Source organism: Lissotriton vulgaris, chromosome 5 (genome assembly GCF_964263255.1).
Source record: "Lissotriton vulgaris chromosome 5, aLisVul1.2, whole genome shotgun sequence".
In the NCBI taxonomy this organism is placed as follows: Eukaryota; Metazoa; Chordata; class Amphibia; order Caudata; family Salamandridae; genus Lissotriton; species Lissotriton vulgaris.
This window is the reverse complement of record NC_141693.1, coordinates 1,798,758,140-1,798,902,318: the sequence shown is the minus strand read 5'-3', so window position 1 is coordinate 1,798,902,318 and position 144,179 is coordinate 1,798,758,140. Positions and strand designations below refer to the sequence as shown.

The following is a 144,179-nucleotide window of genomic DNA, read 5'->3' as shown; positions in this document are numbered from 1 at the left end:
AGCATATGCGTCGATTCACCAAAATGCTAGGCGTAGCAGAAGTGGCCTCGTGTGCCCTTTGACTCTCTGTGACTGACTTCACAGGAAGTGACATAACTTGACCCTAATTACATCTCAATAATTGACATCGCATGACCTTTGACTCTACTGTTGTGATATTCTAAGAGGTGACATCGTGCTGTATTGAAACATGGGGACTTTAGAGGGGGTGACATAATAGATCAAATGCTGTGTTAAATGTAGTAAAGTACTTTGAAATTTCCTTGGAGCACCCTAAAACAAACTCCTTTCAATTTAAATAACTCAAATCTTATCAAATTGGTACCAAATAACACCAGGGTTGGTGTAGTAGCAAACATTATTAAAATGAAAATGCACGGGCAACGAGATTAATATGCAAAGATGCTGATAAATATTGTTCTAACTTGTAAACTATGCAGACAGTGGCAATATCAGCTGCTACAACCTGTGACGAGTAGTATGATTGTAGTAGAATCGGAGGTTATTTGCAGCTGCTCTTAGTGATCATATAAAGAGGTGGCTGTGACTCCTGCAGCATACAGGTAGTCATATAGTTCTATGTAGTGTACAGGTTGTGTACTCAGGTGAAACAACATGCTTTCTTGTGTCACAGGGCTTATACAGAATGCAAACATCTTTATGAATGTCCATTCACCCCCTCCTGCAGATGTTAATCCATAGGAATATCTTAAAATGAAATATATCTGAGGCTGCCTTTCTTATTCCTCATCCTCACACAAACACTAGTCCAGTACTGAGACCCACATGCAGCTTTGCCATTCACCTCCTGACCTGCAGCCCCCACCTACTGCCTTTCAGTACTGGACCTATGGGCCTCTTGACCCGAAGCAAATACTGCGCCTCATAAGCAGCTCTGACACTCACCTCAGTCCTGCTATAACAAAACATACATTGACACGCTGCACTTAACAACTCCAGCCTCATGTGCAGAATCCGCCCCTATGCTGAACTGTTTGCAAGTTGCAACTGTTACAATTGCACTGAACTGTTTGCAACTAGCAACTGTTACAATCGTACTGAGCTGTTTGCAACTTGCAACTGTTACAATTGCACTGAACTGTTTGCAACTAGCAACTGTTACAATCGCACTGAGCTGTTTGCAACTAGCAACTGTTACAATTGCACTGAACTGTTTGCAACTAGCAACTGTTACAATCGCACTGAGCTGTTTGCAACTTGCAACTGTTACAATTGCACTGAACTGTTTGCAACTAGCAACTGTTACAATCGCACTGAGCTGTTGCCGTCAGCAGCACCTGATTTCTGAACGTCAGGACATTCTTCTCAGTAAAATATCCTTGTTCCTCTCCCTGGTACTGCTATCTTTGCCCCCTCAGAGGGCAGGGATCACAAGAGCCTTGCCAGGGGTCGCACCTTCGACCCCTGGTGACTCCCAAATGGCATCCCTGAGTGGAGAATGGTTTGTATGTGTGGGTCTCCAGGATACAGGCAAGAAAGCACTACCCCCATCGAACTGGTGATGACCATCAGCTGGGTAGCCATTCTGTGGCTCTTTTCCTGAAAGAATGGCTTCACTCTGAGTAGTAGATGCAGTTAATACTAAGTGTCAAGTCAAGTCAAGTCTAACATTTGTATAGCGCACTACTCACCCAGAGGGTCTCAAGGCGCTTGAGGGAGGGGGGTACTTTATTTATCGAATATCCAAGTTTTTAGTTGTTTTCTGAAGGAGAGGTGGTTCTGTGTAAGGCGGAGGTGCGTAGGGAGAGAATTCCAGGTTTTGGCCGCTAAGTAGGAGAAGGATCTTCCCCCCATGGTGGATCTATGGATACGTGGGATTGCGGCGAGGGCTTGATTGGATGATCGTAGTTGACGGGTGGGGGTGTAAAAGGACAGGCGCGTGTTGAGGCATTCGGGTCCTAGGTCGTAGAGGGCTTTGTGTGCGTGGGTGAGGATACGGAACGTTATTCTCTTGTTGACGGAGAGCCAGTGGAGGTCTTTCAGGTGACTGGAAATGTGAGCTTGGCGGGGGATGTCTAGTATGAGTCTGGCTGAGGCGTTTTGGACGCGTTGGAGTTTTTTCTGTAGTTTGGCTATGGTTCCGGCGTATAGGGTGTTTCCGTAGTCCAGTCGGCTTGTGACCAGTGCGTGGGTGACAATCTTTCTTGTTTCGGTGGGGGATCCAACGGAAGAATTTTTTGAGCATGCGTAAGATGTTGAAGTATGATGATGAGACGGCGTTGACTTGTCTGGTCATCGAGAGGGAGGAGTCCAGGATGAAGCCCAGGTTACGTGCGTGGTCCGTAGGTGTGGGTGCGTTTCCCAGGGCCGGTGGCCACCATGATTCATCCCAGGCGGAGGGGGATGAACCTAAGATGAGGACTTCCGTTTTGTCTGAGTTCAGTTTTAAACGGCTGTTCTTCATCCCCTCGGCTACTTCTTTCATCCCTTCGTGTAGGTTGGTTTTGGCAGTGTTTGGGTCTTTTTGGTGAGGGAGAGGATCAGTTAGGTGTCGTCTGCATAGGAGATGATGTTGAGGTTGTGTTGGCGTGCGATGGATGCGAGGGGACTCATGTAAACATTGAAGAGGGTGGGACTGAGTGATGATCCTTGCGGTACGCCGCAGATGACTTCGGTGGCCTCTGATCTAAAAGGGGGGAGGCGGACTCTCTGGGTTCTTCCGGCAAGGGACAAGATGATCCAGTCCAATGCTTTTCCTTGTATTCCGACGTTGCTGAGGCGTTGTATAAGGGTGCTATGACAGACTGTGTCGAAGGCTGCGGAGAGGTCAAGTAGGATGAGGGCAGCTGTTTCTCCGTTGTCCAGTAGTGTTCGAATGTCGTCTGTTGCTGCGATGAGGGCGGTCTCGGTGCTGTGTTTGGCTCGGAAGCCGGACTGTGAAGGGTCGAGGGGTTTGTTGGATTCGAGGAAGGCGGCGAGCTGACTGTTGACGGCTTTCTCAATGACTTTGGCAGGGAATGGGAGGAGCGAGATGGGGCGGTAGTTCTTAAGTTCAGTGGGGTCTGCTGTGTGTTTCTTCAGGAGGGCGCTGAGTTCGGCATGTTTCCAGCTTTCCGGGAAGGTGGCGGAGTTGAGGGAGCAGTTGATGACGTCTCGGAGATGGGGTGCGATAATGGAGTCTGCTTTGTTGAAAATGTGGTGGGGACATGGGTCGGTTGGCGATCCTGAGTGGATGGAGTTCATCAGGCGGATGGTGTCTTCAGTGGTGATTGGGTTCCAGGCGCCGAGGTTTTTGGAGGGGGGTTTTAGTTCGGAGATGGGTGGGGTGGACTGGTCTCCGGATTGGTTTTAAAGCTGTTATTTATGTTAGCAATTTTGTTGTGGAAGAATTAGGCTAGGGAGTCGCAGAGGTCTTGGGAGGGAGTGATGTCCTTGGTGCCGGCGGTGGGGTTGGTAAATTCTTTGACGATGTTGAATAGTTCCTTGCTGTTGTGGGCGTTGTTGTGAAGTCGATCCTTAAATGCTGATTTCTTGGTGGATCAGATCAGTTGGTGGTGTTTGCGGGTGGCGTTCTTGAAGGTGGCCAGGTTGTCGGTGGTTGGGTTTTTTCTCCATGTTTTCTCGAGGGTGCGATAGAACTTCTTGGATTTCTTAAGGTCATCGTTGAACCAGGGGGATTTTTTGCTACCTTGCTTGATTTTATGTTTTTTCAAGGGTGCTAATTCGTCAGCACTGTGGGTGATCCATTGTGTGAGGTTGGTGGCTGCAAGGTTTGGGTTTGATGATTTTGCAGGAGGGTTTTGGTTAAGCGTTGTGAAGAGTTGGTCGGTGTGAATTTTGTTCCTGTTTCTGCGGGGAATTGGTTGTGGGTGGTTGTGGGTCGTAGTCTTTTTGTAGTTGAAGTGAACGCAGCTGTGGTCTGTCCAATGGAGAGCTGTGGTGTGATTGAAGGAGATGTGCTTGCTGGAGGTGAAGATTGGGTCGAGCTTGTGTGTCCGGCATAGTGGGTGGGGATGTTAACAAGTTGTTTGAGTCCGAGATTGGCGAGGTTGTCCAGAAGGGTGGTGGTGTTGCTGTCGTTGTTCTTTTCCAGGTGGAAGTTGAGGTCTCCCAGTAGAATGTAGTCCTCGGAGGGGAGGGCGTTTGGGCTGTTGAAGTCAGTGATGTCTTTGCTGAATTGTGTGTGGGGTCCTGGTGGCCTGTAGATGAGGGTGCCTCTGAGTGTGGTCTTGGGGTCGGTGTGGATCTGGAAGTGAAGATGTTCGGCAACTGTGAGGTTATCGTCGGAACTGGTCGAGATGCGGATGGTGTTCTTGTGGACGATGGCTATGCCTCCTCCTGTTTGGTTGATGCGGTCCTTTCGGATGATCTTGTATCCGTCTGGGATGGCTATGGCGATGTCGGGCGCTGATGAGGCGTTCATCCAGGTTTCTGTGAGAAAGGCGACGTCCGGCGATGTGGTGTCGAGAAGGTTCCAAAGGTCAATGGCGTGTCTGTGGGCCGAGCGGGTGTTGAGCAGGATGCACTTCAGGTGGTTAGTGTCGGAGCTCTGTTTGGAGTTGGAGGATTTGGTGTGGGTCTTGATGCAGTCAAACTTGCAGGAGTGGCAGGTGAAGGGTCCATGGGTGTGTCCTGGGGCGGCTTGGTGGCAGTTTGGTGGTCGGCTGGTGTTAAGGGCTGAGAGGGTTGCGGCGTCGTACGTTATGCGGGTGGAGTGGATTTTGCGGGGGTCATGCGGTTTGGCGCCGGGCGCGATCCAGGCGCGGACGGGCGCAGACGGGCTTACCTTTGGCGCGCCTTCGGCGCGCATGGGGCGCGTGAACGCTGTGCGTAAATGCATCTGACATAAGTGGGTAGTGGAGGGGGGCGGAGCGAGGGAGGAGCAGCTGGGAGGCGGGAGCGGGTGGGGAGGACGGGCTTCGAGGCACAACAACAAAATGGATGGCAGCAAAAGCAAACCCGAAACAGGCTGGGACACAGGCAGTGGCACCGGCACAATCAGGCACCAACAATTATTTCCTGCAATGCAATGCGAGCGCCACGACAATCCAGCAATGAGCTGTAGAGCGCCACGAAAACCAAAATGCGCAAATGAGCAATAGAGCGCCACGATATTACAATGCACAAGCTACGAAATCCAAGCAGGCAGCAATCTAGGCAGGCAGCAATTCTTTACAGCAACAAGCAATGCGAGCAAGCCTAACGATACAAAGGAAGACCAGGGAGCGTGGGGAGCGACCGCTTCCGATGGAGTCAGGATGGTCACAGCGCTAAAGAGGACGGGGCGAGCCTTAGCAGTCAGTGGGAGGGAGGAGCAGCTGGGAGGCGGGAGTGGGGTGGAGAGGACGGGCTCCGAGGCACAATAACAAAATGGATGGCAGCAAAAGCAAATCCGAAACAGGCTGGGGCACAGGCAGTGGCACCAGCACAATCAGGCACCAACAATTATTTCCTGCAATGCAATGCGAGTGCCACGACAATGCAGCAATGAGCTATAGAGCGCCACGAAAACCACAATGCGCAAATGAGCAATAGAGCGCCACGATATTACAATGCACAAGCTACGAAATCCAAGCAGGCAGCAATCTAGGCAGGCAGCAATTCTTTACAGCAACAAGCAATGTGAGCAAGCCCAACGATACCAAGGAAGACCAGGGAGCGTGGGGAGCGACCGCTTCCGATGGAGTCAGGACGGTCACAGCGCTAAAGAGGACGGGGCGAGCCTAGGCAGTCAGTGGGAGGGAGGAGCAGCTGGGAGGCGGGAGCGGGGTGGAGAGGACGGGCTCCGAGGCACAACAACAAAATGGATGGCAGCAAAAGCAAAACCGAAACAGGCAGGGGCACAGGCAGTGGCACCGGCACAATCAGGCACCAACAATTATTTCCTGCAATGCAATGCGAGCGCCACGACAATGCAGAATGAGCTATAGAGCGCCACGAAAACCACAATGCGCAAATGAGCAATAGAGAGCCACGATATTACAATGCACAAGCTACGAAATCCAAGCAGGCAGCAATCTAGGCAGGCAGCAATTCTTTACAGCAACAAGCAATGCGAGCAAGCCCAACGATACCAAGGAAGACCAGGGAGCGTGGGGAGCGACCGCTTCCGATGTGGTTTTTGCAGCTGAGGGCCACATCTATGTATAAGCTCTATCAACAGCTCTGTTTGGTAGCTCAAACCTGTCATTGTCGATGATCATACATTCTGACTTTATGGGTTTAGTTTAAGATAGGCTGCAGCCAACCCCTTAAGGGGTATAGCGAAGATAACGAGAGAGATAGTATTATGCTTGCATTAACCCCTGGCACTGGTAGTTATTGTGGGCTGCATTCCAGCCCCCATCTTTCAAACACTGTGCAATAACACTGACCAGTTTTATGCATTACAGTCTAGGCCCTTTTGTAACAGGCGCAGTCCTCAGTCCACCCCCCCTTTGAACCAGTGGTGAAACGAAATTTGGGGGGTGAGGGGGGTGCCCTCTTACGAAATACATAATTTACCATTTATAAGTAAACAATTGGATTACCTTTGTAGAAATCAAAACTCCTTCTCAGGGGTCTCACTGATAAAGAAGAAGTTGGCATAGAAGCTGTAATATAAAAGAATATCTTTATTAAACTCAAATGAGTTGAGGCTACGTCACACAGAAGCCGTAGCTACTGAATGAGGCAGCCTAAGGAGTACAGAAAGCTGGGGCTTTATATATGCTTAGGGTTACATAGTAAGCATAAATGCAAGGGGCAGTCCTGGCTCATGTAAGCATGCAAAAATGCCTAATATGGACATGCAAGATCTGCTTGCTCAACAAAGTGGGAGGAGCTAACAGTTTTCAGAAAGTAGAAAACACATTCCTATCTGAAACTAATCAGGAACAGCTGCAGACCCTACTGGGCATGCGTGAAAGTGGGGGATGCTAAATATAGCCCGTTGCTGGGAAGACTTCAGGCGCAGTTAACAAGAAGGTAGGACAAAGCACATGGTGAGCACATTGCAGCACATGGCAGACAAGATGGCTGCCAGAAATACAAAATGGCTTTCACAAAGCAGATAAGATAACTTCTAAATACAGGATGGCTTCTGCTAATGCTAACCCATTGCTGCCAATTTACAACACCTTGTGATATTGACATGGCGAATAAACGTAAGGGGGCAGCTGGGACATTAGATGCTTTCATCGTTAGGGCTGAGTCCTTACTTGTGCACGAAACTGAACTGACAGAACGTGGTTTGTCCTTGGAGCCTGCCACATTGCCTTCGCGCCAATCGCTAGGAGGTTAGAACATTGACAACGCAGCACATGTAACTCCCCACAAATCAACAACTGAAGCACGCCTTGTTTCTCCATCTATATCTCCGCTATGCCTTGAAGCCCCAGACTTAGCAGTCCCAGAAACATCAAGGATTAACACCAGAGCACGGACTGCTGGCCCCCCAAAAAAAGATAAAGCAAAATTGAAACCTGTAAAAAGGAAGAGATTCAGAAAAGGGGGTGGTGATGAACAGAGTGTCTGAATAAGGCAGACCACTCTTACCCAGTCCAAAGATCAGGGCTTGATCCATCACCGTTTTTTAGCTCACTGCACCATCCCAGCTCAGAACTTGGCTATATGCAAATTAGTCTGACCCTGGCCCAGTGCATCATGGGAACAGGGCAGACCAAACTACCAAGCCAATTCTTATACTGGGACTGATTTGCATATAGCCAGGTTCTGAGCTGGGATAGTGCAGTGAGATAAATAACGGTGATGGATCAAGCCCTGATCTTTGGACTGGGTAAGAGGGGTCTGCTTAATTCAGACACTCTGTTCATCACCACCCCCTTTTCTGAATCGTTTTTGGCCACTATAGGTGTGGCAGGGTATACTCAGACATGAGTCCCTTTCTCACTGCACCATCAGGATTCAAGCAAGCCGGGCCGAAGACGGCTGAAATGCCAGAAACTGGTCCCCGGTAGCTTGTCTCCTTTCTGGTGAAGAATTGGCTTGGTAGTTTAGTCTGCCCTGTTCCCATGATGCACTGGGCCAGGGACAGACTGATTTGCATATAGCCAGGTTCTGAGCTGGGATGGTGCAGTGAGATAAATAACGGTGATGGATAAAGCCCTGATCTTTGGACTGGGTAAGAGTGGTCTGCTTAATTCAGACACTCTGTTCATCACCACCCCCTTTTCTGAATCGTTTTTGGCCACTATAGGTGTGGCAGGGTATACTCAGACATGAGTCCCTTTCTCACTGCACCATCAGGATTCAAGCAAGCGAGGCCGAAGACGGCTGAAATGCCAGAAACCGGTCCCCGGTAGCTTGTCTCCTTTCTGGTGAAGAATTGGCTTGGTAGTTTAGTCTGCCCTGTTCCCATGATGCACTGGGCCAGGGACAGATTGATTTGCATAAAGTCAGGTTCTGAGCTGGGATGGTGCAGTGAGATAAATAACGGTGATGGATCAAGCCCTGATCTTTGGACTGGGTAAGAGTGGTCTGCTTAATTCAGACACTCTGTTCATCACCACCCCCTTTTCTGAATCGTTTTTGGCCAATATAGGTGTGGCAGGGTATACTCAGACATGAGTGCCTTTCTCACTGCACCATCAGGATTCAAGCAAGCCGGGCCGAAGACGGCTGAAATGCCAGAAACTGGTCCCCGGTAGCTTGTCTCCTTTCTGGTGAAGAATTGGCTTGGTAGTTTAGTCTGCCCTGTTCCCATGATGCACTGGGCCAGGGACAGACTGATTTGCATATAGACAGGTTCTGAGCTGGGATGGTGCAGTGAGATAAATAACGGTGATGGATCAAGCCCTGATCTTTGGACTGGGTAAGAGTGGTCTGCTTAATTCAGACACTCTGTTCATCACCACCCCCTTTTCTGAATCGTTTTTGGCCACTATAGGTGTGGCAGGGTATACTCAGACATGAGTCCCTTTCTCACTGCACCATCAGGATTCAAGCAAGCCGGGCCGAAGGCGGCTGAAATGCCAGAAACCAGTCCCCGGTAGCTTGTCTCCTTTCTGGTGAAGAATTGGCTTGGTAGTTTAGTCTGCCCTGTTCCCATGATGCACTGGGCCAGGGGCAGACTGATTTGCATATAGCCAGGTTCTGAGCTTGGATGGTGCAGTGAGATAAATAACGGTGATGATCAAGCCCTGATCTTTGGACTGGGTAAGAGTGGTCTGCTTAATTCAGACACTCTGTTCATCACCACCCCCTTTTCTGAATCGTTTTTGGCCACTATAGGTGTGGCAGGGTATACTCAGACATGAGTCCCTTTCTCACTGCACCGTCAGGATTCAAGCAAGCCGGGCCGAAGACGGCTGAAATGCCAGAAACCGGTCCCCGGTAGCTTGTCTCCTTTCTGGTGAAGAATTGGCTTGGTAGTTTAGTCTGCCCTGTTCCCATGATGCACTGGGCCAGGGACAGACTGATTTGCATATAGCCAGGTTCTGAGCTGGGATGGTGCAGTGAGATAAATAACAGTGATGGATCAAGCCTTGATCTTTGGACTGGGTAAGAGTGATCTGCTTAATTCAGACACTCTGTTCATCACCACCCCCTTTTCTGAATCGTTTTTGGCCAATATAGGTGTGGCAGGGTATACTCAGACATGAGTGCCTTTCTCACTGCACCATCAGGATTCAAGCAAGCCGGGCCGAAGACGGCTGAAATGCCAGAAACTGGTCCCCGGTAGCTTGTCTCCTTTCTGGTGAAGAATTGGCTTGGTAGTTTAGTCTGCCCTGTTCCCATGATGCACTGGGCCAGGGACAGACTGATTTGCATATAGACAGGTTCTGAGCTGGGATGGTGCAGTGAGATAAATAACGGTGATGGATCAAGCCCTGATCTTTGGACTGGGTAAGAGTGGTCTGCTTAATTCAGACACTCTGTTCATCACCACCCCCTTTTCTGAATCGTTTTTGGCCACTATAGGTGTGGCAGGGTATACTCAGACATGAGTCCCTTTCTCACTGCACCATCAGGATTCAAGCAAGCCGGGCCGAAGGCGGCTGAAATGCCAGAAACCAGTCCCCGGTAGCTTGTCTCCTTTCTGGTGAAGAATTGGCTTGGTAGTTTAGTCTGCCCTGTTCCCATGATGCACTGGGCCAGGGGCAGACTGATTTGCATATAGCCAGGTTCTGAGCTGGGATGGTGCAGTGAGATAAATAACGGTGATGATCAAGCCCTGATCTTTGGACTGGGTAAGAGTGGTCTGCTTAATTCAGACACTCTGTTCATCACCACCCCCTTTTCTGAATCGTTTTTGGCCACTATAGGTGTGGCAGGGTATACTCAGACATGAGTCCCTTTCTCACTGCACCGTCAGGATTCAAGCAAGCCGGGCCGAAGACGGCTGAAATGCCAGAAACCGGTCCCCGGTAGCTTGTCTCCTTTCTGGTGAAGAATTGGCTTGGTAGTTTAGTCTGCCCTGTTCCCATGATGCACTGGGCCAGGGACAGACTGATTTGCATATAGCCAGGTTCTGAGCTGGGATGGTGCAGTGAGATAAATAACAGTGATGGATCAAGCCTTGATCTTTGGACTGGGTAAGAGTGATCTGCTTAATTCAGACACTCTGTTCATCACCACCCCCTTTTCTGAATCGTTTTTGGCCACTATAGGTGTGGCAGGGTATACTCAGACATGAGTCCCTTTCTCACTGCACCATCAGAATTCAAGCAAGCCGGGCCGAAGACGGCTGAAATGCCAGAAACCGGTCCCCGGTAGCTTGTCTCCTTTCTGGTGAAGAATTGGCTTGGTAGTTTAGTCTGCCCTGTTCCCATGATGCACTGGGCCAGGGACAGACTGATTTGCATATAGCCAGGTTCTGAGCTGGGATGGTGCAGTGAGATAAATAACGGTGATGGATCAAGCCTGGATCTTTGGACTGGGTAAGAGTGGTCTGCCTAATTCAGACACTCTGTTCATCGCCACCCCCTTTTCTGAATCGTTTTTTGCCACTATAGGTGTGGCAGGGTATACTCAGACATGAGTCCCTTTCTCACTGCACCATCAGGATTCAAGCAAGCCGGGCCGAAGACGGCTGAAATGCCAGAAACCGGTCCCCGGTAGCTTGTCTCCTTTCTGGTGAAGTATTGGCTTGGTAGTTTAGTCTGCCCTGTTCCCATGATGCACTGGGCCAGGGACAGACTGATTTGCATATAGCCAGGTTCTGAGCTGGGATGGTGCAGTGAGATAAATAACGGTGATGGATCAAGCCCTGATCTTTGGACTGTGTAAGAGTGGTCTGCTTAATTCAGACACTCTGTTCATCACCACCCCCTTTTCTGAATTGTTTTTGGCCACTATAGGTGTGGCAGGGTATACTCAGACATGAGTCCCTTTCTCACTGCACCATCAGGATTCAAGCAAGCCGGGCCGAAGACGGCTGAAATGCCAGAAACCGGTCCCCGGTAGCTTGTCTCCTTTCTGGTGAAGAATTGGCTTGGTAGTTTAGTCTGCCCTGTTCCCATGATGCACTGGGCCAGGGACAGACTGATTTGCATATAGCCAAGTTCTGAGCTGGGATGGTTCAGTGAGATAAATAACGGTGATGGATCAAGCCCTGATCTTTGGACTAGGTAAGAGTGGTCTGCTTAATTCAGACACTCTGTTCATCACCACCCCCTTTTCTGAATCGTTTTTGGCCACTATAGGTGTGGCAGGGTATACTCAGACATGAGTCCCTTTCTCACTGCACCGTCAGGATTCAAGCAAGCCGGGCCGAAGACGGCTGAAATGCCAGAAACCGGTGCCCGGTAGCTTGTCTCCTTTCTGGTGAAGAATTGGCTTGGTAGTTTAGTCTGCCCTGTTCCCATGATGCACTGGGCCAGGGACAGACTGATTTGCATATAGCCAGGTTCTGAGCTGGGATGGTGCAGTGAGATAAATAACAGTGATGGATCAAGCCCTGATCTTTGGACTGGGTAAGAGTGATCAGCTTAATTCAGACACTCTGTTCATCACCACCCCCTTTTCTGAATCATTTTTGGCCACTATAGGTGTGGCAGGGTATACTCAGACATGAGTCCCTTTCTCACTGCACCATCAGGATTCAAGCAAGCCGGGCCGAAGACGGCTGAAATGCCAGAAACCGGTCCCCGGTAGCTTGTCTCCTTTCTGGTGAAGAATTGGCTTGGTAGTTTAGTCTGCCCTGTTCCCATGATGCACTGGGCCAGGGACAGACTGATTTGCATATAGCCAGGTTCTGAGCTGGGATGGTGCAGTGAGATAAATAACGGTGATGGATCAAGCCCTGATCTTTGGACTGGTTAAGAGTGGTCTGCTTAATTCAGACACTCTGTTCATCACCACCCTCTTTTCTGAATCGTTTTTGGCCACTATAGGTGTGGCAGGGTATACTCAGACATGAGTCCCTTTCTCACTGCACCATCAGGATTCAAGCAAGCCGGGCCGAAGACGGCTGAAATGCCAGAAACCGGTCCCCGGTAGCTTGTCTCCTTTCTGGTGAAGAATTGGCTTGGTAGTTTAGTCTGCCCTGTTCCCATGATGCACTGGGCCAGGGACAGACTGATTTGCATATAGCCAGGTTCTGAGCTGGGATGGTGCAGTGAGATAAATAACGGTGATGGATCAAGCCCTGATCTTTGGACTGGGTAAGAGTGGTCTGCTTAATTCAGACACTCTGTTCATCACCACCCCCTTTTCTGAATCGTTTTTGGCCACTATAGGTGTGGCAGGGTATACTCAGTCATGAGTCCCTTTCTCACTGCACCGTCAGGATTCAAGCAAGCCGGGCCGAAGACGGCTGAAATGTCAGAAACCGGTCCCCGGTAGCTTGTCTCCTTTCTGGTGAAGAATTGGCTTGGTAGTTTAGTCTGCCCTGTTCCCATGATGCACTGGGCCAGGGACAGACTGATTTGCATATAGCCAAGTTCTGAGCTGGGATGGTTCAGTGAGATAAATAACGGTGATGGATCAAGCCCTGATCTTTGGACTGGGTAAGAGTGGTCTGCTTAATTCAGACACTCTGTTCATCACCACCCCCTTTTCTGAATCGTTTTTGGCCACTATAGGTGTGGCAGGGTATACTCAGACATGAGTCCCTTTCTCACTGCACCGTCAGGATTCAAGCAAGCCGGGCCGAAGACGGCTGAAATGCCAGAAACCGGTCCCCGGTAGCTTGTCTCCTTTCTCGTGAAAAATTGGCTTGGTAGTTTAGTCTGCCCTGTTCCCATGATGCACTGGGCCAGGGACAGACTGATTTGCATATAGCCAGGTTCTGAGCTGGGATGGTGCAGTGAGATAAATAACAGTGATGGATCAAGCCCCGATCTTTGGACTGGGTAAGAGTGGTCTGCTAAATTCAGACTCTCTGTTCATCACCACCCCCTTTTCTGAATCGTTTTTGGCCACTATGGGTGTGGCAGGGTATACTCTGATATGAGTCCCTTTCTCACTGCACCATCAGGATTCAAGCAAGCCGGGCCGAAGACGGCTGAAATGCCAGAAACCGGTCCCCGATAGCTTGTCTCCTTTCTGGTGAAGAATTGGCTTGGTAGTTTAGTCTGCCCTGTTCCCATGATGCACTGGGCCAGGGACAGACTGATTTGCATATAGCCAGGTTCTGAGCTGGGATGGTGCAGTGAGATAAATAATCGTGATGGATCAAGCCCTGATCTTTGGACTGGGTAAGAGTGGTCTGCTTAATTCAGACACTCAGTTCATCACCACCCCCTTTTCTGAATCGTTTTGGGCCACTATAGGTGTGGCAGGGTATACTCAGACATGAGTCCCTTTCTCACTGCACCATCAGGATTCAAGCAAGCCGGGCCGAAGACGGCTGAAATGCCAGAAACCGGTCCCCGGAAGCTTGTCTCCTTTCTGGTGAAGAATTGGTTTGGTAGTTTAGTCTGCCCTGTTCCCATGATGCACTGGGCCAGGGACAGACTGATTTGCATATAGCCAGGTTCTGAGCAGGGATGGTGCAGTGAGATAAATAACGGTGATGGATCAAGCCCTGATCTTCGGACTGGGTAAGAGTGGTCTGCTTAATTCAGACACTCTGTTCATCACCACCCCCTTTTCTGAATCGTTTTTGGCCAATATAGGTGTGGCAGGGTATACTCAGACATGAGTGCCTTTCTCACTGCACCATCAGGATTCAAGCAAGCCGGGCCGAAGACGGCTGAAATGCCAGAAACTGGTCCCCGGTAGCTTGTCTCCTTTCTGGTGAAGAATTGGCTTGGTAGTTTAGTCTGCCCTGTTCCCATGATGCACTGGGCCAGGGACAGACTGATTTGCATATAGACAGGTTCTGAGCTGGGATGGTGCAGTGAGATAAATAACGGTGATGGATCAAGCCCTGATCTTTGGACTGGGTAAGAGTGGTCTGCTTAATTCAGACACTCTGTTCATCACCACCCCCTTTTCTGAATCGTTTTTGGCCACTATAGGTGTGGCAGGGTATACTCAGACATGAGTCCCTTTCTCACTGCACCATCAGGATTCAAGCAAGCCGGGCCGAAGGCGGCTGAAATGCCAGAAACCAGTCCCCGGTAGCTTGTCTCCTTTCTGGTGAAGAATTAGCTTGGTAGTTTAGTCTGCCCTGTTCCCATGATGCACTGGGCCAGGGGCAGACTGATTTGCATATAGCCAGGTTCTGAGCTGGGATGGTGCAGTGAGATAAATAACGGTGATGATCAAGCCCTGATCTTTGGACTGGGTAAGAGTGGTCTGCTTAATTCAGACACTCTGTTCATCACCACCCCCTTTTCTGAATCGTTTTTGGCCACTATAGGTGTGGCAGGGTATACTCAGACATGAGTCCCTTTCTCACTGCACCGTCAGGATTCAAGCAAGCCGGGCCGAAGACGGCTGAAATGCCAGAAACCGGTCCCCGGTAGCTTGTCTCCTTTCTGGTGAAGAATTGGCTTGGTAGTTTAGTCTGCCCTGTTCCCATGATGCACTGGGCCAGGGACAGACTGATTTGCATATAGCCAGGTTCTGAGCTGGGATGGTGCAGTGAGATAAATAACAGTGATGGATCAAGCCTTGATCTTTGGACTGGGTAAGAGTGATCTGCTTAATTCAGACACTCTGTTCATCACCACCCCCTTTTCTGAATCGTTTTTGGCCAATATAGGTGTGGCAGGGTATACTCAGACATGAGTGCCTTTCTCACTGCACCATCAGGATTCAAGCAAGCCGGGCCGAAGACGGCTGAAATGCCAGAAACTGGTCCCCGGTAGCTTGTCTCCTTTCTGGTGAAGAATTGGCTTGGTAGTTTAGTCTGCCCTGTTCCCATGATGCACTGGGCCAGGGACAGACTGATTTGCATATAGACAGGTTCTGAGCTGGGATGGTGCAGTGAGATAAATAACGGTGATGGATCAAGCCCTGATCTTTGGACTGGGTAAGAGTGGTCTGCTTAATTCAGACACTCTGTTCATCACCACCCCCTTTTCTGAATCGTTTTTGGCCACTATAGGTGTGGCAGGGTATACTCAGACATGAGTCCCTTTCTCACTGCACCATCAGGATTCAAGCAAGCCGGGCCGAAGGCGGCTGAAATGCCATAAACCAGTCCCCGGTAGCTTGTCTCCTTTCTGGTGAAGAATTGGCTTGGTAGTTTAGTCTGCCCTGTTCCCATGATGCACTGGGCCAGGGGCAGACTGATTTGCATATAGCCAGGTTCTGAGCTGGGATGGTGCAGTGAGATAAATAACGGTGATGATCAAGCCCTGATCTTTGGACTGGGTAAGAGTGGTCTGCTTAATTCAGACACTCTGTTCATCACCACCCCCTTTTCTGAATCGTTTTTGGCCACTATAGGTGTGGCAGGGTATACTCAGACATGAGTCCCTTTCTCACTGCACCGTCAGGATTCAAGCAAGCCGGGCCGAAGACGGCTGAAATGCCAGAAACCGGTCCCCGGTAGCTTGTCTCCTTTCTGGTGAAGAATTGGCTTGGTAGTTTAGTCTGCCCTGTTCCCATGATGCACTGGGCCAGGGACAGACTGATTTGCATATAGCCAGGTTCTGAGCTGGGATGGTGCAGTGAGATAAATAACAGTGATGGATCAAGCCTTGATCTTTGGACTGGGTAAGAGTGATCTGCTTAATTCAGACACTCTGTTCATCACCACCCCCTTTTCTGAATCGTTTTTGGCCACTATAGGTGTGGCAGGGTATACTCAGACATGAGTCCCTTTCTCACTGCACCATCAGAATTCAAGCAAGCCGGGCCGAAGACGGCTGAAATGCCAGAAACCGGTCCCCGGTAGCTTGTCTCCTTTCTGGTGAAGAATTGGCTTGGTAGTTTAGTCTGCCCTGTTCCCATGATGCACTGGGCCAGGGACAGACTGATTTGCATATAGCCAGGTTCTGAGCTGGGATGGTGCAGTGAGATAAATAACGGTGATGATCAAGCCCTGATCTTTGGACTGGGTAAGAGTGGTCTGCTTAATTCAGACACTCTGTTCATCACCACCCCCTTTTCTGAATCGTTTTTGGCCACTATAGGTGTGGCAGGGTATACTCAGACATGAGTCCCTTTCTCACTGCACCGTCAGGATTCAAGCAAGCCGGGCCGAAGACGGCTGAAATGCCAGAAACCGGTCCCCGGTAGCTTGTCTCCTTTCTGGTGAAGAATTGGCTTGGTAGTTTAGTCTGCCCTGTTCCCATGATGCACTGGGCCAGGGACAGACTGATTTGCATATAGCCAGGTTCTGAGCTGGGATGGTGCAGTGAGATAAATAACAGTGATGGATCAAGCCTTGATCTTTGGACTGGGTAAGAGTGATCTGCTTAATTCAGACACTCTGTTCATCACCACCCCCTTTTCTGAATCGTTTTTGGCCACTATAGGTGTGGCAGGGTATACTCAGACATGAGTCCCTTTCTCACTGCACCATCAGAATTCAAGCAAGCCGGGCCGAAGACGGCTGAAATGCCAGAAACCGGTCCCCGGTAGCTTGTCTCCTTTCTGGTGAAGAATTGGCTTGGTAGTTTAGTCTGCCCTGTTCCCATGATGCACTGGGCCAGGGACAGACTGATTTGCATATAGCCAGGTTCTGAGCTGGGATGGTGCAGTGAGATAAATAACGGTGATGGATCAAGCCTGGATCTTTGGACTGGGTAAGAGTGGTCTGCTTAATTCAGACACTCTGTTCATCGCCACCCCCTTTTCTGAATCGTTTTTTGCCACTATAGGTGTGGCAGGGTATACTCAGACATGAGTCCCTTTCTCACTGCACCATCAGGATTCAAGCAAGCCGGGCCGAAGACGGCTGAAATGCCAGAAACCGGTCCCCGGTAGCTTGTCTCCTTTCTGGTGAAGAATTGGCTTGGTAGTTTAGTCTGCCCTGTTCCCATGATGCACTGGGCCAGGGACAGACTGATTTGCATATAGCCAAGTTCTGAGCTGGGATGGTTCAGTGAGATAAATAACGGTGATGGATCAAGCCCTGATCTTTGGACTAGGTAAGAGTGGTCTGCTTAATTCAGACACTCTGTTCATCACCACCCCCTTTTCTGAATCGTTTTTGGCCACTATAGGTGTGGCAGGGTATACTCAGACATGAGTCCCTTTCTCACTGCACCGTCAGGATTCAAGCAAGCCGGGCCGAAGACGGCTGAAATGCCAGAAACCGGTGCCCGGTAGCTTGTCTCCTTTCTGGTGAAGAATTGGCTTGGTAGTTTAGTCTGCCCTGTTCCCATGATGCACTGGGCCAGGGACAGACTGATTTGCATATAGCCAGGTTCTGAGCTGGGATGGTGCAGTGAGATAAATAACAGTGATGGATCAAGCCCTGATCTTTGGACTGGGTAAGAGTGATCAGCTTAATTCAGACACTCTGTTCATCACCACCCCCTTTTCTGAATCGTTTTTGGCCACTATAGGTGTGGCAGGGTATACTCAGACATGAGTCCCTTTCTCACTGCACCATCAGGATTCAAGCAAGCCGGGCCGAAGACGGCTGAAATGCCAGAAACCGGTCCCCGGTAGCTTGTCTCCTTTCTGGTGAAGAATTGGCTTGGTAGTTTAGTCTGCCCTGTTCCCATGATGCACTGGGCCAGGGACAGACTGATTTGCATATAGCCAGGTTCTGAGCTGGGATGGTGCAGTGAGATAAATAACGGTGATGGATCAAGCCCTGATCTTTGGACTGGTTAAGAGTGGTCTGCTTAATTCAGACACTCTGTTCATCACCACCCTCTTTTCTGAATCGTTTTTGGCCACTATAGGTGTGGCAGGGTATACTCAGACATGAGTCCCTTTCTCACTGCACCATCAGGATTCAAGCAAGCCGGGCCGAAGACGGCTGAAATGCCAGAAACCGGTCCCCGGTAGCTTGTCTCCTTTCTGGTGAAGAATTGGCTTGGTAGTTTAGTCTGCCCTGTTCCCATGATGCACTGGGCCAGGGACAGACTGATTTGCATATAGCCAGGTTCTGAGCTGGGATGGTGCAGTGAGATAAATAACAGTGATGGATCAAGCCCTGATCTTTGGACTGGGTAAGAGTGATCAGCTTAATTCAGACACTCTGTTCATCACCACCCCCTTTTCTGAATCGTTTTTGGCCACTATAGGTGTGGCAGGGTATACTCAGACATGAGTCCCTTTCTCACTGCACCATCAGGATTCAAGCAAGCCGGGCCGAAGACGGCTGAAATGCCAGAAACCGGTCCCCGGTAGCTTGTCTCCTTTCTGGTGAAGAATTGGCTTGGTAGTTTAGTCTGCCCTGTTCCCATGATGCACTGGGCCAGGGACAGACTGATTTGCATATAGCCAGGTTCTGAGCTGGGATGGTGCAGTGAGATAAATAACGGTGATGGATCAAGCCCTGATCTTTGGACTGGTTAAGAGTGGTCTGCTTAATTCAGACACTCTGTTCATCACCACCCTCTTTTCTGAATCGTTTTTGGCCACTATAGGTGTGGCAGGGTATACTCAGACATGAGTCCCTTTCTCACTGCACCATCAGGATTCAAGCAAGCCGGGCCGAAGACGGCTGAAATGCCAGAAACCGGTCCCCGGTAGCTTGTCTCCTTTCTGGTGAAGAATTGGCTTGGTAGTTTAGTCTGCCCTGTTCCCATGATGCACTGGGCCAGGGACAGACTGATTTGCATATAGCCAGGTTCTGAGCTGGGATGGTGCAGTGAGATAAATAACGGTGATGGATCAAGCCCTGATCTTTGGACTGGGTAAGAGTGGTCTGCTTAATTCAGACACTCTGTTCATCACCACCCCCTTTTCTGAATCGTTTTTGGCCACTATAGGTGTGGCAGGGTATACTCAGTCATGAGTCCCTTTCTCACTGCACCGTCAGGATTCAAGCAAGCCGGGCCGAAGACGGCTGAAATGTCAGAAACCGGTCCCCGGTAGCTTGTCTCCTTTCTGGTGAAGAATTGGCTTGGTAGTTTAGTCTGCCCTGTTCCCATGATGCACTGGGCCAGGGACAGACTGATTTGCATATAGCCAAGTTCTGAGCTGGGATGGTTCAGTGAGATAAATAACGGTGATGGATCAAGCCCTGATCTTTGGACTGGGTAAGAGTGGTCTGCTTAATTCAGACACTCTGTTCATCACCACCCCCTTTTCTGAATCGTTTTTGGCCACTATAGGTGTGGCAGGGTATACTCAGACATGAGTCCCTTTCTCACTGCACCGTCAGGATTCAAGCAAGCCGGGCCGAAGACGGCTGAAATGCCAGAAACCGGTCCCCGGTAGCTTGTCTCCTTTCTCGTGAAAAATTGGCTTGGTAGTTTAGTCTGCCCTGTTCCCATGATGCACTGGGCCAGGGACAGACTGATTTGCATATAGCCAGGTTCTGAGCTGGGATGGTGCAGTGAGATAAATAACAGTGATGGATCAAGCCCCGATCTTTGGACTGGGTAAGAGTGGTCTGCTAAATTCAGACTCTCTGTTCATCACCACCCCCTTTTCTGAATCGTTTTTGGCCACTATGGGTGTGGCAGGGTATACTCTGATATGAGTCCCTTTCTCACTGCACCATCAGGATTCAAGCAAGCCGGGCCGAAGACGGCTGAAATGCCAGAAACCGGTCCCCGATAGCTTGTCTCCTTTCTGGTGAAGAATTGGCTTGGTAGTTTAGTCTGCCCTGTTCCCATGATGCACTGGGCCAGGGACAGACTGATTTGCATATAGCCAGGTTCTGAGCTGGGATGGTGCAGTGAGATAAATAATCGTGATGGATCAAGCCCTGATCTTTGGACTGGGTAAGAGTGGTCTGCTTAATTCAGACACTCAGTTCATCACCACCCCCTTTTCTGAATCGTTTTGGGCCAATATAGGTGTGGCAGGGTATACTCAGACATGAGTGCCTTTCTCACTGCACCATCAGGATTCAAGCAAGCCGGGCCGAAGACGGCTGAAATGCCAGAAACTGGTCCCCGGTAGCTTGTCTCCTTTCTGGTGAAGAATTGGCTTGGTAGTTTAGTCTGCCCTGTTCCCATGATGCACTGGGCCAGGGACAGACTGATTTGCATATAGACAGGTTCTGAGCTGGGATGGTGCAGTGAGATAAATAACGGTGATGGATCAAGCCCTGATCTTTGGACTGGGTAAGAGTGGTCTGCTTAATTCAGACACTCTGTTCATCACCACCCCCTTTTCTGAATCGTTTTTGGCCACTATAGGTGTGGCAGGGTATACTCAGACATGAGTCCCTTTCTCACTGCACCATCAGGATTCAAGCAAGCCGGGCCGAAGGCGGCTGAAATGCCAGAAACCAGTCCCCGGTAGCTTGTCTCCTTTCTGGTGAAGAATTAGCTTGGTAGTTTAGTCTGCCCTGTTCCCATGATGCACTGGGCCAGGGGCAGACTGATTTGCATATAGCCAGGTTCTGAGCTGGGATGGTGCAGTGAGATAAATAACGGTGATGATCAAGCCCTGATCTTTGGACTGGGTAAGAGTGGTCTGCTTAATTCAGACACTCTGTTCATCACCACCCCCTTTTCTGAATCGTTTTTGGCCACTATAGGTGTGGCAGGGTATACTCAGACATGAGTCCCTTTCTCACTGCACCGTCAGGATTCAAGCAAGCCGGGCCGAAGACGGCTGAAATGCCAGAAACCGGTCCCCGGTAGCTTGTCTCCTTTCTGGTGAAGAATTGGCTTGGTAGTTTAGTCTGCCCTGTTCCCATGATGCACTGGGCCAGGGACAGACTGATTTGCATATAGCCAGGTTCTGAGCTGGGATGGTGCAGTGAGATAAATAACAGTGATGGATCAAGCCTTGATCTTTGGACTGGGTAAGAGTGATCTGCTTAATTCAGACACTCTGTTCATCACCACCCCCTTTTCTGAATCGTTTTTGGCCAATATAGGTGTGGCAGGGTATACTCAGACATGAGTGCCTTTCTCACTGCACCATCAGGATTCAAGCAAGCCGGGCCGAAGACGGCTGAAATGCCAGAAACTGGTCCCCGGTAGCTTGTCTCCTTTCTGGTGAAGAATTGGCTTGGTAGTTTAGTCTGCCCTGTTCCCATGATGCACTGGGCCAGGGACAGACTGATTTGCATATAGACAGGTTCTGAGCTGGGATGGTGCAGTGAGATAAATAACGGTGATGGATCAAGCCCTGATCTTTGGACTGGGTAAGAGTGGTCTGCTTAATTCAGACACTCTGTTCATCACCACCCCCTTTTCTGAATCGTTTTTGGCCACTATAGGTGTGGCAGGGTATACTCAGACATGAGTCCCTTTCTCACTGCACCATCAGGATTCAAGCAAGCCGGGCCGAAGGCGGCTGAAATGCCATAAACCAGTCCCCGGTAGCTTGTCTCCTTTCTGGTGAAGAATTGGCTTGGTAGTTTAGTCTGCCCTGTTCCCATGATGCACTGGGCCAGGGGCAGACTGATTTGCATATAGCCAGGTTCTGAGCTGGGATGGTGCAGTGAGATAAATAACGGTGATGATCAAGCCCTGATCTTTGGACTGGGTAAGAGTGGTCTGCTTAATTCAGACACTCTGTTCATCACCACCCCCTTTTCTGAATCGTTTTTGGCCACTATAGGTGTGGCAGGGTATACTCAGACATGAGTCCCTTTCTCACTGCACCGTCAGGATTCAAGCAAGCCGGGCCGAAGACGGCTGAAATGCCAGAAACCGGTCCCCGGTAGCTTGTCTCCTTTCTGGTGAAGAATTGGCTTGGTAGTTTAGTCTGCCCTGTTCCCATGATGCACTGGGCCAGGGACAGACTGATTTGCATATAGCCAGGTTCTGAGCTGGGATGGTGCAGTGAGATAAATAACAGTGATGGATCAAGCCTTGATCTTTGGACTGGGTAAGAGTGATCTGCTTAATTCAGACACTCTGTTCATCACCACCCCCTTTTCTGAATCGTTTTTGGCCACTATAGGTGTGGCAGGGTATACTCAGACATGAGTCCCTTTCTCACTGCACCATCAGAATTCAAGCAAGCCGGGCCGAAGACGGCTGAAATGCCAGAAACCGGTCCCCGGTAGCTTGTCTCCTTTCTGGTGAAGAATTGGCTTGGTAGTTTAGTCTGCCCTGTTCCCATGATGCACTGGGCCAGGGACAGACTGATTTGCATATAGCCAGGTTCTGAGCTGGGATGGTGCAGTGAGATAAATAACGGTGATGATCAAGCCCTGATCTTTGGACTGGGTAAGAGTGGTCTGCTTAATTCAGACACTCTGTTCATCACCACCCCCTTTTCTGAATCGTTTTTGGCCACTATAGGTGTGGCAGGGTATACTCAGACATGAGTCCCTTTCTCACTGCACCGTCAGGATTCAAGCAAGCCGGGCCGAAGACGGCTGAAATGCCAGAAACCGGTCCCCGGTAGCTTGTCTCCTTTCTGGTGAAGAATTGGCTTGGTAGTTTAGTCTGCCCTGTTCCCATGATGCACTGGGCCAGGGACAGACTGATTTGCATATAGCCAGGTTCTGAGCTGGGATGGTGCAGTGAGATAAATAACAGTGATGGATCAAGCCTTGATCTTTGGACTGGGTAAGAGTGATCTGCTTAATTCAGACACTCTGTTCATCACCACCCCCTTTTCTGAATCGTTTTTGGCCACTATAGGTGTGGCAGGGTATACTCAGACATGAGTCCCTTTCTCACTGCACCATCAGAATTCAAGCAAGCCGGGCCGAAGACGGCTGAAATGCCAGAAACCGGTCCCCGGTAGCTTGTCTCCTTTCTGGTGAAGAATTGGCTTGGTAGTTTAGTCTGCCCTGTTCCCATGATGCACTGGGCCAGGGACAGACTGATTTGCATATAGCCAGGTTCTGAGCTGGGATGGTGCAGTGAGATAAATAACGGTGATGGATCAAGCCTGGATCTTTGGACTGGGTAAGAGTGGTCTGCTTAATTCAGACACTCTGTTCATCGCCACCCCCTTTTCTGAATCGTTTTTTGCCACTATAGGTGTGGCAGGGTATACTCAGACATGAGTCCCTTTCTCACTGCACCATCAGGATTCAAGCAAGCCGGGCCGAAGACGGCTGAAATGCCAGAAACCGGTCCCCGGTAGCTTGTCTCCTTTCTGGTGAAGAATTGGCTTGGTAGTTTAGTCTGCCCTGTTCCCATGATGCACTGGGCCAGGGACAGACTGATTTGCATATAGCCAAGTTCTGAGCTGGGATGGTTCAGTGAGATAAATAACGGTGATGGATCAAGCCCTGATCTTTGGACTAGGTAAGAGTGGTCTGCTTAATTCAGACACTCTGTTCATCACCACCCCCTTTTCTGAATCGTTTTTGGCCACTATAGGTGTGGCAGGGTATACTCAGACATGAGTCCCTTTCTCACTGCACCGTCAGGATTCAAGCAAGCCGGGCCGAAGACGGCTGAAATGCCAGAAACCGGTGCCCGGTAGCTTGTCTCCTTTCTGGTGAAGAATTGGCTTGGTAGTTTAGTCTGCCCTGTTCCCATGATGCACTGGGCCAGGGACAGACTGATTTGCATATAGCCAGGTTCTGAGCTGGGATGGTGCAGTGAGATAAATAACAGTGATGGATCAAGCCCTGATCTTTGGACTGGGTAAGAGTGATCAGCTTAATTCAGACACTCTGTTCATCACCACCCCCTTTTCTGAATCGTTTTTGGCCACTATAGGTGTGGCAGGGTATACTCAGACATGAGTCCCTTTCTCACTGCACCATCAGGATTCAAGCAAGCCGGGCCGAAGACGGCTGAAATGCCAGAAACCGGTCCCCGGTAGCTTGTCTCCTTTCTGGTGAAGAATTGGCTTGGTAGTTTAGTCTGCCCTGTTCCCATGATGCACTGGGCCAGGGACAGACTGATTTGCATATAGCCAGGTTCTGAGCTGGGATGGTGCAGTGAGATAAATAACGGTGATGGATCAAGCCCTGATCTTTGGACTGGTTAAGAGTGGTCTGCTTAATTCAGACACTCTGTTCATCACCACCCTCTTTTCTGAATCGTTTTTGGCCACTATAGGTGTGGCAGGGTATACTCAGACATGAGTCCCTTTCTCACTGCACCATCAGGATTCAAGCAAGCCGGGCCGAAGACGGCTGAAATGCCAGAAACCGGTCCCCGGTAGCTTGTCTCCTTTCTGGTGAAGAATTGGCTTGGTAGTTTAGTCTGCCCTGTTCCCATGATGCACTGGGCCAGGGACAGACTGATTTGCATATAGCCAGGTTCTGAGCTGGGATGGTGCAGTGAGATAAATAACGGTGATGGATCAAGCCCTGATCTTTGGACTGGGTAAGAGTGGTCTGCTTAATTCAGACACTCTGTTCATCACCACCCCCTTTTCTGAATCGTTTTTGGCCACTATAGGTGTGGCAGGGTATACTCAGTCATGAGTCCCTTTCTCACTGCACCGTCAGGATTCAAGCAAGCCGGGCCGAAGACGGCTGAAATGTCAGAAACCGGTCCCCGGTAGCTTGTCTCCTTTCTGGTGAAGAATTGGCTTGGTAGTTTAGTCTGCCCTGTTCCCATGATGCACTGGGCCAGGGACAGACTGATTTGCATATAGCCAAGTTCTGAGCTGGGATGGTTCAGTGAGATAAATAACGGTGATGGATCAAGCCCTGATCTTTGGACTGGGTAAGAGTGGTCTGCTTAATTCAGACACTCTGTTCATCACCACCCCCTTTTCTGAATCGTTTTTGGCCACTATAGGTGTGGCAGGGTATACTCAGACATGAGTCCCTTTCTCACTGCACCGTCAGGATTCAAGCAAGCCGGGCCGAAGACGGCTGAAATGCCAGAAACCGGTCCCCGGTAGCTTGTCTCCTTTCTCGTGAAAAATTGGCTTGGTAGTTTAGTCTGCCCTGTTCCCATGATGCACTGGGCCAGGGACAGACTGATTTGCATATAGCCAGGTTCTGAGCTGGGATGGTGCAGTGAGATAAATAACAGTGATGGATCAAGCCCCGATCTTTGGACTGGGTAAGAGTGGTCTGCTAAATTCAGACTCTCTGTTCATCACCACCCCCTTTTCTGAATCGTTTTTGGCCACTATGGGTGTGGCAGGGTATACTCTGATATGAGTCCCTTTCTCACTGCACCATCAGGATTCAAGCAAGCCGGGCCGAAGACGGCTGAAATGCCAGAAACCGGTCCCCGATAGCTTGTCTCCTTTCTGGTGAAGAATTGGCTTGGTAGTTTAGTCTGCCCTGTTCCCATGATGCACTGGGCCAGGGACAGACTGATTTGCATATAGCCAGGTTCTGAGCTGGGATGGTGCAGTGAGATAAATAATCGTGATGGATCAAGCCCTGATCTTTGGACTGGGTAAGAGTGGTCTGCTTAATTCAGACACTCAGTTCATCACCACCCCCTTTTCTGAATCGTTTTGGGCCACTATAGGTGTGGCAGGGTATACTCAGACATGAGTCCCTTTCTCACTGCACCATCAGGATTCAAGCAAGCCGGGCCGAAGACGGCTGAAATGCCAGAAACCGGTCCCCGGAAGCTTGTCTCCTTTCTGGTGAAGAATTGGTTTGGTAGTTTAGTCTGCCCTGTTCCCATGATGCACTGGGCCAGGGACAGACTGATTTGCATATAGCCAGGTTCTGAGCAGGGATGGTGCAGTGAGATAAATAACGGTGATGGATCAAGCCCTGATCTTCGGACTGGGTAAGAGTGGTCTGCTTAATTCAGACACTCTGTTCATCACCACCCCCTTTTCTGAATCGTTTTTGGCCAATATAGGTGTGGCAGGGTATACTCAGACATGAGTGCCTTTCTCACTGCACCATCAGGATTCAAGCAAGCCGGGCCGAAGACGGCTGAAATGCCAGAAACTGGTCCCCGGTAGCTTGTCTCCTTTCTGGTGAAGAATTGGCTTGGTAGTTTAGTCTGCCCTGTTCCCATGATGCACTGGGCCAGGGACAGACTGATTTGCATATAGACAGGTTCTGAGCTGGGATGGTGCAGTGAGATAAATAACGGTGATGGATCAAGCCCTGATCTTTGGACTGGGTAAGAGTGGTCTGCTTAATTCAGACACTCTGTTCATCACCACCCCCTTTTCTGAATCGTTTTTGGCCACTATAGGTGTGGCAGGGTATACTCAGACATGAGTCCCTTTCTCACTGCACCATCAGGATTCAAGCAAGCCGGGCCGAAGGCGGCTGAAATGCCAGAAACCAGTCCCCGGTAGCTTGTCTCCTTTCTGGTGAAGAATTAGCTTGGTAGTTTAGTCTGCCCTGTTCCCATGATGCACTGGGCCAGGGGCAGACTGATTTGCATATAGCCAGGTTCTGAGCTGGGATGGTGCAGTGAGATAAATAACGGTGATGATCAAGCCCTGATCTTTGGACTGGGTAAGAGTGGTCTGCTTAATTCAGACACTCTGTTCATCACCACCCCCTTTTCTGAATCGTTTTTGGCCACTATAGGTGTGGCAGGGTATACTCAGACATGAGTCCCTTTCTCACTGCACCGTCAGGATTCAAGCAAGCCGGGCCGAAGACGGCTGAAATGCCAGAAACCGGTCCCCGGTAGCTTGTCTCCTTTCTGGTGAAGAATTGGCTTGGTAGTTTAGTCTGCCCTGTTCCCATGATGCACTGGGCCAGGGACAGACTGATTTGCATATAGCCAGGTTCTGAGCTGGGATGGTGCAGTGAGATAAATAACAGTGATGGATCAAGCCTTGATCTTTAGACTGGGTAAGAGTGATCTGCTTAATTCAGACACTCTGTTCATCACCACCCCCTTTTCTGAATCGTTTTTGGCCAATATAGGTGTGGCAGGGTATACTCAGACATGAGTGCCTTTCTCACTGCACCATCAGGATTCAAGCAAGCCGGGCCGAAGACGGCTGAAATGCCAGAAACTGGTCCCCGGTAGCTTGTCTCCTTTCTGGTGAAGAATTGGCTTGGTAGTTTAGTCTGCCCTGTTCCCATGATGCACTGGGCCAGGGACAGACTGATTTGCATATAGACAGGTTCTGAGCTGGGATGGTGCAGTGAGATAAATAACGGTGATGGATCAAGCCCTGATCTTTGGACTGGGTAAGAGTGGTCTGCTTAATTCAGACACTCTGTTCATCACCACCCCCTTTTCTGAATCGTTTTTGGCCACTATAGGTGTGGCAGGGTATACTCAGACATGAGTCCCTTTCTCACTGCACCATCAGGATTCAAGCAAGCCGGGCCGAAGGCGGCTGAAATGCCATAAACCAGTCCCCGGTAGCTTGTCTCCTTTCTGGTGAAGAATTGGCTTGGTAGTTTAGTCTGCCCTGTTCCCATGATGCACTGGGCCAGGGGCAGACTGATTTGCATATAGCCAGGTTCTGAGCTGGGATGGTGCAGTGAGATAAATAACGGTGATGATCAAGCCCTGATCTTTGGACTGGGTAAGAGTGGTCTGCTTAATTCAGACACTCTGTTCATCACCACCCCCTTTTCTGAATCGTTTTTGGCCACTATAGGTGTGGCAGGGTATACTCAGACATGAGTCCCTTTCTCACTGCACCGTCAGGATTCAAGCAAGCCGGGCCGAAGACGGCTGAAATGCCAGAAACCGGTCCCCGGTAGCTTGTCTCCTTTCTGGTGAAGAATTGGCTTGGTAGTTTAGTCTGCCCTGTTCCCATGATGCACTGGGCCAGGGACAGACTGATTTGCATATAGCCAGGTTCTGAGCTGGGATGGTGCAGTGAGATAAATAACAGTGATGGATCAAGCCTTGATCTTTGGACTGGGTAAGAGTGATCTGCTTAATTCAGACACTCTGTTCATCACCACCCCCTTTTCTGAATCGTTTTTGGCCACTATAGGTGTGGCAGGGTATACTCAGACATGAGTCCCTTTCTCACTGCACCATCAGAATTCAAGCAAGCCGGGCCGAAGACGGCTGAAATGCCAGAAACCGGTCCCCGGTAGCTTGTCTCCTTTCTGGTGAAGAATTGGCTTGGTAGTTTAGTCTGCCCTGTTCCCATGATGCACTGGGCCAGGGACAGACTGATTTGCATATAGCCAGGTTCTGAGCTGGGATGGTGCAGTGAGATAAATAACGGTGATGATCAAGCCCTGATCTTTGGACTGGGTAAGAGTGGTCTGCTTAATTCAGACACTCTGTTCATCACCACCCCCTTTTCTGAATCGTTTTTGGCCACTATAGGTGTGGCAGGGTATACTCAGACATGAGTCCCTTTCTCACTGCACCGTCAGGATTCAAGCAAGCCGGGCCGAAGACGGCTGAAATGCCAGAAACCGGTCCCCGGTAGCTTGTCTCCTTTCTGGTGAAGAATTGGCTTGGTAGTTTAGTCTGCCCTGTTCCCATGATGCACTGGGCCAGGGACAGACTGATTTGCATATAGCCAGGTTCTGAGCTGGGATGGTGCAGTGAGATAAATAACAGTGATGGATCAAGCCTTGATCTTTGGACTGGGTAAGAGTGATCTGCTTAATTCAGACACTCTGTTCATCACCACCCCCTTTTCTGAATCGTTTTTGGCCACTATAGGTGTGGCAGGGTATACTCAGACATGAGTCCCTTTCTCACTGCACCATCAGAATTCAAGCAAGCCGGGCCGAAGACGGCTGAAATGCCAGAAACCGGTCCCCGGTAGCTTGTCTCCTTTCTGGTGAAGAATTGGCTTGGTAGTTTAGTCTGCCCTGTTCCCATGATGCACTGGGCCAGGGACAGACTGATTTGCATATAGCCAGGTTCTGAGCTGGGATGGTGCAGTGAGATAAATAACGGTGATGGATCAAGCCTGGATCTTTGGACTGGGTAAGAGTGGTCTGCTTAATTCAGACACTCTGTTCATCACCACCCCCTTTTCTGAATCGTTTTTTGCCACTATAGGTGTGGCAGGGTATACTCAGTCATGAGTCCCTTTCTCACTGCACCGTCAGGATTCAAGCAAGCCGGGCCGAAGACGGCTGAAATGTCAGAAACCGGTCCCCGGTAGCTTGTCTCCTTTCTGGTGAAGAATTGGCTTGGTAGTTTAGTCTGCCCTGTTCCCATGATGCACTGGGCCAGGGACAGACTGATTTGCATATAGCCAAGTTCTGAGCTGGGATGGTTCAGTGAGATAAATAACGGTGATGGATCAAGCCCTGATCTTTGGACTGGGTAAGAGTGGTCTGCTTAATTCAGACACTCTGTTCATCACCACCCCCTTTTCTGAATCGTTTTTGGCCACTATAGGTGTGGCAGGGTATACTCAGACATGAGTCCCTTTCTCACTGCACCGTCAGGATTCAAGCAAGCCGGGCCGAAGACGGCTGAAATGCCAGAAACCGGTCCCCGGTAGCTTGTCTCCTTTCTCGTGAAAAATTGGCTTGGTAGTTTAGTCTGCCCTGTTCCCATGATGCACTGGGCCAGGGACAGACTGATTTGCATATAGCCAGGTTCTGAGCTGGGATGGTGCAGTGAGATAAATAACAGTGATGGATCAAGCCCCGATCTTTGGACTGGGTAAGAGTGGTCTGCTAAATTCAGACTCTCTGTTCATCACCACCCCCTTTTCTGAATCGTTTTTGGCCACTATGGGTGTGGCAGGGTATACTCTGATATGAGTCCCTTTCTCACTGCACCATCAGGATTCAAGCAAGCCGGGCCGAAGACGGCTGAAATGCCAGAAACCGGTCCCCGATAGCTTGTCTCCTTTCTGGTGAAGAATTGGCTTGGTAGTTTAGTCTGCCCTGTTCCCATGATGCACTGGGCCAGGGACAGACTGATTTGCATATAGCCAGGTTCTGAGCTGGGATGGTGCAGTGAGATAAATAACCGTGATGGATCAAGCCCTGATCTTTGGACTGGGTAAGAGTGGTCTGCTTAATTCAGACACTCAGTTCATCACCACCCCCTTTTCTAAATCGTTTTGGGCCACTATAGGTGTGGCAGGGTATACTCAGACATGAGTCCCTTTCTCACTGCACCATCAGGATTCAAGCAAGACGGGCCGAAGACGGCTGAAATGCCAGAAACCGGTCCCCGGAAGCTTGTCTCCTTTCTGGTGAAGAATTGGTTTGGTAGTTTAGTCTGCCCTGTTCCCATGATGCACTGGGCCAGGGACAGACTGATTTGCATATAGCCAGGTTCTGAGCAGGGATGGTGCAGTGAGATAAATAACGGTGATGGATCAAGCCCTGATCTTCGGACTGGGTAAGAGTGGTCTGCTTAATTCAGACACTCTGTTCATCACCACCCCCTTTTCTGAATCGTTTTTTTGGCCACTATAGGTGTGGCAGGGTATACTCAGACATGAGTCCCTTTCTTACTGCACCATCAGGATTCAAGCAAGCCGGGCCGAAGACGGCTGAAATGCCAGAAACCGGTCCCCGGTAGCTTGTCTCCTTTCTGGTGAAGAATTGGCTTGGTAGTTTAGTCTGCCCTGTTCCCATGATGCACTGGGCCAGGGACAGACTGATTTGCATATAGCCAGGTTCTGAGCTGGGATGGTGCAGTGAGATAAATAACAGTGATGGATCAAGCCCTGATCTTTCGACTGGGTAAGAGTGGTCTGCTTAATTCAGACACTCTGTTCATCACCACCCCCTTTTCTGAATCGTTTTTGGCCAATATAGGTGTGGCAGGGTATACTCAGACATGAGTCCCTTTCTCACTGCACCATCAGAATTCAAGCAAGCCGGGCCGAAGACGGCTGAAATGCCAGAAACCGGTCCCCGGTAGCTTGTCTCCTTTCTGGTGAAGAATTGGCTTGGTAGTTTAGTCTGCCCTGTTCCCATGATGCACTGGGCCAGGGACAGACTGATTTGCATATAGCCAGGTTCTGAGCTGGGATGGTGCAGTGAGATAAATAACGGTGATGGATCAAGCCTGGATCTTTGGACTGGGTAAGAGTGGTCTGCTTAATTCAGACACTCTGTTCATCGCCACCCCCTTTTCTGAATCGTTTTTTGCCACTATAGGTGTGGCAGGGTATACTCAGACATGAGTCCCTTTCTCACTGCACCATCAGGATTCAAGCAAGCCGGGCCGAAGACGGCTGAAATGCCAGAAACCGGTCCCCGGTAGCTTGTCTCCTTTCTGGTGAAGTATTGGCTTGGTAGTTTAGTCTGCCCTGTTCCCATGATGCACTGGGCCAGGGACAGACTGATTTGCATATAGCCAGGTTGTGAGCTGGGATGGTGCAGTGAGATAAATAACGGTGATGGATCAAGCCCTGATCTTTGGACTGTGTAAGAGTGGTCTGCTTAATTCAGACACTCTGTTCATCACCACCCCCTTTTCTGAATCGTTTTTGGCCACTATAGGTGTGGCAGGGTATACTCAGACATGAGTCCCTTTCTCACTGCACCATCAGGATTCAAGCAAGCCGGGCCGAAGACGGCTGAAATGCCAGAAACCGGTCCCCGGTAGCTTGTCTCCTTTCTGGTGAAGAATTGGCTTGGTAGTTTAGTCTGCCCTGTTCCCATGATGCACTGGGCCAGGGACAGACTGATTTGCATATAGCCAAGTTCTGAGCTGGGATGGTTCAGTGAGATAAATAACGGTGATGGATCAAGCCCTGATCTTTGGACTAGGTAAGAGTGGTCTGCTTAATTCAGACACTCTGTTCATCACCACCCCCTTTTCTGAATCGTTTTTGGCCACTATAGGTGTGGCAGGGTATACTCAGACATGAGTCCCTTTCTCACTGCACCGTAAGGATTCAAGCAAGCCGGGCCGAAGACGGCTGAAATGCCAGAAACCGGTGCCCGGTAGCTTGTCTCCTTTCTGGTGAAGAATTGGCTTGGTAGTTTAGTCTGCCCTGTTCGCATGATGCACTGGGCCAGGGACAGACTGATTTGCATATAGCCAGGTTCTGAGCTGGGATGGTGCAGTGAGATAAATAACAGTGATGGATCAAGCCCTGATCTTTGGACTGGGTAAGAGTGATCAGCTTAATTCAGACACTCTGTTCATCACCACCCCCTTTTCTGAATCGTTTTTGGCCACTATAGGTGTGGCAGGGTATACTCAGACATGAGTCCCTTTCTCACTGCACCATCAGGATTCAAGCAAGCCGGGCCGAAGACGGCTGAAATGCCAGAAACCGGTCCCCGGTAGCTTGTCTCCTTTCTGGTGAAGAATTGGCTTGGTAGTTTAGTCTGCCCTGTTCCCATGATGCACTGGGCCAGGGACAGACTGATTTGCATATAGCCAGGTTCTGAGCTGGGATGGTGCAGTGAGATAAATAACGGTGATGGATCAAGCCCTGATCTTTGGACTGGTTAAGAGTGGTCTGCTTAATTCAGACACTCTGTTCATCACCACCCCCTTTTCTGAATCGTTTTTGGCCACTATAGGTGTGGCAGGGTATACTCAGACATGAGTCCCTTTCTCACTGCACCATCAGGATTCAAGCAAGCCGGGCCGAAGACGGCTGAAATGCCAGAAACCGGTCCCCGGTAGCTTGTCTCCTTTCTGGTGAAGAATTGGCTTGGTAGTTTAGTCTGCCCTGTTCCCATGATGCACTGGGCCAGGGACAGACTGATTTGCATATAGCCAGGTTCTGAGCTGGGATGGTGCAGTGAGATAAATAACGGTGATGGATCAAGCCCTGATCTTTGGACTGGGTAAGAGTGGTCTGCTTAATTCAGACACTCTGTTCATCACCACCCCCTTTTCTGAATCGTTTTTGGCCACTATAGGTGTGGCAGGGTATACTCAGTCATGAGTCCCTTTCTCACTGCACCGTCAGGATTCAAGCAAGCCGGGCCGAAGACGGCTGAAATGTCAGAAACCGGTCCCCGGTAGCTTGTCTCCTTTCTGGTGAAGAATTGGCTTGGTAGTTTAGTCTGCCCTGTTCCCATGATGCACTGGGCCAGGGACAGACTGATTTGCATATAGCCAAGTTCTGAGCTGGGATGGTTCAGTGAGATAAATAACGGTGATGGATCAAGCCCTGATCTTTGGACTGGGTAAGAGTGGTCTGCTTAATTCAGACACTCTGTTCATCACCACCCCCTTTTCTGAATCGTTTTTGGCCACTATAGGTGTGGCAGGGTATACTCAGACATGAGTCCCTTTCTCACTGCACCGTCAGGATTCAAGCAAGCCGGGCCGAAGACGGCTGAAATGCCAGAAACCGGTCCCCGGTAGCTTGTCTCCTTTCTCGTGAAAAATTGGCTTGGTAGTTTAGTCTGCCCTGTTCCCATGATGCACTGGGCCAGGGACAGACTGATTTGCATATAGCCAGGTTCTGAGCTGGGATGGTGCAGTGAGATAAATAACAGTGATGGATCAAGCCCCGATCTTTGGACTGGGTAAGAGTGGTCTGCTAAATTCAGACTCTCTGTTCATCACCACCCCCTTTTCTGAATCGTTTTTGGCCACTATGGGTGTGGCAGGGTATACTCTGATATGAGTCCCTTTCTCACTGCACCATCAGGATTCAAGCAAGCCGGGCCGAAGACGGCTGAAATGCCAGAAACCGGTCCCCGATAGCTTGTCTCCTTTCTGGTGAAGAATTGGCTTGGTAGTTTAGTCTGCCCTGTTCCCATGATGCACTGGGCCAGGGACAGACTGATTTGCATATAGCCAGGTTCTGAGCTGGGATGGTGCAGTGAGATAAATAACCGTGATGGATCAAGCCCTGATCTTTGGACTGGGTAAGAGTGGTCTGCTTAATTCAGACACTCAGTTCATCACCACCCCCTTTTCTAAATCGTTTTGGGCCACTATAGGTGTGGCAGGGTATACTCAGACATGAGTCCCTTTCTCACTGCACCATCAGGATTCAAGCAAGACGGGCCGAAGACGGCTGAAATGCCAGAAACCGGTCCCCGGAAGCTTGTCTCCTTTCTGGTGAAGAATTGGTTTGGTAGTTTAGTCTGCCCTGTTCCCATGATGCACTGGGCCAGGGACAGACTGATTTGCATATAGCCAGGTTCTGAGCAGGGATGGTGCAGTGAGATAAATAACGGTGATGGATCAAGCCCTGATCTTCGGACTGGGTAAGAGTGGTCTGCTTAATTCAGACACTCTGTTCATCACCACCCCCTTTTCTGAATCGTTTTTTTGGCCACTATAGGTGTGGCAGGGTATACTCAGACATGAGTCCCTTTCTTACTGCACCATCAGGATTCAAGCAAGCCGGGCCGAAGACGGCTGAAATGCCAGAAACCGGTCCCCGGTAGCTTGTCTCCTTTCTGGTGAAGAATTGGCTTGGTAGTTTAGTCTGCCCTGTTCCCATGATGCACTGGGCCAGGGACAGACTGATTTGCATATAGCCAGGTTCTGAGCTGGGATGGTGCAGTGAGATAAATAACGGTGATGGATCAAGCCCTGATCTTTCGACTGGGTAAGAGTGGTCTGCTTAATTCAGACACTCTGTTCATCACCACCCCCTTTTCTGAATCGTTTTTGGCCAATATAGGTGTGGCAGGGTATACTCAGACATGAGTGCCTTTCTCACTGCACCATCAGGATTCAAGCAAGCCGGGCCGAAGACGGCTGAAATGCCAGAAACTGGTCCCCGGTAGCTTGTCTCCTTTCTGGTGAAGAATTGGCTTGGTAGTTTAGTCTGCCCTGTTCCCATGATGCACTGGGCCAGGGACAGACTGATTTGCATATAGACAGGTTCTGAGCTGGGATGGTGCAGTGAGATAAATAACGGTGATGGATCAAGCCCTGATCTTTGGACTGGGTAAGAGTGGTCTGCTTAATTCAGACACTCTGTTCATCACCACCCCCTTTTCTGAATCGTTTTTGGCCACTATAGGTGTGGCAGGGTATACTCAGACATGAGTCCCTTTCTCACTGCACCATCAGGATTCAAGCAAACCGGGCCGAAGGCGGCTGAAATGCCAGAAACCAGTCCCCGGTAGCTTGTCTCCTTTCTGGTGAAGAATTGGCTTGGTAGTTTAGTCTGCCCTGTTCCCATGATGCACTGGGCCAGGGGCAGACTGATTTGCATATAGCCAGGTTCTGAGTAAGCATGGGCGGAAAATCCGTTCCGCTCGCGGATTTTGCGGATTTTCGGGAAATCCGCAATCCGCGAGATTTGCGAATTTCCTGAAAAATCCGCAAATCCGCGAGCAGCGGATTTTGCTCGCACTGCTCGCACTGTTCGCGTGAGTTCGCGCCCCGCGAATAAGTGCGAAATTGCAGAAATACGATTTTAGCAAAACTGAAAGTAACTACTTACCAGGTTCAAAAGTTCAGGCTCATCATTAGTAGCCATTTCCTGTAGTGCTTCCTGAGGGGCCCCTCCAGAGTTCAGTTGCCAGTTGCAACTATTATGTGACCCTGCTCTGAACCTCAGAATAGTTACACATATGCCACAAAGGTCCTGAATTACAGCTAAGGGAGACAAGCAGGAGCCAGGCTGGAAGTTAAAATCCATTAATCAGCCCCTAATTCATTATTGTCAGTTGGGGCAGGGCAGGTGTTGTAACTAATTTTGCAACAATGAAAGCACTTAGCAAGTGCAAAAGATCACTAATCAGGGCGCACTAAGGAAGCAGGTGCCAGCTAAAAAAATATTCTGTGACACATTAATCAGCCCCAAATTAATTCAGGTCACTTGAGGCAGGGAAGGTGTGCTTTGCTTTGCCAAAAATAATGTACACTGGACAACCAGAGGGTGTGGTGATGAAACAGAGGGTGGCATGGGTGGGCCAGAGGGTGGCATGAGTAGTCAGAGAGTGGCAGTGGTGACAGAGAGTGGCAGTGATGAAGAAGAGTGTCCCAAACAGGTTGGACACGTAGAAACAACAAGTTCGCAAAACTTGCGACCCGACAGGTAAGTTCGCAAATTGCGAAATTGTAAAAACCCTCGCGAACTGGCAGAAACACGGGCGAACACAAAAAAAAAAAAAAATCCGCAAATTCGCGGGAATTCGCGGATTTTGCGGATTGCGAGTTTGCAAATCCGCAAATTCGCGGATTGCCAATCCGCAAAATCCGCTCATGCCTAGTTCTGAGCTGGGATGGTGCAGTGAGATAAATAACGGTGATGATCAAGCCCTGATCTTTGGACTGGGTAAGAGTGGTCTGCTTAATTCAGACACTCTGTTCATCACCACCCCCTTTTCTGAATCGTTTTTGGCCAATATAGGTGTGGCAGGGTATACTCAGACATGAGTCCCTTTCTCACTGCACCGTCAGGATTCAAGCAAGCCGGGCCGAAGACGGCTGAAATGCCAGAAACCGGTCCCCGGTAGCTTGTCTCCTTTCTGGTGAAGAATTGGCTTGGTAGTTTAGTCTGCCCTGTTCCCATGATGCACTGGGCCAGGGACAGACTGATTTGCATATAGCCAGGTTCTGAGCTGGGATGGTGCAGTGAGATAAATAACAGTGATGGATCAAGCCTTGATCTTTGGACTGGGTAAGAGTGATCTGCTTAATTCAGACACTCTGTTCATCACCACCCCCTTTTCTGAATCGTTTTTGGCCAATATAGGTGTGGCAGGGTATACTCAGACATGAGTGCCTTTCTCACTGCACCATCAGGATTCAAGCAAGCCGGGCCGAAGACGGCTGAAATGCCAGAAACTGGTCCCCGGTAGCTTGTCTCCTTTCTGGTGAAGAATTGGCTTGGTAGTTTAGTCTGCCCTGTTCCCATGATGCACTGGGCCAGGGACAGACTGATTTGCATATAGACAGGTTCTGAGCTGGGATGGTGCAGTGAGATAAATAACGGTGATGGATCAAGCCCTGATCTTTGGACTGGGTAAGAGTGGTCTGCTTAATTCAGACACTCTGTTCATCACCACCCCCTTTTCTGAATCGTTTTTGGCCACTATAGGTGTGGCAGGGTATACTCAGACATGAGTCCCTTTCTCACTGCACCATCAGGATTCAAGCAAGCCGGGCCGAAGGCGGCTGAAATGCCAGAAACCAGTCCCCGGTAGCTTGTCTCCTTTCTGGTGAAGAATTGGCTTGGTAGTTTAGTCTGCCCTGTTCCCATGATGCACTGGGCCAGGGGCAGACTGATTTGCATATAGCCAGGTTCTGAGCTGGGATGGTGCAGTGAGATAAATAACGGTGATGATCAAGCCCTGATCTTTGGACTGGGTAAGAGTGGTCTGCTTAATTCAGACACTCTGTTCATCACCACCCCCTTTTCTGAATCGTTTTTGGCCACTATAGGTGTGGCAGGGTATACTCAGACATGAGTCCCTTTCTCACTGCACCGTCAGGATTCAAGCAAGCCGGGCCGAAGACGGCTGAAATGCCAGAAACCGGTCCCCGGTAGCTTGTCTCCTTTCTGGTGAAGAATTGGCTTGGTAGTTTAGTCTGCCCTGTTCCCATGATGCACTGGGCCAGGGACAGACTGATTTGCATATAGCCAGGTTCTGAGCTGGGATGGTGCAGTGAGATAAATAACAGTGATGGATCAAGCCTTGATCTTTGGACTGGGTAAGAGTGATCTGCTTAATTCAGACACTCTGTTCATCACCACCCCCTTTTCTGAATCGTTTTTGGCCAATATAGGTGTGGCAGGGTATACTCAGACATGAGTGCCTTTCTCACTGCACCATCAGGATTCAAGCAAGCCGGGCCGAAGACGGCTGAAATGCCAGAAACTGGTCCCCGGTAGCTTGTCTCCTTTCTGGTGAAGAATTGGCTTGGTAGTTTAGTCTGCCCTGTTCCCATGATGCACTGGGCCAGGGACAGACTGATTTGCATATAGACAGGTTCTGAGCTGGGATGGTGCAGTGAGATAAATAACGGTGATGGATCAAGCCCTGATCTTTGGACTGGGTAAGAGTGGTCTGCTTAATTCAGACACTCTGTTCATCACCACCCCCTTTTCTGAATCGTTTTTGGCCACTATAGGTGTGGCAGGGTATACTCAGACATGAGTCCCTTTCTCACTGCACCATCAGGATTCAAGCAAGCCGGGCCGAAGGCGGCTGAAATGCCAGAAACCAGTCCCCGGTAGCTTGTCTCCTTTCTGGTGAAGAATTGGCTTGGTAGTTTAGTCTGCCCTGTTCCCATGATGCACTGGGCCAGGGGCAGACTGATTTGCATATAGCCAGGTTCTGAGCTGGGATGGTGCAGTGAGATAAATAACGGTGATGATCAAGCCCTGATCTTTGGACTGGGTAAGAGTGGTCTGCTTAATTCAGACACTCTGTTCATCACCACCCCCTTTTCTGAATCGTTTTTGGCCACTATAGGTGTGGCAGGGTATACTCAGACATGAGTCCCTTTCTCACTGCACCGTCAGGATTCAAGCAAGCCGGGCCGAAGACGGCTGAAATGCCAGAAACCGGTCCCCGGTAGCTTGTCTCCTTTCTGGTGAAGAATTGGCTTGGTAGTTTAGTCTGCCCTGTTCCCATGATGCACTGGGCCAGGGACAGACTGATTTGCATATAGCCAGGTTCTGAGCTGGGATGGTGCAGTGAGATAAATAACAGTGATGGATCAAGCCTTGATCTTTGGACTGGGTAAGAGTGATCTGCTTAATTCAGACACTCTGTTCATCACCACCCCCTTTTCTGAATCGTTTTTGGCCACTATAGGTGTGGCAGGGTATACTCAGACATGAGTCCCTTTCTCACTGCACCATCAGAATTCAAGCAAGCCGGGCCGAAGACGGCTGAAATGCCAGAAACCGGTCCCCGGTAGCTTGTCTCCTTTCTGGTGAAGAATTGGCTTGGTAGTTTAGTCTGCCCTGTTCCCATGATGCACTGGGCCAGGGACAGACTGATTTGCATATAGCCAGGTTCTGAGCTGGGATGGTGCAGTGAGATAAATAACGGTGATGGATCAAGCCTGGATCTTTGGACTGGGTAAGAGTGGTCTGCTTAATTCAGACACTCTGTTCATCGCCACCCCCTTTTCTGAATCGTTTTTTGCCACTATAGGTGTGGCAGGGTATACTCAGACATGAGTCCCTTTCTCACTGCACCATCAAGATTCAAGCAAGCCGGGCCGAAGACGGCTGAAATGCCAGAAACCGGTCCCCGGTAGCTTGTCTCCTTTCTGGTGAAGTATTGGCTTGGTAGTTTAGTCTGCCCTGTTCCCATGATGCACTGGGCCAGGGACAGACTGATTTGCATATAGCCAGGTTCTGAGCTGGGATGGTGCAGTGAGATAAATAACGGTGATGGATCAAGCCCTGATCTTTGGACTGTGTAAGAGTGGTCTGCTTAATTCAGACACTCTGTTCATCACCACCCCCTTTTCTGAATCGTTTTTGGCCACTATAGGTGTGGCAGGGTATACTCAGACATGAGTCCCTTTCTCACTGCACCATCAGGATTCAAGCAAGCCGGGCCGAAGACGGCTGAAATGCCAGAAACCGGTCCCCGGTAGCTTGTCTCCTTTCTGGTGAAGAATTGGCTTGGTAGTTTAGTCTGCCCTGTTCCCATGATGCACTGGGCCAGGGACAGACTGATTTGCATATAGCCAAGTTCTGAGCTGGGATGGTTCAGTGAGATAAATAACGGTGATGGATCAAGCCCTGATCTTTGGACTAGGTAAGAGTGGTCTGCTTAATTCAGACACTCTGTTCATCACCACCCCCTTTTCTGAATCGTTTTTGGCCACTATAGGTGTGGCAGGGTATACTCAGACATGAGTCCCTTTCTCACTGCACCGTCAGGATTCAAGCAAGCCGGGCCGAAGACGGCTGAAATGCCAGAAACCGGTGCCCGGTAGCTTGTCTCCTTTCTGGTGAAGAATTGGCTTGGTAGTTTAGTCTGCCCTGTTCCCATGATGCACTGGGCCAGGGACAGACTGATTTGCATATAGCCAGGTTCTGAGCTGGGATGGTGCAGTGAGATAAATAACAGTGATGGATCAAGCCCTGATCTTTGGACTGGGTAAGAGTGATCAGCTTAATTCAGACACTCTGTTCATCACCACCCCCTTTTCTGAATCGTTTTTGGCCACTATAGGTGTGGCAGGGTATACTCAGACATGAGTCCCTTTCTCACTGCACCATCAGGATTCAAGCAAGCCGGGCCGAAGACGGCTGAAATGCCAGAAACCGGTCCCCGGTAGCTTGTCTCCTTTCTGGTGAAGAATTGGCTTGGTAGTTTAGTCTGCCCTGTTCCCATGATGCACTGGGCCAGGGACAGACTGATTTGCATATAGCCAGGTTCTGAGCTGGGATGGTGCAGTGAGATAAATAACGGTGATGGATCAAGCCCTGATCTTTGGACTGGTTAAGAGTGGTCTGCTTAATTCAGACACTCTGTTCATCACCACCCCCTTTTCTGAATCGTTTTTGGCCACTATAGGTGTGGCAGGGTATACTCAGACATGAGTCCCTTTCTCACTGCACCATCAGGATTCAAGCAAGCCGGGCCGAAGACGGCTGAAATGCCAGAAACCGGTCCCCGGTAGCTTGTCTCCTTTCTGGTGAAGAATTGGCTTGGTAGTTTAGTCTGCCCTGTTCCCATGATGCACTGGGCCAGGGACAGACTGATTTGCATATAGCCAGGTTCTGAGCTGGGATGGTGCAGTGAGATAAATAACGGTGATGGATCAAGCCCTGATCTTTGGACTGGGTAAGAGTGGTCTGCTTAATTCAGACACTCTGTTCATCACCACCCCCTTTTCTGAATCGTTTTTGGCCACTATAGGTGTGGCAGGGTATACTCAGTCATGAGTCCCTTTCTCACTGCACCGTCAGGATTCAAGCAAGCCGGGCCGAAGACGGCTGAAATGCCAGAAACCGGTCCCCGGTAGCTTGTCTCCTTTCTGGTGAAGAATTGGCTTGGTAGTTTAGTCTGCCCTGTTCCCATGATGCACTGGGCCAGGGACAGACTGATTTGCATATAGCCAAGTTCTGAGCTGGGATGGTTCAGTGAGATAAATAACGGTGATGGATCAAGCCCTGATCTTTGGACTGGGTAAGAGTGGTCTGCTTAATTCAGACACTCTGTTCATCACCACCCCCTTTTCTGAATCGTTTTTGGCCACTATAGGTGTGGCAGGGTATACTCAGACATGAGTCCCTTTCTCACTGCACCGTCAGGATTCAAGCAAGCCGGGCCGAAGACGGCTGAAATGCCAGAAACCGGTCCCCGGTAGCTTGTCTCCTTTCTCGTGAAAAATTGGCTTGGTAGTTTAGTCTGCCCTGTTCCCATGATGCACTGGGCCAGGGACAGACTGATTTGCATATAGCCAGGTTCTGAGCTGGGATGGTGCAGTGAGATAAATAACAGTGATGGATCAAGCCCCGATCTTTGGACTGGGTAAGAGTGGTCTGCTAAATTCAGACTCTCTGTTCATCACCACCCCCTTTTCTGAATCGTTTTTGGCCACTATGGGTGTGGCAGGGTATACTCTGATATGAGTCCCTTTCTCACTGCACCATCAGGATTCAAGCAAGCCGGGCCGAAGACGGCTGAAATGCCAGAAACCGGTCCCCGATAGCTTGTCTCCTTTCTGGTGAAGAATTGGCTTGGTAGTTTAGTCTGCCCTGTTCCCATGATGCACTGGGCCAGGGACAGACTGATTTGCATATAGCCAGGTTCTGAGCTGGGATGGTGCAGTGAGATAAATAACCGTGATGGATCAAGCCCTGATCTTTGGACTGGGTAAGAGTGGTCTGCTTAATTCAGACACTCAGTTCATCACCACCCCCTTTTCTGAATCGTTTTGGGCCACTATAGGTGTGGCAGGGTATACTCAGACATGAGTCCCTTTCTCACTGCACCATCAGGATTCAAGCAAGCCGGGCCGAAGACGGCTGAAATGCCAGAAACCGGTCCCCGGAAGCTTGTCTCCTTTCTGGTGAAGAATTGGTTTGGTAGTTTAGTCTGCCCTGTTCCCATGATGCACTGGGCCAGGGACAGACTGATTTGCATATAGCCAGGTTCTGAGCAGGGATGGTGCAGTGAGATAAATAACGGTGATGGATCAAGCCCTGATCTTTGGACTGGGTAAGAGTGGTCTGCTTAATTCAGACACTCTGTTCATCACCACCCCCTTTTCTGAATCGTTTTTTTGGCCACTATAGGTGTGGCAGGGTATACTCAGACATGAGTCCCTTTCTTACTGCACCATCAGGATTCAAGCAAGCCGGGCCGAAGACGGCTGAAATGCCAGAAACCGGTCCTCGGTAGCTTGTCTCCTTTCTGGTGAAGAATTGGCTTGGTAGTTTAGTCTGCCCTGTTCCCATGATGCACTGGGCCAGGGACAGACTGATTTGCATATAGCCAGGTTCTGAGCTGGGATGGTGCAGTGAGATAAATAACGGTGATGGATCAAGCCCTGATCTTTCGACTGGGTAAGAGTGGTCTGCTTAATTCAGACACTCTGTTCATCACCACCCCCTTTTCTGAATCGTTTTTGGCCACTATAGGTGTGGCAGGGTATACTCAGACATGAGTCCCTTTCTCACTGCACCATCAGGATTCAAGCAAGCCGGGCCGAAGACGGCTGAAATGCCAGAAACCGGTCCCCGGTAGCTTGTCTCCTTTCTGGTGAAGAATTGGCTTGGTAGTTTAGTCTGCCCTGTTCCCATGATGCACTGGGCCAGGGACAGACTGATTTGCATATAGCCAGGTTCTGAGCTGAGATGGTGCAGTGAGATAAATAACGGTGATGGATCAAGCCCTGATCTTTCGACTGGGTAAGAGTGGTCTGCTTAATTCAGACACTCTGTTCATCACCACCCCCTTTTCTGAATCGTTTTTGGCCACTATAGGTGTGGCAGGGTATACTCAGACATGAGTCCCTTTCTCACTGCACCATCAGGATTCAAGCAAGCCGGGCCGAAGACGGCTGAAATGCCAGAAACCGGTCCCCGGTAGCTTGTCTCCTTTCTGGTGAAGTATTGGCTTGGTAGTTTAGTCTGCCCTGTTCCCATGATGCACTGGGCCAGGAACAGACTGATTTGCATATAGCCAGGTTCTGAGCTGGGATAGTGCAGTGAGATAAATAACGGTGATGGATCAAGCCCTGATCTTTGGACTGGGTAAGAGTGGTCTGCTTAATTCAGATACTCTGTTCATCACCACCCCCTTTTCTGAATCGTTTTTGGCCACTATAGGTGTGGCAGGGTATACTCAGACATGAGTCCCTTTCTCACTGCACCATCAGGATTCAAGCAAGCCGGGCCGAAGACGGCTGAAATGCCAGAAACCGGTCCCCGGTAGCTTGTCTCCTTTCTGGTGAAGAATTGGCTTGGTAGTTTAGTCTGCCCTGTTCACATGATGCACTGGGCCAGGGACAGACTGATTTGCATATAGCCAAGTTCTGAGCTGGGATGGTTCAGTGAGATAAATAACGGTGATGGATCAAGCCCTGATCTTTGGACTGGGTAAGTGTGGTCTGCTTAATTCAGACACTCTGTTCATCACCACCCCCTTTTCTGAATCGTTTTTGGCCACTATAGGTGTGGCAGGGTATACTCAGACATGAGTCCCTTTCTCACTGCACCGTCAGGATTCAAGCAAGCCGGGCAGAAGACGGCTGAAATGCCAGAAACCGGTCCCCGGTAGCTTGTCTCCTTTCTGGTGAAGAATTGGCTTGGTAGTTTAGTCTGCCCTGTTCCCATGATGCACTGGGCCAGGGACAGACTGATTTGCATATAGCCAGGTTCTGAGCTGGGATGGTGCAGTGAGATAAATAACGGTGATGGATCAAGCCTGGATCTTTAGACTGGGTAAGAGTGGTCTGCTTAATTCAGACACTCTGTTCATCGCGACCCCCTTTTCTGAATCGTTTTTGGCCACTATAGATGTGGCAGGGTATACTCAGACATGAGTCCCTTTCTCACTGCACCATCAGGATTCAAGCAAGCCGGGCCGAAGACGGCTGAAATGCCAGAAACCGGTCCCCGGTAGCTTGTCTCCTTTCTGGTGAAGAATTGGCTTGGTAGTTTAGTCTGCCCTGTTCCCATGATGCACTGGGCCAGGGACAGACTGATTTGCATATAGCCAGGTTCTGAGCTGGGATGGTGCAGTGAGATAAATAACGGTGATGGATCAAGCCCTGATCTTTGGACTGTGTAAGAGTGGTCTGCTTAATTCAGACACTCTGTTCATCACCACCCCCTTTTCTGAATCGTTTTTGGCCACTATAGGTGTGGCAGGGTATACTCAGACATGAGTCCCTTTCTCACTGCACCATCAGGATTCAAGCAAGCCGGGCCGAAGACGGCTGAAATGCCAGAAACCGGTCCCCGGTAGCTTGTCTCCTTTCTGGTGAAGAATTGGCTTGGTAGTTTAGTCTGCCCTGTTCCCATGATGCACTGGGCCAGGGACAGACTGATTTGCATATAGCCAAGTTCTGAGCTGGGATGGTTCAGTGAGATAAATAACGGTGATGGATCAAGCCCTGATCTTTGGACTGGGTAAGAGTGGTCTGCTTAATTCAGACACTCTGTTCATCACCACCCCCTTTTCTGAATCGTTTTTGGCCACTATAGGTGTGGCAGGGTATACTCAGACATGAGTCCCTTTCTCACTGCACCGTCAGGATTCAAGCAAGCCGGGCCGAAGACGGCTGAAATGCCAGAAACCGGTCCCCGGTAGCTTGTCTCCTTTCTGGTGAAGAATTGGCTTGGTAGTTTAGTCTGCCCTGTTCCCATGATGCACTTGGCCAGGGACAGACTGATTTGCATATAGCCAGGTTCTGAGCTGGGATGGTGCAGTGAGATAAATAACGGTGATGGATCAAGCCCTGATCTTTGGACTGGGTAAGAGTGGTCTGCTTAATTCAGACACTCTGTTCATCACCACCCCCTTTTCTGAATCGTTTTTGGCCACTATAGGTGTGGCAGGGTATACTCAGACATGAGTCCCTTTCTCACTGCACCGTCAGGATTCAAGCAAGCCGGGCCGAAGACGGCTGAAATGCCAGAAACCGGTCCCCGGTAGCTTGTCTCCTTTCTGGTGAAGTATTGGCTTGGTAGTTTAGTCTGCCCTGTTCCCATGATGCACTGGGCCAGGGACAGACTGATTTGCATATAGCCAGGTTCTGAGCTGGGATGGTGCAGTGAGATAAATAACGGTGATGGATCAAGCCCTGATCTTTGGACTGTGTAAGAGTGGTCTGCTTAATTCAGACACTCTGTTCATCACCACCCCCTTTTCTGAATCGTTTTTGGCCACTATAGGTGTGGCAGGGTATACTCAGACATGAGTCCCTTTCTCACTGCACCATCAGGATTCAAGCAAGCCGGGCCGAAGACGGCTGAAATGCCAGAAACCGGTCCCCGGTAGCTTGTCTCCTTTCTGGTGAAGAATTGGCTTGGTAGTTTAGTCTGCCCTGTTCCCATGATGCACTGGGCCAGGGACAGACTGATTTGCATATAGCCAAGTTCTGAGCTGGGATGGTTCAGTGAGATAAATAACGGTGATGGATCAAGCCCTGATCTTTGGACTGGGTAAGAGTGGTCTGCTTAATTCAGACACTCTGTTCATCACCACCCCCTTTTCTGAATCGTTTTTGGCCACTATAGGTGTGGCAGGGTATACTCAGACATGAGTCCCTTTCTCACTGCACCGTCAGGATTCAAGCAAGCCGGGCCGAAGACGGCTGAAATGCCAGAAACCGGTCCCCGGTAGCTTGTCTCCTTTCTGGTGAAGAATTGGCTTGGTAGTTTAGTCTGCCCTGTTCCCATGATGCACTTGGCCAGGGACAGACTGATTTGCATATAGCCAGGTTCTGAGCTGGGATGGTGCAGTGAGATAAATAACGGTGATGGATCAAGCCCTGATCTTTGGACTGGGTAAGAGTGGTCTGCTTAATTCAGACACTCTGTTCATCACCACCCCCTTTTCTGAATCGTTTTTGGCCACTATAGGTGTGGCAGGGTATACTCAGACATGAGTCCCTTTCTCACTGCACCGTCAGGATTCAAGCAAGCCGGGCCGAAGACGGCTGAAATGCCAGAAACCGGTCCCCGGTAGCTTGTCTCCTTTCTGGTGAAAAATTGGCTTGGTAGTTTAGTCTGCCCTGTTCCCATGATGCACTGGGCCAGGGACAGACTGATTTGAATATAGCCAGGTTCTGAGCTGGGATGGTGCAGTGAGATAAATAACGGTGATGGATCAAGCCCTGATCTTTGGACTGGGTAAGAGTGGTCTGCTTAATTCAGACACTCAGTTCATCACCACCCCCTTTTCTGAATCGTTTTGGGCCACTATAGGTGTGGCAGGGTATACTCAGACATGAGTCCCTTTCCCACTGCACCATCAGGATTCAAGCAAGCCGGGCCGAAGACGGCTGAAATGCCAGAAACCGGTCCCCGGTAGCTTGTCTCCTTTCTGGTGAAGAATTGGCTTGGTAGTTTAGTCTGCCCTGTTCCCATGATGCACTGGGCCAGGGACAGACTGATTTGCATATAGCCAGGTTCTGAGCTGGGATGGTGCAGTGAGATAAATAACGGTGATGGATCAAGCCCTGATCTTTCGACTGGGTAAGAGTGGTCTGCTTAATTCAGACACTCTGTTCATCACCACCCCCTTTTCTGAATCGTTTTTGGCCACTATAGGTGTGGCAGGGTATACTCAGACATGAGTCCCTTTCTCACTGCACCATCAGGATTCAAGCAAGCCGGGCCGAAGACGGCTGAAATGCCAGAAACCGGTCCCCGGTAGCTTGTCTCCTTTCTGGTGAAGAATTGGCTTGGTAGTTTAGTCTGCCCTGTTCCCATGATGCACTGGGCCAGGAACAGACTGATTTGCATATAGCCAGGTTCTGAGCTGGGATAGTGCAGTGAGATAAATAACGGTGATGGATCAAGCCCTGATCTTTGGACTGGGTAAGAGTGGTCTGCTTAATTCAGACACTCTGTTCATCACCACCCCCTTTTCTGAATCGTTTTTGGCCACTATAGGTGTGGCAGGGTATACTCAGACATGAGTCCCTTTCTCACTGCACCATCAGGATTCAAGCAAGCCGGGCCGAAGACGGCTGAAATGCCAGAAACCGGTCCCCGGTAGCTTGTCTCCTTTCTGGTGAAGAATTGGCTTGGTAGTTTAGTCTGCCCTGTTCCCATGATGCACTGGGCCAGGGACAGACTGATTTGCATATAGCCAGGTTCTAAGCTGGGATGGTGCAGTGAGATAAATAACGGTGATGGATCAAGCCCTGATCTTTGGACTGGGTAAGAGTGGTCTGCTTAATTCAGACACTCTGTTCATCACCACCCCCTTTTCTGAATCGTTTTTGGCCACTATAGGTGTGGCAGGGTATACTCAGACATGAGTCCCTTTCTCACTGCACCATCAGGATTCAAGCAAAACGGGCCGAAGACGGCTGAAATGCCAGAAACCGGTCCCCGGTAGCTTGTCTCCTTTCTGGTGAAGAGTTGGCTTGGTAGTTTAGTCTGCCCTGTTCCCATGATGCACTGGGCCAGGGACAGACTGATTTGCATATAGCCAGGTTCTGAGCTGGGATGGTGCAGTGAGATAAATAATTGTGATGGATCAAGCCCTGATCTTTGGACTGGGTAAGAGTGGTCTGCTTAATTCAGACACTCTGTTCATCACCACCCCCTTTTCTGAGTCGTTTTTGGCCACTATAGGTGTGGCAGGGTATACTCAGACATGAGTCCCTTTCTCACTGCACTGTCAGGATTCAAGCAAGCCGAGCCGAAGACGGCTGACATGCCAGAAACCGGTCCACGGTAGCTTGTCTCCTTTCTGGTGAAGAATTGGCTTGGTAGTTTAGTCTGCCCTGTTCCCATGATGCACTGGGCCAGGGACAGACTGATTTGCATATAGCCAGGTTCTGAGCTGGGCTGGTGCAGTGAGATAAATAACGGTGATGGATCAAGCCCTGATCTTTGGACTGGGTAAGAGTGGTCTGCTTAATTCAGACACTCTGTTCATCACCACCCCCTTTTCTGAATCGTTTTTGGCCACTATAGGTGTGGCAGGGTATACTCAGACATGAGTCCCTTTCTCACTGCACCATCAGGATTCAAGCAAGCCGGGCCGAAGACGTCTGAAATGCCAGAAACCGGTCCCCGGTAGCTTGTCTCCTTTCTGGTGAAGAATTGGCTTGGTAGTTTAGTCTGCCCTGTTCCCATGATGCACTGGGCCAGGGACAGACGGATTTGCATATAGCCAGGTTCTGAGCTGGGATGGTGCAGTGAGATAAATAACGGTGATGGATCAAGCCCTGATCTTTGGACTGGGTAAGAGTGGTCTGCTTAATTCAGACACTCTGTTCATCACCACCCCCTTTTCTGAATCGTTTTTGGCCACTATAGGTGTGGCAGGGTATACTCAGACATGAGTCCCTTTCTCACTGCACCATCAGGATTCACGCAAGCCGGGCCGAAGATGGCTGAAATGCCAGAAACCGGTCCCCGGTAGCTTGTCTCCTTTCTGGTGAAGAATTGGCTTGGTAGTTTAGTCTGCCCTGTTCCCATGATGCACTGGGCCAGGGACAGACTGATTTGCATATAGCCAGGTTCTGAGCTGGGATGGTGCAGTGAGATAAATAACGGTGATGGATCAAGCCCTGATCTTTGGACTGGGTAAGAGTGGTCTGCTTAATTCAGACACTCTGTTCATCACCACCCCCTTTTCTGAATCGTTTTTGGCCACTATAGGTGTGGCAGGGTATACTCAGACATGAGTCCCTTTCTCACTGCACCATCAGGAATCAAGCAAAACGGGCCGAAGACGGCTGAAATGCCAGAAACCGGTCCCCGGTAGCTTGTCTCCTTTCTGGTGAAGAATTGGCTTGGTAGTTTAGTCTGCCCTGTTCCCATGATGCACTGGGCCAGGGACAGACTGATTTGCATATAGCCAGGTTCTGAGCTGGGATGGTGCAGTGAGATAAATAACGGTGATGGATCAAGCCCTGATCTTTGGACTGGGTAAGAGTGGTCTGCTTAATTCAGACACTCTGTTCATCACCACCCCCTTTTCTGAATCGTTTTTGGCCACTATAGGTGTGGCAGGGTATACTCAGACATGAGCCCCTTTCTCACTGCACCATCAGGATTCACGCAAGCCGGGCCGAAGATGGCTGAAATGCCAGAAACCGGTCCCCGGTAGCTTGTCTCCTTTCTGGTGAAGAATTGGCTTGGTAGTTTAGTCTGCCCTGTTCCCATGATGCACTGGGCCAGGGACAGACTGATTTGCATATAGCCAGGTTCTGAGCTGGGATGGTGCAGTGAGATAAATAACGGTGATGGATCAAGCCCTGATCTTTGGACTGGGTAAGAGTGGTCTGCTTAATTCAGACACTCTGTTCATCACCACCCCCTTTTCTGAATCGTTTTTGGCCACTATAGGTGTGGCAGGGTATACTCAGACATGAGTTCCTTTCTCACATTACCATCAGGATTCAAGCAAGCCGGGCCGAAGACGGCTGAAATGCCAGAAACCGGTCCCCGGTGGCTTGTCTCCTTTCTGGTGAAGAATTGGCTTGGTAGTTTAGTCTGCCCTGTTCCCATGATGCACTGGGCCAGGGACAGACTGATTTGCATATAGCCAGGTTCTGAGCTGGGATGGTGCAGTGAGATAAATAACGGTGATGGATCAAGCCCTGATCTTTGGACTGGGTAAGAGTGGTCTGCTTAATTCAGACACTCTGTTCATCACCACCCCCTTTTCTGAATCGTTTTTGGCCACTATAGGTGTGGCAGGGTATACTCGGACATGAGTCCCTTTCTCACTGCACCGTCAGGATTCAAGCAAGCCGGGCTGAAGACGGCTGAAATGCCAGAAACCGGTCCCCGGTAGCTTGTCTCCTTTCTGGTGAAGAATTGGCTTGGTAGTTTAGTCTGCCCTGTTCCCATGATGCACTGGGCCAGGGACAGACTGATTTGCATATAGCCAGGTTCTGAGCTGGGATGGTGCAGTGAGATAAATAACGGTGATGGATCAAGCCCTGATCTTTGGACTGGGTAAGAGTGGTCTGCTTAATTCAGACACTCTGTTCATCACCACCCCCTTTTCTGAATCGTTTTTGGCCACTATAGGTGTGGCAGGGTATACTCAGACATGAGTTCCTTCCTCACATTACCATCAGGATTCAAGCAAGCCGGGACGAAGACGGCTGAAATGCCAGAAACCGGTCCCCGGTGGCTTGTCTCCTTTCTGGTGAAGAATTGGCTTGGTAGTTTAGTCTGCCCTGGTCCCATGATGCACTGGGCCAGGGACAGACTGATTTGCATATAGCCAGGTTCTGAGCTGGGATGGTGCAGTGAGATAAATAACGGTGATGGATCAAGCCCTGATCTTTGGACTGGGTAAGAGTGGTCTGCTTAATTCAGACACTCTGTTCATCACCACCCCCTTTTCTGAATCGTTTTTGGCCACTATAGGTGTGGCAGGGTATACTCAGACATGAGTCCCTTTCTCACTGCACCGTCAGGATTCATGCAAGCCGGGCTGAAGACGGCTAAAATGCCAGAAACCGGTCCCAGGTAGCTTGTCTCCTTTCTGGTGAAGAATTGGCTTGGTAGTTTAGTCTGCCCTGTTCCCATGATGCACTGGGCCAGGGACAGACTGATTTGCATATAGCCAGGTTCTGAGCTGGGATGGTGCAGTGAGATAAATAACGGTGATGGATCAAGCCCTGATCTTTGGACTGGGTAAGAGTGGTCTGCTTAATTCAGACACTCTGTTCATCACCACCCCCTTTTCTGAATCGTTTTTGGCCACTATAGGTGTGGCAGGGTATACTCAGACATGAGTCCCTTCCTCACTGCACCGTCAGGATTCAAGCAAGCCGGGCCGAAGACGGCTGAAATGCCAGAAACCGGTCCCCGGTAGCTTGTCTCCTTTCTGGTGAAGAATTGGCTTGGTAGTTTAGTCCGCCCTGTTCCCATGATGCACTGGGCCAGGGACAGACTGATTTGCATATAGCCAGGTTCTGAGCTGGGATGGTGCAGTGAGATAAATAACGGTGATGGATCAAGCCCTGATCTTTGGACTGGGTAAGAGTGGTCTGCTTAATTCAGACACTCTGTTCATCACCACCCCCTTTTCTGAATCGTTTTTGGCCACTATAGGTGTGGCAGGGTATACTCAGACATAAGTCCCTTTCTCACTGCACCATCAGGATTCAAGCAAGCCGGGCCGAAGACGGCTGAAATGCCAGAAACCGGTCCCCGGTAGCTTGTCTCCTTTCTGGTGAAGAATTGGCTTGGTAGTTTAGTCTGCCCTGTTCCCATGATGCACTGGGCCAGGGACAGACTGATTTGCATATAGCCAGGTTCTGAGCTGGGATGGTGCAGTGAGATAAATAACGGTGATGGATCAAGCCCTGATCTTTGGACTGGGTAAGAGTGGTCTGCTTAATTCAGACACTCTGTTCATCACCACCCCCTTTTCTGAATCGTTTTTGGCCACTATAGGTGTGGCAGGGTATACTCAGACATGAGTCCCTTTCTCACTGCACCATCAGGATTCAAGCAAGCCGGGCCGAAGACGGCTGAAATGCCAGAAACCGGTCCCCGGTAGCTTGTCTCCTTTCTGGTGAAGAATTGGCTTGGTATTTTTGTCTGCCCTGTTCCCATGATGCACTGGGCCAGGGACAGACTGATTTGCATATAGCCAGGTTCTGAGCTGGGATGGTGCAGTGAGATAAATAACGGTGATGGATCAAGCACTGATCTTTGGACTGGGTAAGAGTGGTCTGCTTAATTCAGACACTCTGTTCATCACCACCCCCTTTTCTGAATCGTTTTTGGCCACTATAGGTGTGGCAGGGTATACTCAGACATGAGTCCCTTTCTCACTGCACCATCAGGATTCAAGCAAGCCGGGCCGAAGACGGCTGAAATGCCAGAAACCGGTCCCCGGTAGCTTGTCTCTTTTCTGGTGAAGAATTGGCTTGGTAATTTAGTCTGCCCTGTTCCCATGATGCACTGGGCCAGGGACAGACTGATTTGCATATAGCCAGGTTCTGAGCTGGGATGGTGCAGTGAGATAAATAACGGTGATGGATCAAGCCCTGATCTTTGGACTGGGTAAGAGTGGGCTGCTTAATTCAGACACTCTGTTCATCACCACCCCCTTTTCTGAATCGTTTTTGGCCACTATAGGTGTGGCAGGGTATACTCAGACATGAGTCCCTTTCTCACTGCACCATCAGGATTCAAGCAAGCCGGGCCGAAGACGGCTGAAATGCCAGAAACCGGTCCCCGGTAGTTTGTCTCCTTTCTGGTGAAGAATTGGCTTGGTAGTTTAGTCTGCCCTGTTCCCATGATGCACTGGGCCAGGGACAGACTGATTTGCATATAGCCAGGTTCTGAGCTGGGATGGTGCAGTGAGATAAATAACGGTGATGGATCAAGCCCTGATCTTTGGACTGGGTAAGAGTGGTCTGCTTAATTCAGACACTCTGTTCATCACCACCCCCTTTTCTGAATCGTTTTTGGCCACTATAGGTGTGGCAGGGTATACTCAGACATGAGTCCCTTTCTCACTGCACCATCAGGATTCAAGCAAGCCGGGCCGAAGACGGCTGAAATGCCAGAAACCGGTCCCCGGTAGCTTGTCTCCTTTCTGGTGAAGAATTGGCTTGGTAGTTTAGTCTGCCCTGTTCCCATGATGCACTGGGCCAGGGACAGACTGATTTGCATATAGCCAGGTTCTGAGCTGGGATGGTGCAGTGAGAAAAATAACGGTGATGGATCAAGCCCTGATCTTTGGACTGGGTAAGAGTGGTCTGCTTAATTCAGACACTCTGTTCATCACCACCCCCTTTTCTGAATCGTTTTTGGCCACTATAGGTGTGGCAGGGTATACTCAGACATGAGTCCCTTTCTCACTGCACCATCAGGATTCAAGCAAGCCGGGCCGAAGACGGCTGAAATGCCAGAAACCGGTCCCCGGTAGCTTGTCTCCTTTCTGGTGAAGAATTGGCTTGGTAGTTTAGTCTGCCCTGTTCCCATGATGCACTGGGCCAGGGACAGACTGATTTGCATATAGCCAGGTTCTGAGCTGGGATGGTGCAGTGAGATAAATAACGGTGATGGATCAAGCCCTGATCTTTGGACTGGGTAAGAGTGGTCTGCTTAATTCAGACACTCTGTTCATCACCACCCCCTTTTCTGAATCGTTTTTGGCCACTATAGGTGTGGCAGGGTATACTCAGACATGAGTCCCTTTCTCACTGCACCATCAGGATTCAAGCAAGCCGGGCCGAAGACGGCTGAAATGCCAGAAACCGGTCCCCGGTAGCTTGTCTCCTTTCTGGTGAAGAATTGGCTTGGTATTTTTGTCTGCCCTGTTCCCATGATGCACTGGGCCAGGGACAAACTGATTTGCATATAGCCAGGTTCTGAGCTGGGATGGTGCAGTGAGATAAATAACGGTGATGGATCAAGCACTGATCTTTGGACTGGGTAAGAGTGGTCTGCTTAATTCAGACACTCTGTTCATCACCACCCCCTTTTCTGAATCGTTTTTGGCCACTATAGGTGTGGCAGGGTATACTCAGACATGAGTCCCTTTCTCACTGCACCATCAGGATTCAAGCAAGCCGGGCCAAAGACGGCTGAAATGCCAGAAACCGGTCCCCGGTAGCTTGTCTCCTTTCTGGTGAAGAATTGGCTTGGTAATTTAGTCTGCCCTGTTCCCATGATGCACTGGGCCAGGGACAGACTGATTTGCATATAGCCAGGTTCTGAGCTGGGATGGTGCAGTGAGATAAATAACGGTGATGGATCAAGCCCTGATCTTTGGACTGGGTAAGAGTGGTCTGCTTAATTCAGACACTCTCTTCATCACCACCCCCTTTTCTGAATCGTTTTTGGCCACTATAGGTGTGGCAGGGTATACTCAGACATGAGTCCCTTTCTCACTGCACCATCAGGATTCAAGCAAGCCGGGCCGAAGACGGCTGAAATGCCAGAAACCGGTCCCCGGTAGCTTGTCTCCTTTCTGGTGAAGAATTGGCTTGGTAGTTTAGTCTGCCCTGTTCCCATGATGCACTGGGCCAGGGACAGACTGATTTGCATATAGCCAGGTTCTGAGCTGGGATGGTGCAGTGAGATAAATAACGGTGATGGATCAAGCCCTGATCTTTGGACTGGGTAAGACTGGTCTGCTTAATTCAGACACTCTGTTCATCACCACCCCCTTTTCTGAATCGTTTTTGGCCACTATAGGTGTGGCAGGGTATACTCAGACATGAGTCCCTTTCTCACTGCACCATCAGGATTCACGCAAGCCGGGCCGAAGACGGCTGAAATGCCAGAAACCGGTCCCCGGTAGCTTGTCTCCTTTCTGGTGAAGAATTGGCTTGGTATTTTTGTCTGCCCTGTTCCCATGATGCACTGGGCCAGGGAGAAACTGATTTGCATATAGCCAGGTTCTGAGCTGGGATGGTGCAGTGAGATAAATAACGGTGATGGATCAAGCACTGATCTTTGGACTGGGTAAGAGTGGTCTGCTTAATTCAGACACTCTGTTCATCACCACCCCCTTTTCTGAATCGTTTTTGGCCACTATAGGTGTGGCAGGGTATACTCAGACATGAGTCCCTTTCTCACTGCACCATCAGGATTCAAGCAAGCCGGGCCAAAGACGGCTGAAATGCCAGAAACCGGTCCCCGGTAGCTTGTCTCCTTTCTGGTGAAGAATTGGCTTGGTAATTTAGTCTGCCCTGTTCCCATGATGCACTGGGCCAGGGACAGACTGATTTGCATATAGCCAGGTTCTGAGCTGGGATGGTGCAGTGAGATAAATAACGGTGATGGATCAAGCCCTGATCTTTGGACTGGGTAAGAGTGGTCTGCTTAATTCAGACACTCTCTTCATCACCACCCCCTTTTCTGAATCGTTTTTGGCCACTATAGGTGTGGCAGGGTATACTCAGACATGAGTCCCTTTCTCACTGCACCATCAGGATTCAAGCAAGCCGGGCCGAAGACGGCTGAAATGCCAGAAACCGGTCCCCGGTAGCTTGTCTCCTTTCTGGTGAAGAATTGGCTTGGTAGTTTAGTCTGCCCTGTTCCCATGATGCACTGGGCCAGGGACAGACTGATTTGCATATAGCCAGGTTCTGAGCTGGGATGGTGCAGTGAGATAAATAACGGTGATGGATCAAGCCCTGATCTTTGGACTGGGTAAGACTGGTCTGCTTAATTCAGACACTCTGTTCATCACCACCCCCTTTTCTGAATTGTAAAAAGGAAGAGGGTTGTAGGGGTTACAAAGTCCAAAAAATCTAAAGGCTGTCCATCATTCAGCAATGCATCAGACTCTCCGGCCCCCAAACTGCCACCGTGGGCACACACACTGATCTAATACACAAGGGATCACTGATAAGTTGACCAGTGATCCAGGGGGGTTTTTAGAGGAAGGAGACTGGAGTATATCCTCCCCACGAAACTCAAATCACAATAGATACTCCAATTACACTATGTTTTCAAGACCAAATCTCAAAATAGTGTATTATATAAAAAAAAGGCTAATGTGGTATGGAGAATGCACCTAGCCACTTTGGGAAGGGGGACTATGCTAATCATGTCCCTGTTGAGTAAGGGAAGGACAACTAGTTCTTTTTAATTACCCTCACACACCCTAGTGGTGTCATGCTTCATCATCGGGTCACCCCGACCCCTAAAAGTCGAGGTGGGCTCGACCATAGTGTTGGGTAGCTCTTAGTAAGATGAAGGCAAGGGGACTTAAATATTAAAAAAACCTTAATCTGATTCCTGGTTTCCCTTTATTTTTGGGTCAGATCAGGTTATTAAAAAGTTATAAAAACGGGTCTTTTTTGGATTTTAATGGTCCTAAGACCCTACACACACTGATGTCACCACTAGAAACTCCTTTTGCCGGTTGGCAGTTGGTTTGGAGACATCCTGACTGCAGAAGGTCTTGTGGCCAGACGAAACCAACTGCTTGTGTTGTTTGACAGTGATGAGAATTGCCATGAGGTCGGAATATAGTAGAAAATAGGCAATAATTCCTCTTGGTTTATTTGAAGAAGAAGAGTTCTGAGGCCTTAATCTATGGGCCTTTTTAATATTGAATTCCATAGACTTTGGGAGACCAATGATCTGCAGAACTTGAGTTTTCAAGAAGGAAATCATATCCGAACCTTCTGGAATTCCATAAATGCGTAGCTTTTTGCGCCTATTGCGGTTTTCCAAATCCTCAGTAGTCTTCTTAAGTTGAGTAACTTCTTTCGTGAGACTATCAACTCTGACAACATCATAGGCATCACTCAATTTTTGTTCAACGTCTGAAAGTCTTGAATCCAAGCAAGACCACTTCTCTTCAATTCTCTGGAGAGTAGCAGTGGTATCCGTCATAAGAGGACGAATGAGACGCAGTTCATCCACAATGTCTTGTAGCGTGAGAGGAAGTGGTGATTTTGATAGAGAGGATGGATCTTTCTTGGGACGTTTGCTGTTGCTTACAGCTGAGTCCTTATGACCTCCAGAAGTGGTCCCCGCAGACCTGTGAGGCTTATTTGAGTGTGGAGAATCCATGGTGAAATACTGTGTAAACAGGGTATATTCACATAAAGCAAAAAGAATACTCCAAAGTGACAAGTATTACAGTCAATGAGAAAAAAAAATCAAAATAACCGTAGTGCGGCTGTCTAGAACAAATGCTGTGGTGAATTTGACCCCAAACCAAAAGCGGCGCAGCACTACTGAAGAGATGACAAAAGTTCAATAGGGTAGAACCACCAGTTAGCATGCATATTACATGAGTAAAAAGCAAATACCAAGCAAGGTCCATTTACTGAAGGCATAATACTGCAGCGTCAGAGCCTGCACACGATTATTACAGTGCTGTAAGGAGATTGCGCAAAAATTACTTTAATCGGGAGGCTTAATATAACCATTAGAAATGTTACTATTCAGCTCACTGATGTAGTACAAACAAAGAGAAGTTTTCCTCTGGAAACTGAAGAGGAGTCATAGTGCTGAAGCAAAGTTGAAGTAAGAATGGCAACATTTTATAAAACGTTCCTCCCCTTTCGTAGTGTAGATCAAAGATTCAGGCTTTGAGGAAATATAGGTGCAGAGAGACAAAAAAGTTGCATTGCGGCCGTAAAAATTCTGGCGTCAGGAGTGCACAAAATGGCGGCTGCATTACATGGAAGCACTGAGGCGAGGCAAAGTGAAGTGAAAAAAGATGTTCAACGGACTGTTTTACAGTTTAAAAAAACTTGCTTCATAAGTCACTGCCACTTCCAATGCACGAGAATATCCTTTCCGTGCTGTAGCGCTGGGGAAAAAGGCTTCCTTATCTCCGAGCGTAGCTTGATGTGACAGAGCTCTACAGGTGGTGGCCATCTTGCGTCGCCGCCTCCCAAGTCTCACCGGTTCAAATTAAGCACTGATGATGGATTAACCTTAGTAATGACTGGTGCTCAAGTCAGGAAAGAGATGAATGCTCATAAATCAGTTGCTGATTTCCTGGAGCCTCCAAATTGGTCCTTACTGCACTGCTGATCAACAAAGCAGCGCTACAAAGCATATCTTAAAATGCACAAAGGCGATAAAATGTCCATCTTGTATTGGGGTACCTTGTTCACCAACACTAATGCACAGGGTGACTGTTATTTCCATTTTTACCCCTTTTCTGTGAATAGAAATTTAAACAGATACATTACCCTGGATGTGGCCTTTAAATCCCTTTTAGTGAAATGTGCCCTGTAACGATATGGACAGATGCCTGGGGATTTACTGATCGTAAGTCCTTCGACAAAGTGACAATAAGCATTGGAAAGCCAATCGGTCTGGCTTTAAGGAGCTAATGGATGCTAACACAGGTATGCACAAATATGTCTGCAACCTACCTCTTTCAGTGCTTACTGTCTCTGTGCTTTGTATGTATTCCTCAAGTTTATGGTGCTGCTATATTTATTGCCCCTCATTAGGAGTTGACCGACAATTACCGCACCAAATGGAATTAAGAGTTTTGTGTTTTTTTTAATTTAATTTGGTATATATCTTGTGTAATCAAATAAATCACATCCCTCATTCAATTTAGGCAGGTTAAACCTGCTGGGATTTCAAGGGAGAGGAATGTGCTGTCATTGTAGTACCAGATCTGCACACAATGGCCCATTTTAGGGGGAAACCGATACAATGTGTTGTTTATCGCACTCACAAAAGTCCCCCATGTTATGTTATTTGTCAGGTGCAATAAACGCAACGAGGGAGTGTTTAGTGTTGATGCCATCCAGCAAGCTGGTGGAACCAAACACAGGGCACAGAAATAGGAGGCACAGAACAGGTCAGGCTACACAAAGACACAACACGAATAGTCTGCCGTGTAGTTACATGCTTGTGTTTCTTCATGCGTGCTTTAGCATGACCTATTGTGTTTGTCATTGAATATTTTATGATAGAATTGATGTTTTCTGATGGAAAGGGCCATGAACTATGTTAATATGCCCATGTAATATAATGAAATGACTTCTACTCCAGTTTTTGGGGGAGTTTTATATAGCGCTTACTAGACCCGAGGACTCGGAGCGCTTTACACAACACCACTTCCCTTACAATCGGACTGCATTGATTTTGTTGCGCACAGGGAGATTGAGCTATGCCCAGAATCACAGGATGTTGAGCGTTCCTGCCAACACTCGAACCCGGTCCCCCTTCGAGGCCGATCGCTCTGGCCCTTAAGCCACAAATATAATGGAATGTGCATTTTTAACTTTTTTATGTAAGTAGGAGTCAATATATGTTTTGTGTGTAATGCTTTTATGGTTGTTATTTTAAGCAACCGAATAAAGTTATTTGACTTGAATGTGCACTGGGGAACGAGCGCCAGGGCTTACCTGCGCCCCTGATGAGACCGCTTCGAAGTGCATCATATTTCTCATAACTTCAACATTTTCTTGGTGTGAGGGGAGCCGCAGGAGCCATCCTAAAACTGCGGGTTCTTAAGTGTTCGGTTCTTTTCTTATGAGAGTCGTCCCGCCCCCCCCCCCGTCCCCTTTACCCCCCACCCACCTCCCCACCCCGCCCTTCTAAAATCGGTCTGCCTAAACCTGGACTGCTTCAGCATGCGATCTGCACCTACATGCTAAGGTTTGACTGTAAACGACCCATGCTCTGTGATCACAGCTGTGCAGTGTGCTCGGGGGTGGGGGCGAGCTATCCAAACAGGCAGCATGGGGGTGTTGTGTGGTAGCTAAACATAACAGGAGAGCAGCAGGAAGTCCCTGCAGCTGCGAGGGGGGAGGCTAAGCCCTCCCAGGGGCCATCTCAACGAAATCTTTTGTACTCTCCCACCCCTCCCCCAGCTCGCACCCGGCCTCAACGAGGGGGCCAGAGCGAGTGAAACTTTAGGGAGCCCCCACAAACCTCAGTGGAGGTCTGGGGTCCGCATGTCGTGTTACCAAACTGCCGAAGTCGGTGGACTTTAACAACGACCCCTTTCATCGAATATGAGGTATTATTATATAGTCTGACAAAAAAATGATAAAGGCATGTGAGCAAAAACCTTATGCTCGTGCCTGTTGGGGCCGTCTGTGCTCTACAGCATCACAGCCCAGTTTCTGCTGTTAACAGTCCTTCTTTCCACTATTTACTCATACATGGCTAGCAGCCACGCCCATCACACACCCCAGCTCCACATCATGTATTACACCCACCCACTCCATGGAAAACAGCGCGTTTGCAGTCTAAGCCTGACAACTGTTTCAAATGGACCGACAGGTATTATTTTCTTGAAACCCGTCCCCAGCCCTTCCTTTGAAACTGTTCTCTGATTTTCTCAAATAAAGGCGGGAACATTTTTTATGGCACTCCATATAACTGCTTATTTCAAGTCTTTGCATGTAAATTGTCTGACCCGGATTCGAGTTTGCACCCAGAGTCAACAGGGCCACAGCCTTCGGTGGGGGTTTCCTCTGATGTCTGTCCTACTATTGTATTGTATTGTAATTGCATTAATATAGCGCTTACTACCCCTGACGAGGCGTCAAAGCGCTTTTTCGGCGGGTAGCACGCTACTCCGGGACCCATAGAGGATTAGTGTTGAATTAATACAGTGAAACATGCAAATACATTTTAAGTGGTGGATAGGTTAGTCAGTTATTTGGATTTGGAATGATAGCAGAAGGATAGAGGAGGAGAAAGGTTTGTATTTATTTATCGCTTGTTGAAGCACGCTATTCGGGAAGCCTACAAAGGATTAATGGTGAATTAATATGGTGAAATATGAGATATTTTCAGTGGTGGATATTAGTCGGTTACTTGGAGTGAGAAGGATAGCGGAGGGATAGAAGGCGAAGAAAGATTTGCATTCATATAGCACTGGTTACCCCTGATGGGTGTTGAAGCGCTTTTCTGGCAGGTAGCACGCTTTCAGGATGGTCAGGGAAAGCACATACAAAATCTTCAAAGGTGGGTAGTGTGAGGGAGGGGGGGTGGGAACTCAACAACCTACCAACAGACACAATAATTCATCGCCCAAACCACTGCTGAAGTAAAGACAACTACCTTAATGTCAGTGAAATTAAATACTACACAAGCAAATGGGGTTCAATGTAGGGTTTTCAGTATTCCCAATGATGGATGCTCCACTACATCTAGAGCTCCCTTACCCGGTCCTATGGGGCTCCGCCAGGTCTGGAATATCTCAAAGGTATAAGAACAGCACAGATACGAGTTCTTGATCATCATGTAGCATCAACCGATGTTAACACAGTGCTTCAGTCGACAGCCTGGACTTTATAGTTCAAGATACAGTCTCCGTCTCACCGCTCTCTCTACAGACCTCACCCTACTGGGTGCCTCTCTAATATCCATCCATACCTCATGCTACTTGTAGTCTCCCTGTGCACCTTTATTAATCCATAATATAACACATATTTGCAAAGCGCACTTTTACCCACATGGATATCTTAGCGCTGAATAACAACTCAATGGTACTCATTTTATAGTCCTCAGGATGAAAGGCTGAGTTGAGCTGCTGGGATTTGAACCTGCGACAGTGAGGCCAAACACAGAACTCTATAGTGACCGCATTAGTCCACTAATCCACCAGGCCCAGCCTTAACAATACTTTTTGATATGGAAGGCTTACGCTTCTAATAATCTACTGATAACCTCTCACGGCTCCTCCAATGATATCTCATCTTTTGATAGCCTGCCACCCGTCTCTCTGAGTAACTCAACTTATACTATTCCATTACACCTCCACCCCCTTACCTACTACTCACTCTACATATGTCATCATTGCCATCACATCTCCTAGTGCTCCATCCATAACTCATCCTGCTGAAAAACTCCCAGTGCTCTGACATGAATACCTTCTATTTTAGGTAGTATTCTACCCCTCAGCATGGATACCTAATTGTGCATGTAGCCTTTCCAGCAAATTCTACTGGTAGCCTTTCACTACTCTCTCTACATACATACATACATACATACAACACCCAATAAATGCTGCAGCCTCTGACTGATAACCTTCCACTACTACTCGCTAGAAAAAGGTCAATTGGAGCATAATATAAAAAATCCCACAAAAATTTAGACCATCAAATATATGCTTTCACTCAATGCACGTCTATGGAACCTCATCACGTGACAGAAACATGTTTCTTTCAGAGAAGCGTGGCTCAATGGTTAAAGCGGCAGACCCTGATGCAGAGGTCTGGCCCGGGACCAGGGTTCAATTCCCGCCTTGGCGGCTCTTGGACTCAATCTCCCCGGACCTGATAATTCTCGCCTCGGTGCCTATTCTAATCATGGGTCCCACTCTGTGCAACTCTGGGCAATAGCTTGCTTAATCTCCACAACGGCCCCAGCAGTGCTTGGATGCCTGGCTTCACCTTGGGGTGCCCAGGAGTTGGCATTTCACAGGGAAAAGCCAGGAAGGGTTCCTCAGCGGTATGAATACAGCTCTACGAGACCTCTGGGTAGAAGGCATTATATAAATACAAACACATTTACATTCAGCAAAAACATATCCAGTGAGCAGGTTTTAGGATTTCCCAGAGGAAGCGCAAGACGTCCTTGAGGGGTAGATATAATTCATATCTAAAATGCAAGGCTAATTAGGCTCCTAAAATCCTGTTTCTGTTTCCCAGGTTTGAAAGCATGGCGTCCGACCCAACTTGAACCATGAAAATTAGCAAGCATACTCAGAGCTACATGTTTTAAACCTATGCAAAACAACATCCATATTTGATTATAAAATATCAACATCTTCTTGGTCATATATATAATATGAGTGTGGAATAATCAGAAATATATGATAAGGTTTTCACACTTGGGCCTCGATAACAAGTCTGATGGCAAAATCCACCAAGCTTGCAAATAAATACTGATACCACGGGGTTCAGTAAATAACGTGTTAAATACCATTGATTATGATTATTTACTATGCACTGTGGAATAGTTATTTAGTGCATGTGTTAAATACTGTTTGGGTGTTATTTATCGCATGTGGTAAATACCCAAAGGTATTTTTAACGAATGTGCTAAATACTTCAGCCGATGAATAGCACATGCAAAAAACATCAGGGAGTAGCCATTTCTTGGCATTTGATGATCCTGGAGAGTCGAAATTAATCTCTACACAAAAGGACCGTAGAGTAGGACACCCCGTAAGTACTCCAACAACTGCTTCCTTTGTGGGAGTGTGCGGACATTAATTTTGTGTGGACAACGCACTTTGAAAAAAGACTAACAGAATCCACTGCTATCCTTTGATATCACTCAGTCAGAACACATAGTAACCTGTCAAATACTTCCACTATGGACCCAGCCAAGAAAAAGGAAGTACAAGTTTACGGATACTGAACTGGAGGTCCTGGCCAAAGAGGTGGTAGGACCCGATGACCATCTAATGTATTATCTCATGCTGAAGATGCCACCAAAAACACAAAGACATGCTTGTGGCAGGAGATGATGGCAAAAATGTATATTGTAAAAACATATCTACATGATGTTGAGAACATTAAAAACAGGCTCTAAAAACTGAAATTCTAGATACTTAAGCGAGTTGCCAAGCACAAGCACTACAGCTTGGCAACGGGTGGCATTTCACCACTTCAGCTCTACATCAAGTAGTGGGAAGAAACAATTATGCTCGTCCTCAATATGTCTGGAGTCGAAGACATGAAAGAAGGTTTCAATGTAGGTTGAATCCATGGAGCACAGTCATGAGAGTTGTAATCAAAGTACATGTAGTAGTTAAAAAGTTGACATGGCTGAGAATCATAATCACTGTGAAGAGTGGCCAGTTTAATTTGTTACACATATCCATACTGATCCATATATATATAGTCATAGGGGCTAACAACCAGCTAATGGTACTGCCGACATGAAAAGAGAATGGACTATAAGAATCATAATGCATTGTAATCTCGATGATGAAGGGTCAATTTGTCTGCCCAGTACCTTAAAGGTGATGTGTTACCAGAGTATGACTAATGATGCTTCTCATTAGGATCATAACAGTGTGGTTTTGTCCACAGCACCTAACACACCAGTGCAGTATACACAGATCCACATCACACAGAATTTGCACATAAATAGTGTGTTTCATTCTACAGCTTCAGCATACTTGTTCCAGTGTACATGAGGTCAACAGGTATGCATGAGTTCAATTGACCGTAGGATATCAGGAATTCCGCTGTAGTAAAGATGTTTGCTTTGCTGGCATAGGAGGGTTGGTGTCCAAGTGGAACTGTATATGCGGCTCACAGACTTTCCGCATATCATCCTTCTCCTAAATTCTGTCCAGTGCCTAAGCCCTGTTTACGTACAGGTAGGAATTACGAGTTTGGTTTTATTTAACGCATCTGATAAATATAAAATGTATTAAATAACACAGCATTTGTTAAATTTAGAAGAGATGCCGATACAAGGGACGGGGGAGAACATGGCAGCCAGCGGCTAGCAGGTCGCGAGAGGCTCCATTGGGTCAGAACATTTTCTACCGTTTTATAGCATCTAAGGGGGCATTTGGGCTTCGGAACGTAGCATAATTGGGCGGAGATGTTCTGGTCTAGTGACAAATGGAATTTGGTGATATATATATTGTGCGAGTCATCAGCGGACTGAGGACTGGGGACCGAGGGAGGGGGAAGGCGAGAGTGAGCGGAATGAGCTTGCCTCGCTTACTCCACTGGTGAGCCCGGGTGCGTGGGAATCGTGTCGCCGGCGCACTCTGGATTGCACTCTGGTGGTCGATCCAGGTTTGGTGGTGCCATTTGTGCCTGGTGCGATCGAATCGGATTCCCCTGTTCTCGTAGAGGTGGTGGGGACTGTTTCTGCTCCCTACGGAGCGGCACTGACAGGCTGGCAGACGCGGGTGAGGAGCAGGGTGAGAGCCAGGTTGTGCCAGTAGCCCTAAGGTCACTGGCAGCTCTAGGGGTGCATCGAGGGCGATAGGCGACAGCAAGACTTCCCGTGCACAGTGGCAGGGGCAGAGGAGGATGACTTGAACCCCCACAATTCACTAGAGCAGCTACAGGAAACGGAGGACAAACTGAGCTGCAGGATGATTCGGCTGCAAGGCTGTGCTGGCATCAAACAGTGAGTCTAAACTGTGCACATTTGGGGAACCCGGGAGGCTTGTCTGAAAAGCGTTCTCTAAGGAAAAATGATAGAGAATCAGCAGGCATTAAGACAATACCGTGGTATGCCCTAAGAAGTACAGGCAGGAACTCGGCAGATCAGTTAAAACCTTCTGATTTGGGTATTTCAGGTTACAAGGCTACTATTAGCAGCGAGGTTTTGAACACCAAGCACCAAATAAAATTAGTAAAATCTAAACCTAAGGGCAAGAGGAAGGCGAAAATACCAATACATAATCAAATAACTGCAAATTTTACACCTTCATTAAAAGATTATTTTAAAGTCGTACCCAGCACAATGATATTAAGCCCGCAGATCACCTGTCTACAGACATGTCTACACACAAAGAGACCGATTCTAGCAGTTCCTGTTCCAGCATGCCTCTTCAGTTTCATGAGGACATATTAAGTCCCAATAGGTACCAGTCATTAGTAGGTATGTCAGCAGAAGAGGGGTCAGAAGAACTTCAGATACTATACAAAAATGGCGATACACTAAATTTGACAGAGGATGGGTCCTTTTTAAAGGAAAACCAAAGTCAGGATAAGGACCAAGAGCGCATTGATCTTCCAATAGAGGTCTTATCAAGCCCATATTGATCCCAGTCAGCTTTAGATCTTTTATAGACCTTATCGGAGGAAGTGAGACAGAATTTTCAAGTATCCGAAAAAAATCAAGCAGAAATAAAAGTTTTCTGCGAGAAAATGGAAGACAAACTGGATGCTTTGACCGCGAGAGCCGCAGCTTTAGAGCTCACAGTGGCAGAGTTAACAGTAAAAGTAGATGAGAACGCAAAGGATCTTACTAGATTAAAAGAACGTGAAATCGGCATACAGGACAAGCTGGAATCTATTGAGAACTCCCAACAGAGAAACAATCTTCGGCTACTCAAAGTTCCCGAGGGAGTTGAAGGAGGCAATATAAAAGACTTTGTAGTCAAGTTAATCAAGGAAACGACTAAAATAGACTGTTTAGAGCAAGTCCTTCCTGCTTATATACAGAGGGTACATAGGGACCATTTCAGACTAAGTCAAAACAAAACCAGGCCTAGAAAAATGTTGGTCCACTTCTTGACCTATAACTTAAAAGATGAAACACTGAAGTCAAATGCATTAAGGGCGGCAGGTTTTTCCTTCCAAATACAGTCTGATGTCTCCTCCATAACGGCATCTAAACAGTGGGAGCTGGGAAAGTTATTAGATCTCTTAAGATAACTAGGTGCAACGGCTCAGCTCAAATTCCCAGCCACACTAAAAGCGATGTTTAACAACAAAATGCACGTATTCAGGCGGGTGGAGGAGGCAGAAATGTTCCTGCAGTCTACTTTAGGGCAAGGTAGTGGATTATCAGCTCATTGGCTTAACCAGCCTTTTCCACTCTAAAATCTTCAGGGTATAGATGCCGGGCTAATTAGAAAAAGATTAGTGAGTTATTATTGCTAACACTAGCTAGTAACCAAATTAAGAGTTTAAACATTTTTTTTTAAAGAGAATTCTAAACGTCCTGACCAATTAGAGGGATGCCTCAAAGGCAAGGGTAGGGCCCTAAGGAGAAGAGTGGGGTTTTCCAGGGGAACAATGGTTGGGTGGAGGGTGTTTGGCGGACGGGCACTGGTGGGGGAGCATTAGGGGGGAAAAAAAAACGTCCAATTCGCCAAATCAAATCTCCCAAGCAATATTGCTATCCAAATAAAGAGAGATGACAAAGGCCACAGTTGACCAGGTAACAGACTTGAGGATGATGTTATGGAACCTAAATGGGTTAAGGATAAAGCATAGGAGGGAGAGGATATTTCAATATTTGAAAGATATTCCAGAACAAATTCTTAATATCCAGGAAACACACCTTGCCGATAAAGAAATGATAAGCGTGTGCAAAACAAAAAGCTGGATTCATGAAGTAATTTGTACCACACAGCAGGTAACAACAAAGGGGGTGGCTATAATTATAAAAAGAAACCCCGCTTTATCAGTGGAAGGTGTTAAAGTTGACAAAAATGGGAAGATGTGCTGAGCTAAAATAAGATTCCACAAATATAAATTCACAGTAGGAGGCTATTATGGCCCTTATCTAGCTGATCAAGCCCTCTTAAAGGATCTATTTGCTGAGCTACTGTCTTTTCCAGACCCGTTAATACTGGCAGGGGATTTTAACTTGGTCTTGCATTATGTAATGGACACGTCTTTAAACAGTAGAACATCTCAGAACTTCAAAATGAGATATCTAGCAAAAACACAATGAAACATCTTGTATGGACATTGGATAGATATTTGGAGGGAAAGAATGGGAACTAGGAGAGGTTACACTTTCCATAATAAGAAACATGTCAATAAATCTAGACTGGATTTCTTTTTACTCAGTAAGGAGTTGAGGGATTGGGTGAAAGATACAAAGCACTCAGGGGGACACTTATCTGATCACATGGCAGTGATATTAACTCTGAAACTCCCAAATAAAATCAACAGACGATGGACTCTAGATCGAGCCATTTTGTTAGAGGAGGAAGTAATTGAAAGTCTAATAACAGATACAAAGAACTACTTTCTAATTAATATGGAAAGTACCTCCATAGAGACAGAATGGGACGCTTATAAAGCCTTTTTAAGAGGGCGCATAACCTCAATCTAAATCTTCAGACAGAAGAAATATAAAGCAGAAGTAGACGAATTAGAACGTGAAATTCAGAAGTTAGAGAATGAGCCTATTCCCCAGTTAGAGCACCTGCAATCTCTTAAATTAGATCTTTATTTATTTATTTATTTTGAAAGTTTTATATAGCGCGAACAAGATCTTTGCAGATATCAGAGCGCTTTACAGACGAAGGGTACAACATGTGAGTAAATAACAATTGGGGTGGGGAAGGTACATGCGGGAGCATAGTCAGACAGATACATCAATAATGATACAAGTACAAATAAGTGGTAGCGTAAACAATCAGGTAGGTCAGTAACACGAGTCATACAAAAATGCAAAAGATCAGTAGAACTGAATGGTACAGCGTCTGTAAATATCATCCCCAGTAATAATTCAAGTGTATTTAGCCATGAGGATAGCTTTTACTTCTTTCTTAAAAGTATGGTAGAAGAGATGAGCCTGGTTTCAGGGGGAAGTGAGTTCCAGATCCTGGGTGCCATTCCTGAGAAGGAGCGTTTAAAGGGTTTTTTCCTTGCGGAATCTTTGGGGCTTTAGCAAAAGATTGTTTGTGCCTCTAGTGTTTCTGGAGCCTCCAGAAATCGTCAGCTTCTGAGCGAGGTATCCGGGTGAGCTCAGGTGGACAGCCTTGTGCGTCATGCAGGCGATTTTCAGATGTATTCTGGCTTCAAAAGGCAGCCAGTTCAGGGATTTCAGGTCAGGCGAAATGTGTGAGTGTTTTTTTGATCCAGTGATGAGTCTCGCTGCGGCGTTTAGAGAGGCTCTTATGGGTGCCGTAGTAGTTAGTGGGAGACCGCAGAGGGCGATGCTGCCGTAATCTATTCGAGGGATGACTAGTGCTTGTACCGCAGTTTGGAAATCTTTGGCTGGAAGGAAGGGTTTGAGTTTCCTTAAGGTATTGATCTGGTAGTTTGCACCCTTAGTTGCTTTGTTGATGTGTTCCTGCATGTTGAGGTTGGTGTCAAGTGTTATGCCTAAAGATTTTGCTGAGTCCACGATGGTAGGATGAACATTGAGTGCCGTTAGGTGTTTAAGCCAAATTTGAGCTGTAGTGATCTTCGCGGGAGGTGAGATCAAGAGGAACTCTGTTTTAAGAGCATTGAGTTTGAGATGATTAGCGGCCAGCCAGGATTGGGTGCTTCTGATCGTTGAATTCAAGAGCATAGTGCTGAGTGGTTGGGGTTGTTCCTTGGATTGTGTTTTGATTAGCTCAAACAGCTTTCTCGGACGATTTTTGGCTTGGTCGAGCTGACGGCTGAAGAAATCGGATTTAGAGCGTTTTATTTTCCTGAAGTAGGCATTTCTCTTTTTCTTCAGCGTTTTTAAGTGCAGTGCGGAGGGAGCTGATCTCCAGGTGCGCTCTGCCATTCGCATGGCCCGTCTATCGTCATTGAGACTCCAGTCGTACCAAGGATTGGACATTTTTGTGGAGGCTCTTTTTAGCTGCATAGGTGCAGCTTCATTAACTATAGAGGTCATAGCGTTGAGATAGTGATCAGTCAAGGATTGGACATCCGTAACGCCGGTAGGAGGAAGTAGGAGGTTGCAGCTGTTGGGGGGTAGAGAGTTTGGGTTGAGTTTTTTCAGGTCTCTTTTCCAGACTTTGGGCTTGAAGGATTGAGCCAGGTTAAACTTGACTTTTTCATTGATGAAGAATGTGACAATATGATGATCTGACCAGTCACCGGGTTGGATAGATTTGAGTTGGATAGAGTCCTCTTTGGAGATGATAAGGTAAAGGATAGAGCCTTTCTCGTGGGTCGGGCTGTTGCATATTTGGGTGAGGTCAAGGGCGTTGAGGACATTTTTAAGACTATTTACCACCGCGTCATTATGATCGTTCCAGTGGAGGTTGAAGTCACCAAGATAAATTTGTGTGAGTTGTCGCCCGGAATTGGTTGTGATCAAATCCATAATTTGTTGCGAGAAGGTAAGGTTGTCCCCTGGTGGGTGGTAAATGCCATGAAGAGAGCATATCGGTTTGCCCTCACTGATAATATCGAGGCAGATGTATTCACAGGAGGTTGGGGAGGGTAGGGAAGGAGAGGTTACTTTCAGGACAGAGAGGTTACTCCTGTGTATGCATGCGATTCCACCACCTTTTTGGCCAACCCTGTCTAGTCTAGTGATGTGGTAGTTTGGGGGGAACCAGTATGTCCATTATAGGTGTAGAAGATTCAGTTAGCCAGGTTTCAGTCATGATGATTAGGTCAAGGTCAAGTGTTAAGATGAGATCAGCGATTGCGGAGGAGTGCCTAGAGGCCGATCTGCAGTTGAGTTGAGGGGTGCTAGATGCTAGGCTGAGAAAGAGGTGAGAGGCAAGCAAGCTGGCCAATTTTGAATACGGGGAAGGCTGGGGGAAGTTTCTATCTTGGAGAACCAAACAGGAATCAGCTAAAGCCAACATAAAATAAGTGGTTTGTGATAATTATGGAAATCTATGTGAGAGCCCCCCAGATATTGAAGAAGCTTTTTAACAGCACTTTAACAAAGTTTACAGAGAAGATCTGAACCCCCAGGTCAAGATGATAGAGGAGTGGCTCGAATACTTTCCTTAAAAAAAATAAGTAACGAGATGTCCAACAATCTCAATAGACCAATAAGTCAGAATGAAATTAAAAAGGCAATAGAGACAGGAAAAAAAGGTAAAGCACCAGGACCGGACAGCTTGCCGGCCGAGCTATCCAAATCACTGGGCGAAGTCCTTATCCCAGTAATGGATAAACTATTCTCTCATATCTTTGAATGGGGTGGGAAAATGCCCCCCTTGTGGGATGAGGCCACGGTCGCCCTAATTTTAAAACCGTCTAAGTCGCCTAGACAATGTGATTTGTACAGACCAATCTCTCTGCTGAATCTTGATTATAAGATCTTTGCCAAGATTCTAGCAGAGAGATTAAATGGAATTATAACTGGTTTACTACATGAAGATCAAAAGGGATTTGTCAGAGGGAGAGGCATTCAAGACCTAACATACAATCTAATAAAGGCCATTGATATGGCAACTCTATATAAAATCCCTATGGCCATTATCACGCTTGACATTCCTAAGGCTTTTGACCGTGTCAACTGGTCCTATCTAACTCATGTATTGAATAAATGCAACCTGGAGCAAAACTTTTGTAGAGCAGTTTTTTCGATTTATCAAACCCCAACAGCCAGAATACTGATAAACGGTAACCTCTCTCCCCCTATAGCTGTCCAGAGAGGGACAGACAAAGATGCCCTCTTTCACCTCTGCTCTTTAACCTATACATAGTGCTTCTCGCAGAAAGTATCAGAAGGCATGAGGGCATACTTACTTTTAAATGTAAAAACTGGGAAAAAAGTATTGCTATATGCCTGCGATATGATGGTGTATACTTCTGACCTAGCTACGGCTATCCCGATTATATACAGTTTGGCAGAGCAATTTGGTTGTATATCGGCATATGAGATTAATCTGTCCAAAACTGAGTGCATGGCCTGGAATTTGAATGTTCCCTCCCCTACAGTGAAGAGGGAAATAAGGTATTTAGGTATCAGAATTACCCAGGACATTAATGATATTGTGGACACAAACCTGCGTAGAGTCGCAAACACGCCATCGAGCTCTGGGGCCTGCTCAACAAAACATCCCCGGACGTCGCCTTCCTGACAAGAGACCTGGTTGAACGACTCCTCCGCACCCGCCATCGTCATAGCCATGCCAGACGGCTACAAGATCACCCGCAGAGACCGCTCCAACGGAGTCGGAGGAGGAATCGCCATCGTCCACAAGAACAGCATCAGGGTCTCGACCAGCACCGACGACGCGCTCAGCACCGCCGAACACATGCACTTCCAGATCCACACAAACCCCAACTCTACCCTTAGAGGCACCCTTGTCTACAGACCCCCCGGACCCCGCCCCCAGTTCAGCGACTCCATCGCCGACTTCATCAGCACACACACCCTGACCTCCACCGACTACATCCTCCTCGGAGACCTGAACTTTCACATTGAGAACAATAACTACAAGAACTCCACAACCCTGATCGATAACCTCGCCAACCTCGGACTGAAGCAACTTGTCACAACGCCCACCCACTCCGCCGGCCACACGCTCGACCTCATCTTCTCTTCAAGCCCGCACGTGTCCATCAGCCACTTTGGACAGAGACATAAATCTGTCAGTGGCTTCTCTAACCGACTGGCTACAAACGGCCAGCAATCTCCATGCCCCGTACAAAAAAATCAAACTTGCTCGGCGCACAGATGCTAACAGATGGTTTTCTGCAGAGTTAAAAAACAGGAAACTGGCTCTCCGTCAGCTCGAGCGCCTTTGGCGTCGTGACTATGACATTGAGAAAAAAACCAAATATACTAGGGCGAGGAAGGAATACATGAATGCCATCTCTGCTGCAAAGGTGGAGTACTTTTCTTCTCGTACTTCTGGACTCATCAAATAAATCCAAAGACATCTTTTCTGTCTTCAACGAACTGACCAATCTGGAGAATGTTCGTCCTAAAGTAATCCCCACCCAGTGGCTGTGTGATTCACTCAACTCCTACTTTAGTGACAAAATCACAGACATTAAAACTAGCATTCCTCAACCAAAGACCCCACTCACGACTGGGATGGCAATAAGGACAGGTTCTGCCACCCTTACCAACTTTCAACCTATAACCTACGACCAGCTCCTTGAATTAACGATGAGAGTCAAATCTGGCTCCCCACTAGACATCTGTCACCCTCGCATCCTGAAAGAATGTTTCTCCACCTTCCCAACCCCTATTCTTGCCCTCTTAAATAACTCCCTTTCTTCGGGCATTGTCCCGTCTACTTTCAAAGAAGCGACGGTTATACCCCTATTAAAAAAGCCCGGGGCGGATCCCGGATGCAAGGCAAACTTCAGGCCTATCTCCCTACTGCCTTACTTGGCGAAAATTTTAGAGGCACACGTGGTGAAAAACCTCTCCAACTTCTTGGAGGAGTCCTCTTGCTTTGACCCTCACCAGGCCGGATTCCGGCCAGCACACTCTACGGAGGCAGTGATCACCGCAGTCTTGGATACTCTCCGAGACTGCGCAGACAAACGCTCTCCCCAGGCCCTGGTACTACTGGACTTGTCGGCCGCGTTCGACACGGTCGACTACAACATCTTGATCGACCGTGTCGGACAGACCGGCATACAGGGCGTGGCGGCCTGCTGGCTGAGGTCCTTTTGGAGGACCGATCCCAAGCGGTGCGCCTGGGGGACCTGACCGGTGTTAAACAGGCCATCCCATGTAGAGTGCAACAGGGCTCCTCCCTGCCACCTCACCTTTTTAACATATACATACTCCCCCTCATACAAACCTTGAGGGACAAACAGGTGAGAGTTTTCAACTACGCAGATGACCTGCAGCTACTCTTCACCATTGATAACTCCGAAGACTCTTTAAGTCATTTCCAGTCAACCATGAGTTTTATTAAATCCTGGATGGATCAAAATCAACTGAAATTAAATCCAGGTAAAACTGAACTGGTACTCACGGGGGACAGTGCTAAGTACTGGGGCCCTCACTATTGGGCTGCAGATCTGGGTCAAGCTCCGCAACCATCACCTTCGGCCAAAACGCTTGGAGTCACTGTGGACAGTGATCTTTCACTAAAAAAACAAGTGGGACAAGTGGTCTCCAAATGCTTCTACCAGCTAAAAAAAATCAGGAAGGTCAGGCGATTATTAACGCCTGAAGCGACTACCCAGGCTGTGATCGCCACTGTCCTGTCCCACCTGGATTACGCAAATGCCATCTACCTAGGTCTCCCCAACTATTTACTTAAGCGCCTCCGGATGGTGCAGTACTACGCTGCTAGGCTGATTCTAAAGCAACCTAGATGGCAGGCGGCGACTCCTCTCCTCATCAAGCTGCACTGGCTTCCAGTCATACAACGCTGCTATTTTAAAGCAGGCTGTATGATCTTCAAATCACTACATGGCAAAAGCCCTAAATTTATTAATCAACTGATCACCAGACACGTCCCCTCCCGTAACCTTCGCTCACTCCATCTAGCCCTGCTCCAGACCCCCTCCTTTAAACTCAAACGCTCTGGCGGACGTAGATTTGCAACACTAGCCCCCTGCCTATGGAACACCTTTCCCCTGGAGATCCGATCTTGCCAAGACCTTCTACCTTTTCGGAAAGCACTGAAAACCTGGCTCTTTAGACAAGCTTTTTAATTCACCTCCTCCACCTTGGGTTATGTTACTGTCAATTTTAGCGCCAAGAAACTAATCAGTGTTAGCGCGCTTTATAAGTGACTTAATAACATAACATAACATAACATAACACCACCGAACACCTCTGGACCGACCACCACTGCATCCACTTCACCTTCAGAAACCCACCACACATCACCGCACCTAACAGATCCGCCGCCGCTGCTGAAGCAAAATCACCAAAGACCAACTACAGGTAAACCTCGCTCTCAGCCCACCCACTGAACCCACCAACGACGCGGCCCACAGCCTCAGACGCTGGATTGAAGACTGCGCCAACACCCTCGCCCTGCTAAAGAAACCCCCCAGAGAGAAACCAGCAAGAGGGTCAGCTGGTTCACCCCAGAACTCCTACCCTCCAAGCAAGCCTGTCGGAAACTAGAGAAGGAATGGCACAGCGACCAAACTCCGGACAACCGCGCAGCACACAAGGACGCCATCCGCAACCACCACCACCTCATCAGGGCCTCCAAGAGAACCTTGTTCAAGACCGCCTTGACAACAACGCACACAATAGCAAGGAGCTCTTCAACATTGTGAAGGAACTCTCCAACCCCAGCTCCAACACCAACGACATCCCACCGTCACAAGCCCTGTGCGACTGCCTCGCCACCTTCTTCCACCGCAAGATAACAGACATCCACGACAGCTTCAACACCCAGACAGACCCGACAAACAGCAACACATCAGACCCTCCGCACACCCTCGACCACGACCCCCTGCTAGCCTGGGCCAGCGTGAGCATCGATGACACCATCAAGACCATGAGCACAATCCACTCCGGCTCTCCGTCAGATCCCTTCTCGCACCACGTCTTCAACAAAGCAAGCAGCTCCATCACACCCCACCTGCACAACATCAACAATCTCTCACTCGAGACCGTGACCTTCCCAGAGAGCTGGAAACACGCCGAGATCAACGCCCTACTGAAAAAACCCAAGGTTAACCCAAGAGACCTCAAGAATTTCCAGCCCATCTCTCTGCTCCCCTTCCCGGCGAAGGTTATCGAGAAAATCGTTAACAGACAGCTAACCCGTTACCTCGAAGAAAACAGAATCCTGGACCCTTCCCAGTCAGGGTTCCGCAGCAACCACAGCACCGAGACCGCCCTCATCGCCGCCATTGGCGACATAAGGACCCTGCTGGACAATGGCGAGACCGCAGCACTAATCCTCCTAGATCTCTCCGCCACCTTCGACACCGTCTGCCACCGCACACTACGCGCACGCCTCCACGCCGCAGGGATCCGAGACAAGGCTCTGGAATGGACCGCCTCCTTCCTCTCCAGCAGAACGCAGAGCGTCCCCCCCCCCCATTCCGGTCTGAAGCCTCCGAGATCATCTGTGGCGTACTCCAGGGATCCTCCATCAGCCCGACACTGTTCAACATTTACATGGCCCCGCTCGCACACGTCGCCCGACCTCAACATAATCTCCTACGCCGACGACACTCAACTGATCCTCTTCCTCATCACCGCCAAAGCCAACCTCCACAAAGGAATGAAAGCTGTCACTGACTGAATGTAGACCAGCCGTCTGAAGCTGAACACGGACAAGACAGAGGTCCTCATCCTCGGCTCCAACCCTTCAGCCTGGGACGACTCCTGTTAACCGACGGCACTGGGAGAAGCCCCGACACCCATCGACCATGCACGCAACCTGGGAATCATCCTCGACTCAACGCTCTCAATGACCAAGCAGGTCAACTCAGTCTCCTCCTCCTCCTGCTCCAACACCCTCCGCATGCTCCGCAAGATCTACAGATGGATCCCGACAGATACAAGAAAGACAGTCACCCAGTCCCTCGTCAGCAGCAGACTTGACTATGGAAACGCCCTCTACGTGGGAGCCCCGACCAAGCTCATCAAACGACTACAGCGCATCCAAAACGCCTCGGCACGACTGATCCTCGACGTACCACGCCACGGACACATCTCCTCCCACCCGAGGGACCTGCACAGGCTCCCCGTCAGCAAGAGGATATCCTTCAAGCTCCTCATCCACGCACACAAGGCGCTCCACAAGACCGGCCAGCCTCAACAGATGGCTCTCCTTCTACATCCCCAACTGCCAGCTACGCTACGCCGACCTCTCACTCGCCACCATCCCGCGCATCTGAAGAACAACCACCGGCGGGAGATCCTTCTCCCACCCAACCACCAAGACATGGAACACCCTCCCACTGAGCCTACAACAGACCCAAGACCTGCTGACCTTCAGGAGGATGCTCAATACCTGGCTGTTCGATCAGTAGCGCCCCCCCCCCACCCCCAGCGCCTTGAGACCCTCGCGGGTATGTAATGCGCTTTACAAATAACTGATTACAAATAAAAATAACTGATTGATTGATAGACACAGATCTCTGCAACAACCAATCACCTGCCTTACTGCATATTGGCCTAGATTTTCTAATATTCATGCAACACAGAGCAGCATGAAACTCTACATTGCACACTGCTGTGTTTGCACTACGGAAATACCATACACATACATACTGTGATGAAAATGGGTGTATTATATGGTGTGGCAGTGCAATCTCACTGTGTAATACTTTTGTCAACCCCTTTAGCGCCCTTGGATTTCATCTGTCAAACCCTCAGCTCAATCCTGGGTAGCTGTGGCACTGAGCAGCCAGGCTTACACAGAGGAACACGTGTTAAGCATTTAAACAGCACCAAAACGATTATAGAAGAAATCGACACAACACTCAAGAAATCAGACACCAATTTATAAACTTAGGTGGAATTTTTATAGGAATTTAGACACTAGATTGAGAAAGATCCACCAAAGGTTTCCGGAGATATAGAGGCATATTTATCATTTTTTCACACAGTGCACGCAGCAAGCCACCTTGATGCACTGCGTGACAGGGCAGAAATGTGCCGTATACAACATTACACAGTGCTTTCTTGTCCTTTACTAGTGCTGGACCACTTTTGACTGCCTAGCACCAAAACAGGCACCCTTGCATCAAGGTGCAAGGGTGCCTGCATTGTAGGTACGTTTGGTTTTGTGGAGGAAGGGACACTTCTCCCACAAAAGCAATCCTGAGACTATTCTAGATGTATCAAGCGACTCCGGGCCACACTAGTTAGGCTTGTGTGGCTTGATAAATCTTACTTAGGTTGTGCTTCACTCTTGTGCCCCCTTGCGTGGCTCAAGGGCGACTCAAAAGCTTGATAAATCTGGCCCACAAATTTTACCAGCAGTAATAAATCAATGTAATATCACTCAACCACGAAGAAGCCTTGGCAAAGTCAACTAATTGGACACTTAGAAACATTTTCAAGGAAAACGTAGGCAAGTGTCACTGTAGTCAGCTAGAAGTACTTGGAGTGACCGACTCTGGCAGGGAGCTAGTCAGGGAGATCAGCAAAGTCCTCAAGAACAGCTACCTTCACAGGTGAAGCGGTCCTTCAGCTGTCCCAGGCACTTTATCCGTGTTGCAACGGATTCCTACAGAGTGGTACTGCTGCAAGGGATGAAGGATGCTGAAGATGTTGCGGATGTAACCCGTTAGATGGGGTCTTCCTGCAGGGATTACCCAGTTTATGAAGATGGTGAGGGGGTCCTGTTTGTAGGGTCGACGTCCCACAAAGTAATCTACCGTCTAGTCGAAGTCAAGTCACCACTGGACAACCAGTCACCTGTTGTCCCGGTCAAAGGCCAACCCATTCTGTGTCGATAACTTGTTTTCGGAGGGTCCCAGCAGCTCTCTGACAGCATTTCTGTGCTCATCGAACTCGGGTGCAACTCTGTGCATCGGGTCTTGGTCCTTGGTGCTGCACAGCAGTGGTGGTAGCGACTTGAAGACTTTGGGCTACCAACCTGCCCCAGCAAGCTTCTTAAGTTGCTGTGTTCCTGTGCTGCAAACAAGAGGCCAGCCAGCTGGCCTGTGGAGTTCTCTTGGCTTGACTGAGCTCTGGAGATGACTTCTCCTTAAGCAGGACATGGCAGACACAATCCCTCTCTTCACTAGGTGCAGCAGGTGCAGTCCTCACCAGTGCAGCCTCTCTTTGTTGGTCCTTCAGTGCAGCAAGGCAGACCTTCTTTGGTCATTCATCCGAGTCAGTCGAAATATGAGGTCTGGGTGCCAGGGGTGCCCCCTTTATGCAAGGAAAGTGCCCACAGGGCAGGATGTGGTGGGTAGCCAATGGGCTACCAGGTTTTGTCCCACCTGGTGCCCACTTCCTGGGGAGTGTGGTATTTGGCTATCCCAAGATGCACCATTCTTTTCATCCGGAAGATAGCAAGACCCCTTTCCTGGTGTACAGACTTTTTTAGCCCACCCTTGGGGTGTGGCTACCTCAGGGCTTCATACCCTTGGGTAAACCGGTTTGACAACTTCTATCCCTCTCTGCTCCCCATGCCAACAATGGGCCAGCCCTCTCCATTGGTGTCCCACATCTCTTCAAAGGCATTTCACCTTTGAAACAAGTGTTTTAGGGCTAACACCTAAGTGGCTTCCTACCAAAGGGAGGTGACACCTCCCTGGCCTGCTATCCCTCACTATTCGTCTTCCTGAGAGTTGTTAGGATGTCTCTCCAGGGGGGTAAAAAAGCTGTCTTGTGGAACAGGCGCCATGTGTGGCCCGGAAAGGAGCAGGAGTGTTAATGGCAGTTTACCCTGGACTGTTCAACCGGATCAAGACTCATTTGCATATGGCTGGGTCTGAACTGTGGTGGTGAAGTGAGCTAAAGAGCTATGATGGATTCAACCTAGATCTGTGACTGGGGGTGAGTGTCTGATAAGTTTCAGTGCTCCGTCTATCATCTCCTTGTGTTTACTTTGTTTGCCCTAAGTTGGCAGGGTACGCCCAGAAGTGGGTCCCTTGCTCACTTTGCCTCTGGATTCAAGCTAGCCTGGCTGATGAGGGGTGTTACCCCAAAACCATTCCCAGAATGCTTGTTCCGGTCCAGGGAAGACCTGGCTTGGCAGTTTGGGCTGGACTGTTCCCATGAGGAACAGGGCTAAGACAGATTTGCATATGGCTGGGTCTAAACTGGGGTGGCGGAGTGAGCTAAAGATCGATGATGGATTCAACCTAGATCTGTGACTGGAGTTCAGTGTCTGAAAAGTTTTAGCGCTCCGTCCATCATCTCCTTGTGTTTGCTTTGTTCGTCCTAAGTTGGAAGGGTATGCCCAGGCGTGGGCCCCTTGCTCACTTTGCCACTGGATTCAAGCTAGCCTGGCTGATAAAGGGTCTTCCCCTGAAACCGGTCCCAGCATGCTTGATTTCGGTCCAGGGAAGACCTGGCTTGGCAGTTTGAGATGGACTGTTCCCATGAGAAACAGGATCAAGACTGATTTGCATATGGCTGCCTCTGAACTGGGGTGGCGAAGTGAGCTAAAGAACGATGATGGATTCAACCTAGATCTGTGACTGGAGTTCAGTGTCTGAAAAGTTTTAGTGCTCCGTCCATCAGTCCATCATCTCCTTGTGTTTGCTTTGTTTGTCCTAAGTTGGAAGGGTAGGACCAGACGTGGGTCCATTGCTCACTTTGCCACTGGATTCAAGCTAGCCTGGCTGATGAGGGGTGTTACCCTGAAAACCGGTCCCAGGATGCTTGATTTCGGTCCAGGAAAGACCTGGCTTGGCAGTTTGAGATGGACTGTTCTCATGAGGAACAGGGTCAAGACTGATTTGCATATGGCTGCGTCTGAACTGGGGTGGCGAAGTGAGCTAAAGAAGTGAGCTAAAGAACGATGATGGATTCAACTTAGATCTGTGACTGGAGTTCCGTGTCTGAAAAGCTTTAGCGCACCATCCATCATCTCCTTGTGTTTGCTTTGTTTGCCCTAAGTTGGCAGACGTGGTTCCCTTGCTCACTTTGCAACTGTATTCAAGCTAGCCTGGCTGATATGGGGTGTTACCATGAATCCCGTCCCAGGATGCTTGTTTACCCAATCCAGGGAAGACCTGGCTTGGCAGTTCGGGCTGGACTGTTCCCATGAGGAACAGGGTTAAGACTGATTTGCATATGGCTGGGTCTGAGTGTGTGAAAGGTTTCAGCGCTCCGTCCATCATCTTCTTGTGTTTTCAATGGCAATAAAGTGACAGCTTTGCTAAAGCTGCACACTGCAACAAGTTACATTAATTCCACCATGAGATAAAAGTCGGGCTTATTGAAACGAGTAGTTTGATATCTCGGAATACCCACTTTGGTCCCACAGGAGTTACCGCAGCTGAGGGATCAGCTGTGGTTCTGAAATTCTGGAACCTGCTGTAATACCGGTATTGAGGTCCAACACTCGTGTCACAAAATATCATCGTACCATGACAAATTTTGTATCGACAGACCGGTAATGATTAGGACATTATCCCTATGTATTTGTGTCGTGATTGAGTGATGCTAACACCCTTAAATCATGGTTTCCGTTCTGAACCCTCGGACTCCATTTTGTGAACGGCATCCATCTTATGGCTTGCCCTCATATAGTCAATTGATTGAGGCCGAGCTTGATCTGAAAGGACACGTCCACCTTAGCTGACTTCCCCATGACCTGGCCAAACTGACTCCACTGCCTCCAGCCAAACCTGTTTGGGCAGCTCCTCGCCCAGTGGCCGAATAAGATAACATCAATGCATAACATGCCATAAACCATTCACTACATACGGACCATGTTTTCTACACACATACACCTGTCCATGTTCCTTGTTTATGGCCAGTTTTACAACGAGGAGGTGCCCTGTTTTATTGGGGTTTCATCGATATCTGATTCTAATTCTGGGCCGGGCTGGGCCATCTATCACAAACTGGACATCTAAAATATGGGTTGGCCGACATGACTGTGCTTTTTGCTCTATTGTGGAAATATGTCTATGACCGTATTGTAAACTAAAGAATTCTTGCCTGCAGCTGTTATTTTTGTATAAAAGGAGAAGGCTGGTTCTGTAAAAACGAACAGTCTCCTGAGAACTTACGACCCGTGCTGTTGTAATTCTAGGACGCTTGTTACTTGGTTGCAGCCAATAAAACTAGATCTCTGACTTCATCTAGAAGACTCTTAGTTTCTGTGGTCCGGAACAGGGAGAACTCAGAGGTCTTCAGGTGTTATCCCCTGGCACCACCGGGTTCCTAAAAACCCGGCACCTCAGTTGGCGCCCAACTCGGGGCGGTATCAAGCGGTGACGGTCCAAGCCAGATGTTCGTGAGGAGCTTCGTGTGAAAATTCCAGAGGACGGCCAGCCACTTCAGCGACCCCTGTATGTCGACGTGGTTCCGAAGGTCTTTGTTGCGAGGTTCCCCGCGTCCCGACGGCTACGAAGGACTGCTGCCCTGACTATCGCCCTGTTTTGGACCCAGTGATCCTTGGTAGAGCGAAACGATAGACGAGTCTTCTAGTGACGTCATCGATCTTCAATACTTCAGTTAAGTATAAGTGGAGCGTCTCCCAGTCCTTAGTTTGGTTCTTAGTTTTGGTATCTCTGAGATACACCTTGTTTGGAACTTGCAAGCGCCAAAACCGAGGGATTCGTGTATTCACGAGAATATCGTAAATCGATAATACCTTGAAGTTTGAAGCTAGACTAGTGAGCAAAGATGCCTGGTCTTAGCAGACTTGGAAACTTGTTTTGTCTTGGTTGTAGTAAGGACTCCCGATTAGAGGATTTGTGTCCGGTTCCTCCGATTGGAACTCCAACATATGAACTCTATGTGAAGCACGGAGTAGGCCCTATCACATATAATGAAGTGTGGATGAAATACACCCGCAAAGATGGTGTTTTAAAATGGCCCCAATATGGTAGCTTTGATATAGAAATACTAGATAATTTAGAGGTCAAACTCTTCAAGAAGAAAGCCCGGCCGGTGATGTTTGACTCTTTTCGCTCATGGCGCAAAGAAGCCAAACAGAAAGAAATGAAATTTGCTAAGAAAAATAAAAGAGGTATGTCAATGGTGCAAGTCGCCGTTGCATACAGGGATAATGAGGAAGAGCAGGAAAGTGAACAAATGCTCAGAAGAAAGAAATTAGCAGTAGATAAATGCTACCCAATGTTGCCCCATGAAGGACAAGATTCGAAGAGAACATCCGAAAAAGATCCATTAATGTCCCATTTATTGAATTCAACACCCCCATACACATCGAGTATTACTGGACCCCCGAAGCGTTTTGTTATACCGCGCCCCGGCGCAAGAAATGCGGATCTTGCACAAGCGCCAGCTCCTCTTCAGCTGGTTCCTACTTCTCCGGCGCAGCCGTCTCAAGGGCCGCCGCCTTTGCTACATACTACATCTTCTGTTCCTACAACTTTGCCCACTGCTCCAACTATTTATCATGATACTACTTCTGCTACTGCCTCAGCCACTGCCTCTACTTCCTCTGCTGTTGCCTCGACGTCCTCTTTACATCAGCCTGTCTTTTCTGGCGCATCTGCCTCTCCGCAAGCTTCTCCTACTGTTCGACAGAGAGTGGCAAGTACTGTCACTGATCTGTTCTCACCTTTCTTTGGGTCGCCTAAAACGACCCCTAAAACAGGACGTAGACAGTTGCGTAGTCAACTGCCTGATTACGAGGAAAGAGAAGTGCTGAATGAGTTAGCACGCAAATGGGTTACTGACACTGTTAGGTATGACGTTCAGTCTGTTATGGAAGTTTTCCGACAATGGGATGCACCCACTCAGAGATATGTATTCGAAGAGATGTGTGTATATCTTTGTGAAGATTTGGAGACAAACGATCCAAAACGAAAAATGAAGGAACTATTCCGTATGCGATTCAAATTCTATGAAGGCATGATTGTAGGTGCCGATGTTGAAAAAGCAATAGAGTTGTTGTTATCTTATAGGAGTAAAGGAAACGTGTCTAGATCCCTATATGAGGATGAAATGTCCTGTAGGAAAAAGGCGCAACAGTACCCTATGAGAGAAGTTCCTCCAGTTTGGAGGGAAGGTGATGCGAATGCAAATCCACCCGTTCTGCCGCATTTCCAGCGTGTATGGGTACATGTCCCCTGGAAAAGATCTGAAGTTTTAGCACTCAAGCAGACATTACCTGATCCACGTAAAAATCCTGCAGGGTATTATAAGGAGTCATCACAGACTGCCAGCTGATGTATAATGAATTTAGCAGATGTAGACATGTTGTTTGGGAATGTTGTTCCACAGCCTTTGTGGAGTAAGATTCGTCATGCAGATCATGATCAAGAACTGGGTGACACATGGGCTAATATTGCTGCTGCAGATGCTAGACAAGTTGGTGGTTCTAAACCTGAGCCTTTAGTAGCTGAACTTCCTGGTAGAATTATCACGTACATGAAGACCTTAATGCCTGAATTGCGCGTAAATTGGGATAAGTTATCTGCGTGCAAGCAGAAAAAAGATGAGAATGTGTCTGACTTCTTCACGAGATTTGAAGAGACTTTCGTCGATCACAGTGGTCAGGATATGGCTACCGAGGGTGGCCAAAGATTGTTTGTAGACAAATTCGTACATAATCTGCTTCCTGAACTATGTAATAAATTGAAAGATTCAGAGAGTGCTTGGGCTGTTTCCACATCAGCGCAGATTTTAGCCACAGCCCAGTACTACGAAAATAGACGCAAAGACGAACTAGATAAGGCAGATAAAAAGACTAAAGATTTAAAAACTAAAGTTCTTCTCCAACAAGCCTATCCGCCTCGCACTCCTAGTCAGCCCAATTATCAGCAACCACAGCAGTATTCGAGAAACCCGCAAGGAAACGAGTTTTCTCATCAGCGTTTGCCGTATGGCCCGAACCAGTGTGCCTATTGCAAAGAAGAGGGTCATTTCAAGAATAATTGTCCAGCTCTGGCGCGACGTCTAAATGGTGTTTCCGGTGCAAGAGGTAGAGGTGTTCAACAGACTCCTAGGGGTAGGGGCCGTGGAAATTTCCCCCAGAATACCGCTTCTTTTCCGCCTCAGAATTCTATGAACAGCTTTGATCAACAGAATAACGCGTCTTCTAGTTCGGCTCAGTACTATGCTGATGACTACTACGCAGAGAACGAGAATGAGGGTAATAATTGCTAGGACAGCCATGGACAAAGAGAGGGAGTTGTTTCAGTTCCAGTAGATCAGAATGGACGTTATGTTGAGGTGATTACATCAGGAGTGTCAGAACCTTTTCTGCTGGATACTGGTGCTACAAAAAGTTCGATTATGCACTCAAAACTTCCTGGCGCACCTTTGTCTGGCGAAATTAATGTTTCAGTAGGTTTTTCTGGCGCCCCCGTTAGAAACCCAATCCCTAGTCCTATGCCCCTTTCTGTTGGCCCATGCGAATTAGAAGCACCCCTCATTCTTACAACAGGTTGTGGCGAAAATTTGTTAGGTTTGGATTTGTTGAAGAGATTATATGCGACTTTGTACTGTTCTCCTTCGGGAGTACAACTTACCCTTGGTAAGAAAGTGGTTTCCCCAATGTATTTGTCAAAGGAAAATATTCCAACTGAATTGTCATCTGTTCCAGACATACTTTGGGCAACTGGTTCTAATGATGTAGGTCTTTTGGAGATAGCACCATATGTCATAACATTGAAAGCCAATGTTAGGTTGCCACGTATTCCCCAATACAAGATCTCTAGCGAATGTGAAAAGGCGTTGTTAGCGATCATTTACAATCTGATTGAGAAAGATGTCATTGAGGAAACAACAGGCAACATTTGTAACAGTCCGATTCTGCCTGTCTTAAAGCATACTGATCCTTCACAGCCCCCTGTGTACAGATTTGTGATTGATCTCAGAGAAGTGAATAAGATTGTTGTACCACAGTTTCCAGTCGTCCCTGACATTACTGCCCTATTGACCATGGTTCCAGCTTCAGCCACTTGGTTTTCGGTGATTGACCTGAAGAACGCTTTCTTCAGCATCCCGATTGCTGAGGAGAGCAGAGATATTTTTGGCTTCAATTTAGGAGGACGAAGCTTCCGCTTTAAACGCGCTCCTCAGGGCTATTGTGAAAGTCCATCGATATTCAGTCAGGCTCTGAAAACACAACTTGACACGATTGTTCTACGTGATGGTGCGACTCTGATTCAGTATGTAGACGATCTGCTGATCACTGCAGATACTGAAGAGATTTGCAAGCAAGCCACATTGTCGTTGTTGCGTCATTTATGTGACATGAAGCATAAAGTCTCTCTTTCAAAATTGCAATTTTGTCGACAAGAAGTGACCTACCTAGGTCACATCTTATCGAAGGAGGGAAGGAGACTGACCCCAGAAAGAATACAGGCAATTGCAAGATTGAGTGCCCCAAGGACACAGAGAGAGGTTAGGGCTTTCTTGGGCATTACATCGTACTGTAGACAATGGATACCGAATTTTTCACTATTGGTTTAACCTTTGCTGGCACTTATCTGTAAAGACACACCCGATCCCATGCCTTGGTCTGAAGATTGTCAGACAAGTTTCCATGAGTTGCGTGATGCATTGTGTTCGGCTCCTGTGTTGGGCAACCCCGACTACAGCAAGCCTTTTACATTATATGTCCATGAGAAGGAAGGTTGCGCATTATCAGTCCTGACACAATACTTTGGGGACAAACAGCGCCCATGCGCGTATTTCTCAGCGACTCTAGATCCTGTAGCTAAGGCATTACCAAGTTGCTTAAGGGCCACTGCTGCAGCAGCTGTCTGTATTCGACAGTCTGCTGGGTTAGTAATGAATAACACTCTGATCGTTATGGTCCCACATGCAGTAGACATTTTACTGAACAGAACGAAGACGCAGCACTTAACTAGTGCTCGATTGTCCAGTTATGAGCTGACACTACTAGCGAGTCACATACACATAAAGAGGTGTGATACACTAAACCTCGCTACGTTATTGCCTATTCCGGCAGAGACAAATGAGGTTGAAAAACATGATTGCTGCTTTAGGACAGAAGAAGAGACAAAAGGGAGAGTAGACTTGCAGGACACTCCCCTTCCTGAATGTAATGATACCTTATGGGTTGATGGTTCATGCTTCAAGTTGCCAAATGGTGATACGACTGCAGCATATGCTGTAACAAGATTGCACACGATTTTAGAGGCTGCGCGCATTCCCCACAATTCTGCGCAAGCAGCAGAGTTAGTTGCACTTACAAGAGCGTGTGTGTTGGCAAAAGGAAAGCGAGTGAATGTGTATACTGATAGCCAATACGCCTTCGGCGTGGCTCACAGTTTCGGAAGATTGTGGCGTGAACGTGGGTTCCTGACGTCACATGGTGCAAGAATCCAACATGGTCAGCTAGTTAACGAGCTTCTCGAGTCACTGACCTTGCCGCTACAAGTTGCGATTATAAAATGCAGTGCACACAGAAAGATTCAAGATGATGTTGGTCGTGGGAATGCCTTTGCAGATGAAGTTGCGAAAGAGACTGCAAGGAACACGATGAGTCGAATGTATGTTGTAGGTCCTGCGAGATGGATTGCCGGTGTGGGTATGTGTGAGGACACTATTGAAAGTGTGAAGTCTGTACAATCAGATGCCACTGAGAAAGAGGTGAATGAATGGAGAGAAAGCAAGGGTAGATTGGATGCGAATGGTTGTTGGGTCGAATTGTCAGAGCATCAACGATGGTTGTTACCCGATGCATATGTGCTTGCAGTGGTGACAATGGCCCATGGAATGGCTCACATTAGTGCGAAAGGAATCTGTAAGTTGTTGGCCCCAGTATGGCAGAATAGTGGTATCCCGAAATGCGCTGAGAATTTGGTCAGGAACTGTATGGTGTGTTTGAAGTACAATCCCGGTAGCGGAACCCCAACTCCAGCTGGTCATTTTGCGCCTCCAACGTACCCGTTCGAGGTTTTGCAGCTCGATTTCATCCACATGGAGAGGTGCAACAATCTGAAATACGTGCTTGTTGTTGTTTGCGCTTTCTCCAGGTGGGTGGAAGCGTATCCCCTTAAGGACAACACTGCCTTGTCAACTGCCAAAGCCCTTGTCAAAGAATTCTTCCCTAGATTTGGCATGCCTAGAATGGTCTGGAGTGATAACGGAAGTGAATTTGTGGGACGAGTGATGAAGAGAGTGTGCGAATGTCTAGGCATACACCAGAAGTTCCACGCTGCAAATCACCCCCAGTCAGCGGGATTAGTAGAGTGCAACAACGGCACGTTAAAGTTGAAACTAGCCAAGATCCAAGCCAGCACAGGTCTTAAATGGCCTGACGCCCTGCCTTTAGCACTCCTGTCCACCAGAATGACTGTCCATTCCAGACTAGGATTTAGCCCTCACGAGATCGTGTTTGGCCGCCCAGCCAACATCTGGGGTGTGCCAAGACCCAAGAAACTAAGCGAGATAGAGCACCCTGTACTGCTTGACTATTTGCACGAATTGACAACTAAATTGCATGTTTTACACCAACAGGTCCACGGCTCCTCTCCACCGGCGTCCGACGATCCAGGCCACGCCATTGAACCTGGCTCCTGGGTCCTAGTCCGGAACTTCAGGCGAACCAAGAACGAGGAGCCTCGTTGGACCGGACCTTTCCAAGTCCTGTTAACTACCCGCTCTGCAGTACGTGTCCACGGGAAAAAACATTGGGTGCACGGCGCCCACTGTAAACGGGTCCCGCTGCCCCTTCCATGTGACCGGTGGGTCCAGGAGGGAATTGCTGACTCTGAGACCGAGTCCGTACCACGCTTTGCACTCTTCAGCGATGCACGATTGAAAGGAACTGGTACCGAAAAGGAGAGTGATCTATTTTGCAAGGATTTGTGCCACCGTCAATGCAGTTGGACACTACAGAACCTGAAACATTGTTTGAAGACCACACCGTACCTGGGAAACAATGGTATAATCTTAGGTCAAGACAATACGAACTAGTGAAAACGAACTAATAAGACCCTTTTCCTCCAAGAACTATTTTTGATTTTACAGCTCTCTCGCCCAGGGAACTTGCTCATTTTTGATTTTCGAACCGCCATCCGGTTCTGCTGCTAGGGTCGCGGTTGACAGTCTGGGGAGTGCAGCCGGGGACGTTTAGGTCAACGGTTCTGGTTGGTCTGAGGGAATTACCCCGGGCTGAACAGAAAGCACTCCTTGGCAGAATCAATCTCCCACCGCAGGCAGCAACTAGAGGATGGAGTTTCCTAGGGTAGAGAGACCTGCTAGATCCACGAACTTTAAAAAAAATATATGCACTGTAATGGCCAGAAAAAGATTCTTGATAATATGTATTTTAATGCTGTGTAGCATGATGATGTTCTTGATTGGCTATACTTTATTCACATTTCAAGTTACCTTTGTAACTAACACTCAGCCCACACCTCCTCCTACTGTTCCTCCACACTCCTTTCACCCTCTACCTGAACACGAGTCTGCCAGAAGACTAGAATTTGTAAATAACTCATTCATCCAGCTCCTGCACCAGCACCAGTCTATAGTGAACACCTCGAACTGTTGGATCTGTGGACTTATGCCGCACACCACAGATAAGGGCATCCCTTACTTCGTCCTGCCATTCAGTTACTATGGTTCTCTGTGGGCTTTCCAGACAATGTTCCTGTTTGCCATAGAACCATATCCCCCGCGTCCCACAGGGAGCAATTCCAGCAACAAGGCACTAGTGGCAGGAATAAGGAATATGAGCAGGGATATCGACACGTACCGAACGATTCCCAAAGATGAGTTTACCCCGTACAGTAGATGGAACATCACTCAGTATGGGATTTCCTTGAGTAAGAGCCAGAAAACACGGAAATCCTCTCCGGTTTGGTAAGTAACCCACCGAGGTCACCTATGCCTGCAAGGTATTGGCAGGGATCCCAAAGCACAGTTGGGGAAGAGCATAAGCACGGAAACGTACGTGTTTGCCTCCCGAACTTCCCCTCCATTCTTAGCGGCTAAGGGTACATACTTCATCTGCCATGACAAAGCATACGCATGGTTGCCCCCTGACTTCTCGGGCACATGTTTTATCTAGTTTCTGCTGCCACCCACCTACACGGCAGATTACCATCGGACAAGGACAGTTAGGGGTGTCGTGAGTCAAGACGACACTGCGGGTCAAGAGTTTGGGGACTTCGCAAAGGGTTTCTGCCGTTTTGGGGGCCTATGGTGAACAGCAGGAACATTCGCCAGTTAACGAGGGTAGTTGAATCCGCCGTGACCGAAACGGCCGGTGCCCTTAGTAACTTGACAGCTGAGCTCCAGTTGGACCGACTCATGACCCTTCAGAACAGGGTTGCCCTAGATGTCATACTTGCAGACCGTGGTGGTGTATGTAGGGTGATCCAATCCAGTTGCTGCATTTTCATCCCTGATAATGCTCCGACAGTGTACCAGGCCATCTCCAAACTGCACAAAATCTCTGATTCCCTTCACGTGGATAAACGGGATTGGTCCCTGCTAGGGTGGTTCTGGGAACTGATCTCTGCCTGGGGATGGAAAACTCTGATCTTCATTGGGATGATCTTAGCCATTCTGTTTATGTTCTGCCTGTTTGTGCAGTGCGCTCCTGCAATATGTGGCCTCTTTGCTACTTCATGTGTAAGGAAGCCTGTGTCAAGGGACGAATTGAGCAACAGAATGATGCTACAGCAGCATCTCCATGAATTCATTAATAGAGATTTGGACTCAGATTAGCATGAGTTATTGCCTAATATGAGGGCAAAAGGAGGTTCTGTGGTTCTGAAATTCTGGACCCTGCTGTAATACCGGTATCGAGGTCCAACACTCGTGTCACAAAATATCATCGTACCATGACGAATTTTGTATCGACAGACCGGTGATGATTAGGACATTATCCCTATGCATTTGCGTCGTGATTGAGTGATGCTAACACCCTTAAATCATAGTTTCAGTTCTGAACCCTCGGACTCCATTTTGTGAACGGCATCCATCTTATGGCTTGCCCTCATATAGTCAATTGATTGAGGCCGAGCTTGATCTGAAAGGACACGTCCACCTAAGCTGACTTCCCCATGACCTGGCCAAACTGACTCCACTGCCTCCAGCCAAACCTGTTTGGGCAGCTCCTCGCCCAGTGGCCGAATAAGATAACATCAATGCATAACATGCCATAAACCATTCACTACATACGGACCATGTTTTCTACACACATACACCTGTCCATGTTCCTTGTTTATGGCCAGTTTTACGACGAGGAGGTGCCCTGTTTTATTGGGGTTTCATCGATATCTGATTCTAATTCTGGGCCGGGCTGGGCCATCTATCACAAACTGGACATCTAAAATATGGGTTGGCCGACATGACTGTGCTTTTTGCTCTATCGTGGAAATATGTCTATGACCGTATTGTAAACTAAAGAATTCTTGCCTGCAGCTGTTATTTTTGTATAAAAGGAGAAGGCTGGTTCTGTAAAAACGAACAGTCTCCTGAGAACTTACGACCCGTGCTGTTGTAATTCTAGGACGCTTGTTACTTGGTTGCAGCCAATAAAACTAGATCTCTGACTTCACCTAGAAGACTCTTGGTTTCTGTGGTCCGGAACAGGGAGAACTCAGAGGTCTTCGGGTGTTATCCCCTGGCACCACCGGGTTCCTAAAAACCCGGTGTGAGAAGGTGGCCTGATATGCAGTGCTCACTATTCTAGTGAACACTATGTATCAGTCCAGCAACCCTTATTGATGATTGGTTGTAAGTCAACCTTATAGACCAGCTATCCTAGTAGCGTGGATACGAGCAGTCTAAGGCTAAAGACTCGAGAGGGCGTGTTAAGCCAGCTGTTATACCACACATATGCCCCTTGAATACCAAGTGAAAGGACACCACACAAGTGTTATGAAAATAAACAGTTATTTATTAAGAATCACAACAGCCCTGTACTCTTTATGAGGACAGGGTACTAAGCACAAACCAAAACTCTTACAAAAATACTTAAGTTAGCACAGTATATACAAATGCCCGAGGGGCACGGAAAACCATATACTTTGAAAGTGGAATGCGAAATTACTAGCAGGTAAGTACAGTACTAATAGCCTTTGGAATCGCTAGGACTTGACTATAGAATCGTTAGATTACTTCTAGGAGACCCAGGGGACTCGGGTGCAGAGTGTGCACTCTCACGCGTGATGCCGGACAAAGTCTATGGTAGCTAGGAATTGCAAAGTTAGTGTTCTCGGGCGAACCCGACCTGGTAGGAGGAAAACGAAAGTGGATTCTGACCCTTGGATACTGAGGCTATGCTGGGGCACCGAAATGCCGAAGTTACCTAGCCCAGGGGCTGCAGCTGCATAGGACTCAAAGGACGTCGGGAATCCTCGTTGACGGACCAGGAGCCTGGAAGAAAGAAGTTGCTGGCAGGCGACCAGTGAAGAAAGTTCGGTGGATCCAAGCCTGGATCGATGGAAGATGACACATGAAAGCAGAGGGGACCAAGTTCGAGACTACTAGCCAGTAGTCAGTGGGCACCAGGAGGGCACCGGATGGTAGCCACCTCGACTAGGTGAGTGGGTGACGCTGTGCTCGGAGATCTCACGGACCAGGAGGCGTTGTCGGCGACCAGGATGGAGGAGCGAGCTGTCCCACGAAGATAGAAGCTGTCGGCGTCGCTGGACCCAGGATTGGGCAACAAAGCCTTAGCAAATTCAAACCCACGCGGTGGACCTAAAATGGCGTCTGGAGTGGACCAGGAGGGTCCGGGGTGCCTCTCTTGAAGAAGGAAGCAAGGGCCAGTCTGGAGCAACCAGACCAGCAGCAGTGATGTCGTCGGGCGTCGTGCAGAAGGCCACAAGCCAGCCGGCTAGTAGCCACACAGCGCGGTGAGCACGCAAAAGCAGAAGGGCCCCACGCAGATCGTGGAGATGCTGGAGGGCTGATCTTCGGTGCTGGAGCTGCTCAGGGTTGGGGCTTCTCGGACCCCAAAGCACTCACCAGTGGAAGACTCGGTGGGCTTGTTACAAAGAAGTCGTGCAGTCTTGGCGATCGTCGGTCCCTCGAGGTCTCGTCGCACTCACAGTTCTCAGCTTTGCTGTAGAGGTGAGTAGAGGTCAGAGGTGCCAGGGAAGCCGGGTCTCGTCGAGCTGGGTCGTCGGATTCGTGAAGAAGGACTTGCAGCAGACCGCAGTGTTCTTAGGATGGTGCCCGCTTGATGCAGGGTGACTACTCCTTAGCCACAAGGGAGAATCTTGAAGAAGGAAATCTTGAAGTCCTTTCGAAAAAAGTTGTGTCTTGATTCCAAAGATGATCTAATTTGAACAGGGGGCCCGCTCCCATCTTTATACTAAAAAAGGGGGCTGACCCGGTGACTAGGTCCTGCCTATGGGTGGGACTAGGAGGGGGGTGGTTACACCCCTCTGCCATGCCGGACTTCACCAGGCCAGGGGCTGGTGTGCCCCTGGAACTGGTTCAGACCGGCCTATGCGTAGTGAGCACCGGGTGCCACTCAGCAGTCACCTTCCTGAAAAGCCCTACCTACCCAGGATACACAAAACCATGTCTGGGACGGTGCTAGCACCGCCCCGGACAGGAAACCCTTTGTCCAAGCCTCCCTCGCTGGAAGGACTCCCAGCAGCAGGAGGTCAGACTCGTGTCTGTGGTGGCAGCATCCATTTTGTGGAGCTGAGGCTTCAGTTAACTTTAACCGGGGTTCACAGTTACATACATGTCGTGTCCCTCTAGAAGGGTGGAATGCTAACCCCGTCGCCAGAATTGGCGAGGGGTTAGTATTCCAATTCGTATGACACCTTACTCGACATGTTTTGATAAAGCAATACCAAAGATAGCATTTAACCGCGAGGATTATAATGCACTTAAGAGTATATGGTATGCGATATCACGGAACAGCTATTAGGACTTGGTTCCGCAAGCTGCAGACAGGCTCAGCTCATGCCAGAGCACCATCTCACACGAGTCCAAGCACTCTGCCTTCAGGATTGTCAAGGCCTGCCATAGGAGTGACTGATAGGAATCTGTGTGTCCATTTTAGGGTTAGGTATAGGTATACTACACCTACAGCAAAGGGTGATTACACGACTTTGCCCCAGCTGTCATGCAGCCAGTTGTGTCAAATTTAGGAGGCCAGCCAGGGGTGGCATAATACATGCTGCAGCCCCTGGCAGCCCTGGGTACACCCATGCCCTGAGTTACAGGGTCTGATAGGGTGGCCCAGTACCAATTGGAAATGCACCTAGGGTACATGGAATCCATTTTACAGAGAGAGCAGTAGGCCTGGGGTCCTGATTGGCAGGGCCCCAGGTCGACTATGTCAAAAACCAGCTAAAACACAGGGCAAAAAGTTGGGGGCAACCATAGTCAGGATGTACCTTCCTACACCCGGCACCTCACAGCGCATAACCTTGTACTCATCAATTGGGAGACTATGTTGTACCACAATAAAAGCAGTTGTTTTGTGTGTTTTTCTGTCAGGACATGTAAAATTAATTTCCTGCCTGTATCATTTGGTGCACCCTGCCTTTGGGGCTCAGAAGGCCTGCCAGAGGGGTGGCTTGCACATATGTCCTGGGGAAGTGGTGGCTTTTCCTTTGCTGTGAATGGCAAAGTCAGCACTGCACGACTACTCTACTAATCTGCAGTGGCAGACTGGGAGTCTTGTTTAACTTGGGGATCTCCAAGATGGAATAGTCAGTGCTACAAGCCTTGGGGTACCACTTTAGCTTACATGTCCTGGGTACCAGGGTACCATTTACTACAGACTTAAAAGTAAGTTAGCTATTTCCAGTTGGGTAAAGCCAATAAGACATACACTTTAGGGTCAAAGCACTGGCATTGAGGTCTGGTTAGCAGGCCTCTGTGCACTCTGAGTCGAAAAACCATCAGCATCAGTGGAAAAACTGGGAGTGACCACACAAAATTAGGCCTCTCCTTACACATACATTAAAAGATTTATCAGGGTGAGCCAGTGGTGTCTAACATGCAACATGTGCTTAAGATTTAGCATCAACACAAATTTCAACATAATGACAACAGGAAAAGAGTAAGTCATGCACAATGTGTAATACTGTAGTAAGTATTATGTTTATTACTCCTAAGAATATCGTGCAATAAATATCCGTGTACCCCTTGTTTGCAGATAGTGTGATGCAGAGTTTTGGAGCAGCGCTTGCATTAACTTTTGGCGCTATAAACAACAGCTTAGAATGATCCAGAGAGTTGACTGACAACTCCGTTTGCGCCACTTAGAGCTTTCTGGGCATCTGTGCAAAATCAGTGTAATTTTTGTGAGGTTGTATTTTGAATTCGGTCAGAGGAGGGAGGTAACTGACCATATCCTAACTTATCTGATGATATTTGAGAATTTGGCGATAAAATATGTAATATTGAGAGAAAAAAAGTACGTTTGTTTGTCTAAGAAATTAAAGGGCCCATTGAAGCTTCTCGAAAGTGAGTCTACGTTTCAAAGCTCGAGACACACAAAAGGGTGAGGTTTGGGCTTCATTCAAATGACGGTGAACTATTTAAGATTGCTCCAAAATGAATCAGCGAATAGCAAAAATCTTGGGGATTTAGGACCCGGGAGGAGACCGATTTAAAAACCCCCTTCCAGCTCGAGAGGACCTCTCAGGCTGTCATAGTTTGCTAGAACAAATCCTTTCTTTAATTGTTGCAAAAAATAAAAATATCTAAACTGGGCATCCTGCAATCTTGGAAGTGTTAAAGCTCTCGACCCGCGCGAGACGAGATGGGCTAAACTTTACGGTGTGTGTTTGCTTTTCTGGTCCTCCCCGCCCCTCCCCCCTGCAAACAGGCTGGACAGCTAAATCGCTGCATCACCAGCAGCCCGAAGCCCACTTTACACGTATGCAGAATTCCTGGATATACTCCAGGGTGGGAGTGAGAGGAGGAACCAAAGCAGCAGGGCAGAGGAGCAGCGCGCAGGCACCCTCCATTCCTCCACAAGACCTCGCAGCACCTCCAGACCCGGGACCTTTCAGTAGTCCTCCCCCTACAGCCACCGTCACCCACCACCACTGCCGCCATGCTGTGCGCCCCGCTGCTGCTGCTCCTCAGCCTGTCCGCCCTGCACGCGCTGGGGGACCCCGGGCCCCTGGAGGACGTGGTCATAGACCGCTACGACGTGCCCAAGGTCTGCCCGCGGGAGGTGCAGATCGGGGACTTCATCCGCTACCACTACAACGGCACCTTCAAGGACGGCAAGAAGTTCGACTCCAGGTAGGAGCGCTCTATCCCGGGAGCGCTTTACGGGCGGCTGCAAAGCGCTTTATAGGCATGTGGGATATACGCGTTGGCGACCAGAGCAATTTATAGAAAAGCAAACGCCGCACGGATGCAAAGCGGTCTCCAATCGTGCAAACTTCTTGCAAAACGGATGAAATCGGTTTCTAAAAATAAAAACATATTTTAGAAAAACGCAGGCATGCGACTTATAAAAGAAAAGGAAGGCTTAATACAGGAAAACTATGGGGTTATAGGAGGCAGAAGCAGTTTGCACGAGAACAAATGTAGCGGTTTATAGATAATCATCTTCATGATAAAGCAGTGGATAAAAGTGCAACTTGGTGTATGGCTGCCAAATCGGTATATGGAAGAGCGCCCTGTTAAGGGCATGACTGCGGTTTGTAAAACATATATATATACGTGGCAGCTAAATTAGACCACTCTGGCGCCCCAGTGCATGACAGCCGAAGTTGTTGATAAAGCTAGACCTGCACAGACATCTCATGTTAGGACAGACAGTGCGACCTATGAAAGAAAAGAGCACTATTGGATGCTCAAGCGATTTATAGACGAGGAGCGTGGCACGGCACCCCTGAAACAGAATGGCACAGTGAGATATCCGACTGGTGCAAGAAAAGGCCTTAGGCAAGAATTTACGCGAGTTTTTGGACATAAAGTTTCTTAATGTCAACTAAATTATTGGGGGGTGAACGCAAATTAGAGAACTGGGCAGAGGCAGAGAGAAGGTGCGAGGCCTGTCCAGGCTGCCAGGCCTACCTCTGAAAGACTGATAACTGGTCTTCCAGCTTTACCTCCGGTTTCTCACCTCGAAGTTGCTGTAACTTGTGACGGTCGATCTGCGTACAAATCGATTGTTTTTTTGGCAAGGTTAATGTCACAATATGAAATAGCCCGATCAGTCACCATCTGTAAAGAGATATATGCTCTAAATGTGATGTATACAATAAAGCGCTACACTCTGCCTGCAGTGCATGGGGCTTTGCACGCGTTCTGCACAAGCTCTGTTCCGGCTGCACAACTGTTTCCGGTTTTCAGGATGAGGGTATGCCGGGACAAGATGGGGCGGGTGGGGTTCGAGTTGCTATGGCACCAGATCTGTAGACGTGTCACCCCAGCCGCCTCCACGACGTTCAGCCCCCGGGGTCCCACGCCAGGAGGAGGGTCCGACTGCTGAACCAATCCCACCTCTTCAAAAGGCCTGCTTCTGTAGTGGGCGTGTGCTTTTATGTTTTATAGCCAGTGATTTCTTTCAAAGTTTTGAACTTTATGAAGTGCTTGGAAGTTGGAGCTTGACTCCAAAAGCAGGTTTGTATTGAAATACCAAAAGGAAATGTAGATTAGCTGTGAAGTGAAAAGGGATATTGTATTCATCTTTTTGCAGCGATGTTTCCAGTCAAAGAACACTATTGTATTTCCCCGACTCAAAAGCGCCATTTTTGATTGGATGATACACTAATCAGCGGTGTGCACCAAACCACATCCACATATATGGATCTACGTATATTTAGGAGAACCTGCTCGTTTATTGGAATAGCTGAACCATTTAATTGTCAGCTTTGGCATCCTGCTTGCAAATGCATGTTATGTCAGAATATTTAAGGTATCAGCTATTTTTTGTTTCTTTTCATTGTGTAGGTTTGTCTCAATGTAATGGAGCTCTGCATTATGGTAATTTTTGTCTGGGGAGGGTGGTGGGGGGTGACTATGCAATAGATGCCCCAAAGTGACATGGTGCCCTATGCAGAAATGGAGACTTTCTGGGTCACGGGTCTATGCAGACAACGTTTCTTAGTGGCACAGGGGTTCTATGTAGAAACTTTGTTTTTCAGTGTCATTGTGTTTCTGCAGTAAGTAGTCTCTCAGTGGTATAGGAGCCTATGCAGAAGGGTGTTTGCTTTCACAGGGGATGTGATGGGTCATAAGTGACCTAGAGCCCTGTGCAGAAGTGGAGTCGTTTAGTGTCGCATGGTTTGTGCAGAAATAATGTATTTCAGGGAAATAAGACCCTATGCAGAAGTGGATTTTTTACTCTCACTGGGTCTATGCAGTAGACAGTCCCTCAGTAACCTAAGGACCTATGCAGAAAGCGTGTCTGGGTGGGTCACATGATCTATGTAGTAGCTACACCCTCCGTGACTTCGGGTCCTATGCAAAACTGAAGTTGTATGCAGAAACATAACGGCCAATGCGGGAGTGGAATCTTTTACTTTGAGGGGCCTGTGCAGCAGATACTCTGTAAGTGGCACAGGGCTCTGCAGAAGCGTAGTCTAAGTGGCATATGGCTCAATGCAGAATTCAGAGCCTATCAGTTTGACGAGAAACATGGATTGCATAGTGCTTAGTGTTACAGGGGAGTGTAGTCCTTATCTTTGGCAGCACCGTTTGCATAGTGAGGCCTACCCACTACTTCTGTTTAGAGTAGTGTAAAATGTGTCCTTGTCTTGACCCTGTTGTACAGCAGAGAGAGAAGTTCATAGCGCTTAGAAGCAAGGTTTTCCATGACATAGATCTGTTCTTAATGCTCATTGAAGATAGGGTAGAGATACTCCTGCAGGATCGACTGTGGATTTGATAGAACAAAGTGCTGGCACTGGAGGCGTGGCCAGAGACAGCAATGGGCGTGGCCAGACACGCTAGTGTGGCTGGCAAGGGTCTGTTAAAGATTTTCCAGGAAAGGTCAGCGGGGAGTGAAATCTAACCTAAATGTACGGGCAGACTGCAGTATTCACATCTTACAGCAACTTACCTTAGAAAGAGGGCTTTGTCTACAGCTCTCTTCATGAATGTAAACACTGCGCGCCCCTCACCCCCGCGGCTGAACAGAGCCTGTCTGTGCTGCCCCAGCACCACTCTCCTGGGCAAGGAGCTATGCGCGGGCCTGTGATGGACTTGCAGCCTTTATTCTCATTATAAACTCCTGCATTTTCTGACTGTGCCAGTGGGGGGCGCTATCCGCCAGGAGACCTCTGACCGACCTACTGTCCGCAGTCTCAACATATGCATGGCTGTGATTTAGGGGGAAGAGAGCTCTGACAACTTACCTGCTTCCGTGATGTCGAGTCGTGTTCAGTCATCATTCATCCATGTCGCGCCACACCACGTTCTCACCCAGACTGATATTGCTCGTACTTATGTTTACTCCTGGAAAGGCTGCCGACACCAACATGTATACAAATGTGCATGCCAGCGTGATGTATGTCCTGCACAAGCCCCCGTAGTGCCCAGAGTTCCCCTGTGGGGGCAGTGTTCTCGGGTCGACCTGTAGCTTTCATCCTCCAGACTAGCTGCAGCTGTAGGGTTCGGTGCGCCAGAAGGGCTGCTGTGGCCTTGTTCTTAACGAAGGGCCCTGAAGTAATGCGACTGTACCCGGAGGAGACCGGATGCTCCAGGAGGCGTCTACAGGTGCTATTTGTAGTTTCGGCGGTACCTATCGGGCCCTAATTCTCTAGGTGGTCGATAGCAGCTGCTGGCGGCATTCACAGTGCAGCCTTCTGGGGTGCCCTGGCTGGCAGCGCTCCTAAGTGAATACTCACAGGTTCAGAATTCCCTTATACAGGATATCTCTAGCCGTGCTGCTATTAACACAATTACGGTATTTCTCTCATGAGGTTTGCAGACCTTTCCGACCCTATCGCTTTACCTGGTGCCTTAATTGCTGAAGTTCCGGTTTGGAGCACTGTTTGTTGAGTTCTGGCCTTTGAGACACAATGAACTTTATAGCCTTACTACCCCCCCCCCCTCCAGTAATGTATAATATTCATACTTATTGGGGTTTTTGGTCAATGGGCTTCATCTATTGGTCTGTTAGACTATCACTCACGTTTTTCCTCCGCCCACCACTACATGGGACAGTGAGTCAGCCCACTTTACGCACAGGCTTCCTTCACTTTCATTGGCTGCACTAAGCTTATGCACATTTTTGTTGTACTCCTTCAGATGTTAGCATATTTTTTCTTTTTGTGGAATGCGCCTGTAAGAAAAACAGTTAAAGCAAAATATCAGATAAAGAAGACGATCATATAGTGTTTGTGCCATCAACAGTAGGTGGGAGAAAGTAGGTGAGACAAAGGTCTAAACTAGTTTCCTCCCTTGGTCCAAAAAAGTGCATCTTGGCATACCCCTTGATGAAGTGTCCTTATTTGCATGTACTTGGAGTGTTTTTAGATATAGCTTAAAGCCAATATTAAGCATTATTTAATTCATAAAAGTATGCAGCACCTGTATACCTTTATCCTTCTAACAGTCTGACATCACTGCTCACCTGTAATATGAAAGTGGCATCACTACTTCAATGTAATAAGTTATTACAGGTGAGTTGTAGCATCATTATCACCCCACCAGAGACAGCAGACTGAAATCAGCTTCCTGAATTGGACCCAATTGTAACTTCAACAGTTTGAGCGAAGTGGCTTTGCGGTTCACTTTCCGTAGAAATGTCTTTTCATGAAGATAGTCAGCTTCTAATAATAAGATATTTTTCATAATATTTGTATTTATTGCAGAGCTGGTGTTCTGTCGAGGGAAGAGCTGAAAATAGCCTACACAGTACCATACGTTCCATAAAGATGTCTTTGACAGAGATTTTGCACTAAGAAGCAAATGTGTCTTTACAGGAAATTAGAGGCTACATATTGGCGTGTTTGCTTTCACGGTATAGAATCCACATTAATTCTCTATATCTGCAACCAGAGCATTCGTTTCATCAGAAGGATTAAGGGAGTGCCGATTTAAAAGTGGGTGTGAGAGATGACAAGTTTGTCATATGTTATAAACTGCACATTATCCAAGATTCCTCGAAGTTCCATGCGTAATAGAATGTGTGGCCTTGTTTCTCTATATGGTCAGAAACGTCTTGGTACCTACCAATATTCTTCTAATCTATGATGGGTGTGCTGCATCCCATATATTAAACAGGCTTGGCAAATGCAATAGGTCTGGCGTTGGCTACCAGCCTTTTGCATTTGCCGATGCTTGTTTTTTTTGTTGCAAAACGCCCTGAAGCAAACAATATTTTTAGGTTTCAAAAACAGAACATCTTGATATAATAGTCCCGGTCCCTGGCACTAAAGGGAACTACTTTTTGTGTGGATGTGGGCAGAGTGCCATCACTCCCATTGAAGTCAATGTCTGAAGTGGGCAGACCCACTGCCCTATGCTGGAGAGTGGAGAAGAATAATGTGAGTGACACAACAACAGACCAATGGATGAAGAGCCCTAGCTGAAAGTCCGTCTAAGAGAGAATATATTATACATACATAGTTTTAATAAAATGAAAAGATCTTGTTTGACGCCAGACCAAACATAACACCGCAAGCACCTCTGGGATTGGGCCTGTGTCCTGGCTTCAAGGCTTCCATTTTGGCTCACAGAAGAAGCCTTGTTGGGGCAGGAATCTTTCAAAGCCACACATGCAAACACAGACATGCCCAGTCCTCCTTTCCTCTTGTGAGCGCTGATGAAATTACCGGATTAAAACATGTGTCCCCAGGCAAAGTTCTGTCGAAAAGTAGGCGCGCCCCGACCTGCTGAGTCCCGCGGCGAGGAGAGCTGACCTCTGAATGAGGGAAGATTGGTTTTTCCAAGTGGCCAGTTCGGACGATCTCTAGATAGCTTGCTGATTTCTCAGCGGCTGAGAATGCACGACAGTCCGTGACCTTTGGCCGGTATGCAACGCGCGTGCCCGAGCAGTGTTTGTAAGCATTCATGCATTCCAATCAAAGACGCGTTTCAAGATGGCGTGCGTGTAGCCGTGCAGTTCTGTCAATGCAGGAGGGGTGCGGAACTTCCAAGGTTCCCAACTCCACTTCACTAGCTTCCAAGAGAGCCAAAAGTTGAAGGTGGCAGGATCAGAGCACATTTTATTGGGTGTATTCACAACTGCATTTTGTAGTATGTAAAGTAGTGCTAATCTCGTACCACAAAATACTGTTCATAGACCTGTGGGTAGAGACCTTTGATGCCTCCGATCTTGTCTGTGCGGAGTTCTTGCCACAGTTAAGCACCACACATGGCTGCTCACAGGTACTGCAATACTTTCTCTTCTCTGTATAATATACATACAAACATTCACATATGCTCGTATTGTGTTGTCTATATCATAGGAATGAACTTTATCTTGGTTTCCTCAAATATTGGATTTAATTACTACATTACAGAGCAGACTAGCCTGTCTCAGGCTCTGGTTACTGCACAGGTAAATATAACTAGCCATTTAAAGTCCCTACGTTGGCTGCTTGTGCCCACACCCCTAGTATTTAAGGTCCTCTATACTTGCCACAAGGGGCATTATAATTTATAATGTATTGGTACCAGATTTCTGGCTATCCTCTCTATGCCATTTATAGATAATGGGGTAGCCCCTGAAGTCAAGACGGGCCTGGGCGCAATAAGGAATGAAAATAGTGGTCCGTGACCAACAATTGAAAAATTCACAATTTACGTTGCATAAAATATTGCATCTTGATTATTAAATAACCTACAAGATATATTTATGCATGTACATTATACCTATTTATGCATCTATACGAGTTCATAGACCACACAACAAATAAGCGCCAAACTATGTAGTAAAATACAAGATATTTATTTTTAGAACAAATCAAAATTTGCTCGAGCAATGACCATAGGTTGCGCGCAAGGGAAGGGGAGGAAAAGATAAGAAGGTAGTGGTGTTGATTAGTGAAAGCGTGAATCAGAGTAAAGGATAGTCAATTTGATATTTTTACAAATACTGATAACTAAGACCAGTTACTGCAAGCCTGTCCTTGCGCGCAACCTATGGTTATTGCTCAAGTAAATTTTGATTTGTTCTAAAAATAAATATCTTGTATTTTACTACATAGTTTGGCGCTTGTTTGTTGTGTGGTCTATGAACTCGTATAGATGCATAAATAGGTATAATGTATAGCCATAAATATCTCTTGTAGGTTATTTAATAACCAAGATGTAATATCCTTTCTATGCATCATACTTTCATTTATACATTCTGATGTAAATCACCCAACATCCTCTCGTTCACTGCTTTATCAGACCCAGATGTGGTGATTGCTCTATGAGCATGCAGTAAAAAACTTATTTAAAGTTAGGTCCTGGTTTTAACTGTCTGCCACAAATAAGTAATGTGAGTGCCAATAGCTTTAGCTTTCTTCTTCATGTCTACCTTCCTCTGGGAATCGCCATTGTACCTACATGAAAGGCACAGGCTGTACGTTCAATAGGGCAGAGTTTCGTAAACCCGATAGGCCGCGTCCCAATGGTGTCGCCAAGTAGAGGATTCCATTTGTTCCGCAGAATAACTGACCTAGAATGTGGAAAACTTCACGTCAACGACGAGTCTGAGAAACTCGGTACTTTTTGAAATATTTCTGAAACCTTGTACCCTCAACAAAAGGAAGTAAGCTCATCGTCTTACACACATGTTCTAAGGAGTAGTTCGCCTAATGCTATTGGCTGTTTGGGTGTACACTTTCTCCATTCCAGTGCTTGCATTGAACTCCCTGGGAACTGCTCTGTAACTATATTACTCGGTGTCCGTGGTACGCTTCAGCACATCACACCCATATATTTTCATATATTTTACTTTTGGCAACGCTTACACTGGAAAAAATAATCTCCTATTAGTCTCTTTTTCCTTTGCTCCAGGACCGCTGTCTATAGTGCTGAAGCCCTGCCCACATCAGAAAAAACTGGGTAAACTAAGACTGTCTTTCTTTTGTTCTAGCTATGACCGTGGAAATGCAGTGGCCGGCTTTGTGGGAGTGGGTCGCCTTATCACCGGCATGGACCGAGGCCTTCAAGGAATGTGTGTGAACGAGAGGCGCCACCTCATTGTACCCCCTCACCTTGGCTACGGCAGCATTGGAGTCAGTAAGTACACACACATCGCACATGTAGATCGCCAATGTGAAATTCAACTATGACAGATACTACACAATTCCTTCATTACTTTGAGCCAATTATTAATGTTGATTTACTAATGGTAGACTGGGAGTAGGTCGTACATCGACCATGAGGAATGAAGCCAGACTGGTAGACATCTATTAATTATTATTGCTGCTGTCAAGTGACTTGTCCTGTATTTTTAGATTGATTGCACAGTGGGAATTGTATGCTTATACTCATGCAAGTTGTGAAACTATAAGTCCCAGTGTGCAAGGCGCCGTTGGCTGGATATTCTGGTCTTGCAAACAGTGTCGCCCATGTCGTGTGACCACTTTATAGTTGTGCATGTTCTTGGTGTTCATGACTTGTCCTTCATGCATTTGATTTGATAACCTCATGCCTAGCTTGACAGCTGGTAATGTGCAGATGTTGTGGTGGTAACAATGCAGTTAATCCTTTATTCCTAATTCACTCTATTGCTCATGCTATCTTGCAAATCTTTGCACCCAACTGCCTGTGAATAAAATCTCGACATCATTTTGAGGTTTTTTTTTCTGTTTGGCAACCAGGTGGGTAGTTACCACGTATAAACTGCTGGATTATAATTTGCAGACTAGGGTCAGTGGAATACACACACAGACACTTGATGTTATTCTTTATGGAAACTTCAAAGTTTTATTGCATCTGCTATACACCTCCTTTCTTCCAGTATACACATTTATTTACTTAAATTTTTTTCCCAGAGGCGACAAAAGTTAAAATTGGGTGACATTTTGTTTTCCTGTCTATTCTGCATGTCCCTTTTATCCTCTTGAAATCCAGAAATGGAACGAATACTCTAAACGTGACCTTCAGAATTAGGCATGATACTCCACTTAGAGCCTCTAGAACTGGACTCTGTTCTCCAGATCAGGTCTACAGAGCTGGACATGATGATCCTGGGCTGTGGAGAGGGGGACAGAACTGGGCCAAGTACCTTAGTTGAGACTGTCAGAACATGGCAAAATATTCCAGGTCTGACCTCCAGAACTGGACACAATACTCCAGATGTGGCTTCTAGAAGTGGACACAATTCTTTAAGAAGTGGTGCAGACACCGGTTATGTTTTTGGATGGCAACTGTTTATGACAACGGTGAGTGCTCAGTGTGTAACCGCTCTGTCCCATTCGTCTCTTCTTCCAGCGGACCTAATCCCCCCAGATGTCACCCTGTATTTTGATGTCATCCTGGTGGACATTTGGAACAAGGACGACAAGTTGCAGGTCACAACAATTCACAAGCCCGAGCACTGCAACCGCACAGTGCAAAACAGTGACTACGTGCGGTACCATTACAACGGCACCTTGCTCGATGGAACCTACTTCGACTCCAGGTATGGCCTGAGTGCTTCCTCTGGTTGGGTGGGGTGGGACAAAGGAGTTGTATCTAGTTCATGAAAAAGTTCTCCCAGCCAGCATGCTGATTCTCACCACCTCACTTCCATTTGCGCAACTAAAGTTGCTTTGTTGTGTGAAAGGGAGAGAGTAGGATAGCCCCACGCTTTCCGCAAGTTCTGTCACACAATCTGGCTGTTCAGCACCACACACAGTCCGTTGCACCATTATCCAAAGGTGTGTGCATGAGTGTTACATCCGTTTTGTACTGGAAGGTTAGTTTTCTAGTACAAAATACTATGCTTAAGTTAACTTATTTTTTTTTTCCTATTTTGTATGTATATTGTACAGTGTAACACACAAGGACAGTTTAAAAGTGTGGAGAAGGGGGGCGTGGCCAAGATGGCGGCGTGAGCAGACGTGCTTTGTCGGAGCTCCCGCCGCCGGCCGTTATCTATAGCGCTTTTTTCAGCAACAGCCCGGACCCGAGCACTTCCCCGGCGGGCTGAGGCCGGCATTGCTGCGGGGGACTGCTGGACAGCTGTGTGGGCGATTCCCGCGGTAGAACCCCGGCTGGGCCCGGCCCGGTGATCTGGCGGCACGGACGGCCTGAGGGGAGCGCGGAACGACAGCGAGGCCGCGAGAGGCGGAGCCTGCGGGCCGAGTCGCGGACGTCTGTGCCCAGCCGCTGCGTCGGTGAGCCCGGCCCGCGCGACCAAGCGCGAGGCCCCCGCGACCATCTGCCGGGGGCTTCTGCGGGCTCGCCACGCGGACCTACTGCAGCCTGACTGGTGGCGCCTGGCGGCGGACTCGGCCTGGGTCGGGTGGACGACCCGTAACACGGAGGTGAGGAGAAGCGGTGAGGGAGGCCCCCACCCCCCAGCCCGGCGGACCCCCTCCCACGTGGGCTCACCGGGAGTCGGCAGGGACCGGCAGACACCCCCACGGTCCTGTCCGCTGGCAGCGGGACACGTCGGCAGGCCGAGACACCGGAAAGCACACTCAGCCGACACGGGGTCGGTTGGCAAGGTCCACAGCAGTCACCCATCCCTGCCTGCGGTGCTACCCGGTCCCTGGCTGCATCTGCGCACCTGGGCCTTCAGCGGAGGAGGTGGTGAAGGGTCGGTGCGGGGGGTGCGGAGAGGCGCCATAAGAGCTACGCACGTGGTGGGACAGCGCGAGGGCCCTCATCCTGAGCGGGCACCGAAGACGCCCACACGAGCAGCCAAGCCCCCCCCGGCCACGACCCCCACGGAGGTGAGCGGACCCCCCTCGCCGCGAGGAGGCCTCAACGACCACTCTGGGCTTTCGCCCCCAGAACAGTGCATCGTGGTGTGCCGCGGGCGCCATCTTGGGTGGCCTCCCACCCGGCCCGTCCAGCGCTCTCCGTCCTGCCCTCCACAGCCGGTGCTCCTGCTCCTGCCACGCGGCCCCTATACCTGGCTATAGCCCTGTGGAGCGTCCCACGGCCCCCCTGGCCCGGCCACGGGCTTGTAGAGAGGCCGCGTCACACTGCTCCCCCGGAGTGGTGGAAGATTGAGGGGATCACGGGGGAGCCACTCACGCGGCACTGGTCGTCCCGGGGCCGGAGCGGTGCCCACCAAGATTGAAGACAGGTCTGCGGCCAGCGGAAGGTGTCACCGGCGGACGCAGCTGGGGTCTCGGGGACGACATGTCCGGCGGAAGGCCCAGGAAAGATCGCACTATCAAGGATCTCTTCACCCCCCCCACCGTGGGGAAGCGGAATGGCCCCGGGGGGTCAAACCCCCGAGGAGACACGGACAAGCAGACGGTGGACCTACCACCCCCGGGGGGGGGCAGACCCCGAGGCTCCAGTCACGCGGTCCTTTCTGGAGTCCCTGTTCACGGGGCTGAGGGAAGACATCCACGCCCTAAAGAAGGAGCTCCAGGATGAGATCAAGGAGGTCCGCCGCGACACCGACGCCATAGGGGAGAGAGTGGCAGACCTGGAAACGAAGAGCGACACCCGGGACGCCGAAATAGAGGCCCTACGGCAGGAGTTGGCCCGCATTCACGACCAGCAGGTGGATCTCCAGACTCATGCTGAAGATTTGGAGAACCGCTCCCGGCGGCATAATATCAGGATCCGAGGAGTGAAAATGGCCCCGGACACGGAGGACCTCTTTCGGTTCACGCAGGGCCTCTTCAACCACATCTTGGGCCGACAGGCGGATGCCCCCCTGCGACTGGATAGAGCCCACCGAACGGGCCCGCCGAGAGCCGATGCAACGCACCCCCCAGACATCTTGGTGTGCGTGCAGGACTTCAGGACGAAGGAGGAGATCCTGAACAAGGCACGCCGCATGGACAGGATCATATTCGGCGACCATGCACCGGCGCTCTACCAGGATCTGGCTGCACTCACCCTCGAGAAACGGCGCATTTTTCGGCCAGTGACAGCGGAACTGAGGCAGCGCAACATTTCCTACAGCTGGGGGCACCCCTTCCGCTTAGTCTTTCGGCTCGGCAATATCCTTCATCAGCCACGCACCCTCAGGGACGCTTGCCGCGTGCTGGGCCTGGAGGAACCGGTGGTCGACGATGAGTCACCGGGAGACAAGGCTCCGGCTGAGTCCGGCCCGGGCCGCTGGCAGCAGCAACGACGCAGACGCAGACCGAAACGCCCCGCGGCGACCGAGATAGAAGAGGGCCAGAGGGCCGCGGTGGAGACGGTGGCGCAAGGCCTGGCGCCGTCGAACAATAACTGAACGCTGGGAGAGCGACGCACCGGTTCCACAAGCCATGATGGGTCCGGGCTAACCTAGTCCGGCGGCGGGGGCGCGTGCAGAGCGCTCCTGGGTCTTCCCTGATGGTGACTTTGTCTTTTCGTCTGTGGCGGAGTGCTTCGAGCAGGCCGACCTGCTCGCGACGCCGCCACGGCCCCCACTCTACGGACTTACCTTACCACGGGTCCAGTGGCCATGAGTCTGGACCTGGGACAATCTTGGACTATGTTTCTTTACCAGTTGGGGTGATGGACGGGGTAGGGGGGTGGGTACCGGGAGTTGGATGGGAACTGTTTGCACTACGTGAGGGGGGGTTCCGGGTGGGGGGGTTGCTCCGACTGCTCCGGTTGAGCGGGGACCAGGGGGGACAGCTTGAGTTGGGGGGGTCCTGGGGAGGGAAGGGGGAGGGGCGGGGGGGATCTCCTTGTCCAGAACGTTCGGTCACCGAGGGTTGCCCTACCGCAGCCCCTAGCGCAGCGACTTCCACGACCCGTGGGCCCACACTCACGGCCACCGGGCAGGCTTGGCTTCCCTCGTACGATCCCAGATATGTCACGACACCTCATAGTGCTTACGCTTAATGTGCGGGGCCTCAACAGCCCGAACAAACGAAAGGCGATCTTATCCTATCTCGAGCGCTCCAAGGCGGACATCTGCCTCCTCCAGGAAACACACCTTGTGCGCAGCGACCAGCATAGACTCAAATCCCGCGCGTTCCCGTGGCAGTTCTTTTCCTCTTCCCCGAAGAAGTCTGCGGGGGTGGCGATCCTAGTGGCTAAATCCTTTGAGGGGAAAGTCCTCCAAAAAGAAGCCGAAGTTAGAGGGCGGCTCCTACTCTATAGCTTCCAGCTCGCGGGTCACACCCTGCTTGTGGGCTCAGTTTATGGTCCGAATGAGGGACAAGAAAAGTTCCTGCACACAGCCCTGGAGACGATCACAGCCACCACACACACCCACTTGCTGCTAGGGGGGGACCTCAACCTAGTCTTTCATAACACGGTGGATCGCTCGGGACAGAGATCGGGTCAAGTAGGGGCGCTCACAGCGGCGGGTCACGCGCACCTGGCGGACCTGGGCCTCATCGACCTCTGGCGGCACACGCACCCCCAGGTCACCGCCTACACGTACTACTCGGCCGCTCATAAGACGTATGCGAGGCTAGACTATTTCCTGGGCTCTTCGCAGCTAGCGCTACATGTGGAGAGCGTGGAGATACTGCCGGCCTCGCTCTCAGACCACTGCCCAGTGGTGGCGACGCTTCGGGTGGGTGCCATGCCGGCACCTCAACGGCACTGGAGACTGCGGGACGGTCTCTTACAGCTGCCTGACACCCAGACCAGGCTCACATTGGCGATCGACCGCTTTCTGGAGCACAACGCAAACGACGATACCTCCAAGGCGACCCAGTGGGCAGCCCTTAAGGCAGTCTTGCGCGGGGAAATCATATCCATTGCCACGGCCAACAACAAGGAGAGGGAACTGAAACGAGCCGAGCTCTCCCAGCGCGTGGCGGAATTAGAACAGATGCACCAGCGCACGGGGGCGTCCAGGGCATGGCGTCAACTGTGCGCCGAGCGGAAAATGCTGGCGGCCTTGGATCAAGATGTGGCGGAATACGCCGCGATGCGCCTCAAACACGTTTACTATACCGGTGGCGACCGTTGCGGGAAACTGCTGGCGAGTAGACTTCGGGCGCAGACTCAGAGGCAGCAGGTGAACTCTCTCCGGTTGCCCAGTGGCGGCCTGGTCACGGAGAACGCGGCGATTGCGACGGCGTTTGGGGATTACTATGCGGCACTCTACGACGCGGATCACCTGGACCCTGACACCGGCCCAGCCTATCTGCGAGGCGCGGACCTCCCCGCCCTCACCCAAGCCCAGGCGGACTTCCTGGAGCGGCCCATAGGCCTGGAAGAGGTCATTTCGGCCATTGCCCGCCTAAAAGTCGGGAAATCCCCGGGACCCGACGGCTATACCGCGGCGTTCTACAAGACCTTTTGCCAGCGACTTGCCCCCCTCCTGCGTGACCTATTCAACACATTTGACACGCCTGGTGCCATACATCCGGATCTGCTGGAGGCGTCTATCTCTGTCATTCCCAAACCGGGTCGTGACCCGGCACTCTGCGGCTCCTACAGACCCATATCGCTACTGAACATAGACCTGAAACTTTACACTGGCATACTCGCGAGCCGCATCGCCCCCTATATGCAACAACTGATAGACCCCGACCAAGCGGGCTTTATCCCCCAACGGCAGACCAGCGACAACACTAAGCGGGTGCTACACCTCATCGAGGCCGGATCACGCACTAAACCCGGCTGCATGCTGCTCACCATCGATGCGGAGAAAGCCTTCGACAGAGTGCACTGGCCGTACCTTGACCAGGTCCTCCGCCACTTCGGCTTTGGGGAGAAACTTCGCCACTGCATCTTCAACTGCTACCGCCGGCCCAACGCCACGGTGCGAGTGAACGGTCACACCTCCCCGAGGTTCGACATTGGCAGAGGCACGCGCCAGGGCTGCCCGCTGTCACCGCTCTTGTTCGCATTGTACATGGAGCCGATGGCTCAGAGGGTGCGGCAACATGCTCTCATCTCCGGTATTACATTTGGGGCCGACACGCACACAATCAGCCTATACGCCGATGACGTCCTGCTGTCCCTCACTGACCCGATGCGGTCCCTGCGCGCTCTCTTTGTGGAGCTACACACCTTCGCCCTGGCCTCGGGCTTCAAAATCAACGAAGCCAAATCTGAGGCCTTGAACATCTCCCTGAGCCCGGAGGTGATGGACGAGATTAAATCGGAATTCCAATTCCAATGGTCGGACGCTACCGTCCCTTATCTGGGCGTTCGCCTAGCTCCTACTGTCCGTGGCACCGCGCGAGCCAACTATGAGGCCCTCACCCGCAAACTCCGGGAGCAACTCCGGCGTTGGAAGCCACTTACGCTATCGTGGTTGGGCAGAATTGCCGCGGTCAAAATGACACTGCTACCGCAGATTCTGTACCTGTTCCAGACGCTTCCTCTGAACCCCCCGGCGGGTTGGCTCCAACAGACTCAGTCGGAATTGTCACGGTTCATCTGGAACGGCCGACGGCCCAGATTCAAGCATACTCTCGCCGCCCTACCCCCCGCGAACGGGGGCGTCGGCGTGCCTGACCTTACGCTGTACTTCCAGGCAACACAGCTACGCACCTTTGTGGAGTGGTTCCAGCTGGAGTCCGGTAAGCACTGGCTCTTCCTGGACCAGGCAGTGGCCGGCCGCACGCTCCAAGGCGTGCCCTTCCTTCCGCGCCGACACCGTCCCCCTAACCTGTACGCCTCTGAAATCACCAGCACCGCCCTGCGAGTGTGGGATAGGGTAGCCGTGGCCAAGGGGCTGACCACCTTCCCCTCGCCCATGACCCCCATCTTTGCGAACCCAGACTTCACGCCAGGCTTGGACACCAGCGCGTTCACGACGTGGCGGACGACACCCTGCCGCGCGGCGGGACACATGTTCGACACCAAGAGCATTCTGCCGTTCCGGCAGGTCACAGCAGACTACGGTGTGGCCGAATCGGAACGCTTGCAGTACCTACAGGTGCGCCACTGGGTGCTCCACCCCTCGATCCAGCCCGGAGCCCAACGGCCCCTCACACCTTACGAACGATGGCTGCTGACGCGCACCTCGGATAAGAAGTTGATATCGGACCTCTATCAGCAGCTGCTCCTCGCGCAAGCACACACCTACAATGCAGGCCAAGTCCGGTGGGAGAGGGACCTGGGGAGGCAGCTCACTAGGAAGGAATGGGAGGGGGTGTATCATAGAGCCAGACACTCGGCGCACCACACCGGCCTTACCGAGACTTTAACTAAGGTAGCAACATACTGGTACCACACCCCTGAGAGACTACACCGCTGGGATGCCCGGATCAGTGACAGATGCTGGAGGGGATGTGGGGAACTGGGGACGCTGGAACACCTGCTGTGGAGCTGTAAGGCGCTGCGCCCCTACTGGGACCCTATCCTGGATCTTATAGATGCGCACCTAGACACACAACTGCCGCGCTTCCCAGCGTACATCCTGCTAGGCCTCCCAAACGCACTCATGTATCCTCTGAAATCCTGGCGCGGGCGCCTGATTGCACTTGCGCTTGGGGCTGCGGTCCAAAACATTGTGGCACACTGGAGGGCGACCCAAGCTCCGCAACAACTGGGGTGGCTTCACCGACTATGGGCGATCCTGGGGATGGAGAAACTATCGCTGGCAGCGTCAGGGAGGGGGGCGGACTTTGCGGAACTCTGGCGCCCATTCCTCGCCTTGCTCACCGGGGAGTTTCGGGAGGTGAGCTGCCCGCGCTACCTGCGTCTGCTACGCTTAGCCGAAACACCTCTCCCGGATCCCAAAACACATACCCGCAAGCGCACGGACCCCACACGAGTGGCGTCCGCTGACTGTTGAGAGTGACTCACGACCTAGAGCTGGATACCGGACATGGACAAGGAGAAGGGTGGGCTGGGGTGGGGTGGGTGGTGGGGTTGTTTACAGTTCTTTGGTCCTCGTGTTTTTTCACAATGCACTTGCACTGACCAGCTTGCACCGTATAGCACCTCTTAAGACGCGGCCGGCCCAATGGGTTGTAGGCGGCTTGCTGTGTTAATGAAATACTGTCCCCGCTGGCCCTATGGTGGGTACCCGCGGGGTCACGGACCCCGGCCTCCCTAGAACGGTGGCGGCCCTTGCAGAAGTACCTGAGGTGCATTTGTTTTTTGCATATGCTCAATAAAATATTTAATACATAAAAGTGTGGAGAAATAATATTTTCCCCTACGAAGCATCTGCCTCGAGGTGGCATTGTTATTTGACACAAAGCCCTGTCTACCATTGTTAGTAGCTGGACTTTTGCCTCAAAAGCTGGTTGCCTAGGAACCCTCGTGTACGTCACATAGGACATCCCCTTAATGCAAAATAATGTGAAGCAGCCCTGCTTTGTGTTATATTTAGGCAATTTTTTCCAGCGCAATCACTCTGGAAAGTAAATGTCAAATCAACACTTTGAGCCGGTGCAGTCACCAAAAGTGACTCAAACTGGTACAAAATTTTGATAAATCTACTCCCTACGGGGATAGTGATTTGTGGAAATAATATGACTTGACACGTACACATGTATTGCTCGTAATAGTTTACATTTTAAAATAGTGTTCATTTCTCCTATGCAAAACAAAATAACCTTGTGGGGAGCACAGGATCTAGAAACATGGCATTTGATGCCACGTGATTAATGTACCAGATAAACCGGTTTTGGATCTTTTAGGCTCAACACTGGAATAAAAGCCTGCAAAAATGCCAGGAAGTTGATGCATTAAAAAAACAAAAAAGACTTGGGGTTTTGAAGCTTCAGAAGCTAATGTATATTTTCTTTTCCTATACAATGTATTTGCTTCATCCTTCTGTGGGCCTCTTCCAGTTCCTGTTCACTGGTTTGCCCCCAGAGATGCTCACAGAATTAAAAAAAATGTAAAGCAAGAGGATTCCACCTGACGTCTCATCTAACAATATATAGTCCCAAAATCTTATGCATGTAGTTGTTCAGAGTCAGACTTCCTATAGACGCTGGAGGCACTTTGTTAAATTGCTTCCTTCTTCAAAAAGTTGACACACCAACGCTGGCATGCCTATGAATTCAGCCTATTTTCCTAACTTTAACATTGCAAATCCACATAGGTCTCCAGCTTTATCCCATCTTTCTATTTATTTCCATCTGCCCAATTCAGACTTTGCTTTTAAATTTAGCGGCTGGACTGGCAGAGACGTGTAATTTCTGCTCTCTCTTCGCAGCTACAGCCGCTCAAGCACTTATGACACCTATGTTGGGTCTGGCTGGCTGATCAAAGGCATGGATGAAGGACTTCTGGGGATGTGCGTGGGCGAGCAACGGAAGATCATTGTGCCCCCCTTCCTGGGCTATGGCGAGAAGGGCTACGGTAAGACATAAGAGTGGGTCGGCACTTTGCAAACTTTGCTTGCTCCAGCATCTCAACAGATGTTAGAATGCTTTACAAATAATGTGAACTTTAAAAAGAACATGGAAAAAAAATCATCAATTCTGTTTCCTAAACAAATAAAACCTACCTTTCAGAGGCTTTTTTCTTCAGAGAATATAAAGAAATCTTGGCCACTAAGAATATTTGAGTACATATGTTTTGCCTATCCACAAAATGCATACGTCATACATTTAGCGCAATCGCAGGACGTTACCGAACAAGTTCATGTTCTTTCAAATCACATTTCGATCAAATCCTGTTTTTTCATTTCTTTACACTGATTTTTATTTGTAGTTTTGTAATTACAAGTGCAGGACTACAAGTACTTGAGTAGAAATTAAAAAAGCACTGGCCGTGCTAATTGGTCTGTTCTTGGCAAGATGGTTTAATGGATACATTACTTTTAATTTGTGTATTTCAAGCATGTATCATACATATAAAAAATAAACATTGCTATCACCTAAATGTGGCAGTCATATGCTTGAAACAAAAACATCATAAGTAACAAAAAAATATAATAACCACCAAATTTAATAGCACTGCAACTCTGTCATATGGGTGCTTCCTAGCAGGCTGGTGTACTTGGAACAGGTATTGAAATCTTTTTTTTTTTTTAGTCCGACTACACAGGAAAATATCATTCTTATTGGCACAAAAAAGGCCTCCTAGGCTTTGAATTACTGTAAACTGAAGAGATGTTAACAAAGACAAGAATGACAAAAATAAAGAATGGAAAGAAAAAAGCAATGGTATGGTATTGCTCACTACTCCAGGGACTTCTTTTTAGAAGGATAGCCTTATGTGATCAGGATAAAATTATGATGTGGGCTTCCCATTCCCCCCCCCTGCTGTGTGATGTGATAGGTTGAAGCAAAATTGAAATGACAGTTAACCAGATCAATAGATATAGATGGCTGACCCAAAGCGACTCTATGTAGGATAGATATATATATATATATATTAATTACAGCTACCAAACTATGTGATAATTTTCACAAAGTAGAGCACTCGGGAGGGTAAAGCAGTTGTTTTATTCCTCAAACAAACGCGTTTCGGAAATCAATTCCTTGACGAAGGAATTGATTTCCGAAACGCGTTTGTTTGGCTGTGTTGTTTAAATCCTTAAAGCGTGTTATTTATTCATAACAAACAGCGTCAAAAAACACCCGACGCGTTTCGGTGCAGCCGCACCTTGGTCACTGATATGTACATGTTATATATACATCAATCCATACCTGTTGCGTCATAGTATGTTTCAAACAATTCCTGTTTCAGGTATGCTGTCCCCCAAAATTTCTTATCGGATTGTGCCCTTTGGGCTTCCATTCCTTTGTAATGCACAAATCACATATCAGCCTCAATACTCCACTTACTGTTGTAATCATTCAAAGATGTCTGCCAGTGTTCAATCGATGTAAGTGTTTGGGACAGGTAGTCCTACTTTTATTGTTATTGTTTAAGCACTAGATAATGGAGGCATTCAGCAAACTGATTTACCCGTGACCAAGGTGCGGCTGCACCGAAACGCGTCTGGTGTTTTTTGACGCTGTTTGTAATGAATAAATAACACGCTTTAAGGATTTGGGCTTGAGCTTTGCTTTTTGTATCACAAAATCGCACCTGTCTGAATATTGGAGGGGTCGCTCCCTCGCTCGAAGCCCGCCGTCGCTGGAGGCTGGGCGAAATTGCTCAGAAGATATATATATATATATATATATATATATATATATATTTATAAATTTTTTGGTTAAATGAGGTTTGTGAGACTTCTAAAGCTGTCTCTAGGCCAAACCCCAGGACTGGGTGATATCTACAAATGACATTAGTCAACTTAAGATCTCTAGTTTTCTCTATTTTAACCCTAGATTTGTTCTAGGCATCTTAGCCAAAGAAAGATCGATAAATCAGATTTTGTGTCTTCTGTTTAACTGGGAAGAGGATTGGGTGGGGGTCGTAGTGATGTGGCAGGCTCAATTCTGGAAAAGTACTCATCTATCTCAGAAATATTTGGCTCAGTTGTACGCAAAAAGCCTATAATGTTGCTTATTTCTTTGTGATCTACAACCATAATTTGATCGAAGACCGCTCTTCAGTTTTGGTTGGTTGCAACTGGTCCTCATTGAAGCTGCTGTAGAAGATGATTTGTTTGAGCGGACATGGCGAAGACTAATTTGTGCACCTAAAGCTGCTTTATAGACAGAAATCAAGTAACACGCATTCATTTTATACCACTGCTTTAGTGCAGGCCTTTGAACATTGGAATTATTGATCTGGTATTTTTACCATCACAAACCTCTCTTCAGTGGAATCACCTGCTGCCAGGAAAGGTAGTTGATGTAAGATTGTGTGGTGTGGAGGCCCATAAGAAAGGACTGGAGTCCTGATAAATAGGTGGAATGTCTTGGGAGAAGATTAGTTTCACCTTGTTGATTTTTGCATCTTAATCTCTTGCACGTTGTTCTCAGGTACAATCATCCCTCCTCAAGCCTCCCTGGTCTTCGATGTGCTGCTGGTGGACCTTCACAACCCCAAAGATGGGATTTCTATCGAGAACCAGGTGATCCCGAAATCCTGCAAGCGCACCTCAGTCACCGGAGACTTTGTCCGATATCACTACAATGGGACCTTAATGGATGGTTCTCTGTTTGACTCCAGGTACAGGGCTCGACCAATTTGGAAAACCTATTACACTTCAGCTGGTGGTTCCATATTTAGAACATATCTTTGTCTTGTGCACGTTACACAAGTATTTAAACCATATAAGACAACATTGAAGATACGCACTACTTATGTTTTACTTTTTGCTACTACAAATGAATTTCATGCAATTTCTGCTCTGTTGATCAATTTGCTCAGTTCAAAGGAAACAATATTCAATTGTAGATTTTCGTTTTTATAGTTCAGTACAGACAAACAAGACTAAAGCCAGTTTCTTCCCAGTCTGCATTTGTTTGTAAAATTGGTAAAACCGAAGTAAATCGAAGCAAGATCGAGTAATCCGTATCTCCAGCCTGGCGTGATAATACAGATTATATGGCAATTTGCTAAACAAGTGTGAAAAATGCAGGTTGCAACTTTGTTTTAACATGGACCAAAAAATAAATGTGGATCCATAGCAATAAGATTAGCAACACATAAATACAGATTAATGCAGTGTAAATTAAACATAAAACCCGGAGATGTGCACATAACCATTTCCTACGCTTACAGATTCAAAGTACACGCACAAGTAACAGGGACGTGTATTTTGAAAGGTGAAGATTAAAGTTGACTGAGGTTTAGTTTTTTTTAATGCTCTTGTATCTTATAGATGGTTGGTCATGCCATCTATTTTGAACACACTTTCCCGGAATGCCTTGATATCTGTGATGCACAAATAAGTTGGTTGTAATTGCATTATCATTACAGGGTGATGAGAACTGAAGATACACTAGAAGGAACAATGCACGCTATGCTTCAGCTTGATTAGCATTTGTGGAAAGTTGTGAAGTGTTGACAGTATAAATACTCGGCGCAGGGATGAAGAGTTAACAGTGTAGCTGCTCGGTGCAGGGATGAAGTAGTGACTGAGTAGATGCTCGGTGCATGGATGAAGTAGTGACTGAGTAGATGCTCGGTGCATGGATGAAGTAGTGACTGAGTAGATGCTCGGTGCATGGATGAAGTATTGACTGAGTAGAGGCTCGGTGCAGGGATGAAGTAGTGACTGAGTAGATGCTCGGTGCATGGATGAAGTAGTGACTGAGTAGAGGCTCGGTGCATGGATGAAGTAGTGACTGAGTAGAGGCTCGGTGCATGGATGAAGTAGTGACTGAGTAGAGGCTCGGCGCATGGATGAAGTAGTGACTGAGTAGAGGCTCGGTGCATGGATGAAGTAGTGACTGTAGATGCTCGATGCAGGGATGAAGTAGTGACTGAGTAGAGGCTCGGCGCATGGATGAAGTAGTGACTGAGTAGAGGCTCGGTGCATGGATGAAGTAGTGACTGAGTAGAGGCTCGGTGCATGGATGAAGTAGTGACTGAGTAGAGGCTCGGCGCATGGATGAAGTAGTGACTGAGTAGAGGCTCTGTGCATGGATGAAGTAGTGACTGTAGATGCTCGATGCAGGGATGAAGTAGTGACTGAGTAGAGGCTCGGCGCATGGATGAAGTAGTGACTGAGTAGAGGCTCGGCGCATGGATGAAGTAGTGACTGAGTAGAGGCTCGGCGCATGGATGAAGTAGTGACTGAGTAGAGGCTCGGTGCATGGATGAAGTAGTGACTGAGTAGAGGCTCGGCGCAGGAATGAAGTAGTGACTGAGTAGATGCTCGGTGCAGGGATGAAGTAGTGACTGAGTAGATGCTCGGTGCAGGGATGCAGGGATGAAGTAGTGACCGAGTAGATGCTCGGTGCAGGGATGAAGTAGTGACCGAGTAGATGCTCGGTGCAGGGATGAAGTAGTGACCGAGTAGATGCTCGGTGCAGGGATGAAGTAGTGACTGATGCAGGGATGAAGTAGTGACCGAGTAGAGGCTCGGTGCAGGGATGAAGTAGTGACCGAGTAGAGGCTCGGTGCAGGGATGAAGTAGTGACTGAGTAGATGCTCGGTGCAGGGATGAAGTAGTGACTGAGTAGATGCTCGGTGCAGGGATGAAGTAGTGACTGAGTAGATGCTCGGTGCAGGGATGAAGTAGTGACTGAGTAGATGCTCGGTGCAGGGATGAAGTAGTGACTGAGTAGATGCTCGGTGCAGGGATGAAGTAGTGACTGAGTAGATGCTCGGTGCAGGGATGAAGTAGTGACAGTGTAGCTGCTCGGTGCAGGGACGAATTGTTGGCAGGATAGATGTTCAGCATAGGGATGAAGTGTCAACAGTATAGATCAGTGATACTCAAAGTACAGCCTGGGTGCGCATGTGGCACTCCTGGCCTTTTAGGTGTGGCCCCCTGGTCAACCGCAGCACTGGGCTGCTGTTCACTCGAATCAGCCCTAACATTAAAAAGATGTTAGATAAACGGGCAAGCATTTATTTACAGCTGAACTGAAGTTTAAAAAGTAAGTAACTAAGATGTCCTGCACTATTTAACCGAGGGTACACCATCGTTTTTAAAGACTTCGAGCAACAAATGAGTAAAAATTTGATAACTTTTCTGCAAAATTCAAGAAGTGTATTTCATTAACCTGCAGCAGAGTTTCACCTTAGTACACTGGATTATACCAGTGCATTCAGAAGTATTGTCTTTTTAGACTGATAGTTTGCAAACATGAATTTAGAAACATTCGTGCTTCCTTTCCACCCTGGCAACAATGCAAATAGTGAACTGAGAGGCATATCAGTTGTGTTCACCCTGTGAGTGGCCTGGGTTGCTGTTCTAAATGGACAACATTATAGTTTATCAAATTAAACGCAAGAGAAGCGTTTATGCCACATACATCCTGAAGTCCTGTATTTCGAGTTCCTCTTATATGTCATAATGAAGAAAAAGGAGGCAAAGTGAAATAAAATAATTGCATAGGATCACACAGTTTGATCAAGTCGGGGAGCTGCAATTAATCCCAGGCTTTCTGATTTCACAATGTGCAATTCATCCTTTATATGTACATGCACAGGTGGGGAATTAGTGCCACGTGGGTGAAGTGGCAAGAGCAGGACGGCTCCACGCCGTCATGAGCACACGCCTACCGTGACGCATGACGGCGTGAAGCCGTCATGAGCACGTAAGGGGTTAAAAAGTGCTTTTTCAAAACACGGCACCCTGCATTAAATGTCCCAAAGAAAATTCAAATAAGAATACTGTTTTTACCAGTCGCAGTTCTGGACTAGCAATGTGCCTGACCACAACAGATGATATCTGGTCATCACAACAGTTTGACTTCTTGTTTTTTTTTTTTTTTAAATTATCCAGGAGTGGGGGTGAGAGGGGTGTGAAATAATCAGGTCAGTGGAAGGAACAAATGCACGCAAGGATTAATCTCCACCACTGGCGATAGATCACGGAGGGCCACATCAGTACTTAATTCTTTGCCGACTGTGGCATTCTATTCAGAGACCAGCCATATGCAAATTCACTTAGCCATGCTCCAATTGGAAAAGTATAGACCGAGGAGTTAGACCAAAATCTGTCCAGACTGGATAAACAAACAACTCGAGACCGGCTCCAGCTGACTTAGGCCTCCTCAATGAGGTAAAGCTTGAGCCTTCTGGTACAGCAAGCAGGGAAACTCACATCTGGGACTACGGCACTTTCTCTGTTTGTGCAGTGGCGCACCTTTCAAAAGATGCACCTGACGCAAACAGGGATAGTGTTACTATTATGGAGCATGCACTGCCCTTGTGGTAGCCGTGAACATATGCGTCTCTGGAGGCCACACATTCATGTTAAATACGGGAAGCTGCTTCAAAGTCGCTCTGTGTTTCACAGTGCAGGCATCATTTTCAAGGGGGAGGGAGAACCCCTTGCAGGCGGGTGCAGTGAGTGACTGCACCCGATTATAGGGGAATATCTGGGGGGCGTCCATGGGACCCCCCCTATTTCCCTCAGAAGGCTGCCTTTAGGAGGCGCACTAAAAGTGTGCCACCTTTTTGTGGCACAACTTCAGTGCGCCTCCTATAGGTATGTTTGCCCCTGTGCCCACGTCTGTAATACACCAAAACACACAAGTTGATGGACGGAATGTTGCACAGCAAAACATTCACCTCCAGTCACAGATCTGGGTTTAATCCATTGTTATTTTGCTCACCAAGCCACCCCAGTTCAGACATGGCTATATGCAAATCAGTCTTGGCCCTGTGCCTCCTGGGAACAGTCCAGCCAGACCTGCCAAGCCATGTCTTCCCTGGACCAGAATCAAGCATCCTAGGACCGGTCTGGCTATCAGCCGTCTTCAGCCAGTAATATTTTCTTTGTTCTACAGTAAGTGATCTAATGTGGTGACATCTGTTGTACTCCACAGCTACTCGAGGAATACCACGTACAACACCTACATCGGAATGGGGTACATCATCCCAGGCATGGACCAGGGCCTGCAGGGCGTCTGCATAGGCGAGAAGAGGCGGATCGTTATCCCTCCACATCTTGGCTACGGAGAGGAAGGCGCAGGTAAGGGTGGATGGGTGGATGGGTGGATGGGTGGGTGGGTGGATGGATGGATGGATGGATGGATGGATGGATGGATGGATGGCCCGTGACTAGCTGGACATGTCCAGAATGGATGGCATTCCCTAGAAAGGGAGGCAGCCTGGTGCCACACCTAAAGGTCAAGGCAGCATTGTACCACTGTGGCCCAGAGGAATGGGCAGCATGGTACCCCTGCAACCCATGTTAGCACTCAATGTTCCGCTCATCACCAAAACAGGTAGTAAGAAAAAGTAGCTAGGACGGCATGGTGGCCAGCTGGGGATGGAGATTGCCTGGAGATATGGCTAGCATGGAAATACTCAGCTGGCTGGAGAGCATGACTCCAGTATAAACACGAGCACTTGGCAGCAAGAACCCACCAGTGACCCTTGAGGTTTGGTGTCACAGCACCATCGTGACCCTGTGGGATGGGCAGTTTGTTGCCTCCAGGACCCTGTGGGATGGGCAGCTTGTTGCCACATTGACTGGAGAGGGAAAGGGCTTTGTATCGTTACCCCACGAGGACTCCAAGGCTGTGCAACAGGACATCACCAAGACTCACACGGATGGGCACCACAGTGCTCAGAAGTGCTATATTAGTGCATGTTGCCCCAGTGTCCTTCAGAGGTAAAGGTGTCCAGGGACACAGTGATGGACAGGATGGAGGCCCAGCAAAGAGCTTGTTCAGAGCTATGGTTCATTCGCCCTGTGGCCTCGTTGTCTGGTCACAAACCTTTAGGCTCTGGCTGGCAGCCTCTCGTGCCAGAATTAGTGCTATGACGTCAGACTCTTTGGTCTGGCTACCACTAATATACGCAATACCAAAACCAGTTTAATCTCTCTGTATTGTGTTAGCCAGTTAGGTGTCACAGCTGGTTAATTGCTCGCTGCTGACATCTCTGAGAACTACTGGTCACTGGTGGGATTCTTGGCATAGCCGCACACCACTTGATATCCACGTCCCTTGGTCCTTCGAGAGAGCCGAAAGACATGGTGCAGCAGCGACACACTGTGGCCAGCCAGATATTTGACATACCCTGATCTGTTTTCGTTGTAAAAGGAACTAACTGTGTTTGCGGGAGAGATGGGAAATTTGGCAGTTGACAGCAGACGTTTCACTCTTAGCCCTAAAGGCCGGATCTCTGCCAGTATTTAAGCACAATTACTGTTAGATTAATTGTAGGTGATAGATCTTTTGTGGGTATCCTGAATTTCTGTCATAGCCGCGGAACTCCTCGACTAGACAGGCAAAAGAGAGTGCACAGGGCAGCCAGACTCTTTACTACACCCCCCTTTAGTTATGACCTGCGTGCTTCTGTTAAGACACACATTTATTAATAATAATTACCAAAAAAATGACACTTCACCTATTCCTTCTCTGTGTCTTCATGCAGCCACACCACCAGGTGGCGTTAAAGTCTGTCATTTGTCCTTCCCCAGATATCATTTTTATGTAATTAAGTATTCCTTGGATTATAAATCGGAAAGGATCCCTGGTACAGTTTTTACTCGGGAACCCCACAAACGTTTCTGCCTAGCCTGCTCCTGTGTGAACTTGGAGGCCCTTTATCTATCGGGAGGCATGTTTTGTTCTTGGTGCACCCTCATGTGAACGTAGAGGGAGGGCCTAGTTGGTTTCATGGCACATTGTTGTTTGGGTGCAGCAGGCATTCGTGAATAAACAGCCGCGCATAAAGCTTCATAGAAAAATAAGCATGGAACGTGTATCTATTGATTTTTCTTCTTCCTGTTTTAGGCGAGAAGATCCCCCACTCTGCCGTCCTCATTTTTGACATTGATGTCATCGATTTCCACAACCCAACGGACAAAGTTGAGATCACTGTCACCCACAAACCGGAGGACTGCAACGTCACCAGCCGGAAGGGCGACTTTGTCAAGTACCATTACAACTGCAGCCTGCTGGACGGCACGATGCTCTTCTCTTCGTAAGTTGGCCGTCGCGAGATGTGTTTGCTGCTCCTACAATCTGCGGATATCGAGGGGTTTCTTCCCTCCTAAACTGTTGAGGAGTTTGTCCCCAAATTTTTTATTTTCCTGCACCCGATTTTCCAACCGCCAACCAGATGCCCGAAGTTAGCTACCCACAATTTTAAGAGGATGATGCAATTCAATGGGTTCCTTCCTCACACTGTTGGACTGGGAGGACCGAAAATACGCCCAGCCATCAAAATAAAAGTGACCTCCATTCGTGAATTAGACAGCTAAAAAGTGGTCATGTTTGTAAGTCAGTGCTGTTTTGAACTTGTAAAGACGTGCTGTATAAGTGTTGGGCAAGTGTGAAATATTGCATGGATATGAGCTTGTTGCAGCTTGCAGGCCAGGTTTGTTTAAATATCAGGAAAGTCAACTGTAAAAACCGGCCCAACAGATCATAAACAGGCCAACAGCCAAAAAACAGGCCACACCTCACATCTGAGAAGTCCGTCCGGCAATGTCCGATTGCCGTAAAGGCCAGTCCGACCCTGCTTCCTCAAGTGCTTTACTCCCTCCAGGTTCTGTCTTTATATCCCTGTTGCCCTTCCTCAGCACTTTATGGTGGTTCAGTAAAGCATTTGTCAAGGATCAAGAATCTGCCGTTATACATAACAATTATGGGGCCGATTACAATGTAGCCTGTAAAGGCTCCAACTGACGATTGGAGCCTTCCTGGCCGCATTGTAATGGGCCGCTCGGTACTTTCCGGCCGCCGCATGATGATGCTGGCGGTTGAAAAGTAAACTGGCCGGTCATTCTGGCTGGTTTAAGACTAGCTCGTGGAGCCCATCGGCCAGTCTGAGCCGGCTCATAATCCCAAAGGGCGGGCCTTTCCGCCCTTGGGATTACGATGCACAGTTACCAACATGGTTTCCGTGCCGGCCTGTCCGACATGGAAACCATGTCAGTAAGTGTGTATGGGGGGCCCCCAGCAGGGCCCCCTTGTGCCTGCAGCCCCCATTTGGGGGCCAAGGGGGGCACCTATGGTGCCTCACTGTTGATCCATGCACCTTGTGGCAGGCACCTTGAATGCATGTCGCGGGGTGCAGGGATGAACATCTCCCATATCTCAATGGGAGCTAGTGTTACGAGCTCCATTGAGAAATGGGAGTATGCGACCAAACAGTGTTTGGTCTCATTTGTAGGAGAGTAGGGTCTGCAATCCTATGATCACCCAGATTTTTTTGCTTTTGTTTCACTGGTTTACGACTTTCTCTGGCTGTGGGCCTGCCAATCAGACCCACAGCCTGGCTGTTCTCTTTCTAAATTACCTCATGTACCCTAGGTGCATCTACCAATTGGTACTGGGCCACCTTATCAGACCCTGTAACTCAGGGCATAGGTGTACCCAGGGCTGCCAGGGGCTGCAGCACGTATTGTGCCACCCCTGGCTGGCCTCCTAAATTTGACACAACTGGCTGCATGACAGCTGGGGCAAAGTCGTGTAATCACCCTTTGCTGTAGGTGTAGTATACCTATACCTAACCCTAAAATGGACACACAGATTCCTATCAGTCACTCCTATGGCAGGCCTTGACAATCCTGAAGGCAGAGTGCTTGGAATCGTGTGAGATGGTGCTCTGGCATGAGCTGAGCCTGTCTGCAGCTTGCGGAATCAAGTCCTAATAGCTGTTCCATGATATCGCATACCATATACTCTTAAGTGCATTATAATCCTCGCGGTTAAATGCTATCTTTGGTATTGCTTTATCAAAACATGTCGAGTAAGGTGTCATACGAATTGGAATACTAACCCCTCGCCAATTCTGGCGACGGGGTTAGCATTCCACCCTTCTAGAGGGACACGACATGTATGTAACTGTGAACCCCGGTTAAAGTTAACTGAAGCCTCAGCTCCACAAAATGGATGCTGCCACCACAGACACGAGTCTGACCCCCTGCAGCTGGGAGTCCTTCCAGCGAGGGGAGCCTGGACAAAGGGTTTCCTGTCAGGGGCGGTGCTAGCACCGTCCCAGACATGGTTTTGTGTATCCTGGGTAGGCAGGGCTTTACAGGAAGGTGACTGCTGAGTGGCACCCCGGTGCTCACTACGCATAGGCCGGTCTGAACCAGTTCCAGGGGCACACCAGCCCCTGGCCTGGGGAAGTCCGGCATGGCTGAGGGGTGTAACCACCCCCCACCTAGTCCCACCCATAGGCAGGACCTAGTCACCGGGTCAGCCCCCTTTTTTAGTATAAAGATGGGAGCGGGCCCCCTGTTAAAATTAGATCATCTTTGGAATCAAGATACCACTTTCTTCGAAAGGACTTCACGATTTCTTCTTCAAGATTCTCCCTTGTGGCTAAGGAGTAGTCACCCTGCATCCGCAGGCACCATCCTAAAGAACACTGCGGTCTGCTGCAAGTCCTTCATCACGAATCCGACGACCCAGCTCGACGAGACCCGGCTTCCCTGGCCCCTCTGACCTCTACTCACCTCTACAGCCCAGCTGAGAACCGTGAGTGCGACGAGACCTCAAGGGACCGACGATCGCCAAGACTGCACGACATCTTTACTGCAAGCCCACCGTGTCCTCCACTGGTGAGTGCTTTGGGGTCCGAGAAGCCCCGACCCTGCGCAGCTCCAGCACCCAAGATCAGCCCCCCTGCATCTCCACGATCTGCGTGGGGCCCTTCTGCTGTTTGCTGTGCACCGCGTTGTTTGGCTACTAGCCGGCTGGCTTGTGGCCCTCTGAACGACGCCCAACGACTTCACGACTGCTGGTCTGGTTGCTCCAGGCTGGCCTTTGCTTCCTTCTTCAAGAGAGGCACCCCGGACCCTCCTGGTCCACTCCAGACGCCATTTTAGGTCCACCGCGTGGGCTTGAATTTGCCAAGGCTTTGTTGCCCAATCCTGGGTCCAGCGACGCCGACAGCTTCTATCTTCGTGGGACAGCTCGATCCTCCATCCTGGTCGCCGACAACGCCTCCTGGTCCGTGAGATCTTCGAGTCAAGCGTCACCCACTCACCTAGTCGAGGTGGCTACCATCCGGTGCCCTCCTGGTGCCCACTGACTACTGGCTAGTAGTCTCGAACTTGGTCCCCTCTGCTTTCAGGTGTCATCTATCTTCAAGATCCAGGCTTGGATCCGACTGAACTTTCTTCACTGGTCACCGGCCAGCATCTTTTCTTCCGGCTCCTGGTCCGTCTACGAGGATTCCCGACGTCTTTTCAGACCTATGCAGCTGCAGCCCCTGGGCTAGGTAACTTCGGCATTTCGGTGCCCCAGCATAGCCTCACTATCCAAGGGTCAGAATCTACTTTCGTTTTCTCCCTACCAGGTCGGGTTCGCCCGAGAACACTAACTTTCTAATTCCTAGCTACCATAGACTTTTGTCCCGCATCTCGCGTGAGAGTGCACACACTGCACCCGAGTCCCCTAGGCCTCCTAGACATAATCTAACGATTCCCTAGTCAAGTCCTAGCGATTCCAAAAGCTATTAGTACTGTACTTACCTGCTAGGAATTTCGCATTCCACTTTCAGAGTATATGGTTTTCCGTGCCCCTCGGGCATTTGTATATACTGTGCTAACTTAAGTATTTTTGTAAGAGTTTTGGTTTGTGCTTAGTACCCTGTCCTCATAAAGAGTACAGGGCTGTTGTGATCTTTAAATAAATAACTGTTTATTTTCATAACACTTGTGTGGTGTCCTTTCACTTGGTATTCAAGGGGTATATGTGTGGTAAACAGCTGGCTTAACGCGCCCTCTCGAGTCTTTAGCCTTAGACTGCTCGTATCCACGCTACTAGGATAGCTGGTCTATAAGGTTGACTTACAACCAATCATCAATAAGGGTTGCTGGACTGATACATAGTGTTCACTAGAATAGTGAGCACTGCATATCAGGCCACCTTCTCACATTGGTGAGCAGCGGTTGGGATTTGAGCTTGCTGTTGTTTTACCACACGTATCCTAAGAATATCTTGTTGAAAGATCACATAAGTACTGTTAGGTACACATAACTAAAGCTTAGAATACTCTGAGTTCTACTGAACCAGCTGTTGTAGCTCCTCAAGGCTTAGCACACCTTGGCTGCAACTCTTAGCAAGGGATCAGTAGGTAAACACATAGTGTAGGTAGGTGCATCACTTACACCACACTAGAAACAGTATGTCGGACAAAGGAGGAAACACTGAGGTTCCCCTTGTGTCAGTTGACCCTCCACAGGTCATCCCTTCAAGATATACTGCGCTTAGCTTCCATGAGTTACGACAAGTGTGTACCTCTAGGAAGATTAAGCAGGGGTCTAACCCCACAACTGCCTTTCTGATTGGTCTCTTAGAGACTCATGATGCAAGGAGGGCTGGTAACCCAGACCCTTCTAATTCAGATGGCAACATGCCCTCCTTACAGGGTCCCTTTGATGCCCAGGACCATCCTCTTCAGGAAGCAGATGATGCTGATGATGAGGATGATGATTTGGTATCAGGGGATGAGGCAGAAAAGGAACAGGTAGAAGTCAGCAGACTAACCAGGTCCAACTTAAGCAGACATGAGATGGGCACTAGGGGACCCTTGGGGCCACTCTCAGGTCAGCTTAACATTGGGAATGGACGAGATAGATCTCTATCAAGAGGCTCTATCAGATCCCTTCATACCAATGGCTCTCAACGTTCCTCTCAAAGGGGAATGACATCTCCCCAGAGGAGAATGTATGAAGCTAAGGAAAAGGCAGCCAATCTGAGGATTGAAAGGGAAGAACTTGCCCTGGCCAAAGAGAGGCTTGCCTTTGCTAGAGAGCAACAATTGAGTGGGACAGTCCCCACTGGTGGCAGCATTGTACCTAGCAATAGGGAAAGGAGTTTTGATACAAAACACCTTGGTAAGATAGTGCCCCCCTTTAAACAAGGGGATGACATCCACAAATGGATTACTGCTTTGGAGAGGGCCTGCACTGTGCAAGGTGTTCCCCCAAGTCAGTGGGCAGCTATCTTGTGGCTCTCCTTTGAGGGTAAAGGAAGAGACAAGCTCCTCACCACAAGGGTGGAGGATGCTAATGATTACCAAGTCTTGAAAAATGCACTGGTTGATGGGTTTGGCCTAACCACTGAGCAGTACAGGGTGCTGTTCAGGGATACCCAGAAAACTCAGTCTCAAGATTGGGCTGACTTTGTAGATTGTGCCACTAAGGCTTTTGAGGGCTGGTTGCTGGGCAGTAAGGTTACTGATTATAAAGGATTGTACAATTTGATGATGAGAGAGCAAATTTTAAACAATTGTCAGAACCAGTTGTTGCATCAGCATCTTGTTGACTCAGATCTGACCTCTCCCCAAGAATTGGGAAAGAAGGCAGACAGATGGGTTAGAACAAGAGTTAAACAGAACCAGGGCCAGAATCAAGGTGGTCAGAAGAAAGCAGACCAGAAGGGTAAGGATTCGAAAGGGGAACAAAATGACCAGAAGTCTTCGACAGGTCCCCAACAACCCAAAGAGGGTGGGGGTCAGGCTCCCCAAAAGAAGAAAGAAGGCCAATCTAAAAGGTGGTGCCAATACTGCAAAAGTAAAACTCACTGGTTTAGTGAGTGCACCAAGAAAGGAGGAGGGCAGACTCCTGCCACTGCAGCCCCTAAGGCACCTGTGCCCCCTAGTACAGCCAGCAGTGGTAGTGCACCTCCCAAGGGTTTAGTAGGGTTAACCCTGGGTTCTGAGGGGAGTGACAACTTAGTTGGCACCCTCACTCAGGCTGTCCTTGTCAGTACAGGGGATATGGATATGTCCCCTGACATAAGTCCCAATACTTTGGGCAAATACAGACAGACACCTTTTATTAATGGAAAAATGGCTCAGGCCTATAGGGACACTTGTGCCAGTGTCACAATGGTGACACCTAGCTTTGTGGACCCTGGACAGATCATGCCAGGTACAGAATTCCTGGTGACCAATGCAAGCAATGTCACTACCAATCATAGTATGGCAATTGTAGCTTTCTCCTGGGGAGGGGTAACTGGCCAAAAGAAGGTTGTAGTTAGTTCAGACCTCCCAGTGGATTGTTTGTTGGGCAATGATTTGGAGTCATCACAATGGTCAGAAGTGGAGCAGAGGACTCATCTGGAAATGTTAGGTTTGCCAGCACATGTGTTTGCTGTGACTAGGTCACAGGCCAGAAGATGCCCCACTGAACAGGTGCTGGATCCTGGAACAATGGACCAGACACCTTCCAAGAAAAAGAGCAGTAGGGTTAAGGCTGTGCCTTCCCCCTTGCCCCAGGTTGTGGATCAAGTCTCAGAGGAGGCTGACCTGCAGGAATTGAGGGAAACTGAGCCTAGAGAGTTTGAACTTGATCAAGTTGAATTCTTGGGTTCAGGGGGACCCTCAAGGGAAGACCTGGGGAAGGACCAGTTAGGCTGCCCTTCTCTTGAACCCCTCAGACAGCAGGCTGCTGCTGAGGCTGCTGGGAACGCCACAGGTACCCACAAGGTATACTGGGAAGATGGACTCCTGTACACTGAGTCAAGAGACCCCAAGCCTGGCATGACCAGGAGGCTGGTTGTACCCTTGTCTCAGAGAGGTTTCCTACTTACCTTGGCCCATGAGATTCCCTTAGCAGGACACTTAGGCCAGACAAAGACTTGGGACAGGCTTGTCTCACACTTTCACTGGCCTCACATGAATGAGGATACCAAGGAGTTTTGTCGCTCCTGTGTCACTTGCCAAGCCAGTGGTAAGTCAGGTGGCACAACAAAGGCCCCCCTTATACCAATGCCTGTGGTGGGGGTGCCCTTTGAAAGAGTGGGGATTGACATTGTTGGTCCAATGGAACCCCAGACAGCATCAGGGCACAAGTTTATACTGGTGGTAGTGGATCATGCCACCAGGTATCCTGAAGCTATTCCACTTAGGACCACCACAGCCCCTGTGGTGGCAAGGGCCCTAGTTGGAGTGTTCTCCAGAGTGGGCTTCCCTAAGGAGGTTGTCTCTGACAGAGGTGCAAACTTCATGTCAAGCTATTTAACTGCTATGTGGAAGGAGTGTGGTGTCAATTACAAATTCACTACACCCTATCACCCACAATGCAATGGGCTTGTTGAAAGGTTCAACAGGACCCTAAAAGGGATGATTCATGGACTACCTGAAACACTCAGGCGTAGATGGGATGTCCTGATGCCCTGCCTTCTGTTTGCTTACAGAGAGGTCCCACAAAAGGGGGTTGGCTACAGCCCTTTTGAACTTTTGTATGGGCATCCTGTGAGAGGCCCCTTGTGTTTGGTGAAGGAAGGATGGGAGAGACCTCTCAAAAAGCCTGCAACCAACATAATGGACTATGTACTTGGTCTCCGCTCCAGGATGGCTGAGTATATGGAGAAGGCATCAGAAAACCTTAAGGCCAGTCAAGAACTTCAAAAAGCTTGGCATGACCAAAAGGCTGTCCTGACTGTTTATCAGCCTGGACAGAAGGTGTGGGTGCTGGAGCCAGTGGCCCCAGCAGCACTCAAAGACAAATGGTCTGGGCCCCACACAATCCTTGAGCAAAAGGGAGAGGTCACCTACCTGGTGGACCTTGGAACTCCCAGGAGTCCCCATAGGGTACTCCATGTCAACAGGCTCAAAGCATATGTCGACAGGAAGGACATGAGCTTGCTCATGGCCATAGATGAGGGACAGGAGGAAGAGAGTGACCCTCTCCCAGACCTGCTCACTCAGAATCCTGATGATGGGTCAGTAGATGGTGTTGTCTTTTGTGGCAGCCTCTCTGAACATCAGCAGAAAGACTGTAAACAGGTTCTTCAGTCTTTCAGACGTATGTTCTCTCTGACACCCAGTCAGACCAATTGGTGCACCCATGAGGTTGACACTGGTGACAGCCTGCCAGTCAAGAGTAAAATCTACAGGCAGCCTGATCATGTTAGAGACTGCATAAAAACTGAAGTGCAGAAAATGTTGGAATTGGGAGTCATTGAACCCTCAGATAGCCCTTGGGCTAGTCCAGTAGTTCTAGTGCCAAAGCCTCACACCCAAGATGGTAAGAGAGAGATGAGGTTTTGCGTAGACTACAGGGGTCTCAATGCAGTCACTAAGACTGATGCCCATCCAATACCAAGGGCAGATGAACTTATAGATAGATTGGCTTCTGCCAACTACTTAAGTACATTTGACTTAACAGCTGGGTATTGGCAAATCAGGTTAGCTGAGGATGCCAAGCCCAAAACAGCATTTTCAACCCCTGGTGGGCATTATCAATTTGTGGTAATGCCCTTTGGTCTGAAAAATGCACCTGCCACCTTCCAAAGGTTGGTGAATCAAGTCCTTACTGGGCTGGATGACTTCTGTGCAGCATATCTAGATGATATTGCTGTCTTTAGCTCCACCTGGGAGGATCACCTGGTCCACCTGAGGAAAGTGTTAGAGGCTCTGCAAGCAGCAGGCCTCACTATCAAGGCCACCAAGTGCCAGATAGGGCAGACACAGGTTGTATACCTGGGCCACCTTGTAGGTGGAGGCCAGGTTCAGCCACTGGAGAGCAAAATACAGTCAATCAGGGACTGGGCTCCTCCAACCACCCAGACTCAGGTTCGAGCTTTCTTGGGCCTGACTGGATACTACAGAAAATTTGTCAGGAACTATGGTTCCATTGTGACACCATTAAATGAACTGACAAGTAAAAAAATGCCAAAAAAGGTTCAGTGGACAGCAGGCTGTCAAAAAGCATTCGATGACCTAAAGCAGGCCATGTGCACAGCACCTATCCTTAAGAGTCCAGACTACTCCAAACCATTCATTGTCCAAACAGATGCTTCTGAGTTGGGTGTGGGAGCTGTTCTTTCTCAACTGAATTTTGATGGTCAGGATCAGCCCATTGCTTTTATAAGCAGAAGGCTGACCCCCAGAGAGAAGAATTGGTCAGCTATTGAGAGGGAGGCCTTTGCTGTGGTTTGGGCCCTGAAGAAGCTGAGGCCATACTTGTTTGGCACTCACTTCAAGATTCAGACCGACCATAAGCCCCTCTTGTGGCTAAATCAGATGAAGGGTGAAAACCCCAAACTGCTTAGGTGGTCCATTTCCCTACAGGGGATGGACTTTACAGTGGAACATAGACCTGGTACTGATCATGGCAATGCCGATGGGCTCTCCAGATATTTCCACTTAGAACAAGAAGACTCACCTGGTCAAGGTTAGCTTATTGTCCCAAAGTTTGGGGGGGGGTCATGTAGGAGAGTAGGGTCTGCAATCCTATGATCACCCAGATTTTTTTGCTTTTGTTTCACTGGTTTACGACTTTCTCTGGCTGTGGGCCTGCCAATCAGACCCACAGCCTGGCTGTTCTCTTTCTAAATTACCTCATGTACCCTAGGTGCATCTACCAATTGGTACTGGGCCACCTTATCAGACCCTGTAACTCAGGGCATAGGTGTACCCAGGGCTGCCAGGGGCTGCAGCACGTATTGTGCCACCCCTGGCTGGCCTCCTAAATTTGACACAACTGGCTGCATGACAGCTGGGGCAAAGTCGTGTAATCACCCTTTGCTGTAGGTGTAGTATACCTATACCTAACCCTAAAATGGACACACAGATTCCTATCAGTCACTCCTATGGCAGGCCTTGACAATCCTGAAGGCAGAGTGCTTGGAATCGTGTGAGATGGTGCTCTGGCATGAGCTGAGCCTGTCTGCAGCTTGCGGAATCAAGTCCTAATAGCTGTTCCATGATATCGCATACCATATACTCTTAAGTGCATTATAATCCTCGCGGTTAAATGCTATCTTTGGTATTGCTTTATCAAAACATGTCGAGTAAGGTGTCATACGAATTGGAATACTAACCCCTCGCCAATTCTGGCGACGGGGTTAGCATTCCACCCTTCTAGAGGGACACGACATGTATGTAACTGTGAACCCCGGTTAAAGTTAACTGAAGCCTCAGCTCCACAAAATGGATGCTGCCACCACAGACACGAGTCTGACCCCCTGCAGCTGGGAGTCCTTCCAGCGAGGGGAGCCTGGACAAAGGGTTTCCTGTCAGGGGCGGTGCTAGCACCGTCCCAGACATGGTTTTGTGTATCCTGGGTAGGCAGGGCTTTACAGGAAGGTGACTGCTGAGTGGCACCCCGGTGCTCACTACGCATAGGCCGGTCTGAACCAGTTCCAGGGGCACACCAGCCCCTGGCCTGGGGAAGTCCGGCATGGCTGAGGGGTGTAACCACCCCCCACCTAGTCCCACCCATAGGCAGGACCTAGTCACCGGGTCAGCCCCCTTTTTTAGTATAAAGATGGGAGCGGGCCCCCTGTTAAAATTAGATCATCTTTGGAATCAAGATACCACTTTCTTCGAAAGGACTTCACGATTTCTTCTTCAAGATTCTCCCTTGTGGCTAAGGAGTAGTCACCCTGCATCCGCAGGCACCATCCTAAAGAACACTGCGGTCTGCTGCAAGTCCTTCATCACGAATCCGACGACCCAGCTCGACGAGACCCGGCTTCCCTGGCCCCTCTGACCTCTACTCACCTCTACAGCCCAGCTGAGAACCGTGAGTGCGACGAGACCTCAAGGGACCGACGATCGCCAAGACTGCACGACATCTTTACTGCAAGCCCACCGTGTCCTCCACTGGTGAGTGCTTTGGGGTCCGAGAAGCCCCGACCCTGCGCAGCTCCAGCACCCAAGATCAGCCCCCCTGCATCTCCACGATCTGCGTGGGGCCCTTCTGCTGTTTGCTGTGCACCGCGTTGTTTGGCTACTAGCCGGCTGGCTTGTGGCCCTCTGAACGACGCCCAACGACTTCACGACTGCTGGTCTGGTTGCTCCAGGCTGGCCTTTGCTTCCTTCTTCAAGAGAGGCACCCCGGACCCTCCTGGTCCACTCCAGACGCCATTTTAGGTCCACCGCGTGGGCTTGAATTTGCCAAGGCTTTGTTGCCCAATCCTGGGTCCAGCGACGCCGACAGCTTCTATCTTCGTGGGACAGCTCGATCCTCCATCCTGGTCGCCGACAACGCCTCCTGGTCCGTGAGATCTTCGAGTCAAGCGTCACCCACTCACCTAGTCGAGGTGGCTACCATCCGGTGCCCTCCTGGTGCCCACTGACTACTGGCTAGTAGTCTCGAACTTGGTCCCCTCTGCTTTCAGGTGTCATCTATCTTCAAGATCCAGGCTTGGATCCGACTGAACTTTCTTCACTGGTCACCGGCCAGCATCTTTTCTTCCGGCTCCTGGTCCGTCTACGAGGATTCCCGACGTCTTTTCAGACCTATGCAGCTGCAGCCCCTGGGCTAGGTAACTTCGGCATTTCGGTGCCCCAGCATAGCCTCACTATCCAAGGGTCAGAATCTACTTTCGTTTTCTCCCTACCAGGTCGGGTTCGCCCGAGAACACTAACTTTCTAATTCCTAGCTACCATAGACTTTTGTCCCGCATCTCGCGTGAGAGTGCACACACTGCACCCGAGTCCCCTAGGCCTCCTAGACATAATCTAACGATTCCCTAGTCAAGTCCTAGCGATTCCAAAAGCTATTAGTACTGTACTTACCTGCTAGGAATTTCGCATTCCACTTTCAGAGTATATGGTTTTCCGTGCCCCTCGGGCATTTGTATATACTGTGCTAACTTAAGTATTTTTGTAAGAGTTTTGGTTTGTGCTTAGTACCCTGTCCTCATAAAGAGTACAGGGCTGTTGTGATCTTTAAATAAATAACTGTTTATTTTCATAACACTTGTGTGGTGTCCTTTCACTTGGTATTCAAGGGGTATATGTGTGGTAAACAGCTGGCTTAACGCGCCCTCTCGAGTCTTTAGCCTTAGACTGCTCGTATCCACGCTACTAGGATAGCTGGTCTATAAGGTTGACTTACAACCAATCATCAATAAGGGTTGCTGGACTGATACATAGTGTTCACTAGAATAGTGAGCACTGCATATCCACAATTTTAAGAGGATGATGCAATTCAATGGGTTCCTTCCTCACACTGTTGGACTGGGAGGACCGAAAATACGCCCAGCCATCAAAATAAAAGTGACCTCCATTCGTGAATTAGACAGCTAAAAAGTGGTCATGTTTGTAAGTCAGTGCTGTTTTGAACTTGTAAAGACGTGCTGTATAAGTGTTGGGCAAGTGTGAAATATTGCATGGATATGAGCTTGTTGCAGCTTGCAGGCCAGGTTTGTTTAAATATCAGGAAAGTCAACTGTAAAAACCGGCCCAACAGATCATAAACAGGCCAACAGCCAAAAAACAGGCCACACCTCACATCTGAGAAGTCCGTCCGGCAATGTCCGATTGCCGTAAAGGCCAGTCCGACCCTGCTTCCTCAAGTGCTTTACTCCCTCCAGGTTCTGTCTTTATATCCCTGTTGCCCTTCCTCAGCACTTTATGGTGGTTCAGTAAAGCATTTGTCAAGGATCAAGAATCTGCCGTTATACATAACAATTATGGGGCCGATTACAATGTAGCCTGTAAAGGCTCCAACTGACGATTGGAGCCTTCCTGGCCGCATTGTAATGGGCCGCTCGGTACTTTCCGGCCGCCGCATGATGATGCTGGCGGTTGAAAAGTAAACTGGCCGGTCATTCTGGCTGGTTTAAGACTAGCTCGTGGAGCCCATCGGCCAGTCTGAGCCGGCTCATAATCCCAAAGGGCGGGCCTTTCCGCCCTTGGGATTACGATGCACAGTTACCAACATGGTTTCCGTGCCGGCCTGTCCGACATGGAAACCATGTCAGTAAGTGTGTATGGGGGGCCCCCAGCAGGGCCCCCTTGTGCCTGCAGCCCCCATTTGGGGGCCAAGGGGGGCACCTATGGTGCCTCACTGTTGATCCATGCACCTTGTGGCAGGCACCTTGAATGCATGTCGCGGGGTGCAGGGATGAACATCTCCCATATCTCAATGGGAGCTAGTGTTACGAGCTCCATTGAGAAATGGGAGTATGCGACCAAACAGTGTTTGGTCTCATTGAAATAAGGCGGTCGGTCCCAGGACCAAGACAGTGTCTGGCTGGGTATACAACCGTTACAACGCAACTATTACAACGGACTACTTTTACAACGCAACTACTACAACGCAGGATCCTTTACAACGAATGCCTTTACAACGCATGACATTACAAAGCAGATGCTATTACAACGCATGCCATTACAAGGTAATTATAGGTAAGTATATCATTTTATTTAATTCCCAAAAATTATTTAATTAATTTAATAAATATTAAAAATAAATTAAATTAATTTAAGTAATTTTAAAAAGTAAGTATGAGTATAGGAGTATTTGTTTTGGGGTACTGAGGTATATGTTTTGGGGTGTTTGGGTATTTTAAGGGTTCAGGTATAGTTATGGGGTACAGGAGTAGTTTTAGGGTTTAGGGATAGGTATGGGTTTTGGGGTACTGGGGTATTTTTAGGGTTCAGGGCTAAGTTTGGGTTTTGTGGTACTGGGGTATTTTTAAGGTTCAGGGCTAGGTTTGGGTTTTGGGGTACAGGGGTATTTGTAGGGTTCAGGGCTAGGTTTGGGTTTTGGGGTACAGGGGTATTTGTAGGGTTCAGGGCTAGGTTTGGGTTTTGGGGTACAGGGGTATTATTAGGGTTCAGGGCTAGGTTTGGGTTTTGGGGTACAGGGGTATTTTTAGGGTTCAGGGCTAGGTTTGGGTTATGGAGTACAGGGGTATTTTTAGGGTTCAGGGCTAGGTTTGGGTTTTGGGGTACAGGTAACTCCCCCCTGGAGTTAAAATATTATTTTAAAACACCTACACTATTTTTACACTAACTGGAGTTAGAATATTATTTTAAAACACCTACACTATTTAAAAAAAAATATATATATATTTACAAATATATTAATAAAAAATTAATTTAATAAATAAAATTAAGTAAATATTTATTAATTACATTTTTTTTAAAAATAATATACTTACCTAGACTTACGTTGTAATGGCATGCGTTGTAATAGCATCTGCTATGTAATGTCATGCGTTGTAAAGGATCCTGCATTGTAAAAATTGCGTTGTAATGGTGTGTGTTGTTAAAGTATGCGTTGTAACGTCATACATCCGTCTGGCTGATACAAGTCCGCTCGACATCGTAATCAGGCCCTATATGTTTGGGTCTGTTTGAGTTTCAAAAATGCATTAAAATGATCGCTTACCTTGCACTGACTTTATATTAAGTTAGCATTCAAACACAGTTTGGAACATTCTCAAAAGTATATGTTTTAGCAAAACAAATCTTTGTTACAATATGTTCCCTTTGCTGAAGAAAGAATATTTATCATGGGCAGTGCCCTTGCGCTTCTTTTTGCAAACTTGTTAAGTTATTGAAGGTTTATAGTGCAGCCCGAGCCACTCCAAGAGGATTGAATTAAGACATCTCAGTTCAGTGCGCATTTAGTGCATTGCTTCGACTGATGTAGTCTAGAATCATCAGACACTCCTTTAAAGAACAGACACACACTTCAGACGAGTTTATAGAGAAAGCACCCGTTCGTCTTCTGTGTCACATTTGTTTTTAATGCAAACCAGTTTTATTTGGTGGGCACAGGTGGAAACAGTACTGGCTTTGAACAGCTAATTTGGGAGACAGTGACAGTAAAATACATGCAAACAATGGGGTAGAAAAACTATCTTAAAAGTATTCCTTCTTTTTGTTGCAGTCACGATTATGAAAACTCTCAGCAAGTGACTCTGGGGGCGAATAAGGTGATTGAAGGCCTGGACACTGCGTTGATGGACATGTGTGTAGGGGAGCGACGTACCGTCATCATCCCACCACATCTGGGCCATGGTGAGAATGGAGGTAAGAGATCTGTCCGGTTAATTTTGGTTGCAGTTACAAATGTCCTGTAGATAAACTTAGGCCTAGATTCACTAAAGTTTGCATGGGTGCTTGCATATTATAGCGCAATATAGCCCTGCACCGGTGGATCATGACAGTAGTAAGTAACTGGAGGCAAATATTTTTTGAAATAAGGAGTAGTGTTGTAGGGAACAAACAAATTATGAAGAAACAGTTCAAGAAAAGATGGATGTTGCAAAGGAACTGATTGAAGGATCCTTCTCTCATGGGGATTTTCAGGGACCTGGAGGGCCACAATTTGGAACAAGGTTTGGAACAAGGTTATTGTTATTTACACACATTGACTGAGTACGTTAGGCCCCTTAGAATCTATACACCAGCTACGCATACCTGTGTCTAGAAGCAATGTACCAACTCCATCCCCAACAGTGGGCCGCCAGGCCTGAGACTGCATTCAGTCGGAATGGGTAAAACCCTTTGATACATCAACCCCGAAGATACCTAAACACTGAATACATTATACTCACAAACTTCAATCTTGTACATAAGAACGCACAGGCCCTCAACTTTCTTCCTGACTTTAATATTTTAAAGAAAAAATTACTTGTAGAGACACTTGCTCATCCATTAGCCGTCAAATAATATATTCGCCCATACATCTGATTTAACAGATTCTTGGCTTTCTTATCAAAACTTGTTTTCCACTTCTTGCATGTCAGTCTTCATGATTTCTGTGAAAAATCAGCATTTTCTGAATTCTTCACTTCCAGCAATTCATTGAGTAATTCACTTATTGAAGCCCTAACTCTAAGAATTCATCTTGTCCAATTCACATTTTAACCAATTTCTGAATAATACCGAAAACCGTCAAATTAGTTTTAGAAAGTGGGGACCGGGCTTGTCCTTTTCTTTGCCTATATATGTTTATCGCCCGCAACCACAAAATGGCTCAGCGTTTTATAAAGTATACTGAACATATTGAACATAGTAGGTGAGTACATCATTCCTGACTCCGCCAAATACTTGAAACAACAAGCTATTAATCCCCATGCGAGTTGAGAGGCTGTTTAAGAGGGGTTGGTGTAGATGGAAAATGCTGAGGGGGTCTGGTGGAGTTGGAATCCTTCTCAGTAAGGTGTTGGATGAATTTGTTATGGGAAACATTTTGCAAAAATGAAGGTTTCTAACTGGAGGATAAAGACTCTTTTCTACTGTGGTATAAGAGAAGAGTGGAGCTTTGATCTGAAAGTTTCCCCCCCCCCCTCCTCCCCAATCTCTTGTCAAATGTTGGGGTTTCAATTTCTGTTTCTTGAAATGATTCACAGGCTCCTAAGACAGCCAGTTTGTGAAGAGCTAGGGTCCCTGGCTGGCTGTCCTGCAAAGTGTAACACCAGAGCCCTCGCTAGCGGGTGACTGCTCAGAGGTCAGGTTGAAGATCTAAAGTGCCTCATGGTAAAGGAGAGCTTCACCCCACTACAGAGTTCAATCTGAGTGACTTCTCTAAAGGCAAGGTGTCACAAAAGTTGTATGTGTTTTTTAATTTCACCTTGCAATGCTATCATGTCCACCATACCAACTAAGAACATATTGTAATGGTTGTGTAGAGAAGCATAGATGTACTCTACATCCACGCACCTTTAGATTATGTTGGCATGAATACAATATCTCTGTGAGTCGATATTAAAACCACCATATAGTAGTGTAAAACCTTCCTGTAGTGCAACATCACTCGCCTCTGAGGTGAATATAGGGCTGCCAGGATTGGAAAGCGGTGGCTGCATTGCATGGGTTGGCCTACCAAGGCCTCTTAGTTGCAGCCAGTGTCACAAGTGCAGGGTGGTTGTGCAATATTATTTATAGGGGGTGTACGTTTAGTGAATGGCAGTAAAGAAGGATCGCACACGCTGATTGTCTTTATTATTATTTTGTGTTTACATAGTTAAACTTCCAAGCCATCGACTATCAATAAACATGGTGTATTTGGAGGAGAAAATGTGCGAGTGTTCATTTATGTTCAGTTTACAGAGAATATGGAGTAACAAAAATTGCGGAGGTTTTAGCAACACTCGAAGATAAATTAGGGATTGGTAAATATTTATTATATGTAGCAAGCCCAATTTAAAGACATATATGTTTTAATTGGGCCTTTTACTTAAGGTTGACATCTTAAATACCTATCAAGGCTTCTTAATGTGATAAAAGGTCCCTACATCAATTTGTACGTGTTTTACATTTGTGACCCTTTACTTTTACACCGAAGGAAAAAAAACTTTTAAAACCATTGTTTAAAGAAGCAGGCCTATGAACAGTCAACAATGTATTTGAATATTTATATACATTTTTCGTTTTATTGAGGTTGAACTGTCCATTAATAACATTTGTAAACTGCATTGATATGAGGGAGTGTCCACTGTGCTTGTTTTAAGGCTGTTGGGTACATCTTAATTGCTTTATTGTTTGTATTTATATTGTTTTTAATTTATGAAATCCCAACTGAAGTGCTGAAGTGTATTAAAAAAAAATGAATAAGGACAACGAAGTCTTAATAAATGCAAAGAAATATTCCTTCTAAAAGTTTGGATGGAATGATGTACAGTGTAAAGAGACAGCATCCTATAAGTTAAATGTACTGCAGTCTAATCACTTGGTATCCTCCTCTGACTCTACCACCATAGCTCGCGGTGTGCCCGGCAGCGCTGTGCTCCACTTCGAAGTTGAACTACTCCACACAGAAGCAGGCGTACCCGATGGTTACATGTTCGTCTGGCTGGAAGATCCCCCTGCCAACCTTTTCGAGGCCATGGATTTGGACAAGAATGGAGAGATTCCCATTGAAGAGGTGAATAGGAAGTGTTATTCATGTCCTTTCTCTGCAGTATCATATAAAGTGACTGCACAAAATGTAACCCTTATAACTTTTCTTTAAATATCTTTTTTATTGAGTTTTATAACACAATAGATTGCAATACATTTCAATCAAGAGAAAAAGACCATAAGAAGTCCTCCAGTAGCTATAATCAGTATTCAGCAATAACCTTTCAAAGACCTTTTTAATGCTCATTATTGAAAACTTGTGACAGCTGCCTGTTAATAAAGCCAATACATTCAGCTCTCATCTGGAGGAGAATACCTCCAGAAAAGAAAACATAATTATTGTGTAGCATCTGCTTTGGCTGTGATTACTGTCCTAAATACTTGTTTTCCTTCCTTTGCAGTTCTCCACGTTTATCCTGAACCAGGTGGCTGAAGGAAAAGGCCGTCTGATGCCTGGTGCCGATCATGACAAGTCCATCGCAGACATGTTTGGCAACCAAGACCGCAACCAAGATGGCAAGATAACTCCTGAGGAGCTGAAGCTGAAGAGCGATGAAGACAAGGAACGGATACATGAAGAGCTTTGAAGCCTCCGTTCTTTAAAGCTTTTATTTCCAAGAGACAGCAGTGCCTACCTTTATTCATATTCCACCCACAGCCAAAGTTCCTTCCCACCAAAAAGTAACAAAAGAAGTAAAGCAATCCACAGAACTGATTTTCCCATGCAGCAGACCCACTCAGGGAAGGGTATTCTGTACCTCGAAGAATTGGTTTGGGAGGACGGAGAGAAATCTGGACAGATGGAGGACACGTCTTTTAAATAGCTTGTTGCGTTACTAAAGAATATGCCAAATGCCTGAAGATGGTTAGTCCGAGAATGACTATCCTACTCTGATATAGAGACAATGGTGCTCTCTCACAAAAGAAGTGTCACAATAAGATTCTTGCGTGGTCCTCACATAGTGGCGTAAGCCCAAACAAACATGGACCACCCGATGCACATCCTGTTAGAACAGTCAAACGATTCCTCAGAGTAGTTCTGTTGAGTTTAATTCGTTGTCAAAACGAATCTGTTTTTTAAGAGTGAGGATAACTTCCTAAGAGAGGAAAAGTAGTCTTATGTTCAATGTCACGCACCACATGGTTGCCTTTTGTAGAGAAAAGATGTAGTTTTCACTGCTACTGTTTGAAATCACAATAGGTTGAGGAGCTATTGCAGTTGTCTTCACACAGAATGATTAAAAAGAAAAGACTATCTTGGATAATATGATGTATATTCAGACTCCCACCATGGGCAAAATATGTAGAACTGGAAATATTCCATAAGGAGTCGAAACAAGTCTGAGTGTTCCCACTTTCTATTCCTTGAGGAATTCTTCTATTTAGGACCTTCACCCTGCCCGTGGTAGTGATGGAACATGCCACCTAATTATTAAAATTAAAGAGCAGTCTAGCACTCTATTTGGAAAAAGAAACTTAATTTAACCTTTGCATAAAAGTGTTTCACAGACAAATTTGCTGTGGGGCATAGAATTATTTTCTAGAAAGCTGTGTAACCCAGACAACTAAGTATAACGTGATTTCAAAGCTGGCTTAATTGTTTTCAATTGTAATATCTTATCTGATCACCACAGCGCTGAAAAGCAATTACAAACTCCATTGTTTCAGGATGTGAAGGTCAAATGTGTTTTTTTTTTATGTTTAGGACATCCAGGAAAATTCAGATGATCGCAAACAAGAAAAAAAAGTACATTGGGCCGTCTGCTCAAATAGGCCAAAAGGTCTTGGACTAACTGCTCAAACTCAGTCGGTCCACCGTTGTAAGGTTTCCAGCAATGCAAACATAACTGTCCGCTCAATCCTTAATGCAGCGGGCAGACCATCAGTTTGGTGGACAGGGTACTCACAAAGTTGGTGTCAGGATACCTTGTTCGCCAAACTTTAAATAAGCCTTTAAGTGCTTTACTTAATAGAAAGTGTTTTTGTTGTCCAGTGCGATTAGTGTGTTCACATCTACTTGTGGTCAGTTAGATTGAAGTAGTTTCTGTGCCATACTTGGCGGCAAATTTTTATTTTTGTTCTTTGCATAAGGATCAAGATCTCCTACATTGCGGTGCTTTTAAATATGGAACAAGTTAAAAGTCCTTTTTAAAATTTCAGATGATGCATTTGTTATTCCCCTTTCATGCAGTACACGAGCACCTGAAACAGTGCTCCAGAGATGAAAAACGCTTGCTTTCGGGTGGCACTAAAATATCGTATCTACATTGGATTTAGTACAAAACGTTAGCTGTCCGATTTGACTGTAGATCAAAATGGAAGGAAATTACTTTTGCCAAAGCCTCACTGATGTATAAAATATGTGTGCATAGCAGAGATAATTATAGAGAAACCTTTTTGACTTGGACTACAAGCTGAAAATATAGTTAAAGATCAAATTACTTCTAGTTAGAATTTCATTTGTGAAGGTACAATTTTTTAATAAAACGCAACAGTAAATCATTCTCCTTTCACCTTTCTTTATGCTGTCAAATAGAATAGTCTAGAAGCTCATGCCCCTAAGTGCAGATTCTTACTAAGATTCTGTCGTTCAGTCCAGAAAAAAGTGAGTTAATCCAACGTATAATATTAATGTTATTGGTGATTGTGAGTGATGAGACTCTGTTGCTACACTGTAGGGCCTGAATGCTTTCACCTTTGTCTCCGAGCAGTTATATGCCTCCCGCCTCAACATTGCTGGTTTTGCTCATGGACAAAGTGTTGGCATGCATCGCCTTTCAGTGAATGCATGGGGTTGGTACATTATCCCAAGATGGGATGTTGCAGCATAGGAAGAAACAGATCTGGAAGGTTGTCTTTCCCCATGGGAAAATGTGACCATCCAGAGCCAAAACGTGCCCACCTCAGCCCATCCGAGAGATGTGCACATCCTGAAGGAGGTATGATCTTGCCACACACTGCTCTAAAAGACCAACTGCACTCCCAAGTGCCTGATCTCCCATTTCTAGCAAATTTTGCTTAATAATTCAATTTCTTGGAGAAAAAAAAATGAAATGCTATGTTAAGCCCCGACGAGGCACGTTTTTTACCACTAACATGACCAGAAATGTGCTATGTCTGAACGTGTGGTTATGCATTTTTTCCAGGCAGTGCTCTATATCACACACTTCTACACTTTTCAAAAGTGCAACAATGGGTGCGTCTGGTTGAAATTAGAAACATAGCCGGGAAGCAATACTTCTGTACTTCGTGGACATTTTGGTGCTCAAGGTGCATGGTTACCCAGTAACCTAGCCATGAGAAGGCACTTCAGTGCCACCATCAACAGCACCTAAGAAACAATTGCCTGAGAAATTCTTGGAAATCAGTTTTTCTTCCAGACGGTTGATTCAGCACAGATCAGTGATCATGGGCCAAATATAGTTGAGACAGGATTTCTACTTTGCTACTCTGCCACATTCTGAACACAGAATTCTATTAAGAGTGAGAATTCTATTAAGAGTGGGAAAATTGAGCAATGTACTGAAAAGGCTCTCTGTTTTGCCGATCAGTGTTGGGGATTCAGAGACGAAGGACATATGCCACACCTGGGCCATAGCATGTTGACATAAGAGAAGAAAAGTTACTGATTTGTAGCTACATTTCTCAAGCTGTGGTATCTCACATGATTGAATCCTTCCCTGTTGTGAGGCTAAAATGTGGCTTACTGAACATTCTTTGCATTGGAAAATTGTACATGTATGCAAACGTGTCATACAACCCCTGGGGTGCAGATCATGCACCCCTCTCGTGGTTTCATGTCCAGAACTGGAAATACCTGGCTTTGCTGCAAGCTTTAAAGAGCAAGGACAACTCAAGATCTCAAAGTCTCTCTTATTCCCATTTTTACAGGTGTGTTAATTAATGTTTATCACCAGCAAATGAAGCAATCAAATTTAGCCCTAAGATCAGTATTGCTTGCACTGCGGTAGGCATGTAGTAGGTGAGTCTTGATGTATGTAAAAGAAGTGCTAACATTTGGAAAGAAAGTAGTTGGGAATTTAGGAGACTGGACCTCTTAAGGGTGCCCCAACACTGTGCTAGTTTGTGGTAAGTGGTATGAAACTAACCAACACCACATCATGATACCGTGGAAAATCTAAGCAGAGCACATAATGCGCCTCCTTCAATTCAAAGGTAAAATCCCAAATGAATGTATCCCTGACCACTATGCAGTTAAGTCAAATCACCTGCAGGAATGTGTGGCTTGCTCATATCTCTGTAGGGTGCGATATATTAGGTTTTTTTTTTAGAGGTGGATCAGTTTGAGGCTAGTGGAGACAATTTGTTGTTGAGAAGAAATGTGTGTATGTTCAGCCTTGTTGGTAGTCCCTCCCCCCACCCCCTTCTTTCTACATGATGCGTGGTTGTGATTATGTGCAATTCTATGGAGCAAAGCTACACAACTTTTATTAATAAAAACAAACCAGTCATGTACAGTCTTGTGTCTTTATTTGAAAATGAGGTGAATTGTTATATAAAACACAAACTGATGGTCTTCCCACACTTGGTCTTCCCACACTACCGGTTGAACGGTGTCTGCTGATTGCATCAGTTAGGAGTTCCATTCGCTTCCACTGACTTTTCTTTCCATGACCCATCTGGCAGTGATCTGATCTTTAACATGGACCAAATGCATAATCCTTTTCAGGATCCCTGACAAATTTTACAATGCAAATTTAATAAATAACGCATGTATTAGACAAATTACTGCAATGTAAAATGGCTACCCTTTTCTGGCACTGCGATCATTATGTCTCATTGGCTGTAATACATCATGCTGGCTCTAG

The 144,179-nt window shown here is 48.3% G+C and overlaps 1 protein-coding gene across 1 annotated transcript; it reads left to right on the top strand.

Annotated features, from left to right (window-relative positions):
- The first annotated feature begins 94,298 nt into the window (after window positions 1-94,298).
- Window positions 94,299-143,826, top strand: FKBP10 (FKBP prolyl isomerase 10). The gene is made up of 10 exons (XM_086924158.1): window positions 94,299-94,668; window positions 102,416-102,561; window positions 103,759-103,948; window positions 112,523-112,668; window positions 115,194-115,383; window positions 119,664-119,809; window positions 121,584-121,773; window positions 136,394-136,536; window positions 139,212-139,375; window positions 139,752-143,826. Exons 1-10 carry the CDS (start codon window positions 94,475-94,477, stop codon window positions 139,935-139,937), a joined length of 1,695 nt encoding a protein of 564 aa, XP_086780284.1. The 5' UTR covers window positions 94,299-94,474; the 3' UTR covers window positions 139,938-143,826.
- The last annotated feature ends 353 nt before the right edge of the window (window positions 143,827-144,179 follow it).

Bases quoted from the DNA above. Each gene is read 5' to 3' on its own strand.
- FKBP10 (XM_086924158.1), top strand. From the start codon at position 94,475: ATGCTGTGCGCCCCGCTGCTGCTGCTCCTCAGCCTGTCCGCCCTGCAC. The intron at 119,810-121,583 runs GTAAGGGTGGAT...TTCCTGTTTTAG, and splicing joins CTACGGAGAGGAAGGCGCAG to GCGAGAAGATCCCCCACTCT. The intron at 139,376-139,751 runs GTGAATAGGAAG...CTTCCTTTGCAG, and splicing joins GAGAGATTCCCATTGAAGAG to TTCTCCACGTTTATCCTGAA.